Here is a 144,179-nt window from a genome sequence, read left to right as displayed (position 1 = left end):
GCTATTCATTTTTCTTATCGTAAACAGATTTCCCAGAACCGTGGTGTGCTGTTCAAATCAATGGCAAAACCAGTAAAATGCAGTTAAAGTGATAACTTCTGGTGGTAATTTAAGATTTAAAATTAAAGTTCCCATTCATTCCTAGGTTTGTTCACAAGGCATAGTGCAATAGTCCAACACATTAGGTGTAGTGCAATAAGGCTAAAACACATGATAAAAAAACAAAAATATTTCCACCTGGCTCAGTTGAATACTGTCTTGGCTTTGGTCAAGACAGAGGCTGCTTTCAGGGCCACCCACAACTCGAGTTTCAGTAGGAATCAGATGAACTTTGAGCCATCTACGAGGACCATAAGAGTGGTTAGGCTGTGGGATCTATTACCCCATGGTGTAATAGCAAAAACAGTAATGGAATCTAAAAAATGACTACATGATTTGCTTGCAACAAATAACTTCCAGAGTTCTTATTACTAAAGGTTAAGAGTGATGTTTTGACCCCGAGAATTGTCCCATCTGCATTTGGCGCCATGAAAGGGTAATTTAGGGCACTGTGTGTGGAAAAACTGAACATTTCTGAGAAGTTACATACGAAGAGTCTTCAAAAAGTTTCCGCACTTTTTCTATTTATTAAGAATTTCTCAAACAAATGACATCACTATTCTACATAGTCGCCTTCCTTTGCGATGTATTTTTCCCATGCTTTAACATCATCATCATATGGAAATCTTCTTTCCCTTAAAGCATCTTTGAGCAATCCAAAAAGGTGGAAATCCGATGGCGCTAAATCCGGACTATAAGCTGAGTGTTCCATAACCTCCTGCTCATAAATGTCATAAATGAGAAAACTTTATCTCCATACTGATCACACATGTGGAGATGAATTTGTACTCCTGGCACACCTTCTGCCCACAAAAAATGTATAAGAGAACGCTGTTTCTCTTTGGTGCAAGTTTCGCAGCCATCTTCACCACAGTCTGACAACTCTTATACTAATCTGCATGGTCAGCAGGCTTGCCAGACAGACTAGTCACATGACACTCTCAAACACGGCCAATTACTACTCCTCCTACCCTCATAGTTTCCAACGAAAATATAACAGTGTGGAAACTTTTTAAAGACCCCTCGTAGATACATACATAGTTAGATTGAAAAAAGACACAAGTCCATCTAGTCCAATCAAAAGAAAAAAAAAAACTCCATATACACAATCCTAAGGGCTAAACAAATAATAATGCATGATCCAATTTGTTCCAGCAGGGGGAAAAATCCTCCCTGATCCCCCAGGAGGCAAATGGATATTCCCTGCATCAAATAAACCTGGTGTTATTACCTCTAAATGTTAGTAAACAGTTATATTTTGAGCATTCAGGAATGCATCTACCTCTTTAAAAAACAATCTACTGAGCTGCCTGGAACTACTTCTTGAGGGATTCCATTCCACATTTTCACAGCCCATACTGTTACTGTACGTGGAGTTTCAGAACCCGTTCACATAGGGGCGACGCTACTTGCTGGGGTGACCTGTGAAGTCGCGGTGCACGCGACATGCACGGACTTCATATCATTGAAGTCAATGCAGGTCGCCTCCAGGTCGCCCCAAAGTAGTACAGGACCCTTTTTCTAAGTCGGAGCAACTTGTGTCGCTCCTATTAGAACGGGTCCTGTGCTAATCTATGGCAGGCGACCCACCTCAAATTGTCAGGCGACAAAGTCGCCTGACAAGTCGCGCTAGTGTGAACCGGGTCTAAATCTGTTTTCCTCCAAATGTAAAGAGTGCCCCCTTGTCCTCTGTAATGACCCGAAATTAAATAACTCAATACTAGGTTTAATATATGGACCACCTATAAATTTATAGTGGTCATATCCCCCCTTATTCACCTCTTCTCATGAGAGAATAAATTCAGTTAAGCTAATCTTTCCTCATAGCTGAGGTCCTCTGCCTTTTATCAGTTTGGTTTCCCTTCTCTGCACTCTCTAGTTCTCCTTTTTGTGAACTAATGCTCAAAGCTGAACTGCATATTACAGATGAGGCCTTACTAATGATTTGTACAGAGGCAAAATTATGTCTCTGGAGTCTACACCTCTTTTAATACAAGAAAGTATTTTGCTAGCTCTATGAACTGTAGTTTGGCAATCTATGTGTAGTGCTACCCACATAGGGGCTGCTGATTTTAACTAGTTCTTCCCCAAACGACACAGAGGCTATCAGCCACCCAAGTATACAGTTCAATAACTCTGTTAAACAGTCTAGGGTTTGTCTTTCCATGATTTATTGCTGATAAAACTTGTAACAAGAGAGGGATTAGGGCATGGGATACTCCAAAACGGTTAGTTTTTAGCAATTAGAGGAAAGTCTTCTCCTTAGGCAATTGTGAATATTGGGCAGTCTCGGGCTACAGCTGGGGGCATTAGCAAGTCTATTTGGCATCTGGGTTCCCTACACTACTTCACAGCTATTGGTACCTCTTCCCTAAGCTCACAGTCCATGACACTGCTAAGGACAGGGGAATGGCCAGTATCTGAAAACCTATGAGAGTAGTTTCAGTCCAAGCAACCTCTTGCACTTATATCCCAAAAGCACACAGTCAGCAGGAATCAATTTGGGGTTATTACTCTCAAGTTCCCAGGGCAGCTTCCAACCTCCAGCCTCCTCCGTACATGATCCACTGAGTGAGTCAGTCCTTCTCTAGACCAGATCCCTTTGGTGAAGTCCTGCAGTCAGTTCCAGATCACTCCATATTTTGCCACCGCTGAGACCTTACAGAACAGAAATGCAGTCCACAGGCCACTTCAGGGGCAAAAACTGTTCTAAACAAATATTAAAAAATGGATGCAATCCCTGTAGTTATGGTTACATAACATAAGACAGAAAAAGACATACTGATAGAATAGGTACACTAAGTTCCCCACCTATGAACGAACCTTCAAGTTGCAAAATTTGTTCGCATGTCAACTTATGGAAGTAGCCACATGTCTGTTGCTCATTGTCACATGCGTGTACGCTCTGCCACAAGCAGTTGTGCAGCTGTGAACTTTACTGTACAGTTCTATAGTGTACAGTAGTACAGTGAGGATTTCAAGCCCCGGGTGTCCGTAAGCAAGCATAAAATCAGCGGTGGGGTAGTGGGGACTGCTAAGAAGCTTCAAGCAATAACCATGGAAAAAAAATATCTGAGAAATTAGAAGCGAGGGGAAAAGATGATAGATGTCGCTCGTTCTTATAACATGAATCGTTCCACCATCGGCACAATTCTAAAGAACAAGCACAAGATGATTGAACATGTGAAGTCTGCTGTGCCAATGATGTCAACAAATATATCAAAAGTGGAAAAGTGATAGAGGAAATGGAGGAACTTCTCAGCATGTGGATGCAGGATGAACATCAGTGTCGAGGCCTACTCAGCTTATTGCTAATTCAAGAAAAAGCTAAAAGCCTGTATGAAAACTTGATAAAGATATGTGGTAAAGATTCAGAGGGTACATATTTTAATGCTAGCCATGGTTGCTTTTATATGTTCAAGAATAGAGCCAACCTTCACAACGTAAAATTAAGTGGTGTGGGAGCGAGTGCAGATACCGTAGCTGCCTAGGAATTACCTGTAACGCTTCAAGAAATTATTGATGAAGGAAGCGCTTATTTACTTAAGCAAGTTTTTAGTGTAGATGAGACAAGACTGTATGTAAAACTAACTCTGTTGTTTGGTGGTTATGCTTCTGGCGATATGAAACTAAAGCTTCCCTTAGTGTATCATTTAGAGAACCCAAAAGCCCTTAAAAACAAAGCCAAGGGCTCTCTTCCTGTTTTGTGGAAAATTAATTCCAAAACCTGAGTTTCGTAGGCCATTTTCCAGGACTGGATTTTCCTCCACTTTACCCCAGAGATAGAGAAAAATTGATTGGAGAAAGATGTCCCATTCAACATTCTTTTACTGCTTGACAATGCTTTGGGCCACCCCCCATTCATAGATGACTTTCATCCCAACATCAAAGTAGTGAATCGGTCACTGAATACTATGGCATTTATCCAACCAATGGACAGGGAGCTTTTTTAACTTTGAAGAAAATGATTTACGTCACACTTTTCATCAGGCAGCAAATTCAGCAAATTGACGATTCAGGAACCACCTTGCGACAATTTTGGAAGGACTGTGAAACGACAAACAAACACAAGGGCACACCAGCCTAGTGCATTATCCTTTAGGCAGGTTTATTAAAATAATAGATTAAAAATACTCACAGACGAGTTCTTGATAAAAGACACATCAAACAAAGTTAAAATCCTTAGCATCAGGATTTAATTGTTCCCCGAAGCTGTACAGGCTTACGCATTTCGAGGCAACGCCTCTTCTTCAGAGCCTCTGAAGAAGAGGTGTGGCCTCGAAACGCGTAAGCCTGTACAGCTTCAGGGGACGATTCAATCCCGATCTCGATGCTGAGGATTTTATCTTTGTTTGATGTGTCTTTTATCAAGAACTCGTCTGTTAGTATTTTTAATCTATTATTTTAATAAACCTGCCTAAAAGATAATGCACTAGGCTGGCGCGCCCTTGTGTTTGTTTGTCGTTTCACAGTGTTCCAAGACCACCCTGGTCTAGTGAGGCTTCAAGGCTGAAGCATTAGAAGGTTGTCGAGTTATCTGTTCTCATCTACAAGTTGAGCTGGATAGAGGATTGTACCACTCAGAGCGCAGGGAATAGGTGCTGAGCACCGACAGTATACATACTTGCTTAATTTTGGAAGGACTATAACATCTACAAGGCCATAAAAAACGTAGAATGTTCTTGGCGTGAGGTTACAGCTGTCACCATGAATGGATTTTGGAAAAACCTTTGCCTGCAGTTTGTTCATGATGTTCGTGAATTTGGGAAGGTGGTTGAGGAGTCCAAAGAGGTCTTTAGCAACTTAGTGACCCTCAGTGATAATCTGGGGCTATATCTGCAAGAGGATATCTTAACTAAACTCCTTGCTGTGCAACACAAGGATTTTACTGAATGAAGACCTAATGGAAATTAAGGCCTGCTGAAAAGGTGAAGAGAGCCAAGAGGAAGAAGTAACTTAAGTACCAAAAAGATTCACGACACAGGAAAGGGATTTTCTTTATTTGAGGAGGCACTGTTACTTTTTGAAGCACAGGACCCAAATGTAGAATAGTACACAAAGATTGCAGCAGCTGTTCAGAATGCCGTCCAGTGTTATTGTGTCATCTGTGAGGAGAAAAAAAGAACTACTACTCAGACATCAACATCAGGAATTAGTAAAATTGCAGCTTTATAAGTTTTATATGGGTATAATAATTTCTATATATAATTCAGTAGAAATATACTGATTTATTCTTGTATAAAAATTATGTAAGATGTTGTTTGGATAATTATATTTTTTTGGAAGGTTTATAATGCTTTTGAAAATTGACTGTAATTGTAAAGAGAGACAGGATTGCATGATTGTTGGTTCTGTAAAAGAAATGTCTAAATATTAGTAAAAATTATTGGGAAAAAAATTGCAGCTTGCCCTCCATTGCTGAAGAACTTCCAGTTCCATCAACATAAGGCGTGAGTGAAATTACAGCTTACCCTCCATCTTTTATTGCTGATCCTTCAGCTCCACCATCTCCCACCTCCTCTCTCTCCTCCAGTCAGTAACTATTCTTCCCTGTTCACTCCATGCCAGCCCCTGTATGCCAGATGTTGTACGTTAATACTTTACATTTCAAGGTACTCTATTGTAAGATTAAAAATGTTTTATTTACAGTATTTTTGTGCTAATTTATATGCATTATTTGTATGAAGGGAGGCTGGAACAATCTGATCGTATTCTTTCACAGTGTATTGGCCACACAGGTGACACAAAAAGGTACAATGTCTTAACCACTTCAATACCAGGCACTTTCACCCCCTTCCTGCCCAGGCCAATTTATAGCTTTTAGCGCTGTTGCATTTTGAATGACAATTGCGCGGTCATGCAACATTGTACCTAAACCAAATTTATGTAATTTTTTCCCATAAATAGAGCTTTCTTCTGGTGGTATTTGATCACCACAAGGTTTTTTCTTTTTTGCTAAACAAATAAAAAAAGACCGAAAAGTTTGAAAAAGAAAAAGTTTTCTTGTTTATGTTATTACATTTTGTAAATAGATACATTTTTTCCTGCAGTAATGAGCACTGATGAGGCCACACTGACAGGCACTGATGATGAGGCACTGATGGGGTGGCACTGATATGCAGCACTGATATGTGGCACTGATAAGTAGCACTGATATGCAGCATTGGTGGGCACTGATAGGCGGCACTGCTGGTCACTGATAGGCGGCACTGCTGAACACTGATAGGTGGCATTGATGGGCACTGATAGGCGGCACTGATAGGTGGCACTGATGGGCACTGATAGGCGGCACTGGTGGGCAATAATGGGCACTGGTGGGCAGCACTGATAGATGGCAATGATAGGCACTGGTGGGCCGCACTGATGGGGAAGGCACTGGCAGGCTCCCTGAGCCCTGATTGCCATCCCTGGTGGCCATGGTGGACATCCCTGGGGTCATGGGTGGGCATCCCTGGGGTCATTGGTGGGCATCCCTGGTGGTTCTAGTGGCACCAAGGGTCTGCACTGGTAATCAATGCTCTGATTATCAGCACAGACGCCCCCCCCCTGTCAGGAGAGCCGCAGATCGGCTCTCCTCCACTCGTGCCTGTCAGGCACGAACTGAGGAAAGCCGATCAATGGCACTTCCTATTTAGTATGTGATCAGCTGTGATTGGACACAGCTGGTCACATGGTAAAGAGCCTACGTCACTAGGCTCTTTACCGAGATCGGAGATGCGGTGTGTCAGGGTGACACGCCGCATCACCGATCACCGCTTTGCGCGCCCCCTCCCCCCCCCCTCAGGGGTGCACAGAGCGCATTATCCTGCCGCTGCCCTATGATGGCGTGTCAGGATAATACAACCGCCTTCCCACCGTCATTTGCCTATAGGGCGGGCGGGAAGTGGTTAATGTTGTCAAGTATTGTCACCATCCTTTTTATTTAGTGTGGCAGGAGTGTGTGAATCACAAGAATTATTTTATACAATAACATTTTTTTTGGCAAGTAAAAAAGTTTCATTTTTATATGGAGTTGGAACTTTATTCAGAAAATTAAGTCCTGCTTATTTAAAGTGGAGTTCCATGCACAAGTGGAACTTACGCTTATCTGTCTCCTCCCCCCCTCCGGTGACACATTTGGCACCTTTCAGGGGGAGGGGGGAGCGGGTACCTGTTTTTGATAGGTACCCTGTCCCCACTTCCATCTGACCTCACCGCGATGAGGTACGTCAGAAGTTTGGCCCCCTCCTCCTCCCTCTTCCTTCCCCTGCTGCCATACTAGTAAGAGAGCACAGTGCGCTTTGGGCATCCGCAGTAGGGACCCAGGACCTGCAATGGATGCCGACATTCCTGGATTTCTGGACAGGTAAGTGTCCTAATATAAAAGTCAGCAGCTACAGTATGTGTAGCTGCTGACTTTTAATTTTTGGAGGGGGAGGCCGGAACACTGCTTTAAGTCCTGCTGGATCACTTGATACTGGCCCCTTTTGCGGGTATAGCTATGTAAAACATTGAAAATAAGTACCTATACTGTTTAAAATCCAGTAATACACTGTCTCGCCTTGCTCTGCACATGCTCAGTTACTTTATTTTTAGGCATGGTATCAAAAACGTAGAAGCCAATCTGCTGAAAGCCAAAAGATTTACTGCTGCTCTGGGCTTAAACAAAATAGCAGCCTCCAGCAAGAAGAAACAGGCACAATGCTGGAGGAAATTAACAGCACACACTAATTTTGTTGTGTAGGTGTGTGATTCCTAAAGAACTTTTTAGTTAGGTTCAGCCATCATCCCGGGTAAAATTTTGCATATGGGGTTGGTGCCTCAGTTCAAAATTGGGACTTTATGGGCTTAATATGTGAATTCATAGAAAGTATTCATTTTTAACTTAAAAAATAATAATTTATTATATGTTTGCCATATAATATAACAAGAATATAACAATATTCAATAGAGTATTCAGAGAATTCATATATATTATATATACTGTGTGGGTTACAGACCCATAGGTGATTGTGAGTAGGAAAGAAAGATAGGAAGTAGTGACAATGTGCTTAGGGTGACAATCACTAGCTCTCTATTGTTCCACGCTTGGGTGAAGCGTCGGATCCATAGGGAGGATGTTTCAAGGTCCTACGCGTTTCGGCCGTTAGGCCTTTATCAAGGGAGGTGTGTCACCACATCTGGAATATAGTAAATGGAGTATTTGAGTATGTATTATTTGAGCCAATCGGAATATTTTTGCTTTGGTCATATAATAAAAAAGACGTACTTTGTTAGGAAAAAAGGATTCTGCCTCTGGTTTCTGTCTCAGGTCCTTATCTTATCACATATGAATCATGTAGTCACTGCTGCTAGAGTATAATTATGAAAGGTGTACGTTTATTTTCAAGATATGTGTTTTAATAAATTTTAATCTGTTTAGGTACTCACTTGGTTAATTCATATATTTCTTTTAGCCAGGGAGCATATAATAATGTCCTTGTTCTGATCCAATCTGGATTAAAATGTGAATATGTTTAATATTTTGATAATATAATTGTTTTGGCATTTTGTATCTTTGATTTTTACTTACTTGTATTTCCAAAAAGAATCACTAGGTGGCACTGTGGTGTTTAGAAGGTCCCCTCCTATTCTATCTGTATAGATAGAAGGGGGAAAGTATAAATATATTTGTATGTATTTTAAGAACCATCAATGCTTAAGATAGCATTGTGGTTACTTACATTTTCTTGCAGTGTTTTCCAAAAGGGGTTTTTTCTGGAGCAGCAGGTCCGGGCGTCCTCACTCTCCCTCAGGTCCGAGGGAAGTGGCGCCCTATTCGATTCCCGGCCTATTTATGTCCCGCCGTGCGCATGCGCAGATAGGCGCAATGACGTTGCTTCCGGGTTTCACTTGTATGACGCGGCGCGGGTGCGCGCGCATCCTGTCACAAGATTTGCGGGTCTGATCTCAGAGCGGCCGCCGACACAGGAGAGAAGGCTAAACCCTGGAGAGGGATTTGGCAGTTGGATGGAGTATACTGCTGGCCTCTTGTAGCCCCGATTATTAGCAATATCGGGGTTACCTGTGCCGGATGTGATCGATAAGGAGTCGGAGATTTTCCAGAGTGTCTAAATTTTCTAAACAAGGACGTGATACAATATTTTGATAAGTGCAATATGGTATCTTAAATATATAAATAAATAATAAACAATTTTTTACAACTTTTTTTTGGACAAATCCGAGGATTGTCTTAACAGTAGTACATATATTTGTTTTTTTACACAGCAATTAGATATTTAAGACAGATCAGTATTGGATCAATTAGGGGGGCCTGGTATGGCATCGATGTGGGGCCCAGATTTTGGTTGGGTATTGTGTGTGTCCATGGGGGTCCAATTTTAGGGTGGGAGGTAGTCAGATTTTTTGTGATTTTTTTTATAATTGTTAGGTTGAGGGGAGTGGTTTCGTGGGGTTTTTTTCCTTTTTAATCTGTTTTGCCCGATGAGAATCCTTCCAGGAATGGGCGATAGCTTGTATTTTCGTTTAATCCTGGTGGTTGAGCGGCGTTCAATTTTTTGATCCATCTTAATTCCATCTGGAGGAGGGTCTTATTCCAGTCCCCCCCTCTTACTGGAATGTGTATTCTATCTAATGTAGAAAAAGTCACCTTTGGCATCCTATTTTTGTGGATATTTGCCACATGACGGCCTAATGGAAGGTAAAAATTACTTATTTGCATGCTATGCATGTGTTGGTTCACCCTGAGGCCAAATTCTTGTCGCGTTTTGCCGACATAAAAGCTGCCGCATTCGCACTCCATAAGGTACACTACGCCTTTGGTTTTGCAATTGGCGTAATGTTTGGGATTGAAGAGTTCACCATTAGGTAATATTTTATGTGTGGATTTTTTTATAACGCTACACTGTGCGCATGATCCACATGGGTAAGTACCCTTAGTTTTGCATGGGTCTCTTCTGTTCTTTAGTTCGCTGTGTACCAAGGATTGTTGTAGCGACTGAGTTTTTCTGTAGGTGATCATGGGATTTTCTGAGATTAGGTCTTTTATGGTGGGATCCTCGGTAAGGATCGACCAATTTTTTTGCAAGATTTTTCTGATGGATTGATGTTCGTTTGAATATCTCATGATTATTCTCGTTGGTTGGGTGGTGGTGTCAGCTTTCGAGGAATCTTTTTTGTACAGGATCTCTTGTCTATCCATTTTTTTAACTTTATTAAAAGCTTTTCTCAGGCAGGTTTTGGTATAGCCTCGATCTCGTAGTCTTTGGTTTAGTTTGTTTGCTTCTTGTTGGAATTCCGATTCTATTGTACAATTCCTTTTTAATCGAAGAAATTGGCTGAATGGGATGGAGTTTTTTAGTGGTTCTGGGTGAAAGCTGCTGGCGTGGAGTATGGTGTTGCCGGCGGTTTCTTTCCTGTATAGTGTAGTCATTATGTTTCCTCTGTCATCTTTATAAATATATGTATCGAGGAATGCGATTTTGTTTTTATCCTGTGTCATGGTGAAATACATGTTGTAGCTGTTCCTGTTCATTCGATCTAGACATTTTTTGATTTGATTTTCTGGTCCATTCCATATCATGAAGACATCGTCCAGGTATCTCTGCCATAGCATAATATTCTGGGTATACATTATGTTTTCCTCTGACGTTAGGAATTCGTGTTCCCAGTCACCCAGGTATAAATTGGCATACGAGGGTGCACAGCTTGTACCCATCGCAACCCCGCAGACCTGTACATAATATGTTCCACAAAAGGAGAATGTATTATGTCTTAGGATAAATGACAGCATGTTGAGGATAAATTCACTGAAGTTCCTATCATAATCGCTTTGTTGGGTGAGTATCTTTTCTACCGCCTTTAACCCCTTGGAGTGGGGTATGTTGTTATATAGGCTCTCCACATCAATTGTAACAAGTAAGGCATCTTTCGGTACTGTTAGGCCTTCCAATATTTGTAATAAGTGAAGTGTATCTTTTGTGTGGGAGGTCAATTGTGTCACATATGGTTTAAGGTAGGCATCAATGACCTGGCTTGCTTTCTCCGTGATGTTACCGTTGCCAGAGATTATTGGACGTCCTGGTGGATCGATTGCGTTTTTATGGATCTTTGGTAATGAGTAGAACGTGGGGGTCCTGGGGTGCTGCGTTCTAATGAATTCCCATAATGTTTGAGATATTATCTTCTGGTTGAATGCTCTGTCTACAAGCCGGTAGAATTCCTGATTGTATTTTTCTATCATTACAGGTGAGATAATCTGGTAACATTTTTTGTTCTCCAGTATCTTTAGACACATTTGTTTATAATGTTCTGTATTCATTATTACGACATTACCCCCTTTATCCGAGGGTTTTATTGTAATTTGATCGTTCTCTTGGAGTTCCCTCAGGGCCTTTCTTTGTTGTTGATTTATATTGTTGGTTTTGGTTTTTTTCTGTATTTGCTCGATCTCTTTAGATGTTTGTCTAACAAATAGCGCAATTGTAGGGTTTGTATTTAGTGGTGGGAATTTGTGCGATTTTTTTCTAAAGGTGGCAATCCTTTTGTCCTGTTCCTCGTCACTGTCTGTCGATGTGTCCGATTCCTCTGATTCTGTCAGTCCACCCTCTTCCAATAGTATGTTGAGGTCCCGAATTGCTCGGAATTCCGCAGCTGTAAGGGGTGTTGGTTGTTCTGTTGTTGTTGGTTTTTTATTGTGCATCACTTTGAGAAGTAGATTGCGTGCGAAAAGGTTGATATCTTTGACCACCTCAAAAGTGTCCATACTTTGGTTGGGGCAAAAAGATAGTCCTAGTGATAGGACTTGTGTTTGTTCAGATGTTAATTGTAGAGATGATAGATTAATTATGTTTAGTCCTTCGGTTCCTCCGGTCCGGACTCCTGTTGTTCTTGGTTTGGCTGCGTTTTGGTTTTTGTTTTTTCCTTGGCTAAAAAAGCCTTTTTTTGTAGTTGTTTATGGTCCTCGTCTTTTTTCTTTTGTGCTCTCGTAAATATTTGATAGTTGGTTGGTCTATTTGGTCCTGGGCCCCCTATTATTTCTAGGCCCTGGGAGTCTAGTTCTCCATGTTCCTCATGAGGTCCCCATTCCCTTCTTTCGAAGTGTCTTTGGGGGTCCTGTTGGCTGTTTTTTGAATAGGCTCTGTTTTTGCCTCCTTCTGCTCCTGAATAATAGGATGATGAATCCGAGGATTGGTAGTAGTTGGGGTTTTTTACAAATCTATTTTTATTTCGGTTTTGTCTGGTTGTATTGGACCATCTATATGCTCTACCTTGGGTAAACGCATTTTTGTCCCGCCAATATTTCTTTTCTTTCTTTTGTAGCGTCTCTTTTGCATAATCTTCAAGGTGGGTTTTTAATTTTTCCTCTTGTTCACTATATAGTGGTGCAGTTTTTAAAGGCAATAGTTGTTCATATATGGTTTTTATTTCTTCATCCAGACTAGTTATCTGTCTCCTGTATTCATCTTGCAGTAGTTTCATTAGGTTTTTTGAACATGCGTTGAGGATGTCCTCCCAGTCTTTTTTCATTTGTTCCGTCACTTTTTCCATAGTGGGGAAAATTTGAATACGGAGGCCTGCAGGATTGATGTTTTCTTTAATATATCTATTGAACGTTTCTATGTGCCAATAGAGTGCGGATTTTCTTGTCATTTGTTTTTTTAAATTTGAAAATAAAGCTAGTACGTCAGATTCCAGTTGTTCTTTTTCTTTAAATTTGTTTTGTATCCCCTGCATCATGGAATCCCACTCGGCGCCCATCAAGTTCTCCATGTTGATCCCAACTTTGTCCGTCAATCAGTGGTTTCCAAGTTTTTAGCTTGGAATTTTTTGAAAGGTTCCCCTCTTGACTCCTGTTACAGAGATAACTCTGGACTGGGGGAGGGGGTTTGATCTTTATTAGTAAATCGTGATTCCCTATGCCTTGCTGTTCAGCATGGGAAGGTTATATTGTTTGCTCGGTTATTTAGGAATCTGTGAGGTCGTGGATGTGTTATCCATCCGGGGTAAAATTGTGTAGGTGTGTGATTCCTAAAGAACTTTTTAGTTAGGTTCAGCCATCATCCCGGGTAAAATTTTGCATATGGGGTTGGTGCCTCAGTTCAAAATTGGGACTTTATGGGCTTAATATGTGAATTCATAGAAAGTATTCATTTTTAACTTAAAAAATAATAATTTATTATATGTTTGCCATATAATATAACAAGAATATAACAATATTCAATAGAGTATTCAGAGAATTCATATATATTATATATACTGTGTGGGTTACAGACCCATAGGTGATTGTGAGTAGGAAAGAAAGATAGGAAGTAGTGACAATGTGCTTAGGGTGACAATCACTAGCTCTCTATTGTTCCACGCTTGGGTGAAGCGTCGGATCCATAGGGAGGATGTTTCAAGGTCCTACGCGTTTCGGCCGTTAGGCCTTTATCAAGGGAGGTGTGTCACCACATCTGGAATATAGTAAATGGAGTATTTGAGTATGTATTATTTGAGACAATCGGAATATTTTTCCTTTGGTCATATAATAAAAAAGACGTACTTTGTTAGGAAAAAAGGATTCTGCCACATATCTTGAAAATAAACTTACACCTTTCATAATTATACTCTAGCAGCAGTGACTACATGATTCATATGTGATAAGATAAGGACCTGAGACAGAAACCAGAGGCAGAATCCTTTTTTCCTAACAAAGTACGTCTTTAAAGAGGAAGTAAACCCTCCTCTGTAACTTGTATCTATAGGTAAGCCTATGATAAGGCTTACCTATAGGTACTGTAAATATCTCCTAAACATGTACTGTTTAGGAGATATTTACCTTACATGCAGCCAGTGACGTCACTGGCGCATGCGTTCTGAAGGAACGGCCGCTCGTGCCGTTCCTTCAGAGCTCCGTGCCGTGACAGTCGGCTCCCGCGGCTCTGGCCAATCAGATGACCGGATGCCGCGATCCCGGAAGACGGGCGACTGGACATGTCGCCCGTCATACAGGTAAGCGGACGGCACGGCGGGGGCTCGTTCTTAGGTAAGTATTTCATAATGAGCTAGTATGCGATGCATACTAGCTCATTATGTGTTTCTTTTGCAGGTTGCAAAAAAGAAAAAACTATTTTTTTTGGGGTTTACAACCTCTTTAAGTATATACAGTATTGTAAGTATTATGTTCTGATGGGATGGTCATACATATTCTATCATGTAGATTGGTATTGCTGTTGACAGCTTCCCAGCTGGTAGGGCTCAATATCACCAGCTAATTGGGGTTGGAATGACATGATAGCATGTATGCTAATTAGGATGTATGTGATAAATTACCTGAAAATTCTTTTCATCCTGGAACATGGCTGCAGTGCATGACCTAGCAAACATAAATTATGTAGGTTTTTGTGAGTTTTTACCATATTTTTTTTATGGCTGTGTAAAGTTTGAGCCTATGAACACAGGTGGTAAAGAATATAAGATAAGAGCAACTGTGTAGGAGCATCTGCAGAATAAATGAATCAGCCAATAAACCCACAATGTACGCCCTCTTACAATTCAAGCTTATGCTGCAGTTTCTCACATATGCCAGATGATGCTCTTTAACTCATTCTACTTCATTTTTCAGTATGCTGTTGAAGGTTGACTTATTTATTTTAAAGATTCTGAGGATAGAGCTTTTATTACCCACTGGATTCTGTGATCAGACTTCTCATTCTGCTCCATTGGTTTTTAGCTGCTCCATCTAGCAACTGTACTGCCCTACAGGGCTGGCACTGTGATAAACATGACAGCTTTCATCACCATACAACCAACAGTGATTTTTAATTCTGTTCAGACAGTCTTGTGCTCCAGAAATCCCTGTCAGACAACAAACTAGGTCTTCAACTTTTATTTCATTCGTATCACAGCAGGCTGTTTGGACTAGTCAGTATGTTCATTGTCGGCACATTTGCAATCTTCCATCTGAGCGCTGCTGTGAAGGGTATTGCAGGTAGGCGGCTACTCAAAATAACTAATCCCTTGGCAATTAAAACAATTCCCATATATGGATTTCAACTGTGTATTTGAAGTTTATATATATCCACCACCACCAACCAGTTACTGCACATGAAGTGGTAGAGGCCCATGAATGTAAACCGTAACGCCTCGTTCACACCATGTGCAAAGACGTGTGTTTTTTTGCATGCGTTCTGCAAGGGCACAAAGAAAACTGTTATTCTCTATGTGCCCTGTTCACATGACAGCACTAGTGTCATGTGCAGATTTTTTCTTCGCAGGATTCTAAAAACTATATGCAGTTTTCTGTGCAGAAAAAAAACTGATGTGACATCAACATTGTACTTTGAACAGAGCACATAGGGAACAATTTCTTATACATTCTTATACATTTCTTCAGGAAAGTTATGTTTACATACACTATGTTGTCAAAAGTATTAGAACGCATGCCTTTACACGCAAATTACCTTTAATGGCATCCCAGTCTTAGTCTGTAGACTTCAATATTGATTTGGTCCACCCTTTGCTGCTATAACAGCTTCAACTCTTTTGGGAAGGTTGTCCACAAAGTTTAGGAGTGTGAATATGGCAATGTTTGACCATTCTTCCAGAATTGCATTTATGAGGTCAGGCACTGATGTTGGACGAGTAGGCCTGGCTCACAGTCTCTGCTCTAATTCATCCTAAAAGTGTTCTATTGGGTTGAGGTCTGGACTCTGTGCAGGCCAGTCAAGTTCCTCCACCCCAAACTAGCTCATCCATGTCTCCAACATCAGTGCCTGACCTCACAAATGCGCTTCTGGAAGAATGGTCAAACATTCCCATAAACACACTCCTAAACCTTGTGGACAGCCTTCCCAGAAGAGTTGAAGCTGTTAAAGCTGCAAAGGGTGGCCCAACTCAATATTAAACCCTACGGACTAAGACTGGGATGCCATTAAAGTTCATGTGCATTTAAAGGCAGATGTCCCTATACTTTTGACAATATAGTGTATCTCTGCATAGAAAATATCCACACATGATATCAGTGGTATGGTGTGAACAGCACAAAAAAGAAAACAGTTGTTTTCTTTGTGTCCTTGCGGAGAAGTATGTAATAAATATGCATGTCTCTGCACAAGGTGTGAACAAGCCTATGTAAGTCAAATCAGCACGTTTTTCATCAGTTTTTATGCACGTATTGTATGAACGAGGCCGAAGAATGTCTGAGTTATCCGACTATGGTGGCTTTTTTTGTTGTTTCAGGAATGGAAAAGTCTCAGGCAGAAGAGAGATGAGAACTATCAGAAGGTCATGTGTTGCTTGGTGCATCGCTACTTGACTTCAATGAGGCAGAAGATGCAAAGCACTGACCAGGCCACGGTGGAAAACCTAAATGAACTTCGTCAGGATATGTCCAAATTCCGCAATGAAATGAGGGACCTGCTTGGCTTTCGGACCTCAAAATATGCAATGTTTTATCCAAGGAACTAAAAACATCAACACAAAGCGGACCTTCTCCTGTCCAGGAGAATGTTGTGCTGATGTCTTCTTGCACTTGTTTGTGTCAGTATTTTATAGCCTCACACTTAAGTATTTATTTACAAGTACATCATGTATGATTCATTATAGTTCAATATTACAACCTAAGTTTGATATTTATTATTCTATTATAAAATGTTATTTTATTTACAAAATAATTCATATATGCACAAAGCAGGTATGCTGCCTGGTACAGTTTTTATAAATATATTGACCTATATTCAAATTTTTAAATGTGGTCACTTGATTGCTGCTAAAGGTCAGGTTATCTCTAACAGTCCTCTGAAGAATATCTTTGATTTACATAAAATCACTGTTCATACATGCAGCTAATGAAATTATCTTTTCATCATTATTTAAAGCCACAGTCAATATACCTGTATTTATAAAAGTCAGGTTTTTTTTTAAAATCTGAGTGAAAATAGTAAATAATTCAATAGTAAATTTTAATGTAATATTTTTAATTATTTGCTGTTTAGAAAATAAAATTTAATTAGTTGCCACAACTTACAGTACATTTTCTTTCCTTTTGGCTGTGCCCTGCATTTTAAAAAAGGCCCTATATTTGTGACCCTGATTGAGTTGTGACATAAGGGTCTGAATTATATATCTATATATATATATATATCTATATCTATCTATCTATCTATCTATCTATCTATCTATCTATCTATCTATCTATCTATCTATCTATCTATCTATCTATCTATCTATCTATCTATCTATCTATCTATCTATCTATCTATCTATCTATCTATCTATCTATCTGTATATATACAGTATATATACTGCTTGTCACAACTGGGTTTATGCAAGCCCCTAAAGTAGGCAAAGTTGAAGGCAAAACTTTTTAATTTTGAATAGTGGGGAGGATTTAGAACACCTGTAAGGTTTTTTTTATTGCTGTCTATGTCCCCTGTTAAAGAGATTTACCCTTTCGGTTTGCCCTGTTTTCTGTTTTTACTGATCGTGAAAGTGAAAAAGAAGATCCCATATTTTGGATTGTTTTGGATTTTAAATCTTCCAATTCCAACACTAGTTCTGACTACCAAGGATTCTCCCATTTTGGAGGGATATTTTCTCAGTTCCTGCTTTGGCTATGGATGTGTGATGAGGAGCACCTGGTACAAAAGTTCATCTTACTCGAAGGACTTTTTGAACATATAAAGGTTAAGAACATCAAATACAGCCAACACGTTTTGGGTGAAAAAAAAAAAGTCCTTCTCTTTTTTTAAGGATTGTGCAGTTAATACCATCACATCAAAGTGTTTGTAATGAGGAGCACTTGGCACAAAAGTTCATCTTACTTGAAGGAAATTTTTTGAACATGTAAAGGTTAAGGTCATCAAATACAACTATTTGAAATAAACAAAAACAAACTTGTCATAGCATCTGCTCTATGCAATGGTTTTGCACAGAACAGCCCAGATCCTCCTATTTTTATGTCCCCCACCGGTGTTCCTGTCCCCTTCCCTTTGCTGTGTGCCCCCATATTGCTTTGAGGGCACTTTTATTGCATTGAGGGCACTCGTGTGTGCTCACTCCCAGGCTGCCTCTGTGTGTCTATGAGACATACAGAGTGTGGCTCGGCCCCGCCCCCGCTCCCTCTTTACTGGCTATGATTGACAGCAGTGGGAGGCAATGGCTCTCAGCTAGTGAGCGGGGAGAGTCCTGGAAGAACTTCTGTTCTCATGCATGATGCTGGATCAGGATTGGGTTCAGGTGAGTAGGAGGGGGCAGCTGCATACTAAAGATGTTTTTACCCTTACCTATACAATGCATGAAGGTAAAAAAAACCTCAGCCTTTGGAACCACTTTAAGGCTTGATAAAGACTGATGTCTCCTGAGGGCACTAAAGGTAGCTGGCCTAGTTAATCTTTAGGTTCTGAATAATACCTCCAATGGTCAACCTCAGACAAACTAAGTAAAGCAAAGCATAGGGATAAATATGCAAATTGTACTAATAAGCTTGCAGGGGGGTATGATATCAATGTACAAATACTGTACTGGCAACCCTAGCATATGGAAAAACCTATTCAGAGAAAGGAAATACAATAAGACATGTGGCCACTCACTAAAACTAGAGAAAAGGCGGTTTAAACTTAAAATAGGCAGGGTTTCTTCACTGTAAGAGCAGTAAGGATGTGGAATTCCCTTCCACAAACAGTGGTATCAGCAGGGAGCATTGATAGTTTAAAAAAAAGATTAGATGGGCACCTTAAAGACCACAACATACAGGGGTATACAATGTACGGTTAACAGCACACACATCATAGGTTGAACTGGATGGACTGATGTCTTTTTTCAACCTCACTAACTATGTAACTATATAATTTAAAACTAGATGTTCTCATTCTTGCATAAGCTTTTGCTTGGTTGGCTTTCTTTAAAACATGCAGTCTCCTATTAAGCACTTTAGCTATTACAGGTTTTTAAAACAACATTTTGGTGGAAAACTTGATTTTTAAAACTGTTGTTTATCATTACTCACATAAAGGCAAGTCCAGCAAATTGCGACATGCTTGGCATTTCATCGAAGACCTTTTTCACATTAAGGCATTGAAAGCCACAGATTAAAACTAACGTGATTTTGGGTTCTCTCCTGGGGCAATGGAAGGCATCCTTCCAAAGACAATTTTCATTGCTTTCTGTGGAATCCCGTGCAAATCTTGCATAAGGGAGTTTTTTGTTTCTGTTGTTTTCAAAGTTTTTAGCACATTGTCGACAGGGTAAAGGGGCCAAAATGAAGCCATTACATTCCATTAAAGTGATTCTAAACATTTTTTTTTAAATAACAAACAGGTTTATACATACCTGCCCTGTGCATTGGAATTGCACAGAGCAGCCTAAAAACTCCTGTTCTCAGGTCTCCCATCCAGGCTTCTGGCTCCTCTTTTTCTTGGTGTGCCCCGATAGCAATGTAGTGGCCTGTATTCAGTTTGGTGTGGTATAATAAAGTAAATACCTTCCTGCGCACAAACTTTAAATTCCATGGTAGTTACTGGAAATATAGGTTTAAATAGGAACACTGATGCCTAGACTTAGGGAGATACAGGTTAGGTGGATCAGAACACCTTCAGGGTCTAAGAATTCAGAATTTTACAGCAGCAAAACTGGAACCCATTGCTCAACATTATTTATACGCTAAATGCAGTTGAAACATACCCCCCACTGCAAAATGTCCTGGCATACCCATTAACAGTGGAGTACACAATATGCCTCCTTTAGTAACCATGAGAAATCCAGAGATCAGCACATCAAATTGTATCCCCCCAAAAAAGTATTTGATTTTGACTTTGAGTTAGAAACCCAACCACTATGGGGTTGATCTACTAAAGGCAAATAGACTGATCACTTTGAAAGGGAAGTTACACTTTGCATGGGAAATCGGCCCTGAGGCTAGTGAATAAGGTGACGTTCTGCTGACTTCCATCATCTAATTATATGCAAGCAAAAATGCTGTTTTTTTTTACCTTTCCTTGAACAATATTGGATATTCTTTGCAAAGTGAAACTTCAGCACATCCACTAACCTCTGGTGCAAATTTCCATGCCAAGTGAACATCCTTTTTGCCTTTATTAAATCAACCCTTATGGGTCTGACTTTTTTGCTGTATAATATATCTCCCTTGATTATTAGCACACTACTTTCTCCATGCCTGCTTTATGCTTATAGTGGAGTTTTTTTTGAAAAGTTGTGTTTTTCTTTTTATAAAATATTAACATTTGCCTGTCTGCCACTGTCAAATGGAAAGCTGATTTTTTTTAAATTCCTTGTTAAACCATAAATGGACACTTATAATCTACAGCTGAAATAACATTTATTGATTAAGATAAATACAGTGATTAAAGTAAAATCAGATAAAAATTATACAAACAACTGAACCCTGAATATTTTTTTGTCTTCATTGTGTAAATGATGTAAATACAGAGCTTGCTCTATGTTTGTATTGTATATTAAAGAAATGAGTACCATTAATAAAACAAATTATTGTGTGTTTAGAATTGTCAGCACGTGATGCATGGAGGCCTCTGCATATTTTATGATGTATGATTTAAAGAGAAACATATGGAACTTCAACTTTTCTCCACTTCATAGTAAAGGTCAAGACTTGAGAGAGGTTACTGTAAACAATGAAAGACTCATAATGGATGTTAGAAAAAATAAAGAATTTAATGACAGATAAGAAACAAATGGTCACTATTGTACATAGAGTATATTGGTTATATTTTATTTGATATGTATTTCAGTATTTTAATATCATTTAGGTTAGAATGGTTCTTACAAAATCTAAAATGCATGTGTTAAAATTGGATTTTTGCCCTTATTTGCTCAATAACTTCAGCTGAATGAACGATATAAAACTAACTGCATTGCAATTTTAAGAAACTTGAAAAAGTACACTTTTAATACTAAAATGAATCTGAGCTTGATTCTGCTGTATGTAATGCACAATGTTTATTAAGAAAGCTGTACTTTCCCCCTGAAAATGATCAAAGTGGAGACCTATTAAAAAGTCAACTTTGGGTGTTTCCATTTTTGCTGGCAGTTGAGACATTGGCCCACTCTTGAATGAACCACTGTGACCTGCCAATATCTCCCATTATTATTGCTTGCTTGTTAGTATGCTTTCATTGCTTTATAAAGGCTGGTTCACAATATTAGCCGGTATTGGCTGGTTCAACAGGAACCAGACGACATTTGGCCCATATGTACAGCAGCCTGTCTGACAAAAGTCAATCTAATGACTGGCTTTTATCAAAAGTCCATGCTGGGCAACCCGCATTTGATCAGTGCTTGCAGCCAATGGCTGTGAGTACTGAGCAATGTGTTATGGCAGGGACAGCCCTCCTGTCAGAACATGATAGCTTAGCGGGAGGAGATCGCCGCACTAACATTGCTTTGTACAGTGATCTCTCCTTTTTTTGTTTCATTCAGCCCGCTGGGTTAAACGAAAAAAAAAAAACTCCCTGTGTGTACTTAACATTAGCCAAGTGCTAATCATGTTAATTAACCTAAATTAAGTGCTATTGCAGCATAATTAATCATGGTCTACCTACAGTATAAGAAGTGTATCCAAAGCATGTGTGTATAAATTACATAGGGCATAACAAAAAACTGCAAGGTATCCTCAATGCTGTGCTTCTTAATGGAGAGCATACATTGACCCCATTTTAACTTAAAAACTCTCCCACCATGACCATTCATAACAAGGAGTGAAAGACCCATCTTGCCAATAAAAGCTGCTTTTGCCAAAGTGAACCTGGGTGGAATTTGGCATGCTGAGAGAGATTTAGTTCAACTGGAAGAGTCAATAGAATTGGCTGGGCAAGCGGTATCCCAAATACAGGCAGGGAACAAAAGTACAGTAAATAAACCTAGGGTGAAAGTCAGGAGGGCTGTCCAGAATGGGAATCTAGAGGGAGGTGCTGGAACTGGGAGGCAGCAACAGGACTGGGGCCAAATGGGTTAAACTGATGCAGAGAACAGGAGAAAAGAGTTGAGTACTAAAACAGGAGACTGTGAGGCTGAAATGGAAGCAGGAATTGAGTAGCAGAATCTTTAGGCTGGAGTGCAGTTGTAAGTTGTGCAGTTGTAACTGCTGGAGTGCAGTTGTAACTGTAACTAGGGTAATGTTGAGCGCTGGGACTCAAAGGCAATCAATAATAGTGTATGAGTAGAGAGGCACACTGCAGTGGAGTTTGGGTAACTGCTCCTTGCAGGCAAATATATGACCCCCTTAATAATTGGCACTGGGTCACAGCTAAGTTACAGTTAGGCATAGCTGTTCCTTCTATGACCTCTACAGTTCAGCCATAATAATCAGGAGGGCAGTAACGCGCCTTCCTGATGATGCTTTACCGCAAAATGCATTGAGGTTTTTTTGGCTACTACTTCCGGTTCGTCATTTCCACCCTCTGTTGGAACGCACTGTGGAATGCACGCTGGTACCGAGCGGCGTTGGCACATTACTCTACTTTCTGCTGTATGGATGTGCCGTTAGTGGCACAAAAAATGTAAGTGTACCATCCCTTGATTTTCATTGTGTCTAATAAACATATTGCACAAATCTATCCTTTTAATTTTCTTGGGAAATGGCAAAACTATCCTGATTGGGGTATACGTTTACAACAATCCGTAGTGAATCCAGGGAGGCCACCTATCCACTATACATCTAAGGAGCCTTTTGCAAAATATGAAGCGAGCTGGGTCCTGGAGGCCCTCTGATTTCTCTGAAGGTGAACGAATATTTCAAGCACAAGCACCTTTCTTATGCAAGAAGATCTACTCAGCACTTTATGTCACTTTGTGTGGTGGACTTTTTACACTGAAAAAAACCTTCTTGCACTTTTTGAATGAATAGACTTAATGCAAAATGTATATTCATATGTAATTTTGTGCACTGGATGAAGTTTTTGCACTTTATGAATTATTGGATTTTATTTATTTATTATTAATCATTTATTATTTATTTACTACTCTATTTATTAGCATATATTTATTTATTTAGCACTTTTCACATTTGGATTCGGCGCCTCAAAATTGTTATTTTCAACCCACATACAACTGAAACCATAGACAAGAGCCCGGTCATGCTGGACAATTTCTTTGGCGATGTCTGGAGAATGAAGATAAACGTGCAAAGCAGAGATTATAACACTTATGAAAACTAATATGAATTTATTGACTGTAAAATACCTAGACTGATTACAGGAAAATGAGATCACACTCATATTTTTAAATATGTGTTTAAAAAATCAAGATGCTTTTCATGGTCATATATCTTTTCAGCAAGAGGTGTGAAATTGATGTAACAGCTTTGTGTTACTAGCCTGGAAAATTAAATGGAATTTGATTTTCCATCTATTGCAATATTGCAAACGTTTTGAGAAACTCATAGAATGTTATGGCCTGAAATTAGATTTTAGCAGGAAAATGTTGATATTACCCAGCATTAGCTATTTAGCTACATGCAAAAGTACTGAACAAGATTTTAACACTCTTACACCAGACCATGAAAGGCTAAATGCATATTTTAATTTTCATGCTCAGGAAAAAGCATTTGGAATACTGTCTTTGGCTGGAAATTAAACATCTATACCACAAAGCACATGCTGTTTCCAAACCCTACTTCAAGTAGATGCACCATCCATATGGTAGAATGTTAGGCGTACAACAAGGACACTGTGGGCCCTTGTGAGTTGCTTAGGTTTAAACAGTTTTAGATTTCCATTTTTATCCTAACCTTGTTACTGGGAATGAATATTATGAATATTTATTAATCACTTCAGCCCTGAAAGATTTAACCCCCTTCATGACCAGGCCATTTTTTGCGATACGGCACTGCGACGCTGTACCCAAATAAAATTGATGTCCTTTTCCCCCACATATAGAGCTTTCTTTTGGTGGTATTTGATCACCTCTGCGGTGTTTATTTTTTGGCTATAAACAAAAAAGAGCGACAATTTTGAAAAAAACAATATTTTTTCTTATCTGGTATAAAATATATCCAATTAAAAAATAGAAAAAAAATCAAATTTTTTCAATAATTCAGTCCAATATGTATTCTGCTACATATATTTGGTAAAAAAAAAAAGAAATAAGCGTATACTGATTGGTTTGCACAAAAGTTATAGCATCTACAAAGTATAAGATAGATTTATGTAATTTTTTTTTTTTAGTTTTTTTTACTAGTAATGGCGGTGATCAGTGATTTTTAGCGGGACTGCGACATTGTGGCAGCACAAATATGACACTTTTTGGGGACCAGTGACACCAATACAGTGATCAGTGCAAAAATGCACTGTCACTGTACTAATGACACTGGCAGGGAAGGGGTTAACATCAGCGGCGATCAAAGGGTTAAATGTGATTCCTGGGAGTGCTTGCTAACTGTGTGGGAGGTGCTTTGACTGGGGGAAGACAGAGATCCGTGTTCCTGCTTAGAAGAAACACAAGATCTCCATCTTCCCCTCTGACAGAACAATGATCTGCCTTGTTTACATAGGCAGACTGAATAGTGTGTCCAGTTCTGGAGACCTCACTTATAAAAAGATATTGATAAGCTAGAATGAGTCCAGAGACCGGTAAGAAAAATGGCGAAAGGTCTGAGAGGTCTACCATCACTTTTATAATATTTTTTTACTAATGTCAGATAGTAGGCCCCACTTAGTGCAAATAGTCCCTAATTGGCTGCATGGCCCCTGAACATCACAAACAGTTTTGGCACTTTGCAATCATTTGCAACTTCCTGTCCATGTGATGTTAGAATAAGAAAGGGGCGTCACTGGTAAATACAAAAATAAAAAAAACTGACAATGTTTCTAAACTATCAGTAGAGGTGAAATGAGAAAGACATGTTTGAAGTCAAGAATGAGTTAAAACCATGACTTCTTCAATAGATACAGTACAGTGTGTGAGTGTACTGAAACCAGGTACTTTGGTGGCTGCTGCAACAAAACAGGGTGTGGCGCCGAAATGGGAAGAATAAAAGGGTGGGGTGTTTTTTTTAAATAGACACTGTCAAGATAACAGTGTCTCTTTAACATTTAACCTCTCCTCTAAAACTTAAAGCGGAGTTCCACCCATTTTATGTAGTCAATATCTATCGTCTCCCCTTTGAGCATGCTTTTCCCAATGTAAATTATTATTTATTTTTTTTTGGTATGCAAATACCTTTTTTCTTCTTATTTCAGCCAGAGTTCAGACAGCGGCCGCTTGGGATAGCGGCGTCATGTATCCCAGGAGTCCTTGCGAATTACCTACTGATGAAATCTCACGTTAACAGACTTGCATTACCTTCCTCTCCTGTCCACTGATTGACATGTTGCTATAGCAATGGGGCAGGAACTTCCGCCGACGCTGACATTGCTATAACAACCTGTCAGGAAGGGGAAGAGCAGGGCAGTGACATTACTGGCAGGCGCGAGTTTGGAAGGTGCATGCTGGGTAGCCAGCTGCACAGAAATCCCAGAAATGAAGACAGGCTTCAGATGCCCACAGCTAACATGGAACCTGCCGGCTTCCGAGATCTGGTTAGTAATAAAATATTTTTAATTAAAAACTAAAACTACCACCCATATGATTTGTTGCAAATGAGTCTTTGTAAAAAAAAGTGTTTAGAGGACTAGAGCCCCACTTTAACCTGACTTTATTAATCTGATCTTAAAGTAGAACTAAAGGTAAAACCTTTTTTTTTTCCACTTTGGATAGAGTGAGAGCAGGGCTGGCCCGAGACATTGTGCTGCCTGGGTCTAAGAATGAAATGCTGCCCTGCCACCCAAAAAAAATAAATCATGCCAATCAAAAAGGCCTGCACATTTATTATTTTATATCATGATAATTAAAACTAAAATTAAATTTTAAACACTGTGCTCAGAATGCAGGTATCAGGAGTGCATTGCACTCAGAATGCAGAGATCGGGAGTGCATTGCGCTCAGAGTACAGGGAGCTAAAGTGCGTTGCGCTCAGAATGCAGGGATCTGGAGTGCGTTGCACACAGAATGCAGGTATCAGGAGTGCTTTGCACTCAGAATGCAGGTATCTGGTGTGTGTTGCGCTCAGAATGCAGGGATCGGGAATGCGTTGCGTTCAGAATGCAGGGATCGGGAGTGCGTTGCACTCAGAATGCAGGGATCAGGAGTGCTTTGCACTCAGAATGCAGGGATCAGTAGTGCGTTGCACTCAGAATGCAGAGATCGGGAGTTTGTTGCACTCGGAATATAGGGCTCAGGAGTGCATTGCTCTTAGAATGTAGGGCTCAGGAGTGCATTTGTTCTTGGAATGCAGATTCTTCTGTGATTTGTTGAGCCGATCAGCAGGGTCCAGCCATTTGTTCAATGGCCCGGGACCTGCTGTTCGGCTTGTGCTGTAACGAATCATAGCAAAGCTGGGGCGGTGGGTGCATGCGCATGCCCCCTACCTGGAAGCGCGGATCATGTATCTATCTCATATTCTGGTAATTTCTCATTAATATTCATCTATGATTAATCACGTGTCCAGAACAATGTATTTTGGAGCTACAAGTCCTGGGGCAATGATCCGATCGTGTCGGTGTATGTATGACAGATGGTGCCTCCTGATAGTCAGATCTGAGGAATAAACAATGAAAGAGATGTGTGCCCTCCACCCAGAATGAAAATCCTTATTTTGGGTAGATTCCCCCCCTCCCCATCTACATAAAGGTGACTGGGGTGTCTGACCTCCTCGTTGGGGGTGACTGGACACTTCTTCAGGCGGCCCCAGTCTATCAGGTTCCTGGTGTGTAGCATCAGAGTGCGGGCTGTACTGAGCAGGCTTCGGGCAGTGTTGGTGCCAATGTCTTCCCCTCCTTCTTCCACTGCCTTGCACGAACTGCTCACTGGCTCTCTGCCTTCCACTATTATAGCCGGGTCACAATGACTCCACACTAAAAGTAAAATAGTGACTCTAATGCAGCAGCAGCCAGGCACCATAATATGTGTGCTGCACGCTTAGTACACTCCATTTGTTTTTTCCCCACAGCGCTGTACACACAACTTGTATTATTACTGGGGGACAGAGAGCGGAGCAGCGCTCCCTGCTGTCTGGAATGTTACCTACATCATCTAGTTCTGCCCGCAGCAGGGTTAAATGAAGGAAAAAAAACACCTGCCCGCCGCCCGAAACTGCATGTCCCAAGCTATATGATTTACCGCCCCTCTCAAACTGCTGCCCGGGTCCAATGGACCCAACGGGACTCATGGTAGGGCCAGCCCTGAGTGAGAGAAAGTTATAACCCATCAGTTTTTTGCCATCGGTTTCCTATCGGGGAGATTATTCTTTGGATCCTGTCGCCAAAACATGAAGTTACATGAAGTCCCTTCAAAGTGAGAGAATCACTGGAATATCCCTGGTAAATATCTCTAATGGGGGCACAGACAGCAATAAAAACATGACAAATTTACTAATCTCTCATCACTCTATTCCAAACTTGGGGTATCAGAAAATGTTATGCCTAGGCCAATATTTCATTGTTTCAGATTTTGAAAATCCTGCAAATTTGCCTTTAGTTATATTTAACTCTTAATCTGATCCTGAGAATTAACCCTAAAACCTAACCCCCTAAAATGTAACCCTAACTTTGACAGGTTATGCTATCCCTAACATAACATTACCACTAATATTAAACAAACCCCTTTAACATAGCTTTTATTATTATTGTTGTTGTTATACAGGATTTATATAGCGCCAACAGTTTGCACAGCGCTTTACAAGATGAGGGCAGACAATACAGTTACAATACAATTCAATACAGGGGAAATCAGAGGGCCCTGCTCATTAGACTTTACAATCGTGCAGGAAGGGTCAAGTGAAACAAAAGGCAATCCAAAAACTGCTGACGCTAGTTCCACGCAATGCCTGTTAATGCTATCAAATGGAAAAAAAAAACTATTCAAATGACAAAAGCTGCTGCCTGCACCGAAAACAAGGCGTTTTGATGATAAACGTGTGTGTAGTGGGTGTGGCGCTGCTTTAACCACTTGCCGACTGCCTAACGCCGATCTACGTCGGCAGTCAGCCCCTCACAGACAAAGTGACGTAGGGCTACGTCACTAGCTTGTGAGGGTCTAGGGAGCGAGCGCGCGCTCCCGCTCCCGCGTGGTCACGGACCCCCCCGCGCGTGTGACCGGCAGACCCGATGTCCGCCGGTCACTCGGCGATCGGCGGGGGAGAGGGAGAATGTCAGGCAGCTTGTGTAAACAAGCCACCTGTCATTCTCCTTGCTGTTAGGATACTGATCACTCGGATCTAGTATGTAGATCCGTTGATCAGTGTCCATACAGCTCAAGCCCCAGCCAATCACAGTAGAAAGCACGCCCCTAGGGATACACACAGCCCCTCCCTCCCAAATAAAGTTAACCCCTTCACTACCAGTGTATTTTTACAGTAACAGTGCATATATATAGCACTGATTACTGTAGAAATGTCACTGGTAACCCCAAAAGTGTCAAAAATGTCAGTCAAGGGTCCGATCTGTCCGCCCCAATGTCGCAGTACCGCAAAAAAAATCGCAGATCGCCGCCATTACACGTTAAAAAAAAAAACAACAAAAATGACAGAAATCTTTCCCTTTGTTAGTAAACGCGATAACTTTTGCGCAAACCAATCAAAATACGCTTTTTGCGATTTTTTTTACCAAACATAGGTAGCATAAAACAAATTGGCCGAAAAAGTAAAAAAAATTTGATTTTTAAATTTTTTTTGGGGGGAATTTCATATAAAAAAATGTGAAAAATATTGCTATTTTTGCAAAATTGACGCTCTTTTTTTGTTTATAGCGCGTGATCAAAAAATCGCACAGGTGATCAAATACCACCAAAAGAAAGCTCTGTTTGTGGGAAAAAAAGGACGCCAAATTCGTTTAGGTACAGCGTCGCACGACCGCGCAATTGTCCGTTAAAGTCACGCAGTGCCGAATCGCAAAATACCCCCTGGTCGGAATGGGGGTAAAATCTTCCGGGGCTTAAGTGGTTAATAGAGGTTTTAATCTTTAGTGAGAGTACTTAAACTTTGTACTGCATATAAAGTGCTCAGTGTAGTAATTTTGTGTGTGCATACTGATAAATGTGCTAAATGGTTCCCAAAAATAAAACAAAATAAATAAAGTTAAAATATTATGTGCCAAAAGACTAGTGCTTAATTGTACAAATGTATTTAATCACTCATGAAAACACAAAATCATTAACACACCTCAAACAACCAATTATATATAAGCTTAATTACTGCATCCAAAAAAGTCATTGGAAGAATAAGGTGACCGGTGCTCTTTAAAGTGCTTTACAATTGTGCACAAAAAATGTTTTTTTATTAGAAAGTTCATCACTTATAAAGGACAGGTGCTCTTTGAAGGTGCTCCAACCTATTTTAATGTGGTGCTTGATGCTGGTGCTCCACAAACGTGCTCCCTCTCCTATATCTCACTCACCGGAATGCTCTCCCCTCTGGGGGGTAACTAGCATCCCCATCACACAATGGCTGAAACAGCAGGCCTCAGATCCTCCTCTGATTGTAACATCAGAGTTAACAGTGTCATTGTGTCACCTCCGGTTAGAGTCTGCAGAACGCACCACAACCCAGAATTTCTTTGTATTCCATGCTGTTCAAAATGCCAGCTTAATGTAAGTGTATCTTGTATTCGTTATAATAAAGAAGTTATACAGTGTTGCACTATGGGGTATTGTCTTTGCTATTTCCACATGTAAATATGAGGGGACAAGAGAATCGGAGGGAAGAGGAGTGTTACAATCAGAGGAGGATCTGAGGTCTGCAGTTTCAGCTATTGTGTGATGGAGATGCTGGTTACCCCCTAGAGAGGAGAGCATTCTGGTGAGTGAGATATTAGAGGGGGAGCACGTTTGTGGAACACCAGCATCAAGCACCACAATAAAATAAGTTGGAGCACCTTCAAATAGCACTTGTCACTTTATAAGTTTTGATTAACTTTCTAATGAGAACATTTTTTTGTGCACAATTGTGAAACACTTTAAAGAGCACCGGTCACCTTATTCTTACATTCTTACTTTTTTGGATGCAGTAATTAGGCTCATATATAATTGGTTGTTCGAGATGTATTTGTGATTTTGTGTTTACATGAGTGATTAGATACATTTGTACACTTAAGCACTTGTCTTTTGGCACATAATATTTTAAGGCTCCTTTCACACGGCCGCTCCGTGTGTCCGCAAATCATCCAATCCGTTTGCGGATGATTTGCGGACATAATGTAAGTGAATGGCACTGCGGGTGTCAGCGGAATACCACCCGCTGACACCCGATTTTCCTCCATTCAGTTCTGTTCCGTTTTTACAAATGGAACAGAACCCATTTTTTCTTCCGTGTAAAACACGGAAAGGAAGGAAAATCGGATGTCAGCGGTGTCATCCGCTGACATCCGCAGTGCCATAGACATACATTATGTCCGCATATCATCCGCAAACGGATGGGATGATATGCGGGCACACGGAGCGGATGACAGAAATGTCATCCGCTCCGTGGAAGAAAAAAAAAAAAAGTCCCGCAGCGGACCTTTCACACGGAGCGGCCGTGTGAAAGGAGCCTAACTTTATTTATTTTGTTTTATTTATGGGAATCATTTAGCATATTTATCAGTATGTACACACGAAATTAAGACACTGAGCACTTTATATGCAGTACAAAGTTTAAATGCGCTCACTAAAGATTAAAACCTTTATTAAAGCAGCGTCACACCCACTACACACATGTTTATAGACAAAAGGCAATAACTGTGAGGGATGAGCTGATGTAGAAAATGAAAATACAGTTGTTAGGTGTGGGTAGAATAGGCTTCTCTAAAGAGGAGGGTTTTCAGGGATCATCTAAAAGCTAATAAGGAAGGAGATAATCGGACAGATTGGGGTATGGAGTTCCATAGGATTGGAGGGGCTCTGGAAAAGTCCTGGAGACGAGCATGGGAGGAGGTGACAAGGGAGCTAGAGAGCAGGAGGTCTTGAGAGGAATGAAGAGAATGATTAGGTTGGTATTTTGAGACTAGGCTAGTGATGTAGCTGGGGGCAAAGTTGTGGATGGCTTTGTAGGTTGTTCTTAGTATTTTTAATTTATTTTTTGCCTGAGCGGAAGCCAGTGGAGGGATTGACAGAGAGGAGTAGCAGATACCGAGCGATTGGTAAGGTGGATGAGTCTTGCAGCTGCATTCGTAATGGACTGAAGGGGGGATATCCTATGTAGAGGTAAATAAATGAGAAGGGAATTGCAGTAGTTGAGGCGAGAGATAACCAGGGAGTGAACTATGAGCTTTGTTGTGTCATTGGTTAGAAAGGGGCATATTTTGGAGATGTTGCGGAGGTTGAGGCAGCGATTTGCACAGTGATTGGATGTGCGGCTTGAAGAAGAGTTCAGCGACCAGGATTAAACCTGGAACCTGCGGGTAAGGGCTGATAGTTGTACCATCGATTTTGCCAGAGAGATGGAGGAAAAATTATAAGTTTGGTTTTGGATTGATTGAGTTTGAAGAAGTGGTGTGACATCCAGACTCCTATATCTGTTAGTAAATTAGTAATACATGAGTGGACTAAGGGAGTGAGCTGAGGGGTAAAGATAAACAGATTTGGGAGTCGTCAGCGTAGAGATGGTACTGGAAGCCATGGGAGGCTAGCAGTTGACCCAGGTAGGAGGTGAAGATTGAAAATAGGAGAGGTCCAAGGACAGAACCCCAACAGAGAAACTAAGAGGCGAAAAGGACATAGAATTGTAAGGCTAAAGGTGCAGTTCAATAAGTAGGAAGAGAGCCAGCGAAGAGTACAGTCACGGAGACCAAAGGTGTGGAGTTTTTCGAGGAGGAGGGGGTGGTTGACCATATCAAAGGCAGCAGAAAGGTCCAGGAGTGGGAGTACAGAATAGTGTCTATTGGTTTTGGCCGTTAGTAGATTGTTTGTTAGTTTTAGGAGAGCAGTTTCTGTTGAATGTTGAAGACGAAATCCAGACTGAAGGGGATCAAGAAGGCTATTCTCGGCAAGGTGGTCCCTTAATCGGTTGTAGACCAGACGTTCAAGGAGTTTGGATAAAAAGGGGAGCAAGGAAATAGGTTTTTAAGATTGGATGTGTCCAGTGAGGGCTTTTTAAGTATGGGACTGACTAATGCATGTTTTAGAGAGTCGGGGAAGATGTCAGAAGAGAGGGAAAGATTGAAGATGTGGGTTAGAGAGTGTAGAATAGAGCCAGAGGGTGAAGGTAGCATTTGCGAGGGAACAGGATCCAGAGGGCAGATGGTTAGCTGGACATTAGCAAGAAGTTTAGCAACCTCATCTACAGTGGTGGAGTTGAGTATTGGAATGACGGCCAGGCAGAAGCACTGTTGTTCTTGGAGGACGTAATTTGGCGTCCCCTCAGACAGTGCCTCACACCCAGCTGTGGGGCCACATAGTGGTGCGACCTAACACTGGCTGTGCCACTGGACACCGCTGAAGACTGATCACTGTACCAATCATAGCAGATCACATGACTATTGAAAATAATGGATATTTTCCTTTCATGAGTGTTCTGTGTGATTAGCTTTTGCCAATCACAGCTAATCACAACAAAAGACACTGAATGGACCAGTTTTTTTCCGTAAACATATTTGCATATACCAATGAGATTCATTGGTATAAGCAATCATAACGTTTATGGGAAAAAAAAAAAAGCATTAATAATGTAAAACAAAACCACAGAGAAGTACATTGTTACTCAGTTAACACTGTATTGCACTGGTCACTGTCTGTTAGAAGAAAAAAATTGTAAAAAAAGAAAAAATTTAACAAAAAAAAAAAAATTTTAAAAAGCATTATTAAATATTTTTTTTTCCTTGTTCCATAGTGTCACCACTCAATGTCCCTGATTACTGACACACCAGTTATATGATAATGTTGTACAGTACCTAACCATCCTACATTAGAAAATCAAACATAAATAAATAAATAATACAAAATCACAAAGTCTCTGTGCCTATAACAAGCAGCGCCAGGTTGCTGACATCTATTACAAAAGCATTTGCGAATAACATTTTCTTTTATAAAGATAACATATTTAAGATTAACTGTACTTTAAAAAGTGAGCTATTTCTAAACGTGATAAAAGCTGACATTTCTTCAGAATTTTACTTTGAAAGCATTCTTGCCAATTGTGATGGTTAACTTCAGTCTCGGCGGCTTGGCGCTATTTATGGAATGTGTAAACTATAGAGCACTGGAGTGTTGAATGGTCTCTCTTACAATACATTCAAGAAGTCCTTTCTATTCATGCACACATAGCAATGAAGGTTTACTTATGGTATGTTTTATTTCTAGATTCTTACAGCAGTTATTGTCCTCAATTTCAATGCACTTTGCTGTACTTTATCTTTAACTGTGCTATTACACATGAGAAGGACAGTCCAGCCGGGGTGTGGATTTGGGCAAACTTTATACTTCTCAGGGAGTAAGGAAAATATCACTGTATTAACAGGAGATCAGTTAAATGTGTCTTGGTGTTATTCCAAAGCTCTATGTGGCAAAAATTGAAGGGAGGTGGCTATATACGAGTGCCAGCCATTATTGAATGCGGATAATTTAACCCTTATCCCAGGGACAGTGTTCCTGTTACCCTATCATAGTTTTCCCATTGTATTCTAATAATGATTAATATAAAATAACATTTCTTTAAGTTAAACTGAGCAATAATTTCAGGGAAAACATGAAATCAGAAGTAGAATAATAGCATTTCAATAAAGAACAAGGGTTATAAGAGCATGGGCATGGGGGATGCCATTGTTGGCCTCCTTCTGAAAATGCTAGTGGTGTGGCTGTGTCTGGGTTCAATCAATTTGGGTTACACACCCAGAAATAGGAAGCTGCTGTATGGGCCAGTTGACATCAGAAAGTGGTGCAGGAAACCTGCTTTCCGTATGCATTTCCTGCACCACGTTCAAACTGCACTACAGTTGCAATCTGCAGCGGGTGTCAATAGAAAGTTAATGACACCCCAATGGCAGGTCCCAAACTTAGTGCATTTGCCTGTGCCAGATCCATGGTATAGAAGTACAATGTGATCCAGTTGCAATGCATTTTTTAAAGTAGTGCATGCACAACTTTTGGTGTGGTCCAGTGTAATTCAGCCAATTCTAAATGAATAGGTTCAAATTGCACTGCACTGCAGTGCATGTGAATCGCACAGAAATGTGCAGCATGTTTCTGTGGGATTCCTGCTGTGAACTGGACTTAAATGAGTATCAGATGAATGAGTCAGTGGTAGGTGGTGTTGATTTACTAAAGGTTAATACACTGGTGAGTTTGCAAGGGATGTTGCACCAGAGGTTATTGAATGTGGTGAAGTTTCCCTTTGCAAAGAATACCCTTTTATGTAATGGAAAAAAATATATATAGTTTTTGCTAGCACTTGATTGGATGATGGAAGTCAGCAGAGCTTCACCACATTCACTAAGCTCTGGGGAGAATTCCCTTGCAAAGTGAAAAGTCTATTTTCCTTTAGTAAATAAACCCCTGTGTCTCAAGAAGCACTGAAGGCAGGAAATTAGCACTCTTATGCCCGTACACACGCATCGATTATTGGCCCGGGAATTTTCGGCCAACGTCCGATCAGCCGTTTTTCGGCTTGTTAGTATGATGCTTCCGACAACCGACTCCGACTTTTCGGCTGAAAAAAATCTGGTGTGCAGGCTATAAAAACTGACGATTTTTTCATCAGTCAGTACAGATTTCGGCAGACAAAAATCTGATGAGCAAGACTGGGCATGCTCAGAGAAGAAAAAACACACGGAAAGTAAACCAGCACATGACATCACTTCAGAAGTAGATTTTTGTTGGCCGAGAAAATTTGTGTGCAGTCTAGGCACATTCCAACCAACAAAACACCACTCTGGACAAAAGTCGGACGATCGGTCGGCCGATAATCGTTGCGTGTGTACGAGGCATTAGGGGAGGTGATCAATAGAAACCTACATAAAACTCCACTGACAGGGGCAAGTCTATACAAAACTCATATTTTAGTACATGGTTCAAAAGGTCTTGTGAGATTAAAGTAGAACTCAAGGCTATTTTTTTTTTTTAAATTTAAGGGAGATGTGTAACCCCTCTGAGCTTTATTTTTCCCATCTGTGCCCCATTGGGGAGATTTTCCTTCACTTTCTGTCTCATACCTAAAACTGGAAGTGAGAGGAAATCCCCCGAAAGTGAGGGATTCCCTGGTTGTAAGCAGGGTCATCAGAACTAGTGCCCCATTGGAGGATTTCCACTCTATTCTGGTTCTGATGACAACTCAATCTTTGGGATTTTATATCATTTTCACTTTTGGTGGTGTTAACGGTAAACAGGACAAAGAGTGAGGGTGAATCTCCCCAATGTGGACATAGGAGTTAATTTTTTTAGAATTTGTAGTAAAAACGACCTGAATCTGACACATGTTCTTGTACTGAAACTGGCGCAAGGCTTTCATGAACCAGCCGCAGGCCATATCAGAGGGACCTTACTACCAGAAAAGTGAAATTATTTAAATTACTCAAATCCCCTAATTGTTCCATAACATTGTTTGGCTTATGCAAGCTAGGCTGACATTAGATCCATAGCTTCCCTCATGAAAAGATCAGCGTGAAAGATAGTATCCCTGGTCAATAATTTTCTTTCTGCGAAAGCATATAGCTTTAGAGGAGAAGATTCCAGTAAATACGTTATCTAAAGACTCTATATCACTTTTACTGTTAGTTACAAACTCTGTATGCAGATTTATAAAAATACTGCCATTTTTGGGGAATGGAGTCTTGTCTTTGCTGCTCCAGCAGATGCTGCAGGTGGAATGGCAACTTTCAAATTTAGGATTTATGGCTAAGACTGTTTTAAGAGTAATCTGTTGGAAGAATTTCAAGCTGAATACCGGTGAGTTGTAGGAAAACAAGTAAGTTTGCTTTATTTCATATGTATGTGGTTCCTCCCGATTCCCCACAGGGCTTAAGCTTTTATAGTAATGAATATGCATGAGACATAGGTGTATCCTGGGCTGTAACCTAGGTGTGACCATGTAACTGGTCCAATCAGAGTCCATTTTCTTCTTATGGTGAGTTGAGAGTTAAATATTAGAACTGGTGGGCAATTTTGTTGGTTCAAACAGGGAAGTAAGCGGTTGGTTTTCATCATGCTGTAACTGTATTCTTTTGAAATAAGCAGACCATCTGTTTCCGTTAGCAGATGTTTTCCTCGGATAAGCACATTTCATTAGTTACAAGTAAGCTTAAAGCATAACTCTATATATTTTAGGTTCACACAAAACATGGTTTATTCAATATACCTGACATAATCACAATGTACATTTGTGTGTAATTTATGGCCATTAGGAATCCCAAGACTGGGATGCCTGAAAATTTCATGGACATACGACAGCTCAGTGTTCTCTGTTTATCAATGTTAGGATCATACCCCAGGCTGTAGTTAGCCTAGCTGCCTGGATTTTATGGATGTTGTATTAGAATCTCTAAGCTCTATTATCGTTACTCTAGCCAGCATTTGTTGGTGTGTACCAGAGGTTTGAGCTAGGATTATATTTTTTCGAGTTATGAATATTTATTGGACTGGCCAATCTACAGTATCCAGAGGTATTGTACTAGTTTACTAATACATACTTTAAGCCTCTTAGGATTTTCATGAGTTACTAGTAAAAGGTTCTAACAGACAAGCATGTGGGAACCCAACACCACAGCCTGTCTATCTGGACTCATGTGTGACCCAGAGGCATTGAAGGTAGAGCAGACCCAGGAACCTCATATATCCAAGATCTCAAAGTAATTAAACTAAGGATGCAGAAACATTGTCAAGAATAGCATATCAGTGGTCTAAGAAGAGTTCCTTGATTAGAGCTATGTTTTAAGGGTAATTAAACATAATGCTCTTCCCTAAAATAGTTTCTGCAATTAAATTGAAAAAATCCAAGATCTTAAAGTGAATCGACTGGGGCTGTTACAGCAACTTCAAGATTGATCACGTCTCCATAAGTGGCCCTGTGATGATCATATTTTCTACATTAGAGCAATTTGTTGAAAGTGTGCCTGTGCAATACTGGGGTTGATTTACTAAAACTATACACACAGAATCTGGTGAAGCTCTGCATAGTAACAAATCAGCTTCTAACTTCAGCTTGTTTAATTAAGCTTTGACAATAAAATCTGGAAGCTTATTGGTTACTATGCCCAGCTGCACCAGATTCTGTGTGGTCCAGTACTAGTAAATCTCTCCCACAAAACCAGTGCTGGGTTATTGGGGCAGGGGCCTGACTTCATTTCTCAACATTTTAAATGAATAGCAGATATACCAGTGTTGGTGGTGCAGAGCTGCAGATAGTTAGGTTAGGTCAGTCCTCATGCTGACTTTCACTTAGTAGCTAAGTTATAATTCTGAGTGGATTTAGCTTATATACAGGGTAGTCATGCAGCATAGGATAATGTGACAAGGGGCATTGTGAAAAGCTTTTAAATAAGGCTGCAATTACAGGACAATGCTTCAGGTTCAGTTACCTGGTCCCATGTCACTGTTCCAGTGCTGTCTCCAGCTCCACCACCACTCCCTCCACTTCCTGCTTTCAGAGGAGTACTGAGGACAGAGAAGCTATAGGCTCCTGCTCCTGTCAGTCAAAATTCTGTGAAGAGGAAGTGGGGGACATGGCTTATGAACCACACACAAACACAGGGGGTTGCCAGCTAAGTGCAGCATAACAGGGCATCTTAACTAATCCCTAGGTGCCAATAATACGCAAATATGCAACCTCTCGGCAGGTGGGCCTTGGTGCCATGAGACCTGTGTACAGAGCACGTGCCCCTGGCACAGTTACCGGCGATCGGAAAAGTGATCGGGAGCTTTCTGAACATGTGACTGCCGTAACAGCTAATCCCTAAAGGGTCGGGAGGCTTCAGTGCAAATGGGGTTAATAAAGCGAAATGTAAACTCACATGCCACAGTCTGCAATGCACTTGTCATGGATCAGAAGTCAGAGTCTATCCATTTATGCTGCACTTAGCTGGCACCCCCCTGTGTTTGTTTGTTTTGTAGAGATTATTCCTGTCGCTGGTGGAACTGCCTATTGAAGTGAACAGTCTACTGAAAGGACTTTTACAAACTCTCCATAGTCTGGTCTCACTCTTAGTCTTCCATTCCTAATGAACTAGCTCCTTCTAACTCCGCATATGGATTTAGTAACACAAGGGTTTATATATAATGTTATTTTTAGGGGGCATATCGTCTTGTATATAACATTTTTATTGTGCGTCATATACTTTGGCTGTTTTATGGCCCACACACAACCTGGCTCAGGAGCACGCACAGAAGGGTGCCTCACTAAAAGACAGTGCCAGTAGAGGGACTGCCAGAAGAGGAGGTAAAAGACCTTTTTGAGCAATACGGAGCAGGTTAGTTAAAAAATAAAAATAAAAAATACCTCACGGACTGAAAGGAAATCCATCTTAAAAAGAAGTTGAGATTTTCTTCTTTTTTTTTAATCGTACTTACCTAAGTGGATGCAGCATCGGTCCAATGATGCATTTGTCCCCCACCGGCTCTAAGGCTGAGAACCAAGCAATCAAACACCCCTGATCACTTGGTTCTCTGTGCTCCATGAGCAGAATGCTGGTAACTGTTAGTTACCGGCTCTTTGCTCTGCCTCCCCACGCTCACTGGAGTGCTGGGCTGTGGACGGGGCAAATGTGGCTGTCTCAGGCTCTCAGCGGCTCACTGAGAGGCTGAGCCGGGTATCGGTCCAGGCATCTGGGTGTATCCCGATCATATGGTCACAATCTTTCCCGAGCCTGGACAAGCTCTGGGACGTTAGCCGACAGTGGGCTGAAAACAGGTCACAGGAGTGCTGTACTTCTCCTTTAAGCTTGCCATATACTAGTAGATTTTCAAACAAACGTTTCTAAGAACATTCATACGAAATTTGTATGAACATTTGTGAGAAAATTCTTAATACATTTGATGACTCGACGACTGTCTTTAACAAGTACTTTGAAAGTTCCTTTGCTTTTAAAGGATAAGTCCAGTCAAAACCTTACAGTGTATATGCTTTATGTTCAGGAAAGTCCATTCATTCCAAAATGTAATGTTTAAGGGTAAGTCCAGTCAAACCTAAGTAACGCTAAACCTGCTCTGTGCCACATTCTAAGACTATTCTATCTAACCCTGTAAGGCAAAAATCACTGTACTTACCTTTTCTACACCCGATCCGATCTGGCCCGGCACTGAGCTGTCAGCGGCGGCTTCAGCATGGAGGTGGGTGCATGAGAGGCATACGACAACGGAAGCTCCATAGTAAGTCTATAGGTGGCAACTCTTCCCATTCATTTCACAGCTGTTGGCGGTCCTCTCCTGTACAGATCTTCCGTCCCTGGAGACCGGACTGGATCGAGTGTAGAAAAGGTAAGTACAATGATTTTTGCTTTACATGGTTAGACAGAACAGTCTTAGAATGTGGCAAAGAGCAGGTTTAGCGCTATTCGAGAAAAATTTCCCATGCTGCTCTTTTGAATTTTCTCATCAATATGGTTAAAAATGACTGTTGATTTGACCCCACAAACAAATAGAAAATTCTATGAAGGTTCTTAAAATAAAAACATTTGCAAAAAATTCTACTAGTGTAAAGCCACTGGGAAGGACCCCCCCATATGACAGCAACTAAGCATGTCTAATGCACGCTCAGGCCCCCTGGAGTGCATCCTTGGAAAAGGGTAGAAAGCGTAGTGCTTTCTGGTGCCTGGAAGTACTGGGCATTTCACTTTCTCTCTAGTGGATGGATGGAATGGTGGGGGATTGCATTGAAGGTGAATTAGGTTAAAATTAAATAGCAAAATGCAAGTTCAGTTCAAAATAAGTGATCTTTCCCACATTGCCAGAGTACAGAGTTTCCTAAATTGGAGTTTAACTCAGTTGTGAATATTAGTGTACATTTTCATAATCATAAAAGAATATTTGTGAATAGGTTTTATTAAGCATAGGTCGCACACAATTCAGCATTTAAAAAGACATATTTCACTGGAAAAAAAAATCTCAGTCAAAAGAAGAAAAAAGTATAAATATTGCACTTAAAAATTTTCATATGTTACAAGACCATATTATTAATTACTAAAAATATATTTCTCAAAGTTTTCAGAAATGTATAAATAAAACAAATTCAAAAGTAGTCAGAACCTAGAACAGTTCAGTTTATAGCACTGGAATCTCGATGGGAGAAGCTTATTTGACAGCACCCCCTAGTGGAGGTGCTAATAAGTACAATTGTAGGTGATGGCTGCCAATTGCAGCTGTCACTGTGCCATAGGCTCAGCATAAGTCAGTGTTCTTGATGGATTGAACTGTGGGTACGTAAAATTTCCCTCTTGAAACAGGGGAAACACAGTCAAATTTGTTCAAAACAGAAATGATGTCTAACATCTCTTATTTTTCAGTGTGTTCAGCATTTTTTGGTTTTTCGTCTTGAAGCTCATAACAAAGCTGTTGGGAAAGACCTTTGCTCTGCCTTCTTCATCTACTTGGCCCATGATAATATAATTCAAGCCTGTGGAGGAAAGAGGAGCATGAATTAGACACTCACTATCAAATCTTACTTGAAGAGAAAGCTCTTGTTGGGAATTAAATTCTAATCCCATACAGATTGTTTTTTAAATGCCCTATCCCCCCATCTGGAAATGTATGAAGTCTGAAGAAGGGATCTGGAGTTATCCCAAAAGATTGCGTATTTAAAGTAGTATTAAACTCAAAACCAAAAATGTAATATATTGTTGCTTACCAATCCTTAGATGTGGTGGCTGCATTCATTTTTTTTTCTTTAGGTTTTTCCCTCGGTTTTCACCTGGTGGTCTGGCCAGTAACACATCTCATTTATTAGAGTGCCCCCACTCTGGATGAAGGACTACAGGGGCACATTTGGACAGCGGCATTGGCAGTCTGGGGGGGGGGTGTTAGATGTACTAACAGATTTAGATACACTAACAAACAGAAGCCATGCTCACACTGCAGATACAGCAACAATTGTTTCTTCTTTTGGGATAAAGGTTTTACATGAACAAATAAAAGCAGATAATTGTACCCCTGCCAGTGGTAAATGGTTTGTCTCAACATTCTAATTGCTACATTTGCAGGAGAACATGTTCTGTTGAAAAATAGCAGACTTACTGGCTGGATCACCAGATGAAGTAAATAAAGGAAAGGAAGTCTAAAAAGGAAAACGAATGCAGCCATGACATCTGAGAACGTGTAAGCTACAATATATTACATACATAGTTACATAGTAGTTGAGGTTGAATAAATACAAAAGTCCATCCAGTTCAACCTGTGTAGGTGTGTATGGCCGTAATCATCTCTCATACCCCTGAATGTTCTGATCCTTGAGATGTATGTCCAAGAGTCTTTTGAAAGTAGCCATACTTCCCACAGAAACTGCCTCTTGTGGTAGAGAATTCCACAAACTTGTAGCCCTAACAGTAAAGAACCCCCTGCGTTCCCTGAGGTTAAAAATCTTCTCCTCTAATCGCATTGTATGCCCTCGAGTCCTCATGCAATCCTTTCGACTGAATAGCTTTTTTTCTATGCTGAGATCACCATTGAGGTATTTATAAATTGCTATCATGTCCCCTCTCAGGTGTCTCTTCTCCAGGGAGAATAAATCAAGTGATTGCAGACGCTCTTCATAATTAAGGTCCTACAATCCCCTAATTAGTTTAGTTGCCCTTCTCTGGACTCTCTCCAGCTCCAACACATCCCTCCTGAGGACTGGCTACCAGAACTGGACAGAATATTCCAGATGCGGTCAGACCAGAGTTTTATAAAGTGGTAGGATTATAGTTTTATCTCAGGAATACATCCCTTTCTTTATGAATGCTAATATTCTGCCGGCTTTGGCAGCTGCCGCTTGACATTGCATGCTATTGCTTAGTCTATCCTCTACCAAGACTCCCAGATCTTTCTCCATTTTTGATTCCCCCAAAGGTTCCCCCCCCTAAAGTGTATTGTGCTTTTATGTTTTTAGTCTCCAAGTGCAAAACCTTACACTTCTCCACATTAAACCTCATTTGCCATGTTGTTGCCCACTCTGTTATTTTTTTTCAGGTCATTCTGTAGGATATCTGCTTCATGCTGTGCAGTTATTGCCCTGCCCAATTTTGTGTCATCTGCAAAAACTGATATAGAACTAATGATCCCGTCCTCAATGCTGTTTATGAATAAATTGAACAAGGTCGGTCCCAGGACTGAGCCTTGGGAGACCCCACTTACCAGCCCAGACCAGTGTGAGTATGCGCTATTTATTACCACCCTTTAGACACGCACTTTTATCCAAGAGCAAACCTTGCGGGCGATGCCTGCAGACCTTATTTTATAAATTAAGCACATCCACTGGTCTTCCCCTATCTAGCTCACAGCTCACCTCCTCATAGAATGTTAAGAGATTGGTTTGACAAGAACGGCCATTTGTAAACCCGTGCTGATTACTGCTGATGATGTTGTTGTCTTTAGCAAACTCTACGCTATAGTCCCTTATCATCCCCTCCAGAAGTTTACATACTATTGATGTCAGACTGACCGGCCTATAATTTCCCAGGACATGTCTCTGCCCTTTTTTGAATATCAGTATCACCTTAACTTTTCTCCAATCCCCTGGTACATTTCCTGTCATAATACTGTCAGCAAAGATCAGGAACAGTGGTTTAGATATAATCATAGTGAGTTCTTTGAGTACTCTCGGATGCACGCCATCCGGGCCTGGTGATTTATTTGTGTTAATTTTATCAAGCCTTTCCCTGATCTCACCCTTTGTTAGCCATAGCGGCAAGTCCTGTGTATTATTACTAACCATACAGTCATGGTCAGTGTACCCCTCCTTTTCCTGTGTAAAGACTGAGGAGAAAAAAGCGTTCAGCATGGTTGCTTTTTCAGTGTCCTCTGTAACCATCCTCCCATCATCGTTAATTATGTGTGCAATATGCTCTGCCCTAGTTTTTTTGCTGTTGATATATTTAAAGAATTTCTTTGGGTTCTTTTTACTATCCTACGCTATTTGTCTCTCAAAGTTGATTTTAGCCATTTTGATTTCGTATTTACTTTTCTTATTTGCCTCCTTGTATTGCTTGAAAGCCGATACTGTGCCCTCTGATTTATATTTCTTGAAAGCCATTTTTTTACCCCTAATAAGTTTTTTAACATTATGGTTTAGCCAGCCAGGTTTGGCTTTGTCTCTTCTAAATTTATTTCCCATAGGAATGCACTGCGAGATGCATTTGTTTAATATGTTCCTAAAGCATTCCCATTTTTTCCTCCGTGGTCAGTGTTCCTAGGGTTTGGTCCCAGTTTACCCTTTCCATCAATGAGTACAATTTTGGAAAGTTTGCCCTTCTGAAGTTTAGGGTCCTTATGTTCCCCTCTTGCCTTGTTATATTGTTATTTACGCTAAATGTGATCATCCTGTGATCGCTAGAGCCCAGGTTGTCCTGGACTCCTACCTCCGAGATTAGGTCTGGGTCATTAGTGATCAATAGATCCAGCACTGCATTTTCTCTAGTAGGAGAATCCCCCAACTGAGACATGTAGTTGTCCTGTAAGGTTTCCATGAAGAGACGGGCCTTCTGTGAGTGTGTAGTCCCCTCTTCCCAGTCAATGTCGGGATAATTGAAGTCGCCTTATATGATCACTGATCCTAGTTTTGCCACTTTACCCAACAGTGATATAAATTCCAGCTCTACCTCCTCCCTTTGGGTGGGTGGCCTATAGCAAACCCCCACAATTACTTTCCCCTTTACTTCTTCCCTATGGAGTTCTACCCACACAGATTCTAACTCCATACTCATCCCTTCCATAGTATCACTCCTCTCTATCACCCTTACATTATTCTTGACATAGAGACATACCCCTCCCCCTCTTTTTCCTACCCTGTCCTTCCGGTACACCGAAAACCCTTGGATATTGGCCAGCTAGTCATGTGAGGGGTCGAACCAAGTTTCCGTTATTTCCACAAGGTCTATGTCCTCCTCATGTACTAACATTTCCAAATCATCAATTTTATTAGCTAGGCTCCTGGCATTAGCATATACCCCTCTTAGTTTTGTGGAAGTTGATGTAAAATGTTTGCTTTTTTTAAAGCCTCTTACATAACTGAAGTAAGCCAATAAAGGGTATCACTTAATCTCAAAACTTTCTGCAACAAATCTTATCAAACAGATTCATTTTTAAATGCATTAAAAATGATCTGTTGTCCACTTACGAGGCAGCCAGTCTGTAGGCAGATTCAGCCTTGTAGGACCTAGTGACATCACTGCAGCACCTTATGTCATACCATCAGTTCTTAAGGCTGTATCTCTATAAACCATTTATCTTTTCCAAAATCCTATTCTAAACAACAAAATGACTGATTCATATGCCTATATGAAACTATGTTGGCTGAAATAGACAATTAGAACAAAGCATTAAAGTGCATCTAAACCCAAATACTAGAGTTGTAAAAATAGCTCCATTTTGCTTTGTATATGCAGTTATGAAAGATTTATATACTGGTGAGAGTAAATGTTTCATATATACCCATTGATTCTGCCAGCTTCTGCACTCTCTACAGCCTTTTTAACCACTTTACCTCCGCTCACATGGAGGCTACTGCGGCAAAGTGCCGCGATCCCGTCCAGCGACGTAGACCTACGTCGCTGGACTCCGCCCCTTGTGGGCGGCGCTCGCGCGCCGCCGGAGGCTCGCTCCCGCTGTGTTCATTCACAGCGGGAGTCGGGCCAGGGGAGGAGCAGCGGCGATTGCCGCTGCTCTGCCCCGATCGTCGGGGATCGAGTCTGGAGATCCGCCCGCTGTGTGTAAACACAGCGGGCGGATCTCCATAGTGACAGGGACTGACAGATCGGAGTGTTCAGCATAGCTGGACATCCGATCTGTCCTTCTGTCACACAGTCACCTCCCCCCCCCACACGTCAGTAAGCACCAGGCATACATTAACCTCTCCCTCTCCAATAAAATTAACCCCTTCCCTGCCAGTGTCATTTTTACAGTAACAGTGCATATATATAGCACTGATTACTGTAGAAATGTCACTGGTACCCCCAAAAGTGTCAAAAAAGTCAGTCAAGGGTCCGATCTGTCCGCCGCAATGTCGCAGTCCCGCAAAAAAAAATCGCAGATCACCGCCATTACGCGTTAAAAAAAAAACACCAAAAATGACAGAAATCTTTCCCTTAGTAAACGCAATAACTTTTGCGCAAACCAATCAAAATACGCTTATTGCGATTTTTTTTTACTAAACATAGGTAGCAGAAAACAAATTGGCCAAAAATTAAAAAAAAATTTGATTTTTAAATTTTTTTGGGGGGGAATTTCATATAAAAAAATGTGAAAAATATTGTTATTTTTTCAAAATAAACGCTATTTTTTTGTTTATAGCGCAAAAAGTAAAAATCGCACAGGTGATCAAATACCACCAAAAGAAAGCTCTGTTTGTGGGAAAAAAAGGACGTAAATTTCGTTTGGGTACGGCATCGCACGACCGCGCAATTGTCAGTTAAATTCGCACAGCGCCGAATCGCAAAAAGTGGCCTGGACGGAAGACAGCAAAATCCTCCGGTGGTAAAGTGGTTAATAGAGTGATCACTAGCCCAAAGTTCTGTAGGACGTGGTCTTCCTGTGTTCTCTCCAAGCTGCTGCAGTCTATGCCCCATGCTGGCTGATTGACAGCTGTTCTGGCCATTTAGTAGTTGAGTCAGGGACCTAATGTAAATGTGACTACCCCTTATGCTGGACAGCTTGAGCTTATTTAAAATGTTGCCTGTAGTTACACTTTACAGCTGAATTTCAGCTTTTTTATATAGTTTACTTGGCACAGTTATGTTGGTGCAACTTATATATTAGAAAAGTTAATGTTGTTCTATATTCCATATGTAGCACCCTCCTAGTCAGGTAGGTGCTAGGTAAAAGCAGCTATGCTCCTTCTGCTTATCAGGGGAGCCTGATCTGTTAGGTTGCCTGTTGCATGTCTCCAGGTGTGATTCACTGGGTCTGAGGGAGTGTCCCTACTGTATCCAATGAGGGAGCTTGTTGGACAGTGGAGGAAACCCAGCCAGTGGCACATTAGCTTTTATGGGAGTCCCAGTGGGTGGGCATTCTTGCAATGTGTCCTGGAATTGCTCAAAAAACCGGAGGGGACATGTGACAGGGTCTCTTTGTGGGAAGCAGAGTCCCAGGAAGAGAAGGACGGCTGTCTCTCCTCCTGCAGAGTGAGAGGAAAGTGGTCTTAGGCAGTCAACCTAGTAAACCAGGTGTGGAGCTGAGCTGCAGAGGATCCAGAGTGCTGACGGTGGAGCTGCTGGCAGAGTCTCTTGGGAAAAACAGTGTCCGTGAGTACTGGGGGACCTACCAAAGAGTCTGGCCCAGGAAGGGGGACCACTCCAGTGAAGTCAGGGGATCAAGGAGCTAGCTCACACGGAGAGTATGATAGTAAAGCGGGTGCCAAGTAAAAAGCCCTGAAGAATAGGCCAGGAAGGGCCCTCAAGTGTATTCTGGAGTACAGTACAGCTTATCTAAAGTGGTCCATTTATCACTACTTCATCGCTATTGCAAAGGTGAAGCAGCGGCCTTGCCGCATTCAGTAATATTCAGTCGTCCCAGCAGATTGTGCATAGTTATATAAGTTGGAGTATCCCACTCATTCCCTTCTCCTACCCCATTTCTCAATAAAAACACAAAAACCAAAGCTACTGGACGGTTTCCTGACTGAGCTAAAACACTTGGGAAAATGTTGAACTGTCATGCTGTTGCTAGTGGTAATCCAGGGGAACCCGTAACCATCAGCTACCAAGGGAGTAGTGCTACACATACTTGGTTAATCTCTGTGGAAGAATTACTTTGGTAGCCACCACTGCAACATTTATCCTCTCTGTCCTCCGGGCCCTGTGCCGAACGGTTGCCCTGCTACATAGTAACCACAGTGGGTTGCTCACTTGGCAAGGGCACCATTCAGAGAACTCCTTGCATTTTTCTCAATGAAAGCAAAGTGTTTTCTAATTGGACGAGGTGGAGATTGGTGAAGTCATTTGCATATATTTTTGAAGATGCAAGCCGTTCTCTGAATGGCGCCCATGAGGATTGAGTAACTCACTGTGGTTACTATGCAGCAGGGCAGCTGCTCGGCACAGGACCCAGAGCACCGAGGATCATTGTAGTAGTTATTCTCTGCTTCCACAGGGATCAGCCTGGTATAGAATATGTATACTTACATTAGCCCAAGCTGGACCAACTATACATAAAACAACTATATCTGGAATTCAGCTTTAACTCTGCCCTGCTGGGTTATGTTTATTTTCATGAATAAAAGCTAACATTGCATTTTGTAACTGACCTCTTCTGATCAGCGGACACTGTTTGCACACCACTATGATCTTGGCACTCATTGACTTGCCGGCCTGCTGGATGGCCAGTGTTCCTTCTTTGTAAACATTGATAATGGACATTGTTGCATGTACACTTCCTCCTTTGCTTACTGTTGCTATAACCATGCCTGTGATCACTGAAAGAGCAAAACAAAAAAATGATATTTATATCAAGCACAAGTCTTTGTACAGTCATTATATGAGAAGAACTCGTAATTCATTATATAATGGTACGAAGCAGGAGTGGGATATTGTAAGCCCAGTGTTATTTACATTATCAGCAAAGGAAGTTCACTTTTGACCTCACTTGACATTCATATAATAATACTCAGCTTGATAGTATCTACTAAGATAACATTCAGGAATCAAAACTCCCAATCAACAATAACCGCATTTGCTTGTGTACATGGATATCATTCAGTATACATGTAAGGAATCTGGATGCTGAGTAGCAGGGTAAAAGAACTGTAAAGATTAAAGTGGAACCACACTGCAAATAAGCATCACAAATCAAAAACGTTATATTATTCATTTTTATTATTCAAAGCAAACTCACCCAGCCATCCATGTCTTCATGGTTTGTTTTGCTGAGAAATCACTTTGAAAAACACCCCCTAGCATTTTTGGCTGTGGCCATCTTGAATAAGGGCATCTGCCCTTAGCTCAAGCATGCAGGCAGGAGGGTGTGCTTAGTTGAGAAAACCCCTCCTCCCCTTCTGAAGATTCCTAGGATGTATGACATCATTTAATTAGGCCTGGAAACCAGAAAGTAACTCAAGAAATGTAAAAAAAAAAAAAAAGTTTAAAACTTATATAGATATACTTTGCTATCTGTTTTCTAACGCTAGCGACATAAGGATTATAATAGTCAATGTTAATTGAGAAAGTGAAGTTCTGCTATAATTTAAACTTGTGTATATCCAAATCTGTTTAAGGTTGAGTTGTCCAAAATGGAGCCCTAGTCATGTTGTTGGCCTGACATTATTGTGTATGGCCAATTTACCTGCATACGTGATGAATTTAGTTACATAGGCAGGCATGTATTGTTTAGGCCTGCCATTCTGAAAGGTCAGACAGAACTTTTAGACAGGACTATTCAGTGTGGCAAGCTAGGCGCATGCCTGTGACGTCACTTCGTGGCAACCATGCGCCGATCAGATGCGCAGAGAGTCAGCAGCGGCTTGTCTGCCTGGGACAACGGAGGAATCGGAGGGCGGGACCCCACAGGGGACCCATGTGACTTCACCCACCCCACCCTTATACTTAGCAAACCCTATATAAATGGGACATGCTAGACATGCAGTCCCAGCTGTCCTGGTCAGATATAACAGACTGCTATTATGCAGATAAGCTCTTGGAGACCATTCAATTGTCATAAAAGGCTCCCTCTTAAATTCCTTTATCATTGGGACATATGGTTGCATTTTTGCATTCTTCTTCTTTTTTTTTTTTTTCTTTAGGGCTATATTGACCTTATAGTCCTGTACATGGACAGTAACACATATGTATACTGACTTGTGTTTACAATTTATATTTTACATCTAATATTTTAGACTACTGGGAGGGCTGACTGTCCACATTAGGTCCTCTCCCTCTGGCCACCCCTCTTTATCCCTTGTAGGATTTGTGGCTGTGCCGCCTAGACATATGACTGCCTCAGGACACTCTACAGCAGCATGAAGCACATAACTTTAACCTGCAATTCTGCTGATAAGCAGCCAGAATCAAAACTATGCTACCTATCTAGCACCTGACTAGGAGGGTGCTACATATATATATATTTGTTTCTCTTGTGTAACCTAACAGCAGGCATAATGATCTTGAATATAAAGTGACAATATGTTAAACCAGCATAACAAAACCTATCCACAATTTTGGGACTAATTCACAACATCCGCTGACTTACAGAGCAGCGGTTGATTTGCTGCGCCATTTTGCAGGAGTTCCGCAGTGCTGATGTGCCACTCTCAACACATTGCACTGTTGACTTTTTTTTTAGGCCTCTTACACAAAGAACATGTATTCATTTCTCCTACAAGCCAGCAGCATTTTTGCAGACGGTAATTAATTTAATTGACCAGAATAAATAATTTATTTTGGTCATTGAAATTTTTTAATACTCAAGCACTAATGTTTAGCAGCTTAGAAGCTGTTAATAGCTTCTACCAGCTGTTAGTAGCTTCAAGCGTTTTTTCCGCCCAAACTCTGCTGCTCCTGGCAGTCATTTTTTTCCCTGCCTCTAAAAGCTCCTGCCACTAAACGCTGCCAAAAGGCTATGTGTGCATGGACACATAGGCTAACATGGAGGGGTGTATAGGCAGTAAAAAAAAAAGGCAGACGCCCCTAACAGCAGCTGTAAAATCATCCTGTGTGCATGAGCCCTTAATGAACATTATTGAAATGTCACAGAGACATTTCATTAAATGAAACTGCTGGCCATACGGTGCAAGGCGGTGGACTGCCTCACACAGCAGTGCACTGGAACAAAGTTCTGCACCCAGTATCTTTTTTCAGCGCACACTGCCCAAACAGCGCCACAACTCAGTAATGTGCACTAGGCACACCGGAGACAAGGCATTTTGCCTTGTCATGCAGTGGGACTGTGATGGAATAGTCACCCAACTCAGTCACAGTGCATCTGGTGTGAATGTACCCTAACTTATGATAAAGGACCCCCTAAAGGATAAGTTCACCATTCCTAACATGTTACACCCATATTCAGGGTGTAACAGGTTACGAACAGACTAGTCCACCCTCCCCTCCGATTTCCACTCTGACAGCTAGCAGGGATCGTCTCTCCCCCACTAGCTGTCACTATTAAAAAAAAAGTCCTCTGTGAATGGAAAACTACAAGTCAACAACTACAGTCTTTGCAGCCGTCAGCTTGTAGTTTTCAATAAACTAACACGGTGCTGTGGAGTGCTGTAGTAGCTCAATGAGTCTGTCAGATTGTATCTGCTTGGCCATATGATGTACAAGCACAAAGATACATTGACAGGTCTGCAGGAGACCTGCATGGCACCAGCGATCTGCTGATCACTGGTGCAATGCTTTACAGGCTCCAGAAGCAAAAAATTATAAATGTACATTTTTCTACCTGAAAAAACTGTGCATTTATTATTTTTGTTCAAAGGTTAATTTATTCTAAACAGAAGTAAAGTAAGGCCAAAGCTATTTGGTCATGTTTCTCTTGTCACAGGAGTGCACTTACTTTTGCTAAAGCCAGCTGTTAGCTGACGTCAAAGAGCCCCTTCAGGCTCTGGAAGGATCCTAACAATGTTGTTCGGATCCACCCAGATGTCAGATTGACAGCTAGCACAGGCTCTCAGTGCATGGCTGAGAGCTGATGCCAGTTGCGCCTGCCGTCTCCCCAGCCCAGCACTCCAGTAAGCACTGGAGGTACAGAGGGGAGAGTGGTAACTGACAGTCACCACTCTCTGCTCTGAGAAGACTATGAGCTGAGTGATCAGCTCAGTTCTCCACCTTAGAGCTGATGCTGCAGCCTTGAGGTAAATATGCATGCTTCTTTTTTTCTATAACGCAAACATCTCCTTTAAAACTGTTTTCTGCACCCATTAATAAATGTGGTATTTTTGGCTGTTAAAATTATTTGCAAAAAAATTGTGTTCTACTGGTAGATAATAATTGCAACAGTCAGTATATCAAGCACATAAACGGGGAAAATAAGAATAAATAAACTGCGCTAACTAGAAACAAATATAAGCAGCTAGCACACTAAAACAGACATGTGTTGTTAAGCAAAATGGGAAAAAGTACTGTGCAGCGCTAAAAAATATACTATATAATAGCATATATATATATATATATATATATGTGAAAAAGCAATAAAGTCCCAAGTGAAATAACCCAAATCATCCAATGTGAAAAGAGTGATCCAAGAAGGACATCTGATCCCAACACCAACAGGAGAGGTAATGGTTAAGCACTCACTGGAACATGTGAACCCAACTTATCATATGATAAAAGGGTCAGGAAGGCTCATGTATATCCTGCGATTCTTCAAGCTGTAACACCGGATATTCAAGTTTGTAGTCAAGGGGTCAAGTTGAGACGAGTCTCCTCTTTCTCTCCAGATCATATAAAAATGACAATCCCAGACAAAACAAACATAGTGTAATTCCGCTTTAAACGTTTTAATAAATGAATAAAAGTACACTTACAAACATCCGGGATCAAAAAATCAGTGAATACAGGTATACAGATCAGGCAATCTGTGACATAATCCTGGCTGCATAAGGCTAAGTCCTGACTAGTCCTGACTAAATGCATTTACCTCTGAAGAAATCAGTTGTGATTCATTCAGTTGTGTATTCATTTATTAAAACGTTTAAAGCGGAATTACACAATGTTTGTTTTGTCTGGGATTGTCATTTTTATATGATCTGGAGAGATAGAGGAGACTTGTCTCAACTTGACCCCTTGACTACAAACTTGAATATCTGGTGTTATACCTTGAAGAATCGCAGGATATACATGAGCCTTCCTGACCCTTTTATCATATGATAAGTTGGGTCCACATGTTCCAGTGAGCGCTTAACCATTACCTCTCCTGTTGGTGTTGGGATCAGATGTCCTTCTTGGATCACTCTTTTCACCTTGTATGATTTGTGTTATTTCACTTGGGACTTTATTGCTTTTTCACATATATATATGCTATCATATAGTATATTTTTTTTAGCACTACACAGTACTTTTTTCAAGTATATCAAGCACCACATCCTGAATATATGTATTAAAAAACACATTTGGCACTGTGGAAGGACAACAGACTAAAAATTCTTATTTACCAATCTTTGTTTACATATAGTTATTCATTAAAAGCAGGTATACATTACTAAAAGAAAAACATTTGCCCTGATCGAGGATTCCTTTTTGCAGTGTTGGAGCCTAAAAAAGAACAACCATAATACATATTGCATACGTTCTTTCAAAATAGGGAGTCCTTGTATAGCTCTTTTGTGCCTCTACACATTTCATGGCATAATCCTGCTTCCTTTAGGAGTTCAAGGGATTCAAAATCTTTATGGACCTTGCTTTGTGCACTGGTCCAAATCATTTGGTTTGAGAGGGCTTGGCCCCTTAGTTTCAGTGATGGGAACTCTTAAGGCATCAGCATACCAAGACATTTTGGATAATTTCACGCTCCCAACTTTGTGGGAACAGTTTGGGGATGGCCTTTCCTGTTCCAACATGTCTGCGCACCAGTGCACAAAGCAAGGTCCAAAAAGACATGGATGAGCGAGTTTGGGTGGAAGAACTTGACTGGTCTGCACAGAGTCCTGATCTCAACGTGATAGAACACCTTTGGGATGAATAAGAGGACAGACTGAGATCTAGGCCTTCTCTCCAACATCAGGGCCTGACCTCACAAATGTGCTTCTAGTAGAATGGTCAAGCATTCCCATAGACTCACTCCTAAACCTTGTGGACAGCTTTCCAAGAAGAGTTGAAGCTGTTATAGCAGCAAAGGTTGGGCCAACTCAATATTGAACCCTACAGACTAAGACTGGGATGCTATTAAGGTTCATGTGCCTGTAAAAGCAGGTGTCCCAATACTTTTGGTAATATAGTGTATATATGAACAAATAGGGCACTGAGGACTTTAAAGGTGCTGGAAGGACAACAGACTAAAAATACCTATTTACCAACCTTTGTTTACATATAGTTATTCATTAAAAGCAGGTATACATCATTAAAAGGACAATTTGCCACAAGTGAGGATCCCTTATTGCAGTGTTGGACCCCAAATAAGGTTAGCCATAATACATATGGCATGAGTTCTCCCAAAAAAGGGTCCTCGTATAGCTCGTTTGTGCCTCTACACGTTTCGGGGGATAACCCTGCTTCCTCAGGAGGCCTTTGAGGGATACAAAATCTGAACGGTTATAAAAAAAAATGAAACACGTTTTGTACAATAGTAATACAGCCCTAATAGACCTATATATCATATATGTTATAATATATAGGTATATCGGAGTTGTTTTATCGATTCACTTTGTACCACAGAATGACACCTAGTTTAGTTTACAATAATATACAATAAATCTGCTCATAAATTCATTTTTAACATTGTGTCACAGTGAAACTAAATTATAACAGAGTACAGATTTGGTTTTCAGTGTGACAAACCTGTCCTTGTCAGCCAAAAATATACACGGTGTTCCAGCACTACAACATTCTGAATAAAGACCTTTATATAGTAACAGTTTACCTTCTGTCTGGCCATTTGTGTTTACCCTGTTTGCCTGGGACAGATGTTTATGCTTTTCTCTCTTAAATGTCTCAAGGAATCCTTTGAGTCACAGACACTAATGCAAGACACAGGCGGGGCAGCCGGAGTACTGATGCCAAACTTCAGCTAGATTTTTTTTGCCATTTCCCAACATTCAAGCACACTTTCTCACTAATTCAAATCACTGATTAAGGAGTAAAAATCATCTAATTCCTATTATCATACCAAAGTTACTTGAACAGTAATTACTCTCCAGGGACCCAATCCTTCTGCATTTTTGTTGGCAGAGTGCAATTGTTGGTTTTAGACCTAGAAAAAAAAAAAAAAAAGTCAATAAACAATTCCCAAGTAAGCAAGAAAACAATAAATCTTATGTTATATGATAAATAGATTTATAAATCAAAGTGAATGCAAAAAAAGAAAAAAAAAAACAAACAATCGTAATATTAAAAGGGCTCTGTACTTAACCGCTTGGTGCCCACTAACAGTACATTTATTGATAGCGGGCGGCACTGCCAAGCACTGCGACATACCTGAATGTCGCAGTAAACCTCCTGGTTTTTAGGCACGCATGCGCGCGCCCCCTGCTGACCTGTGCTGCAATTGGACACAGCACGAGTTTGTCAGCAGGTTGCAGCAAATCATTTTGGATGTGGCCAATCACAGCACAGAGTTCTGTGTATCTAGACACACGAAACACTAAAATTAAGAACAATAATCTGGCTGTTTCGTCTCCCTAAAATCAACTCTGAGTTCAGGGAGAAAAGACAGCCAGATCCTGTGAGTAAAAGCAGCAAACATGCACTTGCTAGGCACACATTTAAATCCCTTGATTGCCCTTCTGATCACCCTTATCACCCATTACTGCCATTAGTACAGTGACACATTATTATTACTGATCATTATATTAGTGTCGCTAGTGAGGTCAGTGTTAGCTAGTCAGCTAGTGTCCCTCCCAGCCAGTTTCAGTTAGCACCAGATTGTCCCCCACACTATCACAATAACACTATAAATTGTTGATCACTGGAATTACATCTATAGCTGTGCAAATTCCAGTATACAGTATATACCATTGTTTGTAGTCGCTATAGCTTTCACACAAACCAATTAATATACATTTCTTGGTATTTTTTTTTTTTTTTTCAAAGATATGTAGCAGAATACATTTTGGCCTAAATTTATGAAGAAATGTAATTTGATTGGATATGTTTTATAACAGAAAGTAGAAAATATTTTTTTTCAAAATCTTTGGCCTTTTTTCATTTATATAACCACCAGTGGTGATCAAATACCACCAAAAGAAAGCTCTATTTGTATGAAAAAAAAAAGATATAAATTTAATTTACAGTGTTGAATGACAAAGGAATTGTCAGTTAAAGTAGCACAGTGCTGAATAGCAAAAAATGCCCAGGCCATGAAAGGGTAAACCCTTCCAGAGGTTATCTACTCACTAAAGTACCAGAAGGTTTTACCCCCTTAATGACCAGGCCATTTTTTGCATTACGGTCCTGCGTTACTTTAACTGACGATTGCGCGGTCATGCGGCACTGTACCCAAATAAAATTGTTGTCCTTTTTTCTCCACAAATAGAGCTCTATTTTGGTGGTTTTTGATCACCTTTGCATTTTTTATTTTTGGCGCTATAAACAAAAAAATAGTGACAATTCTGAAAAAAAAAAAAAAAAAAACAATATTTTTCACTTTCTGCTATAAAACATGCCCAATAAAAAAATGTAAAAATTTAAAATTTTCATCATTTTAGGTCAATATGTATTCTGCTACATATTTCTGGTAAAAAAAAAATCCCAATAAGTGTATATTGGTTGGTTTGTGCAAAAGTTATTGCGTCTACAAACTAGGGGAACGATTTATGTCTTTTTTATTTATTTATTTATTTTTTTACTAGTAATGGCGGCGATCAGTGATTTTTAACGGGACTGCGACATTGCAGCAGACAGATCGGACACCTGAACTTTTTGACGCTTTTGGGGGGGACTAGTGACATTACCAAAGTAATCAGTGCTAAAAATATGCACTGTTACTGTAATAATGACACCGACAGGGAAGGGGTTAACACCAGGGGTGATCAAAGGGTTAAATGTGTGCCTGGGGTGTGCTTTCTAACTGTGTGGGGGATGGGCTCACTGGATGAACACAGAGACCTGTGTTCCTAAATAGGAGGAACACAGGATCCCTGTGTTCATTACTGACTAAACAGCTGTCTGTAGTGTTTACATCAGCAGACTGCTGTTCTGTCTCCACCAGGAGTGATCACGGGTGTCTGGCAGACATCGCGGCCACCGAACACCCACTGATTGGCTCCCCATCTAGCCAATCGGCGTGTGCGGTGGCACGCACGCACACGCTAACTCCTACATTAAGCGACTTACATGTAATGCCTTTCGTGTAAGAAAGCCGACCTGCCGCAGTAAAACTATTGGCTACTGGCTAAACAGGAGCTTTAAGAGGCTTTTTTTTTTTTAATAGGAGATGCACTGTTTAGGAGATATTCACATGGGATGCAGCCATTGATGTCACTGGAGCATGCGCTCTAAAGAGACGGTATACCCATGCCATACTTTCAGAGCTCCGAACCGGGGCCGAAACTGATGAGTGATGTCAACGCAGCTCATACAGGCAGAGCCAACGAACCTGGAAGCAAGACTGGGTTAAGATAGGAGCCCTGTCAGTGGAGACAGCGTGCCACTGGAGGGCTTTGTTTCAAGGTAAGTATTTCATAATGTGCTAGTATGCAATGCATACTGGCACATTATGCCATTGCCTTGCAGGGGATCTTTTTTTTTTTTTAATGACCAACTTTACTACTTCTTTAAGAAATCCTACAAGACATGTAGTATTATTCCAATTACAGCATAAACAAATGCAGATAGGTTACAAAGCAGTGCTCCACATTTAGCTATTTACCCTAGGGACTGGATCAAAGTGCATCATGCAGACTGTGTCATCTGTTCTAGGCCATTACATGTACAACCTAGGTGTTCTGGGCCGGCCTTGTTGTTACATCCTAAAGCTGTATTACATTAAAATTTGAAGCTGAAGAACTATAGGTAACTCTCATAAAATCATTTACAGCCAATCTTTTTACAGACTTAGGAAATGTCATCCACCTGGCTTTGGTTTTTAGGGTAAAAACCTGGTAATAGGTTAAGAGTTAACATTACAAAGACAGTAGCAGTTTAGAGGAATGTACTAGGCAGACACATTATTGACCATGATTTATTCCCCAGTGAGCACAATACTTTCCATATTACATCACTGCTAAAGATTCTAGTAAAGCAGAATGACTCACTCAATACTGTGACATTACAGACTGAAAAAAAAATAATACAGGCATATTGCATAAGCAAATAAATCATGTTCATGCATCATACTGATTAAAGTAACTGGGGCACCGAAAACTGAATATATTGGACAAAGGTAAAAATAAAAGGGCGGACTTAATAAAAAATAAACTATGTCCATGAAATGTAGGTTTGGAAATATTCAATAAAATAGCATTTGTTTATTTGTAGTCAGTTTAGGAATTAAAATATTTTGCAATTTAGTGAATTTGTATCAGGTATATTTAACGAAGGGCCAGATCAATCATTTTCCTAATGGAGTTACTTATCAACCATCAAACAGCATCAGGCATGTCCTAATAGTATGAATCTAATTGATGGCTCTTGAGCGTTAACTCCAGTTCTTAAAAGAAACACACTGGTACATAGGGTCCAAAAAGTTCTTATTCTCAAAGTCCTGATTTTTTAATTCAATAACTTAACCCAACTAATCAAAACCCATTTCGTATTGTTCTGATTTGAGCGCTGCACCTAAAGCATACCTAAAGTGGTATCCAAATTTGTAAAATGACACTGGTACTACATAGAAATTTATTCCATGGTACCTTCAGACCAGCCTGGCTATGGCATCCCAGGATGCCCCAAATACTTGGGGTGATATATTGATATGTACTGTAAATATCAACCAACTCCTAAGATTGAGAACTTAGCTCTGCTGTTTACACATCCTGCACTACTGACCAATCATAATCTGGCAAATAGAGCAAAACAGAAGGCAAGAGAGGACAAAGTCAAGTTCTTGAACAGAAAGTCTGCTTGATGATATACCACAATGTACACAGGATCCGGTCACCAAGTCACCCAATAGCAAAGCTGTGTTAGTGTGCAGCAGCAGCAGCTATAGTTACAAACTTTGATGTCACTTATTAAGTATTACACAGTATTAATGAGGAGGTGGAGACTCAGCTCCTGGCACAGATAGAAAGGGCTGAAAGGGCTGGGACAGTGATAATAATGGGGGATTTTAACTACCCAGACATTGACTGGAGTAATGGCACTGTTGGACCTGGTAATCTCAAACCAAGCAAAGCTTATTAACAATGTTCATATAAAAGAACATCTGGGTAGCAGTGACCATAACATGATTTCATTTAATGTTAGCTGTAAGCAAAAAACGCATACAGGAAATACAAAAACACTTAACACTTAAGAGAGCAAATTTTCCAAGGACGAGGGCTGCTCTCCAGGATTTAGACTGGGAGGGAATATTGGCATCGATAAGCATAGAAAAGGAATGTGAAATTTTCAAAAAGACTTTATGCAAACTCACTGCAAAGTATATTCCCTAGGGTAATAAGTTTAAAAGGCTAAAATTAAAACCTATTTGGCTCACATTAAAGTTAAAAAAGCTATAAATAAAAATAAAAGAGCCTTTAAAAAATATAGAAATGAAGGAACACTATCATTGTTTAATTGTTACAAAGAATATAACAGAATATGTAAAAAGGAAATCAAGGACGCAAAAATTCAAAATGAGCGACAGATTGCAAATGATTGCAAAAGATAGTAGGACAAACCCCCAAAAAATTCTTCAAATATATTAATAGTAAAAAGGTTAGGTCTGAGCATGTAGGCCCTTTACAAAATAATCAGGAGTGGGTGACTGGGGACAAAGCGAAGGCAAATTTATTATATACTTTCTTCAACTCTGTATATACAAAAGAGCATGGGGGAGCTCATGACCATAATGAGGATGGTATTGACACAGCCCCAAATGGCTCAAAAGTGATATGGTCCAGAAATATTTAGACAGAATAAGGGTGGATAAAGCACCTGGACCAGAAGGCATCCACCCATGCATCCTAAAAGAATTGAGCGCTGTAATTTCAAAGCCTTTGTTTCTAATTTTTAGGGACTCGTTAAGGACTGGAATAGTACCACTGGATTAGCATAGGGCCATTGTGGTGCCTATATGTAAAAAGGGATCAAAGTCTTTGCCAAGTAACTATAGACCTGTTAGTTTAACTTCTATAGTCGGGAAGATACTGGAGAATTTAATATAAGACCACATAGAGTTCTTGCTGGGAAAAAATATTTTAAGCAACAGACAGCATGGACAGAAGTTGTCAAACAAACCTGATTTATTTTTATGAGGAGGTAAGTAAAACCTTGGCCAGAGGGTTGGCTGTGGACGTAGTATACTTGGATTTTGCAAAAGCATTTGACACAGTTCCCCACACAGGACTAATGTGTAAGGTAAAGTTTACAGGCTTGGAAAGATCAGTTGGCAATTGAATAGAAAACTGGCTAAAATATAGAATTCATAGAGTAGTGGTTAATGATTCTTACTCTGAATGGTCTAAAGTTATCTGTGGTGTACCCCAAGGTTCAGTGTTGGGACCCTTACTTTTTAATATCTTTTAAATGAAATAGGGTCTGCGATTAAAAGTACCACTTCAGTCTTTGCAGATGACACCAAGCTTTGCAGTGGAATAACTTCTTTACAGGAATTCTCCAACTTACAAGCTGACCTCAATGCACTGTTTCATTGGGCAACTATGTGGCAAATGAGGTTTCTTGTATTAACAGAGGCATGGACTCCAAACAGAGAGATATAATTTTGCCCCTGTACAATTCATTAGTAAGACCTCATCTGGAATATGCAGTTCAGTTTTGGGCACCATTTCTTAAGAAGGATATCGGGGAACTGGAGAAAGAGCAGAGAAGGGCAAACAAACTGATAAGAGGCATAGGGGGGGGGGGGGCTATGATCAACATGTATAAATACATAAGTGGTCCATATATTGAACTTGGTGTTGAGTTGTTCACTTTAAGGTCAACACAGAGGACAAGGGGGCACTCTACGTCTAGAGGAAAACAGAGTTTGTCTCCAAATATGGAAAGGTTTCTTCACCATAAGAGCTGTGAAAATGTGGAATAGACTCCCTCCAGAGGTGATTCTGGCTAGCTCAATAGATTGCTTTGAAAAAGGCCTGGATTCTTTCCTGGGTGGACTTAATATAAGTGGGTACTAATATTTATAGGCAAAGTTGATCCAGGGAATATCAGATTGCCTCTCGGGGGATCAGGAAGGAATTTTTCTTCCCCTGCTGTAGAAAATTGGATCATACGTTACTGGGTTTTTTTGCCTTCCTCTGGATCAACTGCGGGTATAGAATTGTGTATATGGGATTGTATGGTTGGGTTTTCATTACAGTTTTTTTTTTTGTGTGTGTGTTTTTTTTTTTTTTTTTTGTTTTTTTATTGGTCGAGCCAGATGGACTTGTCTTTTTTCAATCTGACTAACTATGTAACTTCACATAAACATCAACTGCAGCAACCAACCCATACCAACCAATAGGTAATTCAGCTAATGTTAAACAGTACAAGATGGTGCCTGGCTGATTAACTGGGTGACTGCAATTAAAGGTTTAGAGGGGTTTTGTCATATATTTGATCTTTCTTTGGTATAGTGATTGGTAAAAATGACATACTGCATGGATATGTATTTTCATAAATAGCTCAATAGCTCTGAAAGGAAATAACTGTTGTATTGTCTCTTAATACTTTAATCCATATTGCTCTGAGAATCCTTTACTATATAATAAAGGTGTATTTGAACAAAAGGTTGTATACAAGAAAAAAAAGAAATGCAAGTTCAAAAGACTAAATGATTAAAACCCAACTCTGGTCCTTCCTATTTGTATCCAGCAGTTTTCTACAAAATATGTCATCTCCTCACCTCCCGAAACTGCCATCACCTTCATTATAGAGGAGTCTGTCTGCCTGTGCACACATGCTTTTTATTTATTTTTTTTCAATTAACTGTGTCATTATTCTTCATATTACCAAGGACTATATGTCACCAGCAATTTGGTTTGCAGACAGCAGGGTTCACGGTAAAATTCAAAAGCGCATACTACACAAGTCTGCATAGCAAGCTCATGGCTGTCTGCCAGTTGGTATAGGCAGCTAAGGATCACAAGTCACACTGGAACTCTGCTGATAGCCCAGGGAGTAAGAGCTAGGGCACACTAAGCTCACAATCACTTTCTGAGTTATTCTTTTAAAGTGTATCTAAACCTAAAAGCAACAATTTTAAATACTGTAACTTAACAGTCCTTAGATGTGGCGGTTTTCTTTTTTTCAGGCTTCTTCTCTTTGATTTTTCTCCTGGTATACCTGCACATGACCCACATCCTCTCTTGTCCTGTCCAGTCCACGGTATTAACATAGAGAACCATGGTTGCCACCCAGGCCAAATTTTAAAAATGTCTGCCTTTGTTCATTCTTATTATTTGGGAGATCAGGAGAATTAGTAGTTTACAAATGAAAATTATTTTTTGACAAGGACTTTAATTTTCAGCCAATTTCAATTGGTATTTTATGTACTTGCTAAAAATATTTTTCCTTTATTTTTAAGAGGTAAATGTATGTATAGTTAAAAAAATTTTTAGTCTTGGATAGAGTATAGAAGGGAGGGCTGGAACCCCTGTCAAGCTTTCAAAGCTGTCTGTGTCCTGACTGTGAAGATGCACCCTCTCTATTTGTCCTGAGGATCATTACCATGCAGATAGAATATTATGGGAAATCTAAAATGTTACAGTTTTCACCAGAAGTGTGACTGTCTACAAGGGGAATGGTGACATTGTTTCCAGTGACAACTGTCTAAAAAGCAAATTCCCCCTACTTTTTAGGAAAGGAAGTGAAGGGAAAATTTTCCAATGAGACACAGACAACAAAAAACCTAACAAGAGCGTTTATCTAAAATGGAATATAAAGGTTTTTGGAATGCTGTAACCTATTACACAAGACAACAGAAAGCTCCCTTTTTTAAAAAAATGAAGGTCATTAGAGTAATAATGTTGGACAAATGGGATGGCAATTAGGACATGGAGGGAAGAAGGGGTCAAATACATTGTACAGTATAGGAAAAGGTGCTGTCAAGGGGCTCAAAGACACAAAAATATGTGGAAAGTTGTCCCAAAACAATGGCCTGGTAAGAAATGTACACTTTTTAGAAGCCTAACGGGCTCCAGCCTAGCACTACCTGTATGTTTACTGGTTGACTGTGTTATGTCAGTTGCTGGGACATCAGAGAGACCCTGCTTATTAGGCCACCTGCTGGCTGCAAGGGGTAATAATGAATTATTCTTTATCTTTACCTAAAAGGGAAAAAAACTAAAACCAACAATATATTGTATTTTTAGTGCTGTAAATAATACAATATATATATATATATATATACATATATATATATATATATATATATATATATATATATATATATATATATATATATATATATATATATATATATAAATAAATTATATATATATATAAATAAATTAAAAACCACTATAGTGTTTTCTTAAGAAAATTGACATACACCATTGTACATCTTATATAAGAAAAAGTTAGCACTTATGACAAATAAACTGTAAAGAACTACATGATGACCTAAGGAAATTGAGTAGAGAGGAAATCTCAAATCGATGTTATAGGTAGACACAGTTGTACTGTATCGACTGACACTTTCCATTTCTGGCAGCACTAGATCACATAGCATGCAGGTGCATTATTATTGTGATGCTGGCATGTACTAGGAGTGAACTTTGCATGAACTCTTTGTTCTTTAAAGCCTATCTTAGGAAAAAGGAATTCAGCAAGTTTTTCCTTGGATAACTGTCATCCAAAAGACAATTTAAAAGGATGATTTAAGCCATGAAAACATGTATCTAAAGAAAACCTGTAATAAGAGAAATGCATAGCCTACCCTTGCTGACCTCGTTCTAAAAATGCCAACTGTCCGGATATCATGCTTTATGAGTCTGTTACCCAGCTGGGAAAGTATATAGAATTCTAGTTTCTCTTGCTGCATGCTTTTTCCAACTCAGAAAATGATGACTCCAGAAAACAGACAGCATTTTCAAAAGGAGATCAGCAATGGCTATCCATGTATTTCTCTCATCACAGGAATTTAAGGAGACCCTGTCAATAACTTAAAACAATTTACTAAAAAATCAAGTATTTCAAATGCTTACTTACAGCGTTTTCCCTTTCCATAAATTATTTTTTATTGACTTGCAATGTGCCTGTAAACTTGCTAGGGAATTGAACCGCTAGGAAAGGGATCCTAAAACTACGGCCCTCCAGCTTTTGCAGGACTACACATCCCATGAAGCATTGTAAATCTCGTACATTCACAGACATGACTACGTATGATGGGAATTGTAGTTCCTGAACAACTGGAGGGCCTAAGTTTGAAGACCCCTGCTCTAGGACCTGTTAATTCCCTAGCACAGCCCTGTCTCCTTGCACACCAGAGCTCTTTCCTTTTCTGGCATTTACAGATAAATAATAGGTAAAAACATGCCTAAAATTTGTTAAATGCACATATAATTTTTATTGCTGATTGTTGTTTAAATGAACAGGGCTTAAAGTAGTTATTAATTAACATATCCTAATATTACTCCTAAACATCTACTGATGGGGAAAGTAATCCAGCGGAGACTGAGACTGAGGTTGCTCAGACTGGAGGCTGTGGATGCAATGGAAGTTGCGACTGTGGGTGCAGAGGAAGCTGCAGGTTCAGAGGAGGAGCAGAAGAAAAACAACGAAGGCTGTGGGTGCTGCGGTGGTGCAGTGGAGGCTGCAGTTACAGCAGAGGTGGGTGCTTCAGAGGCATGAGGGTGAGCTGAGGACACTGAGGATGTGAACAGAGTTGCACACACACACATACATTAGGATGCTCAGGGGAGCAAACTAATTCCTTGCTTGAGCAGTAAATAAGTACCCTGCCGGATTTTAAATGGAAGATCCAGCATGCTGCTGTGTCACATGATACATCCACGTGATGCAGCTTTGATACTCTGGGCCTCCTTATCCGCTCAGCGGCCTGGTTTTTAGAGGGAAAAGGGGATGAAATTTCCGTACAAAATACCTAAAGCCAAGGTCCAGGAAAATTCTTCGGGTCCAAAGCCTTACTAATCCTACAGGCAATACAACTTGCCTCTGAAGATCTTGGAATCTGATTTGCTGGTCCTTGTATTCTTGGGAGAAGGCTGCTGAAGGAGAAACAACTGTAGTAAAGAAGAGAATCTGTTGAGAACAACCAGCTTCAGAAAGGAGGCATGGTAGGTGTTGAGAATGTAGAAATGAGGAGGAAGATGTAGCTTCAAAGACATGGGATTGATCTTGGCTGAAATTTCAAAAAGGACCAATATAATGTGGAGCAAACTTAGCAGAGGTCATCTTGAGGAAAGGTTTTGACTCATGACCAACACTTTATCTCAAGGTCAGAAGTAAGAGACTTAGCTGTGCTGGCAGTCTGCACTTTTTTTGTGCCTGGAAGTGAAATTGAGATAGTTATTTTGTGCCTAGGACAAAAGTGGGTTGATATAGGTCTTCATGGTAGCTAAGGCATGTTATCAACTAGTGGAAGAGGAGTTGGTACCCGGGGATGCTTATGAGAGGCAAAGAAAAAGTAATTTCCTTGGAGGTTGAATTATTGAGGTTATTATGGGCAAGCTCAGGCCAAGGTAGGAGAGAGGTCCAGTTCTCATGGTAGGCAGAAAAGAGAGAGTGGATGTATTGCTCCAGGGTCTGGTTTCTTCTCTCAGTTTTCCATTTGTTTCAGGGTTGTAAGCAGATGAGAGTGTCCTTGAATTTACAAAGCATTTTCCAAAACTGGGAAGTGAATTGAACCCCTCTGACCAAGACAACATGTTTTGCCTAGAGGAATGGGGGTTTTTGAAATGGTGGCCACTGCCAGAATGCGAGTAGGTGGAATAGTGAGCTCCGGATCAGAGGAGGAGTGTGTATCAGCTTAGGTACGTATTTCTGGAATCACATTTGTATGTAATGACGAAATTAAAGCAGGAAAAAAAAAGGGATCAACAGACAAGTACTTTTATTCCTCAAGCGATAGCTAACCACTCAGACAAGAGACAAGAACATAAACTGCACTAGGAATTGTGTACATACTTGTAATGCGTGTAGCAACCCACAAACAAGAAACCAATATCTGAATGACTTCAGCCATGCTAAAAATGCCAGATGTCAGAAAAAAGATAAGCCTGGAGCCAAGCATTACAGCCTTTTGTGTGAATGTCAGATATTAATGTGTGTGATCTTTAAGTGTGCTGGTGGTAAAAACATTTCTATACATACTTTGAAAGCTGGAGGGAAACAGTGGTAAAAATGCAAAAACAACATAAATATTGGCCTATGTAGGACAACATATGTATATATCTAATCTGCCAGCCACAGTGGAATGTGTGAATAACAGAGACAATCCTAAAGCACTGCCACCCTGTAATTCCACATCTAACCAGATTTATTTTTAGTACTAAACATAGAATTTTTAGTGTCATTTCAAACCTCTAAAGAAAACCTGTAAAATAAAAATAGCACAAGCCCTTGTTGTACTGCAGCTTGAGATTACTGGTTAGCCTTCAAGCTGTGGAAGAATTGCAAGACATTGTAAGACTGCTTACGAAGCTAGAAGCATGCTTGCACACTCACAGGAAAGGTCACATACATATTATGTGTGTATTAAGAAAACATATCTTAAAAGATAAGTGCGGGTTTTCGAAAAAAATAAAGATACAAACATACTAATCTATATGTCTGTCCTAAGACACCCCTATGACCACTGATTGTTCAGTCCTAGGTCTTCAGTGAGCACAGACAGGTGACTGTCAGTCATGGCTCTCTGTTCTGCCCCTCCAGTGCTCATTGGAGCATTGGGTTGTGGAGTGGTTGGAAGAACCTGGCTCAGGCTCTCAGTGGCACACTGAGAGGCTGGGCCAGCTTCTGGTCAGGAATCTTAAAGTCGGCATCCTTCCAGAGCCTGGATGGGCTGAGTGATGTCAGCTGATAGTGGACTTTAGCATGTTGTTGGTTAAATATGGGTCACAGGAATGGAAAACGAAGTGCACTCCTGTGACCTACAGGAGAAGTAGTGCCATAAGAGCTTTAACCCTACTTCTCCTTTAAAGCTAAACTTCAGGAAAATAGCTAAATACAATGATTATTTAAATGAAAGCTGTTCTGCCTACCAAAGAATTTGTATTTCCTTCCATTCTTCCCTGATATTCCACCATACAGCACAACCCTGTCTGGTAGAAGAGGGGACCTAATCTCTCCAAGCTGCAGTTTCACTTTCACTAAGAGATCTCCCCAACCCCATCCCTACCCTGTGACTAGACGGTAAAAATAGAAGCAACACACTCATAAGCTCATATCTCATAATGTATTTATATTAAAGAGATGCTCTAATTATTTGTTTTCTTTTATATTTGCCTGAAGTTCTGCTTTAATGCCCCCCCCCCAAATAATTTTTTTTGTAACATATCAATTATATATATAGATATATTGGCATATAATGATATAAATATATAAAGCCAACTCTAGACTATTGTTTGCAAAAGAGGGTTCCATTTTTATGGCCACAAAATACCCATGGTGAGACACATGAGAGGCAATGAAGGGAAAACTAGTGTTTGGCAGACCCTGCCATGCCCTTTTTATGGAGCCAAATGTTTCTATAAACACACAATTGCATAACAGTGTTGGCATGCCAAACACATGTACTTACTGAGATTACTAAATATATATTTTCTCTATATATTTTCTCTTTAAAATGGACTTGGTGTCCTTTTCCAGGATAGGAAAAAGGGAGCCACTGCTGACTAGTCTTTGAAGGCACTTCCTCTAGATCAAAGAAAGAGAAAACAGCACCAATCTAAGTGCAGCACCATGGTTATTTTAAGTATTGCACTCCCAGAAGATAACAGGCATGTAAAGGCAGAGCATGCCATAGCTGAGTCCATCCAGGTGGAGAGCTATGTTCCAGGGCATCCCATCTTCCCAGCCATGCCAGTGGTGTCCGGAGCTCTGTAGGGAGGCAGGTACCACTCAAGCATCACTGTGAGAAATCGGGGGGGGGGGGGGCATGGCAATGGTGAGCGTTCAGAGCATGTGTGCTCCTTCCTCAGGCCATCTCCTATCTTCTGTGAGTACACTTAGATTGGCGCTGTTTTCTCTTCCTTTGATCCATCTTCACAGAGCTGCTTCTAACTCTGCTACAGGCTGCCTATCTCCAAAGTGCCTTTGCTTTTTGTGTTCCCAAGTACACCAGGATCATTGTCCCTATATATGGACTGTCACACCCATCCACTCACCCATTTCTTCAGACACTGGACTCAAAAACCTTACAGTGTTTTTAGTTATATATGTGTCACACATAGCTGCTCCCTCCTGAAAGCTTTCCAAACCTCTGTCCTCTTGCGCTCACTCCAGCACTTTCAATCTCAGCCTTTTATTGATAGTAAGCTGATGACCTGTAACATGCACATGTATACCAGAAGTCCAGCTGGATGTTTAAGTGGGCTTCACTAAGAAAATGTGGAGTGCTTTAGACATCATTTTTAGACTGTTCTTATGCTGGCCATACACTATATAAAAAATCGTTCAAACTCATTTTCAAAAAATGAACACTCGGCTGTGAGAGCAAACGATCGTGCCATCATGTAATGACCGATAAATTGTTTAATGGATTTTGTATGTTTTTTCACATATACCTAGTGCAAACAGTTTGGACAAGAAACACATTAACCTTTCAAATTATCGTTCGTTCGGGAGAAAGTTTTTAAACTTGTCCTTCGTTTTTTCGGCTGAAAAACGTCACAGCCGCCCATTACCTGGCCGAAAAATGAAAGAATTTTCCAAATCAAGGAATTTCAGCAGATTTTTCATATAGTGTATGGCCAGCATTACAATCCATCGCAGGTGTGGTTCACCCACATTTGATTTGCTTCAGCAGCTTTTGCATTCCCATTAACTTTTATGGGAAGAAAATCAGTTCTGAGGCAAACAAAAGCATGTTGACACAAATCCTAACTCAGTTTAGTAGATCACAAGGCAGTAAAGCAATGGTAATAATGACTGCCTTTAAAAATAAATTAACTGTGGCGGCTCCCATAATATTCTCCTGTTAGTTTTGTGAGTTTGAAGTTCAACTACCAAATTCCATAAAATTATATTTGGTTCCCTTAACCTCACTTTTGTACTTTAACTAAAACCCACTGCTAATCACAGATAAACAAGATAACAAAGGGGAAAAAAAACAATCTTATGAAAATTTTGGTCTTAAGGCAAAATGTTCATATTTGCGGTGTACCCTTAAAGGACTGAAAATGCTTCTTGAGTGGCTGTTACACTAACCCAGTTGTTCTAGTGCTCTAGTACTAGTTATTCTAGTGCTGGATTTATAAGGGGGCAAAAGGGACAATTGCCCTGGGCCCCAGACTTTCTTTATTAAAAAATATAATGATTATAAAATGTGTTTTATTTAAAAAAAAAAAAAAAATAACAAAGTGTGTGGGTGCTAGGGTATGGAGCAGTTAAGACTTTCTTCAGAGGCAAAAAAAAAAAGGAATGAGGGCTTCTGGCAGATGTTTTACATTTCAACTTATTTTATCATTTGAGATGTTTGTTTTAACTGTGTCATGGAATTTATTGGCTTGTTTACAAGAAACAAGTGGGTGGGACAAGGGAAAGGTTCAAGAAAGTGTCAGGCAACAGCCCCGACCCTATCATCTGGGAGTGAGGTTCATGGCCAGCATTGGCATATCGCAGTAAAAAACATCAGAGATTGGGTCAAGGGCAGAATCTGACACTCTGCAATCTTATATAAGGTAAAACTTTGCCAGCAAGTTTTACCTGAAATTACGAGATTGGTCAAATTCAGAACATGTGTGGCCCTGGATCTGGATTCGGCCAGAATGACAGCAGAGTGTCTGACAAAATTGGCAGAGAGTGGAGGACCTAACTTTCTTACATGTCTTGCATCGAGTGTAATGGTGAATTTGATTCCCTATCATTGATTTTTTTCTTCTTCATGTCCCAAATCCAGTCATATAATTGAATTTCTATGCTGAGGGGCCCCCAATCTAGAAGTGCCCCTGATGACTTTGATGATCTACACCCTTTTTCCAGAACAGTATCTCAAAGTATCAAAAGAAGTGGGACAGCATAACATTTGGCCCACCAGTTTTTTAAAAAGGAGTTCAGTAATGGTAGATTCTCTAATTCTCTCAGGACAAGTTTACTTTAAATTGTCATAGTTTTATAATTCATAATAGGTGGCTTGAAGTGATCAGGCTTGTGCCACTCTGCTTAAGTGAGACTTCAATATTTTTTCCAGAGAGCTCCCACTTTGGGTAGTTTTTGTCACCTAGTTTCTCCCAAACAACTTGTTTTCAATCCACTACATCACAGGTGTCATTCACAAGGCCTGCGGGCCAAATGCGGCCCCCCAAGCCATTTCATGTGGCCCTTACACCTCTCCTGCAGCTGTGGCACCTCTCTGTAGACAGCAGCAGAGAGGACAGAACCTCTTTTGCCAGATCCTGCACTCCTCTATGCAGCTGCAGAAAGGCTCCTCCTTTCCCACCCCCCCTTTTCAGCAGTCCGCAGCAGACAGGAGAGCAGAACTCCTCCTACAGATCCTGCACCTCTCTTTGCAGCCGCAACACAACCTTTCCTCTGCCTCACCTGGTCTCATCATTCAGCAGACTCTGGTAGCTGACTCCAGCCCTCCTCTGGTTCTCCTCCAGACCCTACACTTCTTCCCAGATCCACCCACATCTTCTTCCTTGCAGCAGCACAAGGTAAGGGGGGTGCATTGTGATGTAAGGAAGGGTGGGTGACTCTTGACATCTCATGTAAGGGTGTAAGGGGACGTGGAGTGCTCTGGACATCTAATCTCACAGATATAACTGGCCCTTTGAGGGCAACCATAATGCTGATGCGGCCCGTGATGAAATTGAGTTTGACACCCCTGCGCTACATGGTTACATTTTATAGGTAACTGTAAATGCGGTAGTTCCAATTGTCCATGCAGCTCTCATGTTCATTGGGTGATAGTGTGAGTTCCACTGCCAATGAGTGAACTCATAAAATAGTCTTTTTTCAATTGCAATCCTCAGTACATTGTATATGTAATTACATATACATGTAATTTTACATATACATGTAATTTTACAAAAAAATTTTACATATACATGTAAAATCAGGTACAATATGTTGGGAGGACAACTAGACGGTTGAGAGGCCGCTTACACAATCACCTTTATGACATTACTAAGGGACATTCCAATGACTGTCATTCAGGTGATCTTTCTGCAGTATCTATTCAAACTATTGAAAAAATATGGAGAGGGCTGGTGATGTTTTTCACTTTTTTTGCAAGATAGAGGTTCACTGGATCCTTTGGTTACAAATAGTGTTAAGCGAACACGGACTGTATTATTCGTGTTCGTACCGAATAATTGGATTTTTGTTACCCGAACACGGATCCGAAAACTTTACTGTATGTTCGGGTAAAAATCCGTGTTCGGTCATTTTATTTCCGGGTTTGTATGTATTGGCGCGCTTTTAATGGCGGGCTTTCAACAGCCAATCAACAAGCGTTTAACTGGTGTGCCTTAAGCCATCCCTGCCATGTCTACAAATGTATTAGTAGCTGTAATTGGCCATCTGAAGCATGTGACCAAGTCTTTATAAGTTCGAGACCGAGCGCCGCTGCGTCATTCTGCTGTAGTACAGGGACAGAGCACACATCATACGTGCTGGCTGCTGATTAGGGACAGACAGGCAAAAATCATATTGTGTTCGAAAAGAATTGAGGGACAGGTCGGAGTGCAGCAGGCAGGGCGAGATATTAGGGCATTTTAGGGAGAGGCTGGAGATAGGCAGGGTCAGTGTTCTACAATCGATTTTGCTGTGTGTGGGGGGGGGGGGTTTGCAGTGCCAGCAGTGACTGATCTTATCGATCCTTTTAGGGAGAGGCTGGATATAGGCAGGGTCAGTGTTCTACAATCGATTTTGCTGTGTGGGGGGGGGGGGGGGGTTTGCAGTGCCGGCAGTGACCGATCTTATCGATCCTTTTAGGGAGAGTCTGGAGATAGGCAGGGTCAGTGGTCCACATCGATTTTGCTGTGTGTGGGGTGGTGTGAACACAATCTTTTTGCCAGCTGAGGAGGAGGGAGAAAAAAGTCTTTTTTATCAGTCAGTTGTGTGCAGCGTTTTTCCTTCAGTGCTGCTGTGCTGACTGTGATAATACACTGCTGTGTTCACATGTGCTATTATTGAGTGATTTCAAAAGTTATATACTTTTTTCTATTCCACTATTCAATATACACCCTTGGGTTAAAAAAATTAAATTGTGGCATAGTCTGTACTAATCTAGTTAAAAATTACAAACTTAAAAGGGGAATTTTCTTTTTTTTCCCCTCCATAGCCTGCAGCAGAGCTGACTGATATAAGGCACTGCTGTTCACATGTGCTATTGACAAATCACCAATTTTATATCATATTTTCTATTCCGCTATTCAATCTACACCCTTGGGGTAAAAACAATTAAATTGCGGGATAGTCTGTATCGGTACGTGTGAGATACACCTTTCCAATTTTTGGGGCGCATCTCATACTGCCGAGGATTTGAGGGTGCTTCATTGTGCCTCCTGCCTGTTCCGAACTCCTCCTACTCCTCATCCTGCCTTTGGGGGTACAAAAAATAGTAATTTGGGCCTAGTCTGGGTCTCTACGTGTGAGATACATACACCTTTTGATATCATATTTTCTATTCCGCTATTCAATCTACACCTTTAGGGTAAAAACAATTAAATTGCGGGATAGTCTGTATCGGTACGTGTGAGATACACCTTTCCAATTTTTGGGGCGCATCTCATACCGCCGAGGATTGCAGGGTGCTTCAGTGTGCCTCCTGCCTGTTCCGAGCTCCTCCTACTCCTCATCCTGCCTTTGGGGGTACAAAAAATAGTAATCGGGGCCTAGTCTGGGTTTGTACGTGTGAGATACACCACCATTTTGTAAAATTTTTCCTATTCCGCTATTCAATATACACCCTGTTTGAGTGTAAAAAATTAAATTACGGCATAGTCTGTATCGGTACATGTGAGATACACCTTTTTAAATTTGTTTGGTGCATCTCCTTCCACCGCCGAGGATTGCAGGGCGCTTCAGTTTGCCTCCTGTTCCCAACTCCTCCTACTCCTCTTCCTCATCCTGCCTTTAGGGTACAAAAAATAGTAATCGGGGCCTAGTCTGTGTTTGTACGTGTGAGATACACCGTTTTATAAAAATTTTCCTATTCCGCTATTCAATATACACCCTGTTTGAGTGTAAAAAATTAAATTACGGCATAGTCTGTATCGGTACGTGTGAGATACAAAAAATTTTAATCGGGGCCTAGTCTGTGTTTGTATGTGTAAGATACACCGTTTTTTATCCTTTTTTCTATTCCGCTATTCAATATACACCCTTTTGGGGTAAAAAAAATTAAATTGCGGCATAGTTTGCATATTTGACTGTGAGATACACCTGTGCGATACTGTTGTGGTTTTGTTCCGCTATTCAATAAACACCTTTCTAGGGCAAGATCATAAATTACAGAAATATGAGGAGACCGTCAAATAGGGGCCGTGGCCTGGGTCGTGGTGCTGCTGGTAGAGCTCCTGTTGCAAGGAGAGGACGTGGTCGATCTGTGCCAGCTACATTTACAAGTGAAACACCTTCCTCAAGTGTGAGTAGGCGACAGAACCTGCAGCAGTATTTGGTAGGGCATAATGCGCCTCTAGAAGTGATGAGGCCAGAAGAAGTACAGGCGATAGTAGATTGGGTTGCTGACAGTGCCTCCAGTTCCTTCACATTGTCTCCCACCCAGACTACTCCAGAAAGGTCAGAGTTGGCACCTGCAGCCAATGTCCAACCGTCTTTCACCTCACCCCCTTGCAAATCAGGCAAGCAGTCTGAGCCCCAAGTCATACAGCAGTCTCTTCTTCTTTTTGAGGACTCTGTCAGCAGGGTTTCCCAGGGCCATCCACCTAGCCCTGCCCCAGAAGTGGAAGAGATTGAGTGCAGCGATGCCCAACCACTTATTTCTCAAGATGAGTACATGGAAGGACCATAGCAGCACGTCTCCGATGATGACGAAACGCAGGTGCCAACTGCTGCGGCATTCAGAATTGTGGAGACCGACAAGGAGGGCAGGGGTGAAGACTGGGTGGAAGATGATGTGGAGGACGATGAGGTCCTCGACCCCACATGGAATGAAGGTCATGCAGGTGACCTGAGTAGTTTGGAGGAAGAGGCGGTGGTCGCACAGAGCCACCAGCACAGCAGAAGAGGGAGTAGGGTGCAGAAGCGGAGCGGCCGTGCCATAGACACTACGCCTGCTACTGCCCAAAGCAGCAAGGGAACGAGCACACCAAAGCCAGCTCAAAGGAGTTCTCTAGCGTGGAAGTTCTTCAGAAAATGTGCTGATGACAGGACACGAGTGGTTTGCACCCTGTGCAATCAGAGCCTGAAGCGAGGCATAAACCTTCTCAACCTGAGCACAACCTGCATGATCAGGCATCTAAGTGCAAAGCACGAGCTGCAGTGGAGTAGACACCTTCAAAACCAAGAAAGGTCTCTGGCTCCTCCTGCTTCCTCTTCTGCTGCAGTCTCGGCCTCTCCATCCACATCTGTAGTGATACCGGCACCTGCCACCCCGCAAACAGACGATCTGTCAGCAACACCACCACCTGGGTCACCAACCATCTCCACAATGTCCCGTGGAAGCGTTCAGCTTTCCATCTCCCAAACACTTGAGAGGAAGAGGAAGTACCCCCCTACCCACCCGCGATCCCTGGCCCTGAATGCCAGCATTTAAAAATTCTTGGCCTTTGAAATGCTGTCATTCCGTCTGGTGGAGACGCACAGTTTTGAAAGCCTTATGTCGGTGGCTGTCCCACAGTACGTTGTGCCCAGCCGCCACTACTTTTCCAGGCAAGCCATCCCTTCCCTGCACAACCAAGTGGGGGAAAAAATCAGGTGTGCACTGCGCAACGCCATCTGTGCCAAGGTCCACCTCCCTACCGATACGTGGACCAGTAAGCACGGTGAGGGGCGTTATATCTCCCTAACGGCACACTGGGTAAATGCAGGGGCAGATGGGCCTGAGGCGGATAGCAATTTGGCGCATGTCCTTCCACCACCGAAGATTTCAGGGCGCTTCAGTTTGCCTAACTCCTCCTACACCTCTTCCTCATCTTCTACCGCCTCCTCATCCAGTCAGCGTAACACCTTCACCACCAACTTCAGCACGGCCAGGGGTAAACGACAGCAGGCAGTTTTAAAACTTGCCTGTTTGGGGGAAAAACCACACACCGTGCAGGAGTTGTGGAGGAGCATGGAACAGCAGACAAATGAGCGGTTGCTGCCAGCGAGCCTTAAGCCCGGCCTGGTGGTGTGCGATAACGGGCGAAATCTCATAGCAGCTCTGGGCCTAGCCGGTTTGACGCACATCCCTTGCCTGGCGCATGTGCTGAATTTGGTGGTGCAGAGGTTCCTTAAAAATTACCCCGATATGTCAGAGCTGCTGCAGAAAGTGCGGGCCGTCTGTGCGCACTTTCGGCGTTCTCACCCTGCTGCTGCTCGCCTGTCAGCGCTGCAGCGTAACTTCGGCCTTCCCGCTCACCGCCTCATATGTGATGTGCCCACAAGGTGGAACTCCACCTTGCACATGCTGGAAAGACTGTGCGAGCAGCAGCAGGCCATAGTGGATTTTCAGCTGCAGCACGCACGCGTGAGTCGCTCTGCGGAACAGCACCACTTCACCACTAATAACTGGGCCTCCATGCGAGACCTGTGTGCCTTGTTGCGCTGTTTTGAGTACTCCACCAACATGGCCAGTGCCGATGACGCCGTTGTCAGCTTAACTATCCCACTTCTATGCCTCCTTGAAAAAACGATTCGGGCGATGATGGAAGAGGATGTGGCACAGGATGAGGAGGAGGAGGAGGAGGATGAAGAGGTAACATTTCCAAGGCTTTCAGGGCAGTCATTCGCAAGGGGCTCCGAGGGTGGGTTCCTGCACCCACAAACGCCAGGGACACAATTGTCCAGCAGGGGCACAGTTCTGGAGGATGAGGAGGATGAGGAGGAGGAGATGGAGGAGGAGATGGAACCATGTTCACAGCAGGGTGGCACCCAGGCCAGCTCATGACCATCACTGGTGCGTGGCTGGGGGGATACAGAGGACACAGACGATACACCTCCCACAGAGGACAGCCTTTCGTTGCCTCTGGGCAGCCTGGCACACATGAGCGATTACATGCTGCAGTGTCTCCACAACGACCACCAAGTTGCCCACATTCTAACTTGTGCTGATTACTGGGTGGCCATGCTGCTGGATCCCCGTTACAAGGACAACGTACCGTCCTTAATTCCCTCACTGGAGCGCGATCGCAAGATGCGCGAGTACAAGCGCACGCTGGTAGACACGATGCTGCTGGCAATCCCACCTGACAGCGGGGCCACAGTGGAAGCACAAGGCCAAGGCAGAGGAGGAGGAGGAGGACAAAGAGGTCGCCAACGCAACCAGGGCACCGCCAGCACCTCAGAAGGCAGGGTTAGCATGGCCGAAATGCGGAAAAGCTTTGTCAGCATGCCACAACAAACAGCAGCTCATATGGAACGTCTTAGCAGGAGGCAGCATTTCACCAACATGGTGGAGCAGTATGTGTGCACACGCCTACATGTAGTGAATGACGGGTCTGCCCCCTTCAACTTCTGGGTCTCCAAATTGGGCACATGGCCTGAGCTTGCCCTTTACGCCTTGGAGGTGCTGGCGTGCCCTGCAGCCAGTGTATTATCTGAACGTGTATTTAGCACGGCTAGGGGCGTTATCACAGACAAGCGCAGCCGCCTGTCCAGAGACAATGTGGACAAGCTCACGTTCATTAAAATGAACCAGGCATGGATCCCACAGGACTTTTCCGTACCTTGTGCAGAATAGAGATGGATACCGACCTTACCCAGCCATTGTTCTATTTTTGCTCTTTCTCACTCTTTTGGGGTGTACCCTCATTTAAAATGACTGAAAAAAAGCAGTGTTGGCTACCTCGTCCTCTTCCACCGCCGCTTCCACCTACACTGCCCATAGGTGTGCGCAGCCTATTGCATTAGGGTGTGCACCCCAAAGTTTAAATACACATGCATGTGTTTGCCTTCATGTATATGGCCCCGGTACATTACTCTCCCTGCTGGCAAAGTGAAATAGAAGTGTGTGGCACTTCTCTTATGGCAGAGCAGGTCCGAGGGAGATCTTTTCCATCTCCTCACTGGCAAACAGAGCGATAATGCTAATGTGCCCTAGGTGATAAGGGTGTGCCCATGCACACCCTGTGCGCACGCCTATGGCACCGCCACATCCACCACCACCTCAACCTCCCTCCTACTCCATATGGGCCTCGTCCTTCACAGATGAAGAACATTGTTTTATTTTTCTGTTTTTTTTGTTGTTTTAAGTTATTTCCCTATCCACATTTGTTTGCAGAGCACTTGCCATGCTCTTAACTACGTTTTGCTGCCATTTGCAGCACTCTAGCCCTTTCCATTGGTGTTTTAGAGCCATTTTAGTGCCTGAAAGTTCGGGTCCCCATTGACTTCAATGGGGTTCGGTGTCCGGGTAAAGTTCGGAAAAAGTCCGGGACACGGACCCGGACTTTTTTTTCAAGTACGGCCGAACCCGCCGAACACGGACATCCAGGTGTCCGCTCAACTCTAGTTACAAACTCACAAACCAGATGGTTTAAACTTTCAGTGGGATCATTCCCATTTGTATGAGTAAATACTTCCTGTGTACCCATCCCTTGCTTTTGCTGCAGCTTCCTGTTCTGTGACCTTTTTGATGCTCTAGGATCTAGATTTGAATAGGGTTTTTTGGATCTTAACTTAATAGATCTATAGAACTTTATATCTACAACATATATTTTCCTCCTTGCTGGTATCTTTTTTTTTTTTTTTTTTACTTTTTGTGACAGTGACTTTAGATTCATTGATTGTCATCAAAGGTTTGATTGTTATATACAGTCACTGTTTGTTTATTTTTTAATAGATTCTTTTTATGTACTTTTTTTTACTTTATTTTGTCCTGATGGTATGAGGGTTAATTTGTAATTATGGTTAAACACCTGTGATTCCTTACCACTATTTAGAGGGACTTTTCTCTTAGCTTTATTTGTGTTATGATTCAGTGCTGTTATTTGCCTGAAACGCGTTAACATTTTTATCTCCTGGTGCTCGCTGTGCTTTATATGCTTTTATTTGTTGATCACTACAATAAAGATTTTGGCATCGTTCCAGTAGTGTGCAGCCATTCATCTATTTTTCCCTGTGGCTGCAATAGAAAACAAAATATTTCTGGCCAGATATTATTTGTTTTATCCTTAGGGTACCTACCTATATACCAAGTCACAATGTTTTATACAGAAATTCACACGGTGAAGTCATGTGACAATCTAAAATCCAGAAAAAGGTCACAACATATTATGCCCTATTGTAGGAGCTTTTACCATGTATTTGACCAGTGTGTATTTATCACTGCTTTGCTGTGCACACTTCTCAATGAATAAAATGTGTAAAATGTGTAAAAAAGTGTAAAATGCATCCAGGTAATGTATAATTGAAAATGTTCTAACTGTACTGCGAGGTATTATATACTTGCGCAAAACTGGGCAAAAATTATATATTCAAGCTAATTTGTTTCTAATTTTCTCACCACGTTCCATACAATCTTTTTGACAAATATTAATGTGCAGCAATATCCTTGTTGTCATTCAATCTCTAAGGATTTTAATGAGATCTGTACCAATATTGCCTGTTCTGACAGATGTGATATCATTAAAGACTTTTCCCATTATGCTTATTAAGCTTTGCTGAGTGGTATCTGTTACAGTCATGAGTAATCACACTGTAATGTCTGAGAACCTCGCTGATGGTGAAAATAAGCAGTCTCAGACTTCAAAGGACTTGTTTTGATAAACATCAGCACTGTTCCATTAAAATGCCTTTTTCTGATTTGTAATTAGCAGATTTTTGGATTCGGAGATTAGCATCTCAGTCATTACCAAAGGAATGTATCATACACAGGTAAGCATTGCTGTTTGACCATTTAGGATGGCGTTAGACAGCACCTAATACAGTTGTATCATTGAATACCAAAATACTTACTTGTAGTGGTAGGAACAGTTGTAACAGGAGCAGATGTAGAGGGTAACTTTTTAGGCCTGAATTTGTAATGGCCAATAAAGCCATCAGCAGTCAAGCTTAAGTCAGACAAAAACTGAATTAATAGTTCATTTTTCTCAGATACAATAGGCCTGAAAGAAGGACAAAACAAAAATCACAAAAAGTACCATATTGCAAAAGCATGTTTTCTTTGTGTAAGAAGAACAAATTAATTTCAATCTTTCAGAACCACAGTAAAGTGTATGTAGAGCCAAACAGTTCTATTTAGTTTTGGATAGAGCAGGGGATTGTTTAAAACCCTGCATGTGTTCCATTGGGGAAATTTCCCTTTACTTCCTGTTCTGGAAACAGGAACTGAAGCCAAATCTCTACAAAGTTAGGGAAATTCTCCCCAGGGTCCCTAATGAAAGATTTACCCTCAGCTCTTGTTCTGGTGATGATAACATTTTAGATTTCCCATTACTTTTTTTGTCTTGGTGACAATGATTTCCAGAACAAATAGAGGGTGAATCTACCTACCTTGGATACAGAGGGCAAGGGATTCCAACCATTTACTACTCCATTCAAGACCAGAAAAATGTTTTGACTATATGTTCACCTTTGTAAAATATGAGCACAGCAAGCATTGCAAATAGAGATTCACCAGATTCTGTAAAAAAATTCCAGCAATATACACGAAAGTGCTTGACCAAAGGTGGATAGAAGGCTGTCCCCAACAATGCTCGGGCATACTTATGCAACAGTGGCTTACGGGTAAGGATAGCAGCAGTTACAGCAAGGATGAGAGGACCCATCCTTTATTCACTCTACTCCAGGAGATGAAAACTGCTGTAGAGTAAGATTAAGGGGGGCTATCTGGATGTTCTGGAGACTAAAATAAAGTGTGTGCTGGCCAGCTTTAGGGAATCCTGTCACTTTGTTTAAGTTACAGCTTCTTCTTTTTTCTATTTTTTTTTTTTTTTTTACAGGTAGAGATAGTCTCTTTTTTATCATAGTATTAGGTTGCACATACCAACAGGCCCAAATTAATCTGAAAAATTAAAACATGCACAATGCATTCACAATGCCAAAAGGAACAAAATCATTTGGAAAAACTGCTTGATCAAAAAGTTGCTTGACTGCATGGTATAATGTGCATATAGTAACTTACTTTTCAGTTTTCAATGTTTCCAATGCTGTTTACTAATTGCTAAAATTGTCATAACCAATGTCGTAAATGTTGGTAAAGAGTATAGTGTTATCAGTATACCAAATAAACATGCAATTTATATTGGTCAGGTGTGTATTCATGCCTCTCTTCCCTGAACCACGTCTGTAAGTCATTCCACAAAAAAATATTTGCACATGCTCTGGTGATCATGAACTGCATTCTTTCCAAACGTAGATTATTTCAAATGATTTAAGAAGTATTTTGGCTAGGGTAAAAATCAGATCATGAGATTCCCCTTACAGCACAGAATAATTTCAAATATTTCAGCGATGATTTTGCTTTTCTTGGGAGTAGGGCTACCTGAAAAATCCTTAGAAAAGCCGATGACCAGGCAAATATATATTATGTTTATAGTTTTACCTACCAAAGGATTTATAATTCTTTACAAACAGGAGCAGTATCGTGGCTAGCACCTCTGACTGGCAGCACTAGAGTTGTGGGTTTGAATCACAATAAGGGCACTAACTGTACAGAGTTTTCATGTTCTCTCTGTGCCCATGTGGGTTTCCTCCCACGCCACACAGACAAGCTGGCATGGTAATTGGCTCCTGTCTAAACTGGCCCTAGTGTATGTATGAATGTGAGTTAGGGACCTTAGATTGTAAGCTCCTTAAGGGCAGGGACTGATGGGAAAAAAGATATATATACTGTATATATATATATATATATATATATATATATAAAGCACTCCAAAATGTATGGTGCTATATAGGTACCTGTAATAAATAGTCTTGGGAAACCTAGTCAAACATTTTACTATAATTGTGTCTTCCACAGTTTTTCCACTTACATTGTCCAAAAAATGCCCCTGAGCTCTTGACCCTGGCCTAGCAACATATATTGTAGATGGAAATCCCTATGTCCTCCATACCCACCTTCGAAATCTCTGGAAATATAACTGTCTCCTGTCCACAGCCCAGCAATATTCCTAAAAATACCATTGCCTAGTAAGTGGCTATTACTCTAGAATAGAACAGAATGAGCTGGCAAGCATTGGTGGGAATCGCTAAATACCTTTCTGCCACGTGTGATAGTGGTAGAGCCCATTTTTATCATGGGAAAATACAATCTAATCAACTGTTTATGCCAAGAATAATTTGTTATTCAAAAAAAGTCTACAGAGACCTTGTAACTAGCACATCTCAAATGTGTCTAAACATGTATCAGTTTGTACTCTCAAATTATTTTAAAAATCTATAAAATTTAAATAAAAAAAAAAAAAATATACATGTATTAGTATGTTGTATATGGTGTAAACAACGCCTTTTAAACAATAGAGGGGAAAGGGCATGGCAGCAAGAACAAAAATTGTCAGGTTAACTCAAGGCGAAGATTATAGTGCAGTTAGTGATGTATTTATTTTATTTAAAAAAAAAAAAAAAGTTAGTGATATAGTTATAGAGGTGGGGGCTCCATTTCAAGTTTTGGCCAGGGTCCCTCCACCTTGCTGTGCCCCACACCTATGCAGGCCTTTTCCTCCTCCTTGGCATCCACGGCACTCTGCTGTCAACTTACACTAATGCAGAACGCAAAACAGATGTGAAGGATTCTGCAAAGCAGAAAAGCATGGGGATGCTCCAGGGCTACCACAGTGATTCTTCCCCATGTGCTCCCTGCATTTGGTCATATGACATGAGATTACATGACCAAAGACAGGGTAAGTATGGAGAAACGATTGCTTCAAGATTCATAGACTAATGTATGCAGGTGTTAACCTGTTCTTGTACAGCATTATAGAATATTTTGATACTTTATTTAAAAAAAAAATATATAATAATTGGCAGGTAAAAAAATTTGATGTAAAAAGTATAATCTGTGTATTTAGCTGTTTGCCTGGAGTTCAGCTCTAAAGCACATTTGTACCTTTGGTAGAACCTTCAAACCACTGCACCTCAAGATGTTTGTAGGATTTCATGCAGACAACTAATAAGCCCAGTACTAGGGCAATTTGATATTATTCCTAGTGTCACTCTGCCTGCCTCCTCTGACCTCCAGAGCCCTACTATTGGGCTATCACTGTGAGGGATGTCCTCACTAACCAATAAAAAGGCTAAGGAGTCAGGTACAAAAGTGGTGTCAAAGAATTAACTCTAAAGAAAAACGAACCAGATATTTCTGCATTTGGTTATGCACTAAACAAAAGTGGGTAATTGTGTAACTGTAAAATACAGTAGTTCTAGATTTGCCAGTAAAAGGCACTATTTAAGAAATTGTTTATATATAAATTATACTTTATTGTAGGTACAGATTATTTAAAAAAAAAAAAATTAAAGCGAGATTTGCCAGAAAATGTTAAAATTAGCCTTTTCAAAAGTTCAGCATATCTACATAGTTATTTCTTCCACCATACTATTCAGCTGTTGGATAATGTCATCTTTTTAATAACAGATCATTTAAAAGTCAAAACTTTGAACCTAAAGCGAATCATCACCATATAAACATTTAGAGTGAAGTTGATATTCTAAGTCACGCAAAATAATTAACTTGACAAATAGTTTTCATTACTTAATTTATTTAATAATGCCTATACAGCTAGTTGCCACGATGGGAAATGCAGAAAAAGTGCAATGCTGTGTATATGTAAATACAGAATTCTAAAGAAAAAACTGTACATCAAGCTAAATTTGGGCACTCTCTGTAAAGTACACAGAACAATTCAATCGCTTGATTTTAAGTACTGCATTGGTGATTATACTTAAAATTTTAATTTAATTGCAAATCACTAAAAGCAACAGCTGTATAAATAGTATCTTCACATAAGCATTTGCTTTTAGTATACACATGATATTATAATAAATACAAAACTCTCTATTGTTTGAGCACAATACTTATAAATGAATGTACATACATATATATGTACGAGTACTCACGCAGGTGGACTGTCTCCACAGAATTTCCCAATCCTTTTAGCATCATTTATTTCTCCTCCATTAAATATTGCAACATAATCGTATCTGCAGTAATTGTCTCTTTCAACATCAAACTTCTCAAACTTTAATTCTATAACCTAAATAAAAGTGATTTATACAGTTAAAATGTATGATTTTAAAAAATGACAAAACCAGCCCTACATCAGTGTGCAAAGAGCTCTCCTACCAGCTACCTTTCCACTAAATGAGTCCAAAAAGATATTTCCTGCAGCTTTGCTTTAAAGTAGCCAGCTATCCAATAAATTTAATGATAGCAGATCTGAGTGCACAGCTTTCTTGTTTTTTTAGTAGTGGCTGGCTCAATCAAACGTTAAAGGACTAAGAATAACCATTTCATATAAAACAACTGAATTTTAACTTACTTGTAAATTTATCTTACAGTACAGGACACAGGATTTGTATTCATAGACCATTGGATATATGCAGGCCACCTTTAGGTGATTGGAACTAGTGCATGCTCATGTAATCCCAGCCACTCTGTGAAACTGCAGTTTTTTTGCAAGCTATAAGGCCACAGGAAACAGAGGGGAGGGCCCTGTGTCCTATACTGTACTCCAAGTAAAGGAATTTACAGGTATGTCAAAATTCCCTTTATCTTAATTGTACAGTAGAAGACATAGGCCTTCTATTCACAGACCATGGGATGTCTAAGAGCAATAAACTGATGGGTGGGCAACAACATGGCAATCAAAACTGTCAGTACAAACAGAAAAAACAAGGGTTAAGAAACCTGAAAAAAAAACCACTCAGGCGACAGCTTGAAAGCACTCTGCGGTCAAAGCTCGCATCAGGCCAGGCCTAAATATCTACCTATTAAAACTTGAAGAACTTGTGAACAGAGGACCAGGTGGAGGTCTTGCAAATCTGGAATACAGATGCTTGATGCTGGAATTTCCAATAGAAACCAAAACATTTGGTGGAATGAGTTCTGGTAGGGAAAAGAGGAACTCTGTTCCTAAGGGAATAGGCCCTGGAAATAAGTTAAAAAGTATATACATGGTGGCGCAAGCAGATAGCATTAACACTAAAAGGTAGTCTGTGGGGTAGCCATGTAGGCTGCCCTAATAGTCTTTGATGTGGAAAAAGAAGCAGTTCATGGACTCAGGGCCAGCCTAGTGGGGAGCAGAAGCAATCTCTAGACATGCAAGATACAAAGAGAGAAAACAGGTGCCTCCGAGTACAGACTGTAACATTTAAAGAGCATGATACATTAAAAACTTACATAAAAGTAAGTAAATGTAGGTGAATGGGTCCTCCAGCATCCTTGTTCGGCATGGGGCCATCAGCGGTGGCCCCATGCTGAACATGGATGCTGGAGGACCCATTCACCTACATTTACTTACTTTAAAGTAAGTTTTTAATGTATCTTGCTCATTAAATGTTACAGTCTGTACTCAGAGGTGCCTGTTTTTTCTCTTTGTACCTGGAAATAAGTTGTCTGATCCTCCTGGCAATGGTGGAGCAGGAGGCAGGATGTCCGATACGAGAGCCTGTAGGGAGGACAAACTCAGTTTTGTGATTAGATAGAATTGCTGCCAAGCAGACTCCGACAGCTCTGACAACAGGTGAGTAGTGTAGAGAAATCTCCTTTGTATGTTTTGGGAAAAGAGAGAGGGAAGGTAGAACAATTTCCTCAATGAGGTGGAAAGAAGAGTCCACAATCAGTAGGAAAGAAGGTCTTGGTCTTAAGACTACCTTTGTCCCTGTGCAATACAAATTAGGTCTAGCAGTTTTAAAACATGCTTAATGGATGTAATAGGAAGGCAACATTACAAGTGAGGTATCCCAAAGGGATATCATTAATCAGCTCAACAGGTGGTCCCTGGAGTACTGGGAGCACCAGGTTCAAATTCAAAGGTGACATAGGAGGTTGCATTTTTAGGTTTATATGAGCAAATCCGCAAAGAAAAGTCTTGACTTCGGACCATTAAGCAAAACGTTTCTGTAAAAGAAAGGCAGAAATCTGTCCCTTAAGTGTACTCAGCGCCAGGGGTTAGTGAAGAACAGATTAAAAAAAGTCCAAGTTAGAAAAGTATAGTAATTCCTGGGACTCAGTTATCTGTACTTGCACCAGGTAAAGTAGGTCTTCCATGTGGTATGGTAGATCTTGTGGGAGGGATGACAGATTTAGATATACCCCTATCCTTGAGGGTCTGGGTGTTAACAGCCATACCATTAAAGCCAGCGGCTGAGAAGCATTGTGGAATAGGCACCAGTTTGAAAGAGCTCAAGGGTTGTCAACCATGAGTCTAATTAAGTCTGTGTACCACATCCTTCAGAGCCAAGAATCACCTGAAACCTTTTCTACCTCTATTTTGCACACAATCAACAGAGAATCTATATTGGAGGAAAGGCATAGATCAGTTTAAATGGAGTCCAAAGAATCACCAGGGCATCATTTTGAAGGCTAGAAGACCCTGGTCCTGGCTACACATCTATGCAATTTTTGTTGTGCCAGGAGGTCAGTATGTCCACATCTGGTTTCCCCCATTGTTGACAGAGACTCTGGAAGATCTTGGGGTGCAGAGACCATGCCTCTTGGTCTATGTCTTGACAGCTTAGGAAATCCACTTGATATCATCCATGCCAGGAGTGTAGATGGAAGAGAGAGCTAGAATGTGAACTTCAACCCAGGAGAGGATGAAATTTGTTTCTCTTAGGACAGCTCAACTTATAGTGCCCCCTCTAATGGTTTACATTACTGCTGTGGCTTTGTCAGACTGGGTGAACATGCAGAACAGGTTCCAGTGTTGTAGAGATAATCTGATTTCTCTCCTTTCTATAATGTTGATAGGGAGTTTCAACACTACTGTTGATGACCAAGTCTCCTGGACAGATATTAAATTGTAAAACCAGTAAACCTGGCATCCATTATCACCACCACCTTCCACGGCATTGGACAGCAAGACTTTCCACACTCCAGGGCAGAGTTGGAGATCCATCATGCTAGGGAGAGATTTTTTTGGGCTGGATAGACACATAAAATGGTCTAGAGAGTGAACCAGTTTTGTTTCATGACATGAGGATATTGGAATGAAGTGTCCTGGAGTGAAACTGGGCCTTGAAGGAGGCTACCCTTAATACCCAGGATCCTCATGCAGAAGCAAACTGAGGGGTGCCTTTTGGAACTAAGGGTCCATGTGTGGGGCTGTAAAGAAGTAATATTTTCTGGAGGATGGAAGATTCTGGCATGAGGTCTGAAGAGGAGACTTTGGAAAGTTGATTAATCAGTCGAAGGTTGAAAGAATCGAAATAGTCCTTTGGATATTGGCTGACAATGTTTTGGTTGAGTAATTCTTCAGTAGAAGTTCATCCAAGTGTCCTTGGACATGACATAAATGCCCTGGTTCCACAGAAGAACCTGAAGTTTGGCAAGTACTTTTGTGAAAACTCAGTGCAGAGGAGAACCCAAATAGTAGTGCTGGTCTCCCACAACAAATTGTAGAAAGAGTTGATTTGGAGTTAGGATGAAGATATGTAGAAAGGCATCTTGCATGTCTACTGAGGCAAAAATTCCACTTGTCTGAGATAAGCAATGACAGATCTTGCTGATTCCATTTGGAATTTTGGTACACCACAGTCTTTTTAGAGACGTTATGTCTAGAATAGGGTGGATGCCTCATTCAGTTTGAAGACTGTGAGTAGGTTTGTTTCAAAACCTTGAAACCTTTCCTCTAAAGGAACTGGTACCACCACCCATTGTGAATAAAATTGTTGTGATGGGGCCAGTAAATCTGCTGGTTTTTGCGCTGATGCTGGCAGATTGGAGGGTGGAAAGTAAGGTAGGGGCAGAGAAAGAAATTCTATTTTGTACCCCTTTAAAATGACAGAATGGTACAAATCGCAATAGACATTCCCCTGCTGCAAGGAGCTGTAATGTCCCTTCATTGTGAGGAGGGCTCATGGGTAGGCTTGGTGGACCCAGGGGGCCATTGCTTGCAACGAGAGGAAGTACTCAGCCTTGGTTTTGTCCAGTTAGCAATAGTCTGGCCAAAAGACATGGCAGCAATTGCTGGCTGCAGGGTCGACCTGAAAGTGCAAATGAGGCCTCTAGGATGGCATCAAAATGCCTATTAACAGAATCCTTAAATTAGGGAAAATTCTCAGTAGGAACTGGAAGGTGTTTATTGATGACTGAATTCACAGGATCTACTACTGGGATAGCCCATTTCTTCCTAAATTTACTTTTCATAGAATACATTTCAGCAAAAAACTTAAGAAGAACTAATATCCTTTAAGTATTAGCCCAGTTCTCAAATAATGCACATTCAGTTTGTGTATGGATAGGAAAAGTCTTTGATTTTGCCAGCCTCCTAGTGCCCATTGGGATTTGTTTTGACTGTGGAGAATAAGGTCCTGCTAGGGAAAGACTAGTTTGCACCATGTCAATCAGTGTGTCAGCAGTGCAGAGCATTTATCGAGAAAACCATAGCTTGTGGCTCAAAAAATGCAGAGGTTGAAAAATCCTCTGCAGCATTCACTACAGTATGTGTGCCCCAATCGCTTTCTTCCATTTCATCCCCAAAGAGGTTTGGAGGTTCTAGGGGAGAGGATGTTTAGCATTTTTGTCCTGGAATCTGAAGGTTCTAGGACAGCCGAAAGTTTTCAGAAGAATGCAGACACAGAAGAAGAAAAATCTCCTTTTGTCAGACAGGCTGTATGGTGTGCCCCTGACAGGCTGTATGGTGTGCCCCTGACAGAGGGAAGTTAGAGGAGGGGAGCGGTGTCATAATAGGACTTTGCTCCAGGACGAGGGAACAGCAATCACCCTGAGCTGTGTTTCGAGTTTTCTATAGGCCATTGGCAGAGCACCTGTTATCCACCATGATTAAGCATTGCTAAAACGAGGGGATTCCAGTGGGTTACTTATGAAATGGACTGGGTTTTACGTTTTATGTGCCTGGAATAAAGGAGCTTCTATAACCCAGGCACTGATCATGTTCCTAGCCTTAGGGACAAATACAATGGTTAATAACTTTCCATTCCTGTGCCTAAGCACCGCAGGTTGTCTATAGCCAGGAATGGTTCAAATTACAGAGAAGTTCTGCCTTTTCTTATCCATGGTGCTGGGCCTGATAGGAGTACCCCGGAATACCCCGGAAAGGGGTTTCTGGTTCTGGGAACCATACAGATGGACCACAGCCCTGAACCTGTATTGCAACCTGCAGCCCGCTACACACATTGCAACAACAGTTAACACCTAATGCAGAATCCAATTCCTGAACCAAACATTACAGGCCAGAATCACCCAGTGGGGTCCAGGTACAGTCCCAATGGTAAACACTGAGAAATACTGATCTGAAAACTGCTAGACAGCCCAGGGCAATAATCAGCCAAACTAAGGTGTCTGAATTAAAAAGGAATGGTTGAAAAGGAAAAAATCTTTTCCAAATGAGAAGAGATTCATCACCTAAAGACACTTGCAACAAACTGGAGTCTCACAGAGTGGCTTGGGTTATAAGAGCTTGCACTTTGGGCAACCTTAACAAAGTTTTTTGCCAGTTTCCAATCACCTAAAGATAGCCTGTGTAGCACCCTCCTAGATAGGTGCTAGGATTAGGTAAATGTAGTTCTTATTCACTGTATCCAGCGGAGTTGCATTTCATTGTTAGGCACATTTTGTTTTGTCTCACTGTAATCGGTGTAGATGTGTTTGAATGTTACTGTCTTATCTGTGTTTCAGTGGCTGCAGGATTGACTGGTTCCCCCTGGCTGGCCAGAAATGTTCTGGAAGTTAGTGGGCAGGAAGAGTCTAATTAGCAGCTGAACATTTATGCAGCCCTGATCAATACCTGGGGAGAAGTGGAATTTTGGAAGACAATATTACTACCTAAAGGGAATGCATTAAGATACAAATGTTTAGGCTTTAGAACCCCTGTAAGATAGTAATATTTACATGGCATAAAAATGATCTGGTTATGTCTGCGTGTACATTTTAAAGAAATTCTCTACTCCAGGTACCTTTATTATAAATCCAAACATTTGTTAGCAGACAATGAGGTTGATTTACTGGAGCATGCAAAATCTGGTGCAGTTGTTCATGGTAGCCAATCAGTTTCTAACTTCAGCTCATTCAATTTAGCTTTGACAAAAAAAAAAAAAACTGAAAACTGATCGGTTTTTATACAGAGCTGCACCAGATTTTGCACGCTCCAGTTTTAGTACATCAATCCCAGTGCATTTTTAGCACTCACCATCAGTTCCATCCTTTTGGAACACTAAATCTCACTTTAAGGCTTGTGTCAACAGGCTTCAGACTTGTACAGATGGCATCAGTTTGACACCAAATTAAGAGATCATTCAGAATTCATTGACCAATGCATTTGACCTCCTTTTGAACTGCATTTCACCTGCTTCAAGCTAGTTTTACATTCTCATAGTCTTGTAATGGAATGCAAAACTAGTTTGAAGTGAAAAAAAGCCAGTCGACACAGACTCTAAACCTGCTGAATATTACAACTCTGCTGTGCATTTTATTGGGTTCAGTTAGTCGCTCTGGTAATAAAATTCAACTTTTAATAAAAAAAATAAGAATAAAATAAATATATGAAATAACAAAGGATGTATTGATAAGTAACTGTTCTACCCCCTTCCCCTCTATACATCTTGTGACGATGCACTGATTAAGCCAGAAAGTGAAACCTTGATTGAATTGTAATCATTTTTTTTAACCATTTACATTACATTTATTAAATAATTGAAGACAAAAAGTAATAGCACCTGTTTATAAAAAGAAAAATATAATGAATACCATCTCACCTGATGTTTAGGTGCAACAATGTGCCAGGAACATGTGACACCAGCAGGGTAGTCTCTATCAGGCCAGTTTGGAGTTTTAAAAGTTCCAATAGATTTCTCCAGCCTTCCTCCACAGTACTGATCCCCTGTAATCACAGAAAACTCACTAAGCTGACTATTGTTGTTCAATTCAACCAAAACAACCAGATAGGCTGCAAATGCATCGCTGACTAAATTTCAAAAGGAACACAAATAACTGTCCAAATAAAAGAAAGTGATTCATTAGAGAGTCTTTACATTTTTCATGCAATTATTTTTTAGAAAATTATAATAATAAATAGTGTAAAGATACTTTCACTTACAGTATCTCACAAAAGTGAGTACACCCCTCACATTTTTGTAAATATTTTATTATATCTTTTCATGTGACAACACTGAAGAAATGACACTTTGCTACAATATAAAATAGTGAGTGTACAGCTTGTATAACAGTGTAAATTTGCGGTAGCCTCAAAATAACTCAACACACAGCCATTAAACCCCTGACAACCCCTAAGTTAAAATGCTTGAAGTGGACCCAAAGTGTCAATATTTTGTGTGGCAACCATTTTTTCTAGCACTGTTTTTAACCCTCTTGGGCATGGAGTTCACCAGAGCTTCACAGGTTGCCACTGGAGTCCTCTTCCACTCCTCCATGACGATATCACAGAGCTGGTGGGTCTTAGAGACCTTGGGCTCCTCCACCTTCCGTTTGAGGATGCCCCGCAGATGCTCAATAGGGTTTAGGTCTGGAGACATGCTTGGCCAGTCCACCCCCAGCTTCTTTAGCAAGGCAGTGGTCATCTTGGAGATGTGTTTGGGGTCGTTATCATGTTGGAATTCTGCCCTGCAGCCCAGTCTCCAAAGGGAGGGGATCATGCTCAGCTTCAGTATGTCACAGTACATGCTGGCATTCATGGTTCCCTCAATGAACTGTAACTCCCCCGTGCTGGCAGCACTCATGCAGCCCCAGACCATGACGCTCCCACCACCATGCTTGACTGTAGGCAAGACACACCTGTCTTTGTACTCCTCACCAGGTTGCCATGACACACGCTTGACACCATCTGAACCAAATACGTTTATCTGGGTCTTATCAGACCCCAGGAAATGGTTCCAGTAATCCATGTCCTTAGTCTGCTTGTTTTAGGCAAACTGTTTGCGGACTTTCTTGTGCATCATCTTTAGAAGAGGCTTCCTTCTGGGACGACAGCCATGGAGACCAATTTGATGTAGTGTACGGCGTATGGTCTGCGCACTGACAGGCTGACCCCCCACCCCTTCAACCTCTGCAGCAATGCTGGCAGCACTCAAACGTCTATTTCCCAAAGACAACCTCTGGATAGGACGCTGAGCATGTGCACTCAACTTCTTTGGCCGACCACAGCAAGGTCTGTTCTGAGTGAAACCTGTCCTGTTAAAACCTCTGTAAAGGTCTTGGCCACTGTGCTGCAGCTCAGTTTTAGGGTCTTGGCAATCTTCTTATAGCCTGGGTCATCTTTATGTAGAGCAACAATTCTTTATTTTCAGATCCTCTGAGAGTTCTTTGCAATGAGATGCCATGTTGAACTTCCAGTGACCAGTATGAGAGAGTGAGAGCGATAACACCAAATTTACCACACCTGCTCCCCATTCACTCCTGAGACCTTGTAACACTAATAAGTCACATGACACCGGGGGAGGGAAAATTGCTATTTGGGCCCAATGTGGACATTTTCACTTAGGGGTGTACTCACTTTTGTTGACAGCAGTTTAGACATTATTGGCTGTGTGCTGAGTTTTTTTTGAGGGGATAGCAAATTTACACATTTACATTGTAGCAAAGTACAATTTCTTCAGTGTTGTCACATGAAAAGATATAATAAAATATTTACAAAAATGTGAGGGGTGTACTCACTTTTGTGAGATACTGTATATCATAATTAGTACCTATTGTACACTCTTTTAGTGAGTTGTGTATATTTATCCTTTTACTGTATTAACAATAAGAAATAAACTACAAATAAATGATTTCATTTTTTTTCACAGGTAGGCCCCTTTTGTAATCATTGTTAAAGCCAATTATTTGCTTTGTCCTCTGAAACTCATTACTATATTCACTCACCGGCCACTTTATTAGGTACACCTGTTCAATTGCTTAGTAACACAAATTGCTAATCACCCAATCACATGGCAGCAACTCATTGCATTTAGGCATTTAGACGTGGTGAAGGCGACTTGCTGAAATTCAAACTATGCATTAGAGTGGGGAAGAAAGGAGACTTAAGTGACTTTGAACATGGCATGGTTGTTGGTGCCAGCCGGGCTGGTCTGAGTATTTCAAAGACTGCTGATCTACTGGGATTTTCACACACAACCTCTCTAGGGTGTACAGAGAATGGTCCGAAAAAGAGAAAATATCCAATGAGCGACAGTTGTGTGGAGGAAAATGCATTGTTAATGTCAAAGGTCAGAGGAGAATGGGTAGTAGACTGGTTTGAGATAATACAAAGGCAACAGTAACTCAAATAACCACCCATTACAACCAAGGTATGCAGAATATCATCTCTGAACACACAACACATTGAACCTTGAAGCAGAAGGGCTACAACAGCATAAGACCACAATGGGCGCCACTCCTTTCAGCTCAGAACAGGAAACTGAGGCTACAATTCGCACAGGCTCACCAAAATTAGACAATAGAAGATTAGAAAATCGTTGTTTGGTCTGATGTGTCTCAATTTTAGCTGCAACATTCAGATGGTAGGGTCAGAATTTGGCTCAAACAACATGAAAGCATTGATCTATCCTGCCGCGTATCAATGGTTCAGGCTAGTGGTGGTGGTGTAATGGTGTGGGGGATATCTTCTTGGCATATTTAGGGCCCTTAATATCAGCTGAGCATTGTTTAAATGCAACAGCCTACCTAAGTATTGTTGCTGACAATGTCCATCTCTTTATGACTACAGTGCACCCATGTTCTGGTGGCTCCTTCCAGCAGGATAATGCACCATGTCACAAAGCTCAAATCATCCAAAACTGGTTTCTTGAACATGACAATGAGGTCACTGTACTCTAATGGTCTCCACGGTCACCAGATCTCAATCCAGTAGAGCACCTTTGAGATGTGGTGGAACAGGAGATTCAAATCATGGATATGCAGCTTACAAATCTGCAGCAATTGTGTGATGCTATCATGTCAATATGAACCAAAACCAGGAATGTTTCCAACACCTTGTTGAATCTGTGCCATGAAGAATTAAGGCAGTTCTGAAGGCAAAAGGGTATCCAACCTAGTACTAGCAAGATGTACCTAATAACGTGGCAGGTGAGTGTATATTGATATAATGTAAATAAAAAGCAAGTACCTCTTTCATTGGGTTCTGCTGCTGAGAACATTGCTATGAAACCATTTCCTGCTGTGTTGGCATCTGACACCATTTGGACCAACATCTTGTTGCTGCTGGATACAAGAGCACCGGGTCTAAAAGTACCACAAAATCGACCAATGCGCTGCCCATTCGAATGACCACTGTAAACATCCACAAAGTCGTATCGGCAGAGATTGTCGTTTTCCAAATCAATGAAACGGAAATTCAAGACAACCACCTTACCCTCTGGAACCTAAAAGAGAGTCAGCATTATTATTGGGTACTAGTGAAGTTTACAACATGGGACTAATACTTTTTGTCCTAGTGCATATTAAGGAGCAGATATACCAATTCCTATCCATTATTTGCATTTTATTGTTTCTCAAAGAGATAATCAGGAAAGAATTTTGAGCAGGTAGTCAGTAAGATTTAAATGGAGGGTTTCTGCCTTTAGAACAGATGTACTCTAAACACTAAATAGAAAATATGTTTTTATTTTAGTTTTACTGTCTGCTTCAATTCACAGCAAATCTCTTCACTTATTTTCACTGTAAAACCCTGCCACATAAAGGGGAGGAAGGAAAGGAAATAAGGGGAAATTCCCTCATTGGTACACAGCGGGCAAAAAAAACCCTAACAAAGTTTTGACCATTGTTCATGCTAACCAAAAATAATTAAATAAGGAGAATAGGGTATGGTTAGGCTACTATTTATTTCACAATCGTTGACCACCATATGTTGTCCTCACAAGTGAAACAACAAATGTGTCATAGTGACTGTGGGTTTAGCTTTTGGAAAGATTCTTTTCTCCACAGGGCTCCCTATTGGTGTTTCTTTCTGGCCTTTGTGGTCTACTGTCTACAAGAGGTAAATGGAGGCTTGGTGCAATTAACATGGGAAGACAGATGTTATTGTATAGGAATTAAATATTAGGTGTGAAAATGGTAAAACCACCCTGTTCTAGCTACATAATCCCATCCTTGATGTTAAGAGGGCTTCATAAACATTAATCCTTCAAATTACACAGCAAAAGTGATAGAGAGGTAAGGGGAAATCTTCTAAGAGGGTCACCCATCATTTCGGGAGATTTCCTCTCACTTGCTATAGCATCTCTGGGACAAGATGTGTAGAGAAATGTCCCTAATGCTACAGATACATCAAAAAATAACCTTTCCCAGCTTTATCCAAACCTAACAAAAACATTTTTTGGCTATATATACACTTTAAGGCTCCTCAGCCTGCAGTCTGGGGGCCACATGTGGTCCTATGGTACCAACTTTGGCCTGCATTCTTGGTAACAATGAATCCTATTTTATCAGGGTTACAGGACCTTCTTACATCAACAACTGAAATGGTGTCAGCATTATGACAAAGGCATTTATGACCCCACTAAGAAGTGGGTTTTACAACCAACATTCCTCATTGGAGGTTTGCCTTACAGTAATTTTGTACTGCATTTCAGCATTTACCAGACTGTAGTATAGTTGTGACAGGGTTTTCAGTGCAGCATGACAAGAATGCTTCAAAAGAACACTATTATAGTTCTACTATACATACGTTACAATACATGATATGTCAATAGCAATTATCCTAATAGAAGTTGGGAAAAGATTCATTAGCCATCAGCTTGACAGGTTAACATATTGCCTTGAAGCAGCTGTACCCAGTATGACGGTACATACTATATTTAACTTCAAGGAAAATTAACAGCTGTACTTCAATTGATTTGCATAATTATGCATGTTTAACATAAAACTGTTCGTTATAGTGTTTTTAGCATACTTGGCATGAACAAAAGCAATTTTCATTTGTTATAGACATTATCAAAGGAAAGTACATCTTTGTAAATCTCGTCAAATCATCTTCATACACAAATACATTTAATGTGTTTTAAAAGATGTATTTACAATGCCCGCCAGGCCGCCACACTGCCTAACAAAAGCATACTAAATGGCAAAATTTGAGCATCATTCAATCATAATGGAATTCCCATTTATTTGCTATAGAAGGAATATGATTAATTAATTCCTCTGCTTTTCAAAACATGTTCATTTTAACACGTGTTAAAGCATTTTCTAGTTGTGTTTAAATGAGTTACGGTGTGTTTTATATTTGTTGGGTTTTAAAACAAAATTGGGAGTGGACAGGAGTATTTTCTTTTTTGTATTATTTTTATAAAGCACAGATAATCAGGGTTGCCAACTGTCCATGAATTTACAAACAGTTTGTAAAAATCTGTTTTTTTTCCTGCCCGTAGAAGTCTGTGAAAGAGCAACTAATGTCTGCAAATAATATAGCTGAAGCTGGCTTAGACACTGCTCATTCGCAGTTCCTGCTGCTGGACGAATATTTTTGCTTGGGCTGGGTAGCGGGGTGGGTCCGGGAGCACAGTGACGTTTTCACTTCCCTCTCCAGCCAGGTAGGAGCCTGTGAAGAAGTCTCTCTCTCTCTCTGTTGGGAGCAGTCTGTGAAGCAGTCACTCTCTTTCTGTTGGGACCAGTCTGTGAAGCTGTCTCTCTCTCTCTGTTGGGAGCAGTCTGTGAAGCAGTCTCTCTCTGTCTCTGTTGGGAGCAGTCTGTGAAGCAGTCTCTCTGTCTCTGTTGGGAGCAGTCTGTGAAGCAGTCTCTCTTTCTCTGTTGGGAGCAGTCTGTGAAGCAGTCTCTCTCTGTCTCTGTTGGGAGCAGTCTGTGAAGCAGGCTCTCTGTCTCTGTTGGGAGCAGTCTGTGAAGCAGTCTCTCTCTGTCTCTGTTGGGAGCAGTCTGTGAAGCAGTCTCTCTGTCTCTGTTGGGAGCAGTCTGTGAAGCAGTCTCTCTCTGTCTCTGTTGGGAGCAGTCTGTGAAGCAGTCTCTCTGTCTCTGTTGGGAGCAGTCTGTGAAGCAGTCTCTCTCTGTCTCTGTTGGGAGCAGTCTGTGAAGCAGTCTCTCTCTCTCTCTTGGGACCAGTCTGTGAAGCAGTCTCTCTCTCTCTCTGTTGGGATCAGTCTGTGAAGCAGTCTCTCTCTCTCTCTCTGTTAGGGGCACTCTGTGAAGAAGTCTCTCTCTCTCTGTTGGGAGCAGTCTGTGAAGCAGTCTCTCTGTCTCTGTTGGGAGCAGTCTGTGAAGCAGTCTCTCTCTTTCTCTGTTGGGAGCAGTCTGTGAAGCAGTCTCTCTCTCTCTGTTGGGACCAGTCTGTAAAGCAGTCTCTCTCTCTCTGTTGGGAGCAGTCTGTGAAGCAGTCTCTCTCTCTCTCTGTTGGGATCAGTCTGTGAAGCAGTCTCTCTCTCTCTGTTAGGGGCACTCTGTGAAGAAGTCTCTCTCTCTGTTGGGAGCAGTCTGTGAAGCAGTCTCTCTCTCTCTCTGTTGGGAGCAGTCTGTGAAGCAGTCTCTCTCTCTCTCTCTCTCTGTTGGGAGCAGTCTGTGAAGAAGTCTCTCTCTGTTGGGGGTAGTCTGTGAAGCGGTCTCTCTCTCTGTTGGGAGCAGTCTGTGAATCAGTCTCTCTCTCTCTGTTGGGAGCAGTCTGTGAAGAAGTCTCTCTCTCTCTCTGTTGGGGGTAGTCTGTGAAGCAGTCTCTCACTCTGTTGGGAGCAGTCTTTGAAGCAGCCTCTCTCTCTGTTGGGAGCAGTCTCTCTCTCTCTCTGTTTGGAGCAGTATGTGAAGCAGTCTCTCTTTCTGTTGGGAGCAGTCTGTGAAGCAGTCTCTCTCTCTGTTGGGATCCGTCTATGAAGCAGTCTCTCTCTCTGTTGGGATCAGTCTGTGAAGAAGTCTCTCTCTGTTGGGATCAGTCTGTGAAGCAGTCTCTCTCTCTCTGTTGGGATCAGTCTGTGAAGCAGTCTCTCACTCTCTGTTTGGACCAGTCTAGGAAGCAGTCTCCCTCTCTCTCTGTTGGGACCAGTCTGTGAAGCAGTCTCTCCCTCTCTCTCTCTCTCTGTTGGGATCAGTCTGTGAAGCAGTCTCTCTCTCTCTCTCTCTCTGTTGGGAGCAGTCTGTGAAGCAGTCTCTCTTTCTGTTAGGGGCAGTCTGTGAAGCAGTCTCTCTCTCTGTTAGGAGCAGTCTGTGAAGCAGTTCTCTCCCTGTTGGGAGCAGTCTGTGAAGCAGTCTCTCTCTCTCTCTCTCTCTGTTGGGAGCAACCTGTAAAGCAGTCTCTCTCTCTTTGCTGGGAGTAGTCTTTCTCTCTGTTGGGAACAGTTTGTGAAGCAGTCTCTATCTCTGTTGGGAGCAGCCTTTGAAGCAATCTTTCTCTCTGTTGGGAGCAGTCTCTATCTCTGTTGGGAGCAGTCTGTGAAGCAGTCTCTATCTCTGTTGGGAGCAGTCTGTGAAGCAGTCTTTCTCTCTGTTGGGAGCAATCTGTGAAGCAGTCTCTCTCTCTCTATCTCTGTTGGGAGCAGTCTGGTAAGCAGTCTCTCTCTCTCTATCTCTGTTGGGAGCAGTCTGTGAAGCAGTCTCTTCTCTGTAGGGAGCAGTCTGTGAAGCAGTCTCTTCTATGTTGGGAGCAGTCTGTGAAGCAGTCTCTTCTCTGTTGGGAGCAGTCTGTGAAGCAGTCTCTCTCTCTGTTGGGAGCAGTCTGTGAAGCAGTCTCTCCCTCTTTTGGGAGCAGTTTGTGAAGCAGTCTCTCTCTCTGTTAGCGGGAGTCTTTGAAGCAGTATCTTTCTCTGTTGGGAGCAGTTTGTGAAGCAGTCTCTCTCTCTCTCTGTTGGGAGCAGTCTGTGGAGAAGTGTCTCTCTCTGTTGGGGCAGTCTATGGAGCAGTCCCTTTGTGGGAATGTTAGAGAGTTTGTTTTAGGGCAAACTCTGTGGACTCTGATGTAAAGGGGATCTCCACAGACTCTGATCATGTAAAAGGGGGCTCTGGGAACCTTGATCGTAAGGAGGGAATTCAGGGGGACTTTGATTTAATAGGGAACTCTGTGGACTGAGATTTGCTGAGGGAATGTTGGGGATTTTGATTTAGGGGGAAAAACTATGGACTCTGGTGTAAGGGGGAACTCTGTGAACCCTGATGTAAAGAGAAAATGCCGGGGACTTTGATATAGAGGGAACTCTTGAGACTCTGACATAAAAGTGGGGTTCTGGAGTTGAGGTGAAACTCTGATGTAAGAGAACAAGCAAACAGAATAAACCGCGCTCTGGACCACTCTGTGGCACTTAGAGCTTTCAGATTATTCAGTATAAGCTTCATCCACTTGCAGCTGCCACCCAGCAATTTCTTGGCAACCCTCTGATGTAATTTCCAGGGTGCTGTATCGGTGCAAGCGGTCCTGGCCCCCAACATTCCATTTGCGGGGCGTTGACAGAGCTCTGACTGTCCTCAAGCTTATCTGGAGATTTTTCTTCCACCACAGTCATCAAAATGGTAAAAGGACATGTCAGCTAACATTTGTATATATATATTTGAGACTCCATGTTCATATATCCAAAGCATATGTCAAGCTCTTACAGTGAATATTCTGGAAGTTATACGTGCCACAGAGAGGTCCTGAGCACTGTTGATCCTGTTTGCTTGTTTTGATGCTTCGTCTCAGACTCAGCACCAGACTTCTGGATGGATTGTCTGATGTAAGAGAGAGGCACTGGTGTAAAAAGGGAACTCTGTGGACTCTGATGTAAGGTGGAACACTGGGGAACTCTTATGGGGACTCTGATGTGAGAGGGGATTCTGGGGACACCAATTTAAAGAGGGAATCTGGGTACCCTGATGTATAGGGAAATGCTGGGGACTCTTACATAAGGAGGGACTCTAAAGACTCTATGTAAGGAGGAACTCTGGCAACCACGATATAAGGGAGGACTCTAGTGTGAACAGAGGGTACATCCTGATTGTTGCATTCTATATGTTTTATTTTATTACTCCCCTGCCCTCTATAACATTATGTTGTATGTTATGTAATCCTGACCAAGGTGTTCATTGTCTCAACAGTTGCTGGTTGTAATGAAGTTCTTCTTTAAGGTTGGCTCAGTTAGACAAAAGTATATTATTTTTGTGTGCATAAAGCATATGTAATGGAAAAGTTAAATAAAAAAAAAAAATGATCCTTTGTCCTGAGGTTTATACAGTATGTGTCTGTAAGGCTGTCAGTTGTGATACAGAAATTAGGAGTATTTTTAGGTTACATTTATTAAATATATTTTTAACATATTTTAGCATTCAGTGTAGTGGCCAGTATATATATATATATATATATATATATATATATATATATGTATATGTATGTATATGTGTATGTGTGTATATATGTATTTATGCGTGTGTGTATATATATATATATATATATATATATAATCTCTTTATTCATTTGGGTTGTTGTAAAACAGCATTATTATTTTCACACCTGTGTTTGACATTGCAATGAATCACCAGTCACTATGGCTACCAGTAAACAAGCAGTGGCTATACGTCCCAGCGTCCATCACTAGGCTCCCTACCCTGAGGAAGTCACGTGACATGTGATGAAACGCGTTGAGCGAGGCCTGTGATGTCACTTCCAGTGTCTCCCTTACCTGAAAGGCAGTGAGGAAGTGATTTGCAGATGTGTGTGTTTTATGCTATGTACAAGACATTTTTATGTGAGTGGTTTAGTGGATCTTTATTAAAGCTACTTGTAGATTACATATTGCACTATGAGCCTATTCCTTTCATATGTTTGAGTAACCCTGTGGAGCGGAGTTTATCCACGCAAGCCCCTTAAAGGGGACAACATGCTTGAAGGTTACCTAAACAGGATTCCAGGTCTGCAAGGCTAACATCTCAAAGGCGTTTTTTGACCTGAAAAGGTCATCTCAGAAGGTGAGCAAACATTGCACTTAGAGGTAATTGGTGGTGAAAGGCTAATTTTTTGGATGGTCACGGCAGCACTATTTTCATATGATTTAAATGTGGACTTTTTTACTGTAAATACTGGACTCATTGATAATTGTTTGGGGTTTTAGCTCTGTTTAACCACACCATAATTGTTTTTAATGAAAATATACTTACCTTCCTTCCTTTTCCTCCCTCTGCAGCCGCGGCCCACTACGTCACTCCTCCTTGCATTGACTCCTGGGAGATGAGCATCATCATTCCCAGGAGTCAATGTGACTGCACCGGAGACACTCATCACTTCCACTGCAGGCGTGTCATTCCCTGCTGAACAGCTTCTGGGCATGCCCAGAAGCTGTTCAGGGATGATGTGCCTGCACCGGAAGTGACGAGCAGGGCATTCTGGGACTCCGACGTCACTGAGAGGACACGCTCCGGCTTCAGCTGCCCACACCTGAGATGGCAGCACTGGAAAAGACATTTTCAAGGTAAGTATTTCTTCTTACAGGTAAGTGAAACGGGACAGTTCAGAGGCTATCGTTGCTTAACCACTTTAAAACCGGAGGATTTTGCTGTCTTACGTCTGGGCCACTTTTTGCGATTCGGCACTGTGCGACTTTAACTGACAATTGCGCAGTCGTGCTACGCCGTACCCAAACGAAATTTACGTCCTTTTTTCCCCACAAACAGAGCTTTCTTTGGTGGTTTTATCACCTGTGCAATTTTTACTTTTTGCGCTATAAACAAAAAGAGAGCGTAAATTTTGAAAAAATAACAATATTTTTCACATTTTTTTATATGAAATTCCCCCCCCCCCAAAAACATGTAAAAATCTAATTTTGTTTTTAATTTTTGGCCAATTTGTTTTCTGCTACCTATGTTTGGTAAAAAAAAAAATGCAATAAGCGTATTTTGATTGGTTTGCGCAAAAGTTATTGCATTTACTAACTAAGAGAAAGATTTGTATCATTTTTGGCGATTTTTTTTGCGGGTCTGCGACATTGCGGTGGACAGATCGGTCCCCTGACTGACATTTTTGACACTTTTGGGGGTACCAGTGACATTACTACAGTAATCAGTGCTATAAATATGCACTGTTACTGTAAAAATGACACTGGCAGGGAAGGGGTTAATTTTTATTGGTGATCAAGGGGTTAATGTATGCCTGGTGCTTACTGACGTGTGTGGGGGGAGGGGACTATGTGACACAAGGACAGATCGCAGGTTCAGCTGAACCCTGCAATCTGACCCTGCCTGTCACTTAGGAGATCCGGAGGAGGAGGGGGGAGGAAAGGAGGAGGGGGAGGGAGGAGGAGGGGGGAGGAAAGAAGAAGGGGGAGGAGAGGAGGAGCGAGGTGGGGGAGGAGGGGGGAGGAAAGGAGGAGGGGGAGGGAGGATGAGGGAGGTGGGGGGGAAGAAAGGAAGAGGAGGGAGGAGGAGAGGAGGAGGATGGAGGAGGGGGGAGGAAAGGAGTAGGGGGAGGGGAGGAGGAGGGAGGAGGGGGAGGGGAGGAGGAGGATGGAAGAGGGGGGAGGAAAGGAGTAGGGGGAGGAGAGGAGGGGGGAGGAGGGGGAGGGGAGGAGGGGGAGGAGAGGAGGAAGAGGAGGGGAGAGGGGGAGGAGAGGAGGAGGGGGAGGGGGGAAGGAGAGGAGGAGGAGGAGGAGAGGAGGGGGAGGAGGAGGGGGAGGAGGAGGAGGGGGGGGGGAGAGGAGCTGGGGAAAGGGTAAGGGGGGAGAGGAGGAGGTGAGAGGAGGGAGGGGAATCAGGAACTAACTGATTCCACTAGTAAGGGACTTTAAAGTCTCTGTACTAGAATCAACATTAACACAATTAGGAAGTTTTTAAATACAAATTGTATTAGTCAGAATGTGTTAATAAAATAACAACTAGTTGTATTGATATGCTTCTTCCATTTTCAGAAATATCATAAAATATTGCAATATTCCATGCTAAAAAGACTAATACTTAGTCCATTTAGTGATTTTATTGCGTGTTCTTTAAATTCAAGTCCCACTTGTTTCGCAACTTTGACTGCTGCTTCTTCAGGGACCAAATGCAATAATATCTAGAATATTAATAAAACAATTGCAATACATACACATATTTTACAAGTATAACCAAATTATATTTGTTTCAAATGTTTAGCCCAGCCTTTTTATTATTATTATACAGGATTTATATAGCGCCAACAGTTTGCGCAGCGCTTTACAATGTGAGGGAAGACAATACAGTTAAGATACAATTCAATACAGGAGGAATTAGAGGGCCCTGCTCATTGGAGCTTAGAATCTAGAAGGGAGGGTCAAGTGAAACAAAAGGCAATAGCCGTGGGGGATTGGCTGATGGAGAAAATGGAGGTATAGTTCTTAGGTGTGGGTAGGATAGGCTTCTCTGAAGAGGAGGGTTTTCAGAGATTGTCTAAAAGCTAATAGAGTAGGAAATAATCGGACAGAAAAGGGTAAGGAGTTCCATAGGATTGGAGAGGCTCTGGTAAAGTCCTGGAGGCGAGCATGGGAGGAGGTGACGAGAGAGCTAGAGAGCAGGAGGTTTTGAGAGGAACGAAGAGAGCGATTAGGTTGGTATTTTGAGACTAGGTTAGTGATGTAGCTGGGGGCTAAGCTGTGGATTGCTTTGTAAGATGTTGTTAGTATTTTTAATTTAATTTGTTGGGTGAGCAGAAGCCAGTGGAGGACTTGACAGAGAGGAGCAGCGGACACTGAGCGATTGGTAAGGTGGATGAGTCTGGCAGCGGCATTCATGATGGATTGAAGGGAGGATAGCCTGTGTAGATGTAAGCCAATGAAAAGGGAATTGCAGTAGTCCAGGTGCAAGATGACCAGGGAGTGAACTAAGAGCTTTGTTGAGTCTTTGGTTAATAAGGGCCGTATTTTGGAGATGTTGCGGAAGTTGAGGCGGCAAGATTTGGACAGCGATTGGATGTGGGTCTTGAAGGAGAGTTCAGAGTCCAGGACAACACCTAGGACCTTGCCATGCGGTAATGGGCTGATGGTAGTGCCATTGATATTGACAGAGAGATCCAGGGAAGGGGCACGTGGTGGAGGAAAAATTATAAGCTCGGTTTTGGATGGACTGAGTTTGAGGAAGTGGTGTGACATCCAGACTGATATATCTGATAGCAAATTAGTGATACGTGAGGAGACTGAGGGAGAAAGTTGAGGGGTGGATAAATAGATTTGGGTATCGTCAGCATAGAGATGGTATTGGAAGCCGTGGGAGGCTATCAGCTGACCCAGAGAGGAGGTGTAGATTGAAAATAGGAGGGGTCCAAGTACAGAGCCTTGGGGGATCCCAACAGAGAAGGGAAGAGGAGAGGAGGAAGTAGAATTGTAAGTAACGATAAAGGTGCAGTTGGATAAGTAGGGAGATAACCAGTGAAGAGTACAGTCACAGAGACCAAAGGCATGGAGTTTTTTGAGGAGGAGGGGATGGTCAACCGTATCAAAGGCAGCAGAAAGGTCCAGAAGTAGGAGTAAAGAATAGTGTCCATTGGTTTCGGCCATTAGTAGATCGTTTGTCACTTTTAGGAGAGCAGTTTCAGTGGAGTATTGAGGCCGAAATCCATACTGAAGGGGATCAAGGAGGTTATTCTCAGCAAGGTGGTCGCACAGTCGGTTGTAGACCAGACATTCAAGAAGTTTGGATAAAAAGGGGAGCAAGGAAATAGGGCGTAGGTTGTTAAGATTGGTTAGGTCCAGTGAGGGCTTTTTAAGTATGAGACTGACTAGTGCATGTTTTAGAGAGTTGGGGAAGATGCCAGAAGAGAGGGAGAGATTGAAGATGTGGGTTAGAGAGCGTAGAATAGGGCCAGAGGGTGAACGTAGCATTTGCGAGGGAACAGGATCCAGAGGGCAGGTGGTTAAGTGGACGTTAGCAAGTAGTTTAGCAACCTCATCTATAGTGGTGGGGTTGAATGAGGGAAGATGTGATCGCACCTGTGGGCATAAAGTGTAAATCATGGAAGGCATCTGAACAGCAATAATCTCCTTACAAATTTTTCAACCAGGGTGCCCTCACATTTCTTCAGGGGTGCCTTGGCAAAATGCAAGGATTCTTGCAATAGCTTATTGTTACCAGTATATATGAATAGCTGCATATTATATAATTTAATTTGCAGCTAAGTCATTGGTTGGTGTCCTGTTGCAGCCTTGGTCTGCTCCCTGTGTGGTCCAGTGCCTTGACACCATCCCCTGGCCATTTGTGGCTGGGGGTTAGTTTGGGTTATTTTCACCATTGGTGGCCATCTGGTAGTGCGGGGTATTAACTATACCAAATATTTATTTGCTGTTGGAAGTTCTATTAAGCCAGTTGGCTAAACATTTGAAAAAATGTCATTTGGTTATACATGTGAAATAAATGTAGGCATAACTATTGTTTTATTAAAATTCTATATAGTATTGCATTTGGTCCTTGAAGAATCAGTGGTCCAGACTTGAATTTCAAGAATGTGCAAAAAAAATCACTAAATGGACTATGAATAAGTCTTTTTTTACAATGGGATTTTGCACTATTTTATGATTTTTAGTAAAATTGCAGACGCATATCAATACAACTAGTTGTTATTTTATCAACAAATTGTGAATGATAAAATATGTATTTTTATACTTCTTAACTGTGTTACTGTTGCCTCTAGTACAGAACCTTTAAAGTCCCTAAAAATCCCAGTTGGTTTCTGAATATGTTTTGGACTGCTATTATCTGGTCCTCTTCTTTGTGAGTTGATTTATGAAATGAACCCGAAGTCATTACCCCATTTAAAAAAATACAAAATATGGATAGTTGGCTGGGTCTAGCATATGCCTTCCTGCTGCCAAGAAAGTTTTTAGCAGAGTAATACCACTTTCCATTGTGGCTCTACAGCAACTAAAATTAAATCATTATAGCATGTTATCAAAGCAATGACTCTTTATTTTCTACTGATAAACTCCAATCCTATCCCCCCATAACTTTTGTTCTGTTGCTTCATAAGGCACGTTAAGCATGGTTATCTGGGCCTCGTGCGGTATTATGCTACCCAAAGTAGCCCTCGTTTTCAATTGAGTCTTGCTTGAGTCTTGGGCGTTATAATGCTAAGGAAAGTGAAGGTGGCATTACAACATATGGCAAAGCAGAAGTAGGCCTCCTGTAAGTGCAGCTGGAAGCAGCCATTGATCTGAAAACTATGCAGGGTCCACTTTCCCTCTTGCTGCCAGCTGTTGTTTATATAAGATGCAGGTCCAGCAAAGCTTTACCACTTCTGTATGGCCAGGTTTGATGTGGATACAGGTTTTAGCTGCTAAGTTATAATAAAAGGATTTATTACTTTTTCATTGTGTTTACTCAATACTACTAGCACACTATACCCCATAGGAATTTAGTTATGATCATTTTCTTTCCAGTTGTAATAAGCACATTGAAAATATGTATGTCAGATTCGCCATCTGCTATCTCTTCCTTCAACATGCCAATACAAAGGAAGTAGAGATAAAAGAAACACATTTATTCACTGTTGAATGTGGTGTAGCCCAGTTTCGACAGAACTTAATACAATGCTCAGAAATGCTATAAGACTCATCTTGGCTTTAATCTATATTTCATATAAAAAATGTTTCTTTGCAGCACTTAGGAAAAAGTTGTTTGATAATGGGACAAAGATTTGCCCAAATGAAGAACTACTATGTGGTTTTCCAACTTAGCTGTTGCTATCCTTTATCAGAGCACTGGAGCTGTAAATAGAATGGGATTGATTCCAGATACAAAACAGATATTCAGGAAAACGTTAAGCAGATCTGTATGGTGTGGGACCCCTGTGAGAGCAATGCTCTGAACCACAAAGAATGAATCAGCATACTATCAGCCAAGGAGGCTGTTCACAGATGTAGAATGTTGTGCATACTTCACACAGACATACCTTTCAACATTTCCAGTGAAGGACATTTAGGAGTAATGAAAAAAATATGAACATTCTACAACACTTTTATACAGTGCTGCACAGTTAGCTGGGGGTTTTAAAAGTAGCATTTAAAAACTTTAACTATGTTAGCATACACTATATTGTTAAGAAAAAAATAACAGTAACATCCCACTAATCAGATTGTATCTTCTGATTCAATAGCTCCATGTGCCAGACACATAACAAATTTCTCATCGCTAGCTGAGGCTTACGGCAAACAGCTTAAATTTGCTTAAATGTATCTAGTTTAGGTCAATGATAATTTTGCATACAGGATTATAGCCTCCCCTTGTACTTTTTTAAGCAGACAGGGGTTGCACCTGTGTATTTTATCCTTTTTCTCCTTCAAATTTCCACATCCTCCAAGCAGTTGTATTTTGAGCATTATCACACCCCACACAGATTAATAGCATAGATCTGGCAAGAGATAAGAGAATCAAAGTGACACAGTGGTGATCTCTGCAAGGAGCATTGCTAACTCTGTTTTTAGACTTTAGAGGTGGCATAAATGATCCAACTGTTCTCAGGTCGAATTCTTAGCACTATGCTGGAGAAGGCTTTCTTGCAGCGACATTCTACCCCATAGTTATCATAACTGGAGCATGGTGGACATCTTGGAGTTATCCTCCAGCTCCGTACGCATCAGGTAACAGTGACAACTCCTTCCCAATATTCCAGTTCTTTTCCCCTCCAACTGAAAGTTTTGGATGTTCCCATCTCCATGTGCATGTTCTAGCTATTCTGGTGCATTTTTCATAAAATAAGATAAATAAAAATCCAGCAGGGAGAATAACTCCTCATAGAGGCCACAGCAGTTGTGTAAGGAAAACAAGGAACAAAGACCTGACCAATAGTGATTGAAGGATGTTAGAAATTTATGTTTTAATCCTTCAGTTCTGGGTGGCCTAGCCCTTCAACTTTTCCAACCAGTCTAATTGATATTTCCCCAGGAGAGCTCTTGGGTCACCCACAGCTATGAACGCTGGGATCCAGCTGAAAAGTCTCACAACTCCAAAAAACTAAAAAAAAGCCCTAAAAATAAAAATTTCAGACACATATTCCTTTATAATTTTATAAGACCAATACAAGGTTGAAAAAAAAAAATATGGAGTCTGGTTACGTTTAAGGACAAATGGGCAAGAGACATAGTGAACACCAACATTATCTACTGTAATGACTCATGAGCTCATATTAGAAACATATTAACATATCATTGGGGATAGCAAATACAGACATCTAGCTATGCATGGAATCTGTAGTAATTTCAGCCACTTATGACTTATGGATATTTGAGTCAGTGGTATCCCAGCAACTAACTGTGACTAATCTACATGTCTGGAAACATTCCCATCTCATTACAAGAGAGATACTATCCGTTTCACAGTTAAAACAGGTCATTGCAACCAATATGTCTAGTCTTAAAGACCTGGGAAATCGCAGGCAATTGAGTCAAAGTGGAACTATAGCCTTTTTATTTGTTTTATAAGCAAGTAAACAATGTACTATATATAGTCTTATCAACATGATCATTTTATTAAAGTCTTGTTTCTATGTAAAGTTTGTGATAATGCTATATAGGTACATGAATGCAGCCATATTTGTTCTTTATATGCACAGGTGCTGCTACCTGTTTAGTAGTGCTGCATGGCAAATATGTATTTTTTAATCCTATTACCTTACTGCATGTCTAACAGACAAGGCCTGTCTGACTGACTTAACAGGAGTCTTTAATGAAAAAATACCCACAAAGTTCATGCTTGCCAAAGTTATTGGGGCTCATTTATAAAACAAATTGTTATGCAAATGCCTCTGCATGCCCAATACTATCACAAAAAATCCCCATAATGTTTCTAATATGCGTATTTTCTATAACTGTCAGCTCCATCTAGAGGCCATAATGAAGCAGTTTCCTGAAATACTCTAATTAGGAATATACTGCATTATGACCCCTAGAGGTTGCTGTGGGTAATAGGAAATACATATATTAAACACATTACGGGATTATTTGCAATAAATTGCAACAGCCATGCAGACCAATTTGATGCAGTGTGTGACGTATGGTCTGAGCACTGACAGGCTAACCCTCCCACCCCTTCAGCTTCTGCAGCAATGCTGGCAGCACTCATACGTCTATTTCCCAAAGACAACCTCTGAATATAACGCTGAGCACGTGCACTCAACTTCTTTGGTCGACCATGGCAAGGCCTGTTCTGAGTGGAACCTGTCCTGTTAAACCGCTGTATGGTCTTGGCCACCATGCTGCAGCTCAGTTTCAGGATCTTGGCAATCTTCTTATAGACTGGGCTGTCTTTATGTAGAGCAACAATTCTTTTTTTTTCAGATCCTCAGAGAGTTCTTTGCCATGAGGTGCCATGTTGAACTTCCAATGACCAGTATGAGAGAGTGAGAGCAATAATACATAAACAAAAAACATAACTTATTTCTTTCGCTGAGTGCATAACCACCAACACCTGGCATCCATGCATCCTAAAATGCCCTGCCACCATCAATGACTGGTTGGAAAAAATAATGGAGTAGTGCACACCCCGGACCATAGTCTGGGGGGACGAGTCCGGGAGCAGGTATGAGGTAATACTTGGTAAGGAAAAAGTAGGGGGGGGGGTCCCAATATTCCTATAGTTTGTACCATCAAATATTCCCCTTTTTTTCCCCTTTTCTAATTTGATGTGCAGATTATGAGGAAATCATTCCTGTTTTGATACACAAGTTCCGACCGGGGAGGATCTTGGCTTTAAAAAATATGCTGTGGAATTAGACTAACCATCTGTTCAGTGTGACCTCTGAAGGCTCCATGGTGCTCAGTGCACTCACTAGACGAGGTGTATTGGTTTTCTGGATGTAGTTTAGTCTTTTTGTGTGTTTCATTTATTTCGGTTGTATGTCCCTTTTTTATGTGTAACTTTGTGTTTTGTGTCCATGATGTGATGCTGGTTATCCACCGGCGTTATATTATGGGTTGTCATGATATTAGGGGAATATAGATCCAAGATTGTTTTTGTTTCAAGAACATATAATTAACATAAGTAACATCCATTAATGCTTTATATGTACACATATGTATTTAATATATACTAAATGTATGGAAAGATTATGTGAGGTGCTGTTTTTGAAAAAATTGTTAACTGATAGTAATGCAATTTGTTTTGAATGATGTTTTTTAATGGAAAGGTTGTTGCAATTTTCGCTGGGTGGAGATATCCCCATCAATTACATGGTATCTAGGGTATCCTTCTGGCGATGACCACTAGGAGCACATATCCTGGTGCTTTTGCTGTGGGGGACGAGTGTGCGGTATCTTCATTGGAGGACAGAGTCTGCTGGTTCGGTCTCTAGTCTCCCTATGGTCTTTTGGGACCTCGGATCATCCGTAGGCCCCATCCTATGGGCACTGTGCACGCGCCCCATGTGACGCATGCGCAGTTTGAGAACGGACCCGGCGTTCGTCACTTCCGGCGGAAGTGACGCCGGGTTGGAGCCAGTATTTATAGAGGGAGCCGCCATCAAGGCGGCAGGCCGTGGGAAGGAAATAGATGTGGCTGCATTGAAGGTATGTTGTACTGACTGTGTCTGACTGCCATATATGACAGAGGTAACTTTTTTGGTGTAAACATATTTTTGAAACAGTTCAACCTTTCTATTTTAGGCAGCCCAGTTCACCTGTGGAGCTTTGGGGTATTCCTCTAAATCAAAGTGACTTAGAGGGCTGACGCCCATCCTTGGTCTCTAGTCACACCTGTACTGAGGTGAAACAAACATCACTCCAATAGTATGAGGGTTTCTACTTATAGTAGGTTTGCTATCTTGAGATCTTAGTATGATTATCTTTAGGTAACTCCATGACTTTTTTTGTAAAATAAATGATATATGATTTTTTCCAGCTACCTATACACATGAGATATCTCATACCGTTCGTAAAGGAACTCCCCCTTTTCAGAAGCAGTACAACATCAATGCATCTATATACCTTGCGTTTTTCCTTATGGCCTGACACTGTTTAATACTCAAGTTAAAGCTCCAAACCTCTTGGTATGCGATCATTTGCTTATTGGCATGTGATAAAACTCTCTTATGTTAAATGATCACACTTGCTGGTGAGATATGCGTCTATTAGTGCATGTATTGAAACACAATTTGGATATCTTTTGGGGAGTACTTTTCCTTACCATGTATTACCTCATACCTGCTCCTGCACTCGCCCCCCCAGACTATGGTCCGGGGTGTGCATGTGCACTACTCCATGATATTTTCCAACCAGTCATTGATGGTGGCGGGGCATTTTAGGATGCTTGGATGCCAGGGGGTGGTGGTTATGCACTCAGCGAAAGAAATAAGTTATGTTTTTTGTTTATGTATCTGTACCATATATATTTGTCTTCCAATGTAGAACCTTAGAAACTACCTCATTACTGTCACAGGTCCCTGAAGAAGCGACAGCAAAACATGTTGGGCTTTTGTTGGTGGATCTAGCCGTTATGGCGGGTCAACTGAGGTTTATTAGTGAAGGAGCAAACTGTGTGTTTTTTATAAAAACAGTCCAATAATCAAAATGTTTATGTGCATTTGTCTTCTTTTTGTATAATGTAAACAATTTTTTGGAATAAAGTTTGTAGTTTTTTATAATGGTTGGTCTAACCCGTTATTAAGTACCATTAAAATCCCCCCATATAAGCCCTCAACTTTGCTACATTGTGGTAGGACATAACAGTCCTTAGTCTTTTGAAATTTACACTGTTATAAAGCTGTACACTCACTACTTTACATTGTAGCAAAGTGTCATTTCTTCAGTGTTGTCACATTAAAATATATAACAAAAAAATATTTACCAAGCATGTGAGGGGTGTACTCACTTTTCTGAGATCCATGTCCTTAGTCTTTTTGTTTTCAGCAAACTGTTTGCGGGCTTTCTTTTGCATCATCTTTAGAAGAGGCTTCCTTCTAGGAGGACAGCCATGCAGACCAATCTGATGCAGTGTGTGGCGTATGGTCTGAGCACTGACAGGCTGACCCCCACCCCACCCCTTCAACCTCTGCAGCAATGCTGGCAGCCCTAGCTACAATAACATCACTCCTGATAATCCGCATGTGAGTCATATCACGCAGTGTACATCACAGCTGACAGACAATAGGAAGCCTTAATGGAAGAAGAGACCAATGGTATCTCTTCTGTAATTAATACAATGCCTGTGAGCAAGTTTTTAAAAGTGGGTTTAAAATCAATTTGACCATTATTAACAGATATACTCTCAGAGACTGGAAACGACCATGTCCCACATGGTAGTCACCAGCTACCTATGCCTTTTTTTAAACAAAAGCTTGCAAATCGGCCTTTAAAAAAGGCCAAAAAACCATTACAAGATTTAGCTCCCATAGACTTTAGTGGGTTCTATGGGGCACTATATTCTGAGTTCATAAAATTCAGGCTAATTCACTCATTGCTTGTAGTTGCCTCAACTGCAGTGGCCTACCTAACTATGAGTGGCTCTGAGACTTGGTACGGTGCCTCTTACTGTCACTTCTTGACAATTTCTGCTGGCTTTTCTGACTCAGACCAAGCATCTAAAATATCCATAGCTACCATAACCAAATCTCTGCCATCAAAAACAGATCTTGCTAAAATGCTGCTTTGTCTAGACCAGGGCAAACTCTGCAGTTTTACATCACTTCGATGTGGACTCAATTCTCATATAGCTTAAAAAGAATGGCCCAGTGGAGTGCTGGGGGACAACCAAAGGGATATAATTGTCACACTCTGTCCACAATGGGATCCTTTTCTTCATAGTAGCCAACTCAGTCTCCTCAGAAACAGACTTTGATGGAGCTTAACCTCAAATGTGATTTGGCTTCAGAAACCCTTGCCTGTTGATGAACTCTCAAGCCACATCTAGAGCTCCTACATGCAATCAACATTCAATATAGATAGGGTTTCCCAACCATGTCTTGAGGAAAAACAGAAAAACTTGGTAGTGCTAAGATTCCCTGGCAATCCTGCAGAATTCTGCCACAAACTTGACATCATTACATCCACTCCTTCTAAATGGATGAACTAGATCCCTCAGTAAACGACCCTCCCTCATCAACACCACTGGCAATGACTGAGCCCTAAGCCCTAATAATTAGCCAGGCACCCACCCTCTTATTCTTAAGAACATTTAGCCCTTCTTTTCCATACAGTAAATGCCCAAGTTTTAGTTGTACAATTCACAATGCTTAAGAGAAGGAGAAGTTGTTGTTTTTTAACAGTTTTGAACTAGTTTCTTTGCCAGTTGTGTCTGGTTGCTTGAATGTTTACATTTAACTCATTCATATTTCAGGTCCTATGGCTGATATTATGGCTGGTATGATGCCTTTCTCCTTGTTGCTTTACCATGTGAAAGACAAAACAGACAAGCTCTGAAAACAAGACTTACAGTGGCATGGCACCAATCTCAGCTCCACTCACCTTGACCCTCAACACATTAGACAAGCTTTTTACTGTTTTGCACGCTTATTCTGAAATACAGGTAGCTTGTTTAAAGTTTAGCTTTACACTGTGTTTGTGAGTGCACTGCTCACACACGGGTGATCTGTCAAGTGGAATCACTTTCAAGCTCCTCCACAGCATGTAGACATATACCTGTGCCTACCTTAGAAAGATTTTGGTTTAAACTATGCATAAGCTGTGATGACCTCACAAAGGGCTCTGAATCTCCCGCGTTCCTTCTGAGGGTGTTTGCAACTTGAACTCTTGACACTTTCTTGGCACACTTAATGTAACAGATGCCCCAGTTTAGCTGTTAAAATATCTTATTCAACCAGTTTATTTATGTTCTTCTGTCTGTCTCGTCTGAACCTCTCTCTCTCTCCAATTCTCTACTGTCTCTTTCAGCTACAGCAATGTTAATTGCTACCTCACTTACTAATTATGTTAGATGTCTCAACATTCCTTCAAAGTGCTGATAAGTTCTATGCAAACACCATGGATATTCCACTACTGTGGCAGTATTACAAGAGACTCATCTCTCCCAGATGTCCTTCACTAAATTATATTTAAAATATTGTTTCTGCTTTGTAATGTAGAGGGTACAGTCAGGGCAGCCATCAGAAATTTTGAGGCCCCTTACACAGCTTTATGTCTGGGCCCCTCAGGCCTGGCCACCAACATTCCCTAGGGCCTGCTCATTGGCCGTCCTACCGAATCTGCTCACTGACCATCCCACCGAGTTCCATACCATTTCCCCCTCATTCTTCCCACTTCCCCCTCCTCCTTCAGTCCCATCTCCCCATCTCCTCTCCTCCTCTCACAATCTCATCTCCCCCATCCCATCCCTCCTCCTCCATCACATGTCCTCTTCCTTCACCAGTCCCATCTCCTCCACTCCATGTCCTCTTCCTCCTCTTCCTTCAGTCCCAACTACCCATCCCATGTCCTCTTCTTACAATCACATCTTCCCCCATCCAATGTTCTTCTCTTACAATCTCATCTCCCCCATCCCATGTCCTCCTCTTACAATCTCATCCCCCGATCCCATGTCATCCTCCTCTTCCATCCCATGTCCTCCTCCATCCCATGTCCCCTTATCCACCCCATGCCCCCTCCTCCTCCATCCCATGTCACCTCCTCCTTCATCCCAATGCCCCCTCCTCCTCCTCACCATGTCCTCCTCCTCTTTCATCCCATGTCCTCCTCCTCTTCCATCTAATGCCCCCCTCCTCCGCCATTCCATGTCCTCCGTCCTATGTCTTCCTCCTCTTCCATCCCATGCCCCCCTCCTCCGCAATCCCATGTTCTCCATCCCATGTTCTCCATCCCATGTCATCCTCCTCCTCCATCCCATGTTGCCTCCTCCTCCATCCCATGTCCTACTGCTCCTTCATCCCATGTTCCCTCCTCCTCCATCCCATGTCAATAGGCAGTGAACAGTGTCATTCATTTTGTTATTATTTTTTTGGCCCCGACAGCAGAAAGAAGTGATAAATCAGCAGAAAGTAATAGTAGCAAAATCTGATATCCAGAGTGACAGAATTGCATGGAAAATTGGTAAAATGCAGCAATCTAAAATAGCCGCAGTCCCTCCACCAGGCATGAGGCAATCACAGTAATGTTTTCCAGACCTGATATTAGGGATTCTTGCTGGAATATTTGTGCAGCACTCTGTAGTGATAAAATGACTGGATCGGGCTCACAAACATTATAGGCATAGAAGCAAGCATAGTGAAGGGAGATTGGATGGGAACATGAAGATCTTAGACACAAAGCAATGACTGGGCAGATTCTATAAATAGCAGACACATATGAAAAGTGACTTGGGGGGGGGGGGGAGGGATACATTAATTGTGAGATATCAAAGTACTATAATCCAACCCCTACCTGTAACATAATGTTTCACTTAGTACATGTGCCTAAACACAGCCACTCACCAACATCTGCAGGGGGGGGGAGCCAGTACATCGATTCAGAAAAGGGGTAGATGGAAGCCCTGTCATTGCATGCTAATGACTGGAGAGGCGTGTCAATTCCTGCCAATCCCCTCTGAGCCCTATCCAGCACTTTGCTCCCCATCTCCTCCATGGGCTGCTGGGATGGGCTCCATGGCATGTGAGAAACTGATCCCTGTCTCACTCCATCTTCTTTCCCTGCTGCTCCCTGGCGCGCTATCTCCTCAATGTCTGCAGCTCTACCGCTTGTGATGTGAAGGAGATCTGGCATTGGGGGAGTGGCAGGAGGAGAAGATTGGATGAGACCCCCAGATGCCCCCCAATGTTTAATTCTGTTCCCAGGCATCAGGAGCTGTCCTATGGCCGTGAGACCCTCTATCATTTGAGCCACTCCACCACACTTCCTGATTGCCGGGGCAACGGCAAGCTCCTCAAAGGAACCACCAATTAGATGCCTTGGTATGCAATCCTGCCGCGATTGGTGGAGGGGAGGTGGCAGGAAACTAGTGGCTGTCAATCATCCAGCCTTCAGGCAGCAGATAGAAATACCTCTGGTGCGTGGGCCGCTCAGGACGTCGGGGCTCCTTGAGAGGCCCGGGCCCCTTACATGTGTGTGGGTTGTCCCCCCTGATGGCGGCTCTGGGCATAGTGAGGGAGTTAGGAGGGCACAGTACAGGGGGTTAGGAGGGCACAGTAGGGGAGTTAGGAGGGCACAGGAAGGAGGGTAGGAGGGCACAGGAAGGAGGGTTAGGAGGGCACAGTCAGGGGGAGCAGATTCTGCTTGGTAATGTAGTTGAGTGTCCAATTACCCACAATACTCAGATGTAGCCCCCTTTAACCCCTTTTTTCACAACTCCCTGGGTTTCTGGAAACACCCAGGGAACATACGTTTCTCTATTTTCCTCTCTTAGCAGCTGAGGTAGAGGTAGAGGTAGCTGGACAAGTCAACTCCAGCCATGTGATTCAAACCACAGACAGAACTGGCATGAGGTAGCCAGGCCTTAGCTTAATCACACACAGCTTCTACAAAAGACCCGACTACCTGATTGCTACCAGAGTACTCCAGTGGAGTAGCACTTTGTCCTTGGGCCTTGGTTACCTCCTGCTGGTAACATGTTATTATAGCTACCCTGGACTTTAATGTGAGGGACACTGACTAAGAGAACATTCACAAGTCAGTGATGTATCCTCCACTGTACAACAGGATGTGTGGTGGGGAGATAGTATTCGGATTACATAAAATCAAATGCCCATTCTGTGCCACACCTGTCACTCACAGTACTGGCACCAGGGGCCATGCTTGGGTGTGCTTTCACATCCTCAAAATGTCTTTATGCTAAACACTTGTCTGGTCTTCAAATGCAAGAAAATTAAAGGTATTTTCCCTATTGTCTTCTGTCCCCCCTCCCTTGCTCTCTCTCTCGCCTGTTCTATCTCCCCCCAACCCCCAATCTCTCACTCTCTCTTCTGCTCCCCCCCCCCTCCCCACTCCCTACACTGCCCTCTCTCCTCCCTCCTCTGCTCGCTTTCCTCTCCTCTGTTTTCCATCCCACCTCCTCTGCTCTGTCTCTCTACTCCCTGCTCTTTCTTTCCCCCCTCTCTTACTTTCTCTCTTTTCAGTCTGTCTCTTTTTGTGCTGGAGGTGTTATTGTGCTGGAAGTTCTTGTTGTAATCAGGTTTATTGCTTGCCCAGACACTTGATGAGGGTTATTTTTGTGCTGGGGGATCATTGCTGGCCCTGACACTTGCTGGGGGGTTATCACTGCTGGCTCTGATACATACTGGCAGTCAATAATGTCGGCTTTGACGCATGCTGGGGGCTATCTCTGGGGTTGTATGTCCTTACACATGCTGGGAGTTATTGCTTCCACTGACACCCCTTAACCCCACTCCATGTCCAATATTCAGCACAATTAAAACCATGCCCACTTTTTGTCATTTTCTTTTTCTCAACCAATGTGATCCAACTTGTGATATTGCACAAAGGCCCAATGCTTCAGAATGCAAGCTTGCAAAATGACAGGAATGAGAGTGGCCTGCTATTATCCCTCAGCGGTGGTGCCTGATCCTTATACCTGCTCTTCTGGAGTGTCTGCAGTATGATCCATCTTCCTGCTCATAGCAGTGGGTGCTGGGGCTTTACAATGAACAAATCACAGGACACTGATGCTAAGCTTTTTTATATGTGTGCCATCTGTATCCACACTTATAAGTGCAATGTTTACTGTCTGTTTTTATGTGTAATATTTTAATCAGTTCCAGACCGGAAGGATTTGCCCCCTTAACCACTTAAGCCCAGCCCTATTTCGGACACTTTTTGTTTACAAGTTAAAACCAGTATTTTTTCCTAGAAAACTACTTAGAACCCCCAAACATTATATATATTTTTTTAGCAAAGACTCTGGAGAATAAAATTTCGGTCATTGCAATATTTTTTGTCACGCGGTATTTGCACAGCGGTCTTTAAAACGCCATTTTTTTGGAAAAAATTAGAAAAATCACATTTCACTGCATTTAAAAAATACTAAACAGTAAAGTTAGCCCATTTTTTTTGTATATTGTGAAAGATGAGGTCCCGCCGAGTAAATATATACCCAACAAGTTACGGTTTAAAATTGCGCCCCCCGTGGGATGGCGACAAACTACGGTCAATAGAGATCTCAATAGGCAACGCTTTAAATTTATTTAACAGTTACCAGTTTAGAGTTAGAGTGCAGCTCTTTTTTTTAAATTATTGCCCATGCTCTGGCGATCGCGGCGATACCTCACATGTGTGGTTTGAACAGCAATTTCATTCGCGGCTCGACTTCCGTATACGTTTTTTTTTTTTGTGCGCGAGCTAACGGTGACGGGGGCGGTTAAATTTTTTTTTTTCCAATCTATTTTATTTATTTTTTTAACTTTATTACAGGTTTTTAAAAAAAAAAAAAAATCTGATCACTTTTATTGCTGTCACAAGCAATGTAAACATCCCTTGTGACACCAATATGCAGTGACAGGTACTCTTTATGGAGGGATCGAGGGTCTAAAAGACCCTAGACCCCTCCACTACACTTCCATATATGCAAAATGCCAAAAACGGCGTTTTTGCATAAAGCCGTTTTTTAAATTTGCCGCCTTTTGCAAGCACAGTAACCCGGAAGTGACGTCATGGACGCCGCCTCCGGGTTATGTCATCGGAGACCCGATCGAAGCCGTTTCCGGCATTGATCGGGACTCCATCGAGCCGGCGGGTGGGACGGGAGCCCCAAGCAAAGTCACGGAAGGCGGCGGGAGGGGGGGGGACGTCCCCTCTCGCTAATCCGGGTAACGATCGAGCGGCTCCCGAGCCACATCGGTCGTTACTGACGGAAAGCCGACCGCCGGCTGTAAACCACGGTATCAGGATGGTGTCTCTAGCTAGAGGCATCATCCCGGTATACTACCGCAAAGTTTGCCGACGTAGATCTACGTTACTTTGCGGTAAGTGGTTAAAGACCAGGCCATTTTTTGCGATTCGGCACTGCGTTACTTTAACCTAAAATTGCGTGGTCGTGCAACGCTGCCAAATAAAATGTATGTCCTTTTTTCCCTCACAAATAGAGCTTTCTTTTGGTGGTTTAAGGTCACCTCTGCGATTTTTATTTTTTGCGCTATGAACAAAAAAAGAGTGACAGTTCTAAAAAAAAAAGCAATATTTTTTACATTCTGCTATATAAAATTCCCCCAAAAAATGAAAACTCAAATTTTTTCATAATTTTAGCCCAATTTGTTTCCTGCTACATATTTTTGTCAGTCTGAGGGAAGAGGGTGGTGTTAAATGTATTAGCAGCTTTAAATACACTAACAAATTGTAGCTAAACTCAAGCTCACACTTTATAATCAGTTATTGCAAACAGTTTTTTTTTCTTTTAGGATAAAGGTTTTAAATAATAAAAAAAAAGCTGATCATTGTAAGCACCCCTGCCCATGCTAAATGGTTTGTCCCATCCCTGTAACTGATACATCTGGAAGAGAGTGTGTTGTTTTGAAAAAAGGAGACTTACTGGCTAGATCACCAGATGAAAATAGAAGAAAGAAAGCCTAAAAAAAATAACGAATGCAACCATCACATCTAGGAATTGGTAAGCTGCAATAAAATAAATGTTTGCTTTTGGGTTTATTACTGCTTTGAAGATGTAAATGTAGCACCGACAATTTGGACTTCTGGAGGTTCTGCCAAATACTACAATTTGTATCTTCTCTACCCAAGCTCCTTTGCTCTCCTTCATAGTCTACCTCTTTTGAGACCTATTAACTTTCAAAGATATCCCCACACACTGCATTTCATACACATGCTGCATAAATATCTACTGAATATCGAGGGACCTAATATATCTAGAAAAGTGGGAACTGGAATGTCACCAGACACTGTCAGAAGAACAAAAAATCCATGACCCCATTTCTTGCTCATACCTCCTCCCTGTATTCTAATATGGAAGAGACACATTTTACATTACAGTAACAAGCAAGGTGGTACAACATCCCACCGAGAGTTCATACCAACCACCTATCAATCTCTGCTAACTGATGGAGGGGTTGGGGGGAATATGGCACATTTGTTCATATCTGATTGCATGGAAAGGCATCTCTAGGAGCCAATCAGACTCTGCCACACACGTGGATTGCTCAGTGGGTAAAAAGCAGAGTGAGCAGAGGGATGATTTCATTAGTTTGCCTCTTCCCCTTCATTATCCAAACATCAGGCATTAGACTGGCAGTGTGGTCTTGACCACAGTATGCGGTTGATTCAGGGAACTTTGAGGGTCTGGTTTTATTGTCCGATAGGAATGCCTGGATGACAAAGCTTTGGTAATATCTGTCACCTTGAGAAAGGAGGCCATAGTGTTTCTGAAACATTGGTGAATTTGGTGATGTCTACGTACTTTATGTGCTGCAATTGCAACTAATACCTCAGTAAAAAATTGAGGTTTTAACCTATTGGCATAGTGGCCATTTTTTGCACTTTGGCCCACAAAGCTGACAGCACAGATCCTAATGAGGGTTAAACAGTGGCCAAACATTTAAGCTACATGTTTAACCATTTGCCTCATATTCTGCTTAAACTGTTCTGACACTGTTAGTTTAAAGTTTAAGTCAAACCAAAAACTTTTTTTTTCTAGTTTAGGATAAAGTGGAGAAGGATTAGACCAGGAATCCTGGTAAGGCCCTCCAGCTGTTAAAGAACTAAACATCCCATGAGGCATTATAAAACTCTGACATTCACAAACATGACTAGGCATGATGGGAATTTTAGTTCCTGAACAACTGGAGGGCCATAGTTTGAAGACCCCTGGGTTAGACCCTTCATCCATTTTCTATTGCTCGCTGCCTGTTCCATTGACAACGGTTCCTACTGACCGGAAGTAGGGCGAAATATGAAACCAAGACAAGACAAAAATAAAAATCTGATGGGGGTTCTAGCCTTCTCTTCCTCTACTAAAGAAGATATAGAAAAAAACAAAGGAAAGAGAGCACAACCGCCCTAGCATAACACAGTTTTATTAAGTATAAACAGAGCCATTAAAACATCACTCACAAGCATAAATGAAAGTCATGCAGAGCAGATCAATTCCCGGTGTTCCCAGGGAGAAGGCAAATCTCTCCTCCAAGTCCCGCCAGCCAGTTGCTCTTCCTATGCTTGCTGGCAGCCTCCTACAACCCGTGACATCTGGAGGTGAACCCTTCCGCCTCGAGGGAAGCTGTCCAATGTGCGCATGCGCCCAGTCCAGCCGGCACCGTACAAGCAAGACAAAGAACGGACAACCGCTCAGAGGACACAAACGATCGGGTGCACAGAGGAGAGGTGCCCTGACATGACACAAATGTGGTTGCTATGACAATGCTTTTCGGAGGCGTGGCCTCCTTCTTCAGGTCCTGGGAGTGGAGGGTCAGGAGAGCTGCCACGCCCCACCATTTTACCTAGAACCGTTAGTTTTACTTAACCGGTTGCCGACTGCGCACAGTATATTTACTGCGGCAGTCAGCCCCGGCCAGGCAGAGTGATGTAGATCTACGTCACTCGCCTGTCACTGCTATTAGAGCCAATAGCGGGCGAGCGCACGCCCGCTGAGGCGCGCGCCCGCTGAGGCTCGTTCAGGGAGGAGTGCGGGCGTGTGACTGGCGGACCCGATGTCCGCCGGTCACACTACGATCGCCGGTACAGCGGGAGAAAGACAGAGCGGCTTATGTAAACAAGCCGCCTGTCATTCTCCCTGTGTAAAAATGCAGATCAGACGGTTCTACTATGTAGAACCGTTGATCTTTGTTTTTACACCAATAGCATTGTCCCACTACAGTTAGAATCACGCCCCTAGGACACACTTAACCCCTCCCTGTCCAATACAGTTAACCCCTTCCCTGCCAGTGTCATTTTTGCAGTAACAGTGCATATATATAGCACTGATTACTGCAGTAATGTCACTGGTACCCCCAAAAGTGTCAAAAATGTCAGTCAAGGGTCCAATCTGTCCGCCGCAATGTCGCAGTACCACAAAAAAATCGCAGATTGCCGCCATTACTCGTTAAAAAAAAAACACCAGAAATTTTTACCAAACATATGTAGCATAAAACAATGTGGCCGAAAATGTTAAAAAATTTTGATTTTTACATTATTTTTTGGGGGAATTTCATATAAAAAAAAGTGAAAAATATTGTTATTTTTGCAAAAATTACGCTCTTTTTTTGTTTATAGCGCATGATCAAAAAATCGCACAGGTGATCAAATACCACCAAAAGAAAGCTCTGTTTGTGGGAAAAAAAGGACGTGAAATTCGTTTAGGTACAGCGTTGCACGACCGCGCAAAAGTCACGCAGTAAAAAATCGCAAAAAAAACCCTGGTCAGGAAGGGGTTAAAATCTTCCGGGGCTTAAGTGGTTAAAGGAACCCCCATCCTGGAAACTCAAGTTCAGGATCTGCGCATGGACTGGTAAAGTTTTTCTGTTTTTGGATCTACTGTTTCTGTTTGTGTTATTGGAGAATTTCTCACACTTCCTGTCTAGTAAAACATTGTCAGCAGGACAGAAAATAGGGACAAATCTCTCAATAGAGCCCCAGATAGCAGTAAAAGGCTGACAGATTCAAACCTTCCACAATCTAAAGCTAAGAAAAAAATCTGAACATTCTACAAATGAATACAGCATAAAAAGAAGGGGTGACCACATACCGTAATCCTCCATGTACATTTGCTATTAGGTGGGTAAACTCCAGGAAATCCTTCACTTCCCAGTAGACCACTTTCTCCAGTTAGATTTCCACCACAGGAAAAATGATGCCTGTACAGGAGAGAATGTAGTTGAGATCAAGATGTTAATGTAACCAACATTGACAGAGAAAAGTTAAGCGTTAAGTGCAATAATACCCTTTTTGTGGTGGGAAAACACTATAGAACATATTGGCTAATTTAATACATGAAAAGTGCAATGAGAATGTACTAATGCACCATCTATAGCAGCCAGTTAGATTTTACATTTCAGAAATGTTTACATCATTCTGTGTATTGGAAATGATTACTGCACTTTGCCCATTGTACATTCTACCTCTCTATGCCTACAGTGGTATGACAAAAATCAACATCTGCACTGCATAGCAGAAATGACTTACTACACGTCTATGATCCGCAGCCATACACTATATTGACCGATGTGGAAATCAATCAATACATGTATTAGAGTGATGAAGAATTGAAAAAAGTGAGTCAAACAAACATAATCTGTAGCTTTGGATAAATGGTATAAAATGATGTTCAGCCACTCACATGTTAACAACCTTAGAATTCAGGTATGTCATGGGGCATTACCTTAAATGTATATATTATATTATTTAAAAAAAAAAATATCTCTGAAATCCATGTGAAGAAAGACTGATCAGGTCAGAATAAACTGTCAAGTTTGCTTTGGCACTGAACAGTCTTTGGGGAATGGGCAGATATTGGATATTTTATTGCACAAAGGCTGACAAACTTGGCAAGTCTATATAAACATTTAATCATCTCCCTTCACGGGAAAAACAGGGTAGGTTGAAGCACATATGATTTAAACTCAGTTTTCTGTTTTAGTAGGAGCAAGAAGAGCTGTCACTGCGACCATATGTTATTGTACACAGCGTAGGATGTCAGACATAAAAAGCACAGCTACCTGGGATCTCATAAAAGCAAGGCATATTGGTTTTAGGTTTCCTTCAGTCAATTGGATGTAAAAGGCACATTTTTCTATGAAATCTGACCATGTAAACATGATACAATTTATGGGCCTCTAGGACATCTTTACCTATGTCAGGATCAATTAAGTTGAAGTTATTTTGTGTTCTTGGCAGTTCCAACACATCTAACACAAATAAATGTATTCAGTAAAGTCCATGTCAGGCCCTGGACTTGAACCTGGGACCTCTGCTGTGTCTGACAATGAGTCTGCTTGCTAAGCCACCTGGAATGCTGGGTGGGTTGCTGGATTAGTCCGTTGACAATTCCTTAAATGATCCTGCCTTGAATCTTGTCTGTCTTGAAACTTGAACTCTTTGCTCCTCCCATGAACTTACTGATATAAGCCATGTCTCTGCACTTCCTGTTTGCCAGATTATTGTGCTCCCTCCAGCCAATATCTCGCTTTTGTCTATCCTGCTACCGTCCGTAACCGTACCGAACCTTGGCTTGTGCTTAAAACCAACCTGCAGCCATTCAGTACTGACCTTTTGGCTTCTGCTTGATCCCTCAAAGAAAAGAAAAAAGGAGGCGCAAACACCTAGTGCATTACCTGTGGTCACCATAAAAAATGTTTTAATAAAATGCCAAAAACATACTCACAGACAAGAAGAATAAAATCGCATTACAAGAATCCACCACACTTGGAATGGAACATGTCCCTGTAGATAGGACTGCTAACGTGTTTCGGGAGTCAAGCTCCCTTCATCATGGTGACCACGGGTAATGCACTAGGTGTTTGCGCCTCCTTTTTTCTTTTCTTTTATGTACCCATGTTGGAGTTCCCTGCCTGAGGAGAGCAGCATGCCGGTCATCCCCTTTGGAGTGAGCGCTTGGCTGAATTGTTTGTTTGGAGTTCTGCTTGATCCCTACCTGCTATATCTGCTACTGGACCCTGGCTTGCTCACCTCCTGGTGAGGCGATCCTGAGGACCATAACCTGGTACTAACACGCAGCAAAACCAATCTCCATCATCAGGAGCTCTGGTAAATACTGGTTATTACTTAGACCCCACACCTCAGGTGAACCCGTATCATAAGCCAGGGTGACCTGCTTGTATACCTGTCCTGCTTGTCAGTGGGTGCTGTCCGACTGCTATAGCTACTGGCCTCTGAGTCTGACTCCAGACAGTGACAATACAATTCCAGCCAAAACAATTTTTTTGAATTGACTGAGAAAATATTAGAACCTTGGCAGAATTTCTAACTGTCATGAACCTTGGAATGCGGAAGTGTTCCTCCTTGCAATCTGTTACACGGTGGGGGGTCTTCTGCCCTGTCTTAAGGCTCCAGGCGGCTCCATGCGGCTCCATTGTTCTGTGTCTGGGTATTGTGTACATTGATTGCCCCCTGGGGCTTCTGTCTCATTACACATAATAGTCATTCTAAACAAGCTATCGGACCAATCCCTGCTGACTCATTTTCAAGTCCTCATTTGCATGGCTAAGGAGGACCTGAAGGAGGACCACATGTACTTTACAATTGATCAATAGGAAAGCGGTTGTTGGGGGCGGGATGTTCCAAATTCTGTATAAAAGTGTGTTGTGTACTTCCAATAAACGTCTTCCTGCCTGCCTGGTGTTTGTTCTAATGGATTCCGAACGGCACATAGCTGTAGTTCGGATCCCGGAGCCTTGGATGAGCGAACCATCAGACGTTGCGATCTGCAAGCTGACTCACTAGTAGCAGAAGAGTGTCGGGAGAGCGGAAGTGAGCGAGCAAGGGTCTCGTTACACTAACCATTTCTCAAACTACATTAGAAAGGTATCTTTGTTGCTATCGCTGCCCCGCTTGTGTTGGAAAATACTTATTTTCTGCTCCCTCGAGACCCTACAGTTTACAGAGGTAAGTATCCTCAATGGGAACACAAGTAATAAAAACCTGAAAAAGATACAGTACCCTTCCTGTTCTCTGTCCATAAAAGTTTTGTGCTGAGTTAAAAATGCATGTTGCCATTATTGACCTGCTTTGAAATGATAGATGCTAGCTGTTAAACTCTTCCAGTGGCTTCAATACTTTGAATCTCTGGAACAAGCATTTAGTACAATAAGTTAGATCTCCTGATAAGCATAGTTATTTTCTGCCTAGGGCTTATTTGATTTGAGGCCACAGATTCACGTGACATCCAAGCCGCTTCAGAAGAGGTCAGCCATGCAGACCCCATATTTTCTTGCACGAGAGTTTCCTTTAAGGGTCAAAAGCCAGATAATTAATTTCTGGGCAGATGCCGGCTGATAAAATTTTTATACATCTTGCTAATTATGCTGTTGATGGTAAAATAGCTGAATCGGCATTCAATGATATGACTACTTGTCATAGTTAAAGGTATTTTAAAGAAAGAATGGAAAATTTTAATTTTTTCTGGTGCAGTAGGCCATGGAAGTCAGGGATGACCCCCCTCAGGTCAGGCCCCTTGACACCGATTTGTACTCACTGTAGGCAGAATCAGATCCTTCCAGCATTAGTATCAACTAATCACCAGGGCTGTACTAAATGCCTGTGCACTCATTTTTTCAGGTTTCCTCCCACTGTCCGATATGCCTCCCTATTGGACCAGTGTGAAACACTGCAGACAAACTGATTTGCACCTGAGCACATTGAGCAGACCTGCTCTCTGGAAGGCAGAGAACAATATAAATTTACCTGGCAATCCTTTTGGTATGCAGACAGGTTCCAAAACTATATTCTCTCTCTCTCTCTCTCTCTCTCTCTCTCTGTATATGTACAGTATTACTCACCAAGGAATCCAAATAGGGTTTCTTAGAAAAAAGCACCTATAGGTATCGTCATATCATGTGCCACTCCTCTTACAAAAGCCATTCGTAAAAAATTATTGAAACAGAAAAACACATTCAGCGATATGCCATGCCTTATGCAGTAAATCTTACATATATTTCATACACCCTTAAATAATATAATAGCTAGCCTCCAGTCAGTCCCTCGCTCTTTCCCTTCCTTTTTTTTTTTTTTTGTTTTGTTAAAGCGGTAGTAAACTCTCATACTTCTACCCGAAAAACGACGAAATTGATGAAATTGATTAAGTTACTTTAAATCAAAGCGCAGCATAGGGAAAATATATGAAGGCTTCTTAGTTGTAAAAACATTGTATTTGATAAAACTCTTTTTTCCCTTGGCAGCCGCCATTCTGACTTCTATCTTCCGTGTTCAATACGGTTCTTACTTCCGCCCTTACTCCCTTTCCATGTCCCTAATCTCGCGTGTGCCCAGTACTTATCAATCTGGGAAACAGTCTTGTGGTATCTCGGAGCTGACGTCAGGCAAAGGAAATGACGTAACCCCAGTGTGTGAGGAGCCTGTTGGAAAAATGGGACTAACTGGGCATGCTCCGATTACATCATTGATTAGAAAAGGACAGATTACACAGAAAGGGATAAGGTAGGAAGCGTTTTACACAGAGCAACAGGTTCACTAGGTAGGAAAGCTTTTTATGTTGGAAATAGCACAGGATGGGATTACTACCGCTTTGTGTTTGGTGTATATATAAGTTTTATATGGTTATAATAACTTCTATATATAATTCAGTAGCGATAAACTTGTAAAAAAATGATGTAAGCTGATATTTGGATTTTTTTTTTTTTGGAAGGTTTGTAATTATATTGACAATTAACTGTAGTTGTAAAGAGAGACTGGACTGCATGATTGTTGGTTTTGTAAGAGAAATTTCTAAAAATAAATAAAAATTATTGAAGTAAAAATTATTGAAACAGAAAATAGTCGGTTTTTACATTAAACATTTTCAGTGATAAGTATTTTAGTTGAATCTTAGTTTAGTCCACGCTTCATCAAGACATATACTAAAAATGGAACGATACAAGGAAGATTAGCAAGGTCCCTGAGCAAGGATGACACGCAAATTTGTGAAGCTTTCCATATGTTTTACATATCTATGCCTCTTGAGGTCTAGACTATGTCTTCAATATGATGGTCTTATGACTTTAAACCCGTAATACTTTATTTCCTAATCTTTTATTCTTACTGATCCAAAACCTGACACTTAACTTGGTTCAGTGAATTTTGTAATTCATTTTTGAATCTAATAAAGATTTATTGTTTAGAAACATAAAGATGAATTCAGTCTTTGCACACTGGAACTCGTTTTTAACCACTTGCCGACCGCCGCACGACTATTTACGGCGGCGGTCAGCCCCTCCTGGGCAAAGTGACGTATATAGACGTCACTCGCCTGCGAGCCAATAGGGGGCGAGCACGCGCCGCCGGAGGCGGGCTCCTGGCCCCGCTCGTTCACTGTGTTCCCCGCACGAGTGACCCGCGATCATCCACTGCAGATGGAGAAAGGCAGGCGGCTGATGTAAACAAAGCCACCTGACATTCTCCCTGGTGTAACTGCAGAGATCATACGATCCTGCTATGTAGGATCGTATGTCTCTGTGGTTACATCACTAGCCACACCCCTTTACAGTTAGAATCATGCCCCTAGGGACACATTTAACCCCTGCCTCTCCAATAAAGTTAACCTCTTCCCTGCCAGTGTCATTTTGACAGTAACAGTGCATATGTATAGCACTGATTACTGTAGTAATGTCACTGGTACCCCCAAAAGTGTCAAAAATGTCAGTGAAGGGTCCGATCTGTCTGCCATAATGTTGCAGTCCTACAAAAAAAAAAAAATCGCAGATCGCCGCCATTACTCGTTAAAAAAAAAAAAACAATAAAAATTACAAAAATCTTTCCCTTAGTTAGTAAACGCAATAACTTTTGCGCAAACCAATCAAAATACACTTATTGCGATTTTTTTACCAAACATATGTAGCATAAAACAAATTGGCCTAAAATGTTAAAAAAATTTAGATTTTTACTTTTTTTTGGGGAATTTCATATAAAAAATTGTGAAAAATATTGTTATTTTTTCAAAATTGTTTCTCTTTTTTTGTTTATAGCGCAAAAAGTAAAAATCGCACAGGTGATCAAATACCACCAAAAGAAAGCTCTGTTTGTGGGAAAAAAAGGACGTCAATTTCATTTGGGTACAGCGTCGCACGATCGCGTAATCGTCCGTTAAAGTCACGCAGTGCTGAATCGCAAAATAGGGCCTGGTCAGGAAGGGGGTAAAATCTTCCGGGGCTTAAGTGGTTAAATGTGCCATGTAAAAAAAAAACCTGACAACACCTAAGTTCATATGAGAGTTTTGTCCTGGCTGTAGTCTTCTTTAAATCATTTAGGTCTTCTTTGTGTCAACTAAATAGGCATGTACATTATAGCCCGGATAACTCCCAGGACTAATCTTTACATCCTTCCATACATTCCATCATGTCCCTGCGTTTACCAGCTGGCAGACTGAACAGTGTTATTTTAAAAAACGAAATTGGGAACTCCCAAAAATATGGCATTTCAGTGATTTCTAGGTTTGTGTAAGAATGAAAAAACTTTTAAGTGTTTCCTTATGTTACTTTGTTCTCTTCCTCTCCTGTCATATAAGGCATCTTAATAAAAAGTTCCTACCCCTTCTCTGTACAGAAATAGTGGTTTGCGCTACATAATTCCAGATGCTGCATGTATCCAAGGTTAACCATCAGACACAAACAGGGAGATAGCATCCATCTGATGTTGTGGTTATGGAGATAGTTTCTCATACACCTACACCTCCCACATAAAATGAGGTCACCAGCAGCTTTCCAATCTCGAAAAATGAGTCAACTTGTAACATCACTTTATGAGACCGCAGTTTTCTCCAAAAGGGTCATTCATGAAGCTACAGTCAGTTTACACCACTTTCAAAGGAAATCCCCTAGTAAACTGGAACACCAGCACGTATGAACAGAGGATTCACACTTTCCACAGCCACTGTATAACCAACAGGGCAACCTTGTGTCACCATTATCCAGTGCCCCACTGGCAAAGCACTACACAGCTTGTATTTTAGATGTAATGACATACATGATATTATGTACTATGGAGCTACATGTAAAAATTGAATTTGAAAATACAGGTCCCAGGGTTATGAGCATAACCTGAGGACATAGCTCCCAACTGTCCCTGATTTGGAGGGACTGTCCCAGATTTGGAGCAAAGTCCCTCTGTTGCTCTTTTCTCCTCATTTGTCCCTCATTTTGGTCTGATCTATATCGCTATAAATAAAATGCACTTCAAAAAGCATTTCCCAGTGCTAAACCTTTCATCCAATTTCTAAATTGCTGCCAATTTCTAAATTTTATAAATTTCAAAAGCCAATATAACGGAATAGTAGGGGGAAAAAAAAAACACTTTTGGTTTTAACTTATTATTTTTTGTATAAAAAGGGGGTGTGGCAGGGGGTGTGTTCTATGCCTACCTACTTTTGCCAATAGGTGTCCCTCGTTCCCATCTCAAAAAGTTGGGAGGTATGCCAGAGGAAAAGGTTTTTAAAAATCTGGTCAAGATAAAAGTTCACTTTTATTAAAAATTATAATGTGTAGCTTTCCTGGAGAAGCATCAGCATTTTCTAATTTTGAAAGCCCAAGACTGTCCGGGACAAATGACACGATGGATCAGAAGCACTACATTGCGGTGGATGCAATGCAGGAATAGGACAGCTCCAATGTTTTTACTTATGTGGCTTGATCACTAAGGAACAAATCTGTTATAAAGAATTATTTACAAACTTGCTGCCGCTGAAATTCCCTATAGATTTGAATGGGGCCGCACTACTACATTAAAAGACGCTAGGCATACGGCCCCATTCAAATTTATGGAAAGGTAAGTAAGCAACTTAAAGGATAGAATTATAATAGAACAGAGGTTAGGGGGAGAGGGATGTTTTTTAACCGCTTGCCGACCGCCGCAAGTAGATATACTGCGGCGGTCAGCCCCTCACAGGCAAAGTGACGTATATATACGTCACTAGCCTGTGAGGCTCTGGGGAGCGAGCGAGCGCCGCCGGCGGCGTGCTCCCGCGCGGTCAAGGACCCCCCCGCGTGTGTGACCGGCGGACCCGATGTCCGCCGCTCACTCTGCGATCGTCGGGGGAGAGTGAGAAAGGCAGGCAGCTTGTGTAAACAAGCTGCCTGTCATTCTCCCCTGTGTAGAAACACTGATCATACGGTTCTACTATGTAGGACCGTTGATCAGTGTTCCTACAGCTCAAGCCACAGCCAATCACAGTTAGAATCACGCCCCTAGGGACACACACAGCCCCTCCCTCTCAAATAAGGTTAACCCCTTTACTGCCAGTGTAATTTTACAGTAACAGTGAATATATATAGCACTGATTACTGTAGAAATGTCACTGGTAACCCCAAAAGTGTCAAAAATGTCAGTAAGGGGTCCGGTCTGTCCGCCCCAATGTCGCAGTACCGCAAAAAAATCGCAGATCGCCGCCATTATGCGTTAAAAAAAAAACAACAAAAATGACAAAAATCTTTCCCTTTGTTAGTAAACGCGATAACTTTTGCACAAACCAATCAAAATACGCTTTTTGCGATTTTTTTTACCAAACATATGTAGCATAAAACAAATTGGCCGAAAATGTTAAAAAATTTTGATTTTTACTTTTTTTGGGGGGGAATTTTATATAAAAAAATGTGAAAAATATTGTTATTTTTGCAAAATTGACGCTCTCTTTTTTTGTTTATAGCGCGTGATCAAAAAAATCGCACAGGTGATCAAATACCACCAAAAGAAAGCTCTGTTTGTGGGAAAAAAAGGACATCAAATTCGTTTAGGTACAGCGTCGCACGACCGCGCAATTGTCCGTTAAAATCACGCAGTGCCGAATCGCAAAATACCCCCTGGTCTTTTAGCAGCCAAATCCTCCGGGGCTTAAGTGGTTAAACTAAGCTTTAAATTATTATAATTATTTATTATTATTTAGAAAAGACACATTTGCCCTTTAAGTGTCCATTCACATTGATCCGACTTGTCAGACGACTTGTCAGCCTGACAAGTCGCGGTCCTCACACTCCCACTGTGTAGTACAGGAGCCGTTCTAATAGGAGCGACACAAGTCGCTCCGACTTGGAAAAAGGGTCCTGTACTACTTCGGGGCGACCTGGAGGCGACTTGCATAGACATTCATGTTATGAAGTCCATCCAAGTCGCGCCGAAGTCGCGCTGCATGCGACTTCACAGGTCGCCCCCCTAAGTCGGAGCGACCCAATGTGAACGGAGCCTTATGCTGTTATGAGTTAGAAGAAAAAAAACAAAAAGTTCACTTAGCAAGGGAAGTTGCACTTTGCTAGGGAATTTTCCCCAGAGCTTAGTAAATGAGGTGAAGCTCTGTGGACGTCCTTCAAGCAAGGCAGGTAAAGCTTAGTAAGGGCTTGGTCACCCCAACTGCTACATTCCAATGCAGCAGCTGGTGTGCCTTGTGGTGTGATACTGCCAAAATCTCGGCACAAAACACTGTTACTTTCTTGTTTTTCCAAACGAACTTTATTGAAATGTCACACCCACATCTCAAAGTTTGAACTGCTGGTTGTGCTGTGCAAGGCAGTGGATTGCCTCACAGAGCGCTGCGCTGAAAAAAAGTACTGCATGCAACACTGTAGTGAGAATCCGGCACACAGGAGACAATACATTTTTGCCTTGCCATGTGGTGGGACTGTGCTGGAATAGCCACCCAACATAGTCCCACAGCACATGATGTGAAAAAGCCCTAAAGGTGCAAATATTACCTTTAGTACAAAAATCTATAAAATTAAAAGGGTTTTAGACAAAATTTTCAGATTTGTACAAAAATCCAATCAAGGCTAGTATTCTTTAACCACTTTACCACCGGAGGATTTTGCTGTCTTACGTCCAGGCCACTTTTTGCGATTCGGCGCTGTGCGACTTTAACTGACAATTGTGCGGTCATGCAACGCCATACCCAAACGAAATTTACGTCCTTTTTTTCCCACAAACAGAGCTTTCTTTTGGTGGTATTTGATCACCTGTGCGATTTTTACTTTTTGCGCTATAAACAAAAAAAGAGCATTTATTTTGAAAAAATAACAATATTTTTAACATTTTTTTATATGAAATTCCCCCCAAAAAAATGTAAAAATCAATTTTTTTTTAAATTTTTGGCCAATTTGTTTTCTGCTACCTATGTTTGGTAAAAAAAAATCACGATAAGCGTATTTTGATTGGTTTGCGCAAAAGTTATTGCGTTTACTAACTACGGGAAAGGTTTCTGTCATTTTTGGTGTTTTTTTTTTTAACGCGTAATGGCGGTGATCTGCGATTTTTTTTGCGGGACTGCGACATTGCGGCGGACAGATCGGACCCTTGACTGACATTTTTGACACTTTTGGGGGTACCAGTGACATTACGGCAGTAATCAGTGCTATACATATGCACTGTTACTGTAAAAATGACACTGGCAGTGAAGGGGTTAATTTTATTGGAGAGGGAGGGGTTAATGTATGCCTGGTGCTTACTGACGTGTGGGGGGGGGAGGTGACTGAGTGACAGAAGGACAGATCCAGGGTTCAGCTATGCTGAACACTCCGATCTGTCAGTCCCTGTCACTTAGGAGATCCGCCCGCTCTGTTTACACAGGCGGGCGGATCTCCTCACTCGATTCCCCGACGATCGGGGCAGAGCAGCGGCGATCGCCGCCGCTCCTCCCCTGGCCCGACTCCCGCTGTGAATGAAAACAGGTAGTAGGTCTACGTCGCTGGACGATAACGAACCACTTTGCCGCATTACGCTCAATGTGAGCGGAGGCAAAGTGGTTAAAATACACAAGTAATCACTTGATTGAACGTCTAATCTGGCCTCAGATATCCAAAACAAGCACCTTTAGGTGCCAAAACATACCTAGCATCTTGAGCTCCTCAAGGGCTCCAAATCTTGTGGTTCTCAGATATAAAAGTCAAGGGCTAGCCTGTTGCTTCCAACCTTCTTAGGGCTTATGCACACTGCAGCTCAAAAAAAAGCTGCTTTTACAGGCATGTGAGCTTTTATTTCTCTGCCTTAAAGCTTGAAGAAGCTTGTGTTTTTTGTGTTGTGCATGCTTTATTGAGCTTCTTTGAGCATTTTGGGGCATTTTTTTTTGCAAACCCGCCCCTCAGCTAATTTTTCCTTATTTCAATGAGTGTTTTCAAGCTTCTGCATGCTTTTCACGCTTTTTTGCACGTTTTTGGGCACTTAGACGTCTTTTCTGCTCGAAAGCTCCTCTCAAAAACGCGAGTTTGTTGGGGGGGGGGGGGGGTTCTGCCTGTAAGAGCATATGCCTGTAAACTGCTGAAACAGCCTTAGGGCACATGGACACATTGGCTAACGTGGAGGGGAGTTTCTAGGCAGAAAAAGATGAGAGCTTGTGGGAGCAGCTTCTTTGAGCTGCAGTGTGCATGAGCCCTCAACCTCATTGATAAGGAGGTTGCTTTATCTTTTACTTTTGGTAGGCTCAGTTTTCTCTAGATGCCTGTGGGTAATGTGGCAAAGCTGTAGCATTTGGAATTTTGAAAGCACTGCTGTATTGCGAATTATGCATCTTTAAAATAAACTTATCATAAACCTGGGTGTACTAAGCGTATACTAAAAATGTATATGCCATCATTACTTATGAGGATAGCTCATGTTAAAATTTTCAGTAGACCCAGAGGTATAGCCAGCAGAAACATACAGTATTCACAAACCCTACACTTCCCTGCAAAATATCCAGCTTTTCCACTTCCTTCCTTCTTTCAAGCCTCTTTATTGGTCAGCAAGTCCATCTATCACAATGAATCACATCAAAGTGAGGGACTAAGCATGCTTGAAAGTTGGGTGGGGGGTGCACCAAGTTGCACCTTTACAGAAAATGTTGAACTTTGTAACTTCAGCTGTCAATATCTCTGGATCTAAGGATCATTTTGACATGTATCTTTCATGCAAGGTGTCCTCTATTTATGTCTTTTTCATCACATGCTCAGTTTTCCTTGCCCAGGTTTGTCACAGGTTTATTTAAAGTAATTCTAAAAGAAAAAGGAAAAAAAAAAAAAAAAAAAGCAAATATGTTATACCTACCTGCTCCGTGCAATGGTTTTGCACAGAGCAACCCCGATCCTCTTCTTTATGGGTCCCCCACTGGCAGTCCTGGCCCCTCCCCCCTGCCACGTGCCCCCAAAAACAGGCCTCTTGCTATGGGGGGCAAGAGAGTGGCTTGGCCCTGCCCCCCCCACTCTCTCCTCATTGGCTCACTTGCTGTAATTGACATGGCTCCCGCTGCTGTGTGAGCCAATGAGGAGAGAGAGACCCAGGAGAGCTGCTGCTCTTATGCACATCGTTGGATTGAGGTGCCGTTCAGGTAAGTATAGGGGGGAGCTGCACCCAGAAGATGTTTTACCTTAATGCATAAAATGCATTGAGGTAAAAAAACCTTGAGCCTTTGGAACCATTTTAAGAATGCACCATTCACAACACGGTACTACTCTAAAAAGTACTAGATGCAAAAGTCTTGATATGGGGTGAATTGGTAGGGGTACAGTGTACCCCATACCCATTCACAAAGGGAGGGAGTCCGGGATCTGAGGGGCCCCCATGTTAAAGGATGCTTCCAGATTCCGATGAGCCCCCTGCCCGCAGACCCCCACAACCACCAGCCAGGGTTGTGGGGATGAGGCCCTTGTCCTCATCAACATGGGGGCAAGGTGCTTTGGGGTGGGGGGTGCAGAGCTCCCCCTGCCCCAAAGCACCCACACCCCCCCCATGTTGAGGGCATGTGGCCTGGTATGGTCCGGGGGGGTGGGGCCGCTCGCTCATCCCTTCCCCCTTCCTGCCCTACCGGGCTGCATGCTCGTATAAGGGTCTGGTATGGATTTTGGGGGGGGGGGGCCCACGCCGTTTTTTCGGAGTGGGTCTACCCTCAAATTCCATACTAGACCCGAAAAGCCTGGTTTGGAACCTGGGGGGAACCCTCACGCAGTTTTTTTCCCATTTTTGGCGTGGAGTTCCCCCTCAAGATTCTCCCAGCGCAAGTTGCACCTGCAAGTCGGATCATCCTGATCCGACTTGCGGTGCGCCTTCCATTCAAATCAATAGGCTCCCATAGGGAACCATTGATTTTGAATGGAAGAAAAAAAAACGTATAATGTGGCTGAACGTACTTCATCGTGTTCGGTCCCGTTCGGTCCCGTTTTTGCATTTGAAACGCCGGGAAACACGCGATCGAACGCAAATAATTGCGTTCCAAAAAACGTCCCTGAACTCAACTGCCTGCAAATGACTGTAAACGACCCTGTGTACATGGACAGATAAGATAACATAGAGGTGGGTTCAGGGACTTCTGAAAAAAACACCCAACTGCTCCTAAACAGCCATTTACAACGTCCCGTTTACATGGAGCCTTATAGGTACACAACACAAAATGCCTAAAATATTAGTAGCAGATGTTTTATTCTTTATTTCAATTTTTGTTTTTTTTTTATTTTATTTTTGAAAGACCCTAAATTGATCACTAGCATTTTATTGTTTTAGTATTGGCACGGCAGCTTCATGTAAGTCAGCTACTCTGTATAATAAGCATTACCTAGAATACAAAATGAGTTCACATGCTGTGTAATAAAATCGAATGAAACAGCCAACGGAATTATCTCACCTGTAAAGTGAGTCTAAGATAAGTAATGGCATTAAAGTGAAATTTTATGAGTGGAATAAACTCAGAGGTGGTTAAAAGCTTTCACACGTTGATTGCCAGACTGGATCACATAGACTTTACTAAAGAATCAAACGCCCACAATGCAACTTAATACCAGTTCATGGGAGCGAAAGTACCACTTAGTCTCACACTAAGAAACCTGACACTAAAGGAGTGAGGGATATTATGTAATTCTGGGTTCCTTGCACATTGGGAGGAAAGGGAGTGAGTTATAATGACCAATTGTAGATAGTCTTTGGGTCCTGGGAGGTATTAGGCAAAGCCAACATGAAGAAACATCAGCTGTAATGGAATATGTATATAGAGAGTGCCAGCACACTTTATCACCTTCCCAAAGCTTTGCAAGATGCTCTCCACAGGTAGAAGGAATGTAAGGATCGGGGACAATTGTAAGGGAAGAGAAGCAAACTGGATTAATGAAAGTGTTTGAAGAAGAAGCAGGATGTATGCATGCTATGCAGGGCTAGTCAATTGCTTGGGAAAAACAAACAGCGTGCAGATGCAAAGAGCAGTGAAAACCACTATACTATGAATAAAGAAAGGTGAAACACATGAAGAAAAATCAAAAATGTGTACTAATACTGCGCTATGGATGTATGAGGATTACCCTCAATCCAAATGCTGCTGTTCAAAAGTAATTAAAAAAATAAATACATTTATTTATTCATTTTTTCATATTTAAGTTATTTATGCACCATTGTATGGTATATTGATTTGCCTTCTATCACGCATATGTATTTGTACTTGATTTCACAGCACTGTATGATTCAGATTAGGATGAATTATTTAATTTATTTATTTACTATTAATTTATTTATTTGCAATATTGCACAGTTTTCACCGACCTACACAAGAATTTTGGCACCAGTCACTTTATATATTTCGATTTGCGCTGTGTGTCCTTTTTTTTGACATGAAGAAAAATACCTAAATGGGACTTTGTTTTTAAAACATAAATCGTTTATTATGATTCACTAAGATACTTAAGAATAAATAACAATAAACAATTACTGATACCGATTGCTGATTTTATGTGTGATCATTTACTCATGCTCTGTTTATTATACAGTTTTAGGCTAAGTTGACAAGTAGGCGTTTTGGGGCGTTTTGTGGCGTTTTTCTGCTCTAGGATCAGCTAAAAAAAAAGCCCAACAAGACAAATCCTATTCATTTCAATGGCCCCTGTTCACATCTGAGCGTTTTGATGTTTTAAGCAAAATGCCCAATGCTCATAAAAGTACATGAGCTTCTTTTTGGGCAGATTACAGGCGTTTTTATTTTTTTCCATTGGTCACATGTCAATCTAAAAACGCCTGCACAAAAACGCCTGTAAAAACGCCTGTGAAAATGCCTTAAAAACGCCTGTAAATAGCAACGCCAAGATGTGAACGTAGCCTTAAGTATTTTAATGAATCATAATATAAAAGATGTTTGTTTCAAAAACATACACTATCTGATGTCATATACTCTATATTGTCAAAAATATTGGTACGCCTGCCTTTACACGTACATGAAATTGAATGGCATCCCAGTCTTAGTCCTTAGGGTTTAATATTGAGTTGGCCTATTCTTTGCAGCTATAACAGCTTCAACTCTTCTGGGAAGGCTGTCCACAAGGTTTAGGAGTGTGTCTATGGGAATGTTTGACCATTCTTCCAGAAGCGCATTTTGAGGTCAGGCACTGATGGTGGATGAGAAGGCCTAACTCGCAGTCTCTTTATGGACCTTGCTTTGTGCACTGGTGCGCAGTCATGTTGGAACTTGAAGGGACCATCCCCAAACTCTTCCCTCAAAGTTGGAAGCATGAAATTGTCCAAAATGTCTTGGTATGCTGACGCCTTAAGAGTTCCCTTCATTGGAACTAAGGGGGCCAAGCCCAACCTCTGACAAAGATCCCCACACCATAATCCCCCTCTACCAAATGATTTGGACCAGTGCACAAAGCAAGGTCCATAAGGACATTAATGAGTTTGGGGTGGAGGAACTTCACTGGCCTGCACAGAGTCCTGACCTCAACCCAATAGAACACCTTTGGGATGAATTGGAGTGCAAACTGCGAGCCAGGCCTTCTCTCCAACATCAGTCCCTGACCTCACAAATGTGCTTCTGGAAGAATGGTCAAACATTCCTAAACCTTGTGGACAGCCTTTCAAGAAGAGTTGAAGCTGTTATAGCTGCAAAGGGTGGGCCAACTTAATATTGAACCCTATGGACTAAGACTGGGATGTCATTAAAGTTCATGTGAGTATAAAGGCAGGCGTCCCAATACTTTTGACAATATAGAGTATATGACATCAGATAGTGTATGTTTTTGAAACAAGCATCTTACATCTGTGCATGTAAAGGCAGGCGTCCTAATACTTTTGACAAAAATAGTGTATACAAGGTATTTGAAGGCTAGATTCACAGTAGCCAATGCTCTAAAAAGCAATCTGAGGTGGATCGCTTTTCAGTGCAAGGCTAATCAACTGCTGTCAGGCATTTAGCAGGCAATCCTGCTGCCCATCTGGGAGACTGTTTTGTTTTTTTGTTTTTCCCTGCTGATTGCCAATACATACCGGTAATAGGGATAATGGAAAATAACGTTTTTGGTCCAGTCCCATTGATTTGAACGGCCAAGTTTGACACGCAACTCGGAATGACGTGCCAAATTTGCTGCCGTGCAAAGCATCACACCGCAGAATGTGCACAGCCTGCCAAGGTTGTTGTTTTGCTTTTAGGTGGGCAGGCTTGGGGCAGTAAAACAGTGTATAGGTAAGCCTTAGACAGGTATGTGTATGACATACATGAGTCATTTTCTTTCATTCAACCAGTGGGTTGAACAAAGGAAAATTAATTGATTACCCCATCCACATATTCAAGGTGGATAGGGGGAATCCCTTCTGCTGAGCTATTTAATTCTGATAACGGGGAGAGTTCCCCGCCTTCAGAATACTCCCATCAGCACTGGCAGCTATAGCTGGTGGCACTGATCAAGCACAAATTTTCCAACAGGCTGGTTGTACGTTGTACAGAAGTCGATCCAGAAACTGACTTCTGTACAATGAGCCTGCCCATAGATGGATCAAAATTCAGCTGGTCCTTGCTGAACCGGTTGGATTTTGTTCCATCTATGGCCAGCTTTAAATAGTTCTCGTAGGTAACAATGGATTCTGAATATTTGATGTAAGTCAATGACCACAGAATGTTAAGCACATGCTCTGGAAGATCTATATCAACCCTTCTCAACCTTTTTATCCTGGAGCAGGGGCGTAACTACAGGGGTTGCAATTGCAACCGGGCCCCATGCTCCAGGGGGCCTGTGCGGCTTCCCTCTACACCTGGAAAGAAGAGGCAGGCGGTGGCAGCATGTAGAGAAATCACTGTCCTCCTTTTTCCTCCTGTAGCTGCAGGAGGAAAATGGAGGAGATTGGTTCCTCTCTATGCTGCCCCCGCCACTCCTCCTATCCAGTTCACTTGTGTTCTGCTGCCTCTGGGCACCTGTGTGCTCTCCTGGTCCCCCCCCCCCCCCCCGCCACTGTGCTGCTGCAGGGGATGTGTCCCAATAGAGAACCAGGAAGGGGGTCGGTAAATATGTAATTTACCAGCTCCTTCCTTTTCTGAATGGACAGAGTCATAGTCAGTACATTGTAAAAAAATAAAATAAAATGATAAAAAATAATACAATTACAATACCAAAAAATAAAAAGTACTGACACCAGTGGGTGAACTTCCCGGATCGCAAAGGTCACACTTGCAACCAGGCCCTGGCATTCCACCACTGTGGGGAGGCCCCAAGATGGCAGGAAGGGGGCCCACTGCAGAACTTGTCAAAGGGTCCCGCTGTGGGACTGTAATAAAGGGCCCCACAATGGGAGTAAAGGGCCCCAGGATCAGTGGGAAGAGCCCCAGGCTTGAAGGGAAGGGGGTCTGGGGGGCCTTTCATGGTTTCTTGCACCAGTGCCCTAAAGGTACACTTGAGGTAATTTTCATGTCTCAGGGAAGTCCTACTAAAAACAATTATCTACAGCTTATGGTAGACCATATACTTTTTTTTAGCAGCACCCTGAACTATAATAATATTCTGTTCAGTAATAATCATCAAATGCAAATTATTAATATTAGTCAGAAAATAAATGCAGGCATTAACAACTGCAGTGGCCATTTTCATTAGCGGTCAGCAGAGATGTGACCCCTTAACTTGTTGGTTGGCCTAGTTGAGAATGGCTGACCTAAATAGTACAATAAAAACCTTCCCTTGTAGTAGGGCTGCCCCTGCTCTCCAGGGAAAAAAATTACTTCTGGTAGCTGGCTCTCTCCTCTTCTCCCCTATGCTCTGGCGGTGGACTGTACCTTGGTATCCTCATGTCCAATACAGGGCTATGGACCTTGCATTGTACTGGATGACATCAGAGGGCATCAGACTGCCAGAGTGTAGGGGAGGAGGCTGCAGGGACCGGTATATAAGTGTGGAAACGGCATGCAAGAGCGAGGATCGGGTAAGTAAAATAGCTTTTCTTGATCCCATAGATCCATTTAACCCTTGCAATGCAGAGGCAGCCCCACTGCAAGGGAGAATATTCACTTTTCCAGGAGTTCAGCTTTAGCGGAGTCTACTGAACGAATTATTAACCAAGAATAATCATTTCATATGTATTTATATACATTTACATATTTTTATACTTTATATATACAGGTGCAACTCCAAAAAATTGAATATCATGAAAAAGTAAATGTATTTTAGTATTTCAATTCAAAAAGTGAAGCTCATATATTTTATATAGAGGCGTTACACACGGAGTGATATATTTCAAGCATTTCCTTCTTTTAATTTTGATGATTACGGCTTACAGCTAGTGAAACCCCAAAATTCAGTATCTCAAAAAATTAGAATATTGCATAACACATACATTTTTAATACAGAAATGTTGGTCTACTGAAAAGTATGTCCATGTACAGTATAGTATGCACTCATTATTTAGTCGGGGCTCCTTTTGCATGAATTTTTATCAATGCGGCATGGCATGGAGCTGATCAGTCTGTGGCACTGCTGAGGTGTTATGGAAGCCCAGGTTGCTTTGGTACCGGCTTTCAGCTCATCTGCATTGTTGGGTCTGGTGTCTCTCATCTTTCTCTAGAAAAAACACCACAGATTCTCTATGGGGTTTAGGTCAGGCAAGTTTGCTTACCAATCAAACACAGTGATACCATGATCATTAAACCAGGTATTGGCACTTTTGGCAGTGTGGGTGGTGCCAAGTCCTGCTGGAAAATGAAATCAGCATCTCCATAAAGTTGGTCAGCAGAGGAAAGCATGAAGTGCTGTAGAATCTCCTGGTAGAGGGCCGCACTGAGTTTTGTCTTAATAAAACACAGTGGACCAACACCAGCAGATAACATGGCTCCCCAAATCATCACGGACTGTGGAAAATGTTGCATTTCATTTGGAAATCAAGGTCCCAAAGTCTGGAGGAAGAGTGGAGAGGCATATAATCCAAGTTACATGAGATCCAGTGTGAAGTTTCCACCGTCAGTGATTATTTGGGGAGGCATGTCATCTGCTGGTGTTGGTCCACTATGGTTTATCAGGTCCAAAGCCGCACTGATGCAGTATTTCATGCAAAAGGAGCCCCAACCAAGTATTGAGTGCATGCTATACTGTACATGGACATACTTTTCAGAAATCCAACATTTCTGTATTTAAAATCCTTTTTTTTATTGGTCTTATGAAATCTAATTTTCTGAGATACTTAATTTTGTTTTTTCACTAGCTGTAAGACATAATCATCAATATTAAAAGAAAGAAATGCTTGAAATATATCACTCTGTGTGTAACGCATCTATATAAAATATATGAGTTTCACTTTGTGAATTGAATTACTGAAATAAATTAACTTTTTGATGATATTCTAATTTTATGAGTATATTGTATACAGTGCTGCTGTGTGAAGTTTAGTATCCTATAGCAACAATGTTTCAACTGAATTTCATTCTTCATCCTTTAATGACAGATGAGTTTATAACCCCTAGCAACCACATTTCTTCCTTCAGCCATGAAGGAAATGACAGATGCGTTTGGTAACCTATAGCAACCAGATTTTATCTTTCATTCATTAATGACCGGTAGGTTTAGTAACCTACCGCAACCACATGCCATCCCTCAGCCATTCAGAAAATAACAGCTAGTTTAGTAAACTATAGCAACCACATGTCACCCTTGAGCCATTTAGAACTTATAGCAACCATGTTTCATCCCTCAGTCATTTAGAAAATGACAGCTAGTTTAGTAAACTATAGCAACCACATGTCACCCTTGAGCCATTTAGAAAATGAAAGATGAGACTAGTAACCTATAGCAACCACAATTCATCCTTTAGCCATTAGGAAAATGACAGTTGGGTTTGGTATCCTACAGAAAGCACATTTCATCCGTCATTCATTTAGACCAGGGTTCCTCAAACTACGGCCCTCCAGCTGTTGCAGAACTACAAATCCCATGAGGCATTGTAAAACTCTGACAGTCACATACATGACTAGGCATGATGGGAATTGTAGTTCCTGAACAGTTGGAGGGCCATAGTTTGAAGACCCCTGATTTAGACAATCAAAGACAAGTTAAGTAACCTATAGAAACCATATTTCATCCTTCAGCCATTTAGAAAATGACAGTTGGGTTTAGTAACCTATAGAAACTGCATTTTACCCTTCATTCATTTAAAAAATGACAGTTGACTTTAGTACCCTACAGCAACCACATTTAGAAAATGACAGGTGAGATTAGTAAACCTATAGCAACCATGTTTCATCCTTCAGTCATTTAGAAAATACAGATTAATTTAGTAAACTATTGGAATCACAAATCCCCCTTGAGCCATTTAGATATTGAAAGATTAGATGAATAACCTATTGCAACCACAATTCATCCCTCCTCCAATAATGACAGATATGTCTAGTAACCTATAGCAACCATGTGTCAGTGTTCTGCTATTTAGAACATAAAAGATGAGATTAGTAACCTATAACAACCACAATTCATCATTCAGCCATTGGGAAAACGACAGTTGGGTTTAGTAACCTACAGAAACCACATTTCATTCTTCATTCATTTAGAAAAATATAGGTGAGTTTGGTAACCTATAGCAACCATATTTCATTAATCATCCATTTAAAAAATGACAGTAGGGTTTAGTAAGCTATAGAAACTGTATTTATCCTTCATTCATTTAGAAATGACAGTTGACTTTAGTAACTTACAGCAACCACGTGTCATTTTTCAGCCATCTAGAAAATGACAGATGAGTGTTTCTAGTTGTTATGGGTTCTGCACTTTGCACCTCTGGAGAAACCTGATAAAGTAAGTTTGGGAAAGTGGTCTGGCTAGTCATGTATGATAAGCAGCATTTTGCTGGATTGTAGAGTGCTCCGATGCAGTTTCCATGTCAGTGGAAGGGTTAAACAGAGCAGAGGGGTCCCAGAGCAGCCAGGTACTAGTTGGATGGGCACAGTGGGATGGATGGTACCCCTAGGATGTGTCTCCGTCCTTACCTTTCATTGGGTTGCTGTGCTGAGCTGCGAGCAGCCAGGAGCAGGCAGAAGAGCAGCACAGTCAGTCGGTTGCTCATGTCTGTCCCTGCAGTAGTCCCCCAGTAGTAGGGATGATGAGCCTACAGGGGTTTTATAAGGAGGATCGCCCTATAGCCTGAGCCTCTACTCATTTCCCTCTGGGAGGTTCTCTGGCATAGACAGGCTCCAGATGAATATCCCATTTGTTCCTGCAATCCTGGGGAGGAGGGGATCCAGTTCTCCCTAAAATCTGATCCTCCCCTCTCCTCCCCTTTTAGCTTCTTTTTTTTCAAAGGCTACCATTAACCCCTTCACACCTGAGAGCATCTGCAATTGCAATCATGGGTGGCTTTATTTCCTCGAAATAAAGAAGAAAATCCATTTGTATTTCATAGGAGGATATTTCATTCTTTGTTCAGCATTCCAGCACAGTCAGAGCTGGCTGCAGCACGAGGACTTGAAAATGACACCTATGTTTGAAAAGATGTGATGTACACCACATGCAGCCAATCATTGAATGTAAACAGTGACTACAGTCAGGGAAAGATTTACCAGCTGGAAGTTCTATACATTGAGAAAAGTTCCAGGAGCAATAGAAGCATCTCATCTGTGATGTTCTTCTTTTTCCCCATGATCATATAAGGTGACGGCAAACTGGTTTTATCTGCACACAAAAGTCACATTATACTCATTCATGGCAAATTATTATTTGTTCACCTACAATTTATAGGTCAGGTATGGGTGGATGTTGCTTTCCTACATTCATATAGGTCTTGGGAGCTCTAGAAGTGGAATTTCTCCTTTGGAGTTCTCCTTTATGACAGCACAGTGGCTAAGTTGAACTAGGGTCCTTGGTTTGAATCCTAACCAGAATATGACCTCCATGGAGTTTGTATGTTCTTCTTGTGTTTTTTGTGGGTTTCCTCTATGCTGGGATCTTCTAGGATAATGACCAGGGCCGTCTTTACTATTGATTGGACCCTGGGCAAACATTTTTTTTTGGGCCCTCCGAAATCCACTTATCAACTATTTGTGGCCAGTGTGGGCTCAAGGGGGAGCTGCTTTGGGCCCCACAACAATGACTGGGCCTGGGGCGGCTGCCCCCTTTGCCCTGTGTTAAAGACGGCCCTGATAATGACTATGTACTGTATATACAGTATGTGAGATTGAGACCTTAGATCATAAGCTCCTTGAGGGCAGGGACTGATGTAAAGTGCGGTGTAACTTGTCATTGCTACATACATACTTGAAATAATAATAACTCTATTAATGTTAGGTTGGTTTAAAGTGGTTGTAAAGGCTGAAGGTTTTTTACCTTCATGCATTAAAAAAAAAAACTTCTGTGTGCTGCTTCTGCACAGCCCCCCTAAGGCTTCATGTACACTACTGCCTGTTGCGGGGAAAACGCTGCAAAATCACGCTGTGGCCGGCAGTCAAAGCGTTCCTATCCTGAACACGATTCTTCCGTGTTCAGGAGAGGGAGGTTGAAGCTCCTCTAATCGCAGCAGCTCTTAAACTCTGGTAAAAGCCTATGTGTACATTAACACATAGGCTTTTATGGAGTTGAGTTTAGGAGCTTTGGCAAAAAAACACCAAAAGCTCCTAAACTTACATTTAGGAGCTGTGGTGTACATGAAGTTACTCTCCTGATCCCCATCTTGATCCATCGATGTGCATGGGAGCCCCAGCTGTCCGGGATCTCTCTCTCTCCTCATTGACTGAGACACTACAGGAGGAGCCATTTTCTCCCATTGCTGTGAATTACAGCCAGTGAGCCAATAAGGAGAGAGCGGAGGCGAGGCCGAGCCACGGCTCTATGTATCTTATGGACCCAAAGAGCGGAGCTCGGAAGCGAGCATATATCAGTGCCCCCCATAGCAAGCGGTTTGCTTTTGGGGGCACTGGTCAAGGGGGAGGAGCCAGGAGCGCCAGCACAGAGCAGTGCGATATGACATTTTATTAAAAAAAAAAACTTTTAAAATCACTGTAATATATTTCTTTAAGCGCTTCTTCGCTCTAGAAACAAAAAAAGTTAAAGTCAGCAGCTTGAAATACTGTAGCAAAACAAAATACAAAGGCATTCTCTGAATGGCAGTGGTGCCAAGCGAGTGACTCCCTGTGTTCATTGTGCAGAGGGGAAGATACTCAAACAAGACCTGGAAGATTGCAGCTATCACTATATGTAATGAGGTGGTTTAAAGCATCTCCAGTAGCCCCCTAGATGTAATACATAGATTATTACATTCTGCCAAGCTGGACCAATGTAGGTTCCA

General features: G+C 41.5%; 2 protein-coding genes across 2 annotated transcripts in view; one reads left to right on the top strand and one right to left on the bottom strand.

Moving 5' to 3' along the window:
• Positions 1 to 16,892, top strand: part of TRPC1 (transient receptor potential cation channel subfamily C member 1) — a 152,388-nt gene extending 135,496 nt beyond the window's left edge. Inside the window, exon 13 of the mRNA XM_082251742.1 lies at positions 16,300 to 16,892. Coding sequence (XP_082107868.1) covers positions 16,300 to 16,527 — 228 coding nt within the window. The 3' untranslated portion in view covers positions 16,528 to 16,892. The remainder of the gene's footprint in view (positions 1 to 16,299) is intronic.
• A 23,243-nt stretch (positions 16,893 to 40,135) lies between these two features.
• Positions 40,136 to 142,129, bottom strand: PCOLCE2 (procollagen C-endopeptidase enhancer 2). The gene is made up of 9 exons (XM_082251378.1): positions 141,889 to 142,129; positions 120,754 to 120,862; positions 92,411 to 92,666; positions 89,046 to 89,170; positions 82,227 to 82,363; positions 78,129 to 78,277; positions 53,965 to 54,048; positions 47,456 to 47,623; positions 40,136 to 40,636 (listed from the first exon to the last, which is right to left on the bottom strand). The coding sequence occupies exons 1-9, from the start codon at positions 141,963 to 141,965 to the stop codon at positions 40,506 to 40,508; spliced, it is 1,236 nt and encodes a 411-aa protein (XP_082107504.1). The 5' UTR covers positions 141,966 to 142,129; the 3' UTR covers positions 40,136 to 40,505.
• Positions 142,130 to 144,179: the final 2,050 nt, after the last annotated feature.

The sequence above is a fragment of the Pelophylax lessonae genome (assembly GCF_965119305.1).
Source record: "Pelophylax lessonae genome assembly, chromosome: 3".
NCBI lineage: Eukaryota > Metazoa > Chordata > Amphibia > Anura > Ranidae > Pelophylax > Pelophylax lessonae.
This window is presented reverse-complemented; position numbering and strand designations above follow the sequence as displayed.

Bases quoted from the DNA above. Each gene is read 5' to 3' on its own strand.
- PCOLCE2 (XM_082251378.1), bottom strand. From the start codon at position 141,965: ATGAGCAACCGACTGACTGTGCTGCTCTTCTGCCTGCTCCTGGCTGCT. The intron at 92,667-120,753 runs GTATGTGGTCAC...ACTCTCTTTTAG, and splicing joins AATGTACATGGAGGATTACG to GTTCCAGAGGGTAAGGTGGT. The intron at 78,278-82,226 runs GTGAGTACTCGT...TCCTTCTTTCAG, and splicing joins TGTGGAGACAGTCCACCTGC to GCCTATTGTATCTGAGAAAA.